This window comes from Scardinius erythrophthalmus, assembly GCF_964197995.2.
Source record: "Scardinius erythrophthalmus genome assembly, chromosome: 2".
NCBI lineage: Eukaryota > Metazoa > Chordata > Actinopteri > Cypriniformes > Leuciscidae > Scardinius > Scardinius erythrophthalmus.
This window is the reverse complement of record NC_138222.1, coordinates 33,629,276-33,773,454: the sequence shown is the minus strand read 5'-3', so window position 1 is coordinate 33,773,454 and position 144,179 is coordinate 33,629,276. Positions and strand designations below refer to the sequence as shown.

Here is a 144,179-nt window from a genome sequence, read left to right as displayed (position 1 = left end):
CTTGACACACTGCATCTTTCTTCTGGCTTATTTCACTAAAAATGCAACATGTAAAACCTGGAATCTTACAAATGTGCAGCACATTGTAATTCCAGGGAGAAAATCCCATAAGAGTTTTATGAGTCTAGCTCATATTAGCTGTGAGGGAGAAAGGCTCAAAGCACCTGTTTTTTGTGTGTGTGCGTGTATTTATTCATTCCAACATCTTTCATCATATATAGCTGACAGTCATGACCATGGTGGACTGTAGACACCTGTGTTAGCAGGATCTGAGCTGAGAGGAAGAAGACCTTCGAGGCCAACAAATCATGCCAGTAAACTCAATAAAACCAAGCCTGTGAAAGATTTATCCTCCAAAACAAAGGCTGGAATGGAATTGGTATGTGCTGACAACCTTGAGGGCCATGAAGGATTGCACCATAGAGACCACACGTTTCACCTCAGAGAAGTCTGGGGCTAGTTGTCACAAGATGTTTATGTCTCAGTTCAAATACACAATTGTCTTTTTTTCTTTTTTTTTTTTTTTAGAGCAGTGCTACAAAATAAAAAAATCTAATTCTTTCCTTCAACCTAAAATTGCAATTTCATCATATCTGTGCTAGTTGTTTGGTAACAAGTAAACAGAGAGCCACACTAACATACATACAGGGAGGGACTAGTCAGCTATATAAATGCATCTTTACACAGCCGACTTAAGACGGCTCTGTGTCTGATCAAAATTCTGTGGAACGACGCAATGAGACTTTGACGTTGCAGTGTGCAGAGGGATAAAAAGCAGGTTATGGCTAAGCTCAAAATTCTGATAAGTTTTTACCAAAAAACAAAAGATAAAAACAACACCAGTGGAATGATTCTCAAGTCATTATCTTTTTTTGACATGCGTGATACTATCTGGGGACATCGTCCCTGTGCTTTGCCGGTAAATGTCGTTGGATGTTTGACACAGGCAGAAGAAAGAGAGTAATCTCCAAATGATAGTGCTGCTGAAGATGGAGATGATGTAGAATAAATTTGGCCACCAACAAGGAGTATGTTTTCTGATTTCAGTCTCTTATTACTATTACGTGTCTTTATTTACAACTGGACAAACAAACACATATCGGGGGAAATTACACATTCTCGCATATTTCCACTGATTACAGTAGCCTAATACATTAATGTAAAATATTAATGCTGAGTAAATTCCATGTGCTTTCTTTTGATGTACCACATTATTGATTTTATAAACAGCATTGATTCTGAACGTGAACCACTGTCTAAATTTTCTGCAGGCACACCAGAAATGACAAGCCACCATCCCCCATGAGTGCTGCATTCCTAAATAGCCTCAACAAGTCAGAGGAAAAGTTATTTTCCAGAGAGGAGCAACTGCTGCAAATGCATAGGGAGAACTTCAGCAAAGAGAAACAGTATTGGAAGTGACCAGGGAGATGCGAGCAATGCAACAGGAGGCCATTAGCCAGTTTGGCAACATCTTAGCAAGTATATTTCCTCCAGGTGGTGCCCAGTCAACTGGTCGCCAACCCTTTACTCACCAATGGAGGTCTGGAACATCATCAGTTCATGTTGTCTCACGAGATGCTGCACCATCCACAGTGCCACAAAGTAATAATGATGAGAAGCATTATGAAAGGGTGATGGCCTACTTATAAAAGCTTGATGGTTTTATGGGATAAGTCACCCAAAACTGAAAATTCTGTCATCATTTACTCACCCTCATGTATGTAGTACAAAGCTGGATGAATTGGATACAGAGTTTGAAACAACATGAGGGTGAGTAAAATATGTCAGATTTGTCAGTTTTGGGTGAGACATGATTGTAATGCATTTGACTTGATTTATGCACATTCTCAGTTCAATCTTTAAATCCAGTATAACTTAAGTTCTGAAGCCTGAAATGTTAAAGCATTTTAAAAGAGCACTGTTCATCAACAAATTAATATTTGAAAGAAGTTATTCATTTTTTAATAGTTTTAAATATTAAAATATTAATGTTTTAGATATTATTTTTAATAGTATTTATTGTTCTGTGACTAAAACCACATATTTGTAGTATTTGATACATTTTTCAGACTTCTGTTCTATTGTAGTTGTCTGTATTAATATGTTTTATATTTTAAAAAATGAATTATAATAACTTTTTTTTTAACAGAACAAAACAAATGTAACAATTACATTAAACATTTTCTCAACTAGTTCTTGCAAACAATTTATCAGCAATGCATTTCAAATGGGAACAGCAGATGCACTGTCTTCCATGTTGTCAACTACAGGCCTTTCCACACATTCTTGGGGACAGTCCCACTTGTCCAGGTATTGCTCACGGTGGATTTCACAGAAGATGTGCAGAACGCAGCATGATAGCACTACATCTGGCACAGTGTTAATGTCAATGTCATTTCTCTTAAATAAGCATCTCCACCTTCCTTTAAGGCGTCCAAATGCGTTCTCCACAACTATCCTCAACTAAGCTCAACCGATGGTTGAAGTGTCGCTTTTCTTGGCTGAGTGTAACACTGTTAGGGAAGGCTTTGATAAGCCATTTTTTTCAAGGGATAGGCACGGTCACCAATTGCATATAGAGGAATTAGTCTCCAAGCTATTAATATGCCCTGAGTGCTAAAGCAAAAAATAAAATAAAAATAATAATATAAAAAAAAATATGGGCTATGAAAATGATTAAATATTAATAAATTCTAGCAAATTATTAATACAGAAAATGTGTTTCATTCTAACCTATTCATCATAGTTCCCAAACTTTCACAGACAACTTTATATGCACTTCTCTCACCTCTATTGCGTAAAGATAACCACCCTGCCGATGCTCAGCAAGACTATAAATATCGTAATTCAACCCGTTCTCATACCCAAGGCGTCACTTTCAACCATGCTTCAATATCTGACGCTCAAAGCACCCTTTAGCGTCCATATGAGACGCATAACCCTACCACAGACCTAAACCTACCCAACCGAAGCGTCACATATTGACACTAAAGGGTGCTTTCAGCGTCAGATATTGACGCTTCCGAAAGCGTCAGTTACATGACGCCTAAACCTACCCATAACCGAAGCGTCACATATGGACGCTAAAGGGTGCTTTGAGCGTCAGATATTGAAGCATGGTTGAAAGTGACAAAAAGTGACGCCTTAGGTATGAGAATGTGTTGCGTAATTGGCCAATAGCATCATGAGTCCTCCCAGGCCACCCAACGTAAACATCTGTGAAACTATAAACAAAATGCAACAAATTATGATTGGTGAATAATTAATTAACCAAAGGAGAGAAAGCTGTCAGTATAGTTACTTGACACATTTTGTAAGCTACTACGCCTGTAGTGTTATTAAATGCCAGCCTTTGTGATTATGATAGTCCACGGGGATTTCTCGGTGATATGGTGCTTTGATGACACAAACGCACCACGGTTCGAACCCAAATAATATAATCTGAACACAGGCCAGCAGGGGGAGGGGGGAGAAATCGAACTCTGGTTCGGACCAGGCAGTCCAAACAATTGTGAAAGCACCCAAAGAGACCTCTTTCAAAAGCATATAAAAAAAAAAAAGTACCATTCCTAAACTTTGGAACGGCAGTGTGTGTGTATAGAAAGATGAAGGAAGGCCTCTGTCTAACTTTAAACAGTGCTGATGACAACCCAACAACCTACAATTTTAAATTCTTAATTAAGTGAACTTTAACGAGTTTGAATATAGGAATAAGGTTGAGACTCTCATCCTACACAGTCCATCACTGCTCATCGGTGTGAGGGTGGGATAATGCAGACCTGCGCCTCCCGAGGGAGACGAGCAAGAGACAGAGTGCTCAGACACATGGAGTGGATGCGTCTCTGAATGAGAGAGATGATGACAGGCAGTTGCCCCTGTCTCCGCATGACCTCCCTGGGCCTTTGAGTGTGAACGTACACTCCAGAGTCTCATCCTCACCAACAAAGCATGCGGGGCTACTTCCCCGAAGGGCATGCCACCAACAGCCCTCTGACATTCAAACATCTATACAGATGGAAAAACAAATCTAATAAATAAATAAATAAATATACAAGAGTTACAAAAGAACTGCAATAGACTTGGCCAAACCTAAGGCTAAATCTCTACTTCTGCTGACCTTGAGTATGGAAAAGAACCTAGAGGTGTGTGCTTTCTGACAGGGTGGTCAGTATGGAAATCAGCCTTGACGTGAACTCAACATACCTCTTCCTTTCTTCCTGATTTTTTTTTTTTTTTTTGCCCATGGAAAAGTGTTAAAAGTGTGTTTAAAAAAAAAAAAAAAAAACTAATAATAATAAAATACGATTTCAACTTAAAAAAAACTTGTAGCCTACTTTGAGTCATACATGTTGTCTACTTTTCAAATGCATTTTTTTTTATTGTTTTACCAAGGTTAAAACAAAACTCTTAAACTAAGAAAATCCAAAATAGAAATGCTACCTGTTACATGTATTTTGAACAGACAGTTCTAAGGACTCTGTGTTTTAAATTATTTTGTGATTGTAGATTTGCTTGACTAAAATAAGATAGAAGTGCAAAACTACCTCCTCTCCTAATCAGCTTCTCAAGTACTAGTGATTTTTTTTTTCTTTTGTATGTTTAGTTTCTCACTTCTTACTCTAAAGTCCATATATATATATATATATATATATATATATATATATATATATATATATATATATATATATATATATATATATATATATATATATATATATATATATATACAGTGCTATGTATAAGTTTAGACACCCATGCTAAATTTGACTAAAAAGAGGAATAAAAAATCATCATCATATCGCATCACATCATATTTACGATACATTATTCATTCACAAAGAAAATTGGTGTCCTTAAAGGTTGGATTTTTCCTAATTTTTTTAATTAAGGCATTAAGTTCAATTTCCAAAAGATGATTTTTTATTCCTCTTTTTAGTCAACTTTAGCATGGGTGTCTAAACTTATGCATGACACTGTATATATATATATATATATATATATATATATATATATATATATATATATATATATATATATTTTTTTTTTTTTTTTTATATTATATTATATATATATATATATATATATATATTTTTTTTTTTTTTTTTTTTTTTTTTTACAATGATATGTGCAAAATTAGGTGGTTGAACATAATCACTCCTGTTAATAACTGAACTCTGCAGAATGGAATTAAGCACTCAAACAGACTGACAGCCATTAAGTAATAGGACATAAAGGTTACTACTAACAAAAGCCAAATTACTAGATTAGTATTTCCAGAAAGGAAATGCCAGTGTTTTTAAGGCAGCAAAATGAAAGTGTTAGGAGATATATTGAAGTTAAGAAGATGATGTTTCTTCTGCTTTTTCCCATAAGATAAATGTCAGGATAACACCGGACCCAATTTTAATTTTGTGGACAAATAAACAGTTTTCAAAATATCTTCTTTTGTGTCGTACAAAAGAAAGAAAGTCATACATGTTTGGAATGACATGAGGGTGAGTAAATGATGACAGAATTTAAACACCTGTGTTTAAACAATGTAAACACCTGATTTTGGGTGAATACCACTATCCCTATGACGTTTCCAACAAAAGATAGCACATAAGGTTCATAAAGTGGTTCGTTCTGATTTTGAAAATATAAAATAAAATAATAATATTTTAGAACAAACTCTTGACTGTCACCACTGTATTGAGAAATATCCTTTCAAGAACTGTGAAGATTATAAGAAATGTGTTTGTTAGTGATTCATCAAGATATTAGCTGAACCATCTAGCACAGCTGCAGAAATCAGGCTAATGGATTTCCACTGGTTCTTTCTTCTTTCATTATTTTACTTTAAAACAGAGTAAATGTAACCTTTCAAGATGTTTTATCAAACATTATGACAGCAAACATTTAAAGCAGGATATATTCTAAAAATACCCTAATAAATGCACAAGATGCATTTGCTTTTTTACATAATGTTCAGTTTATTTTTCTTTTCTGTTTTAGTTTGAAGAGTTTATGGCGTTTAGAGAATTGAAGTTTATTTAAGGTGCTACTACAGAGATTTGTGAGGCACTTACTTTATGCCCTGCCATCTGGAAATAATTTTGTCGCTTTAATTTAATATGTGCAATAGAAGAAAGTAGAAATTCAATAACTTAAAAAAACAACAACAAAAAAAAAAACAGTGAGTGGCTGATTGCGATAAACTGCTCTCAATACAAGCTGAATTTCTATTTACTATGCTTAATCAACATAATGTGCCACAAGGCCACATCACCACTCAGTTCATATTTATTCGTATAATTTCCAGATGCATGGGGGCACCATCAATCCCAGAGTGGCTGAGAGAGAGAGACTCATATACATCTATGCATCTCTCCACTCCACAACCTTTGTTCACTCTGAAAAAGGAAAAGAATAGAATATAGAAGAAAAAAGAAGAAAGCTGAAAGAAATGAGAGCAGGGCTAAATTATGCACAATGGGATATCTATTTTCCTGTTTTCATAAAAGATAAGGGCTCATTTTTTCAGCCTTTGTTATTAACTGTGTTTCCCATGGGATGATTAGTAAAGCAAAGGATGAAGGAATAAATACCTGCACATAGTTCAAAACGAGTTTTTCTCTTTAAAGATGGGATCTCACTGCAGGCTAAACTGGGTCTGGCAACATCCACTCTGAAACCATCATTATTAACAAGCTATCCAGACTTGTGACCAATTTTAATCCAATGCATTTTCTTTGTTACATGCCTGCAATCGGGTTAGTGTAGGTGGCGGTCCGTAACCGGGATTATTAGAACACACTGATTATTGAGTGTTGGGGGAATCAGAACTTAAACAAGAAAAAAAATAAATGATTGTTTTTTTTATAATTGTAATTATAATTTAATCTGCTAAACATGTTCAGATGTATTTACTACCTGATGCTTCCATTCTCTCACAAAAGGAGTGTTTTTCCTAGCCTATCACTATGGGTAATATAGTGAAAAAAAGTCTACTGTCATGTCAGATACTACTAATATAGCATTTCACTTTAATAAAGAAAAATCGGACATGCAGGATCGACTGCTCGTGGTGACAAAACAGAATGCTTAAGCCCTTGCCCCTTTTATCGTGTAAACGAAAGTGCCCTTTTTGGTCGCATCGCGGTGCCCCACGGAACATGATTTCTACCCCCCGGAAGGCGATTTCTATCGAGGGGGACAACCACCCTCCCCCGGAACACAATTCCACCTCTGCAGAAGTCTGTGCACGCCACTGGATATATTATATAAAATCAAATCATTTAAATTGTACATTTTTGTGTAAAAAATACCCAAGTGATCATCTTTGATTCATTTCAAAGTGGAAAGCTTGCTATTTAAAACACAACTAATGGCAGATAAAGTTGTGTGAAATGTTTTGTCCCATATGCAGAATTAGTGATATATTATTCATAGTTTGTGAGTTGTCATTGTTAAAGTATGAGCAATAAATATTATATTAGTCCTGGGCCTTGTGTTAGTCCAATAGATTCTCTCAGCTGGAAAAATCACAGCAGAATTATCCAACTGCTTCATACAGTATCAATCTCTTGTGCAAATGTGCATTTGACAAAAGCAATAAATAATCATTAAAAAATAATACAAAAAAAATGCTAAGTATTTGATTTATTGACACAAATAAGAGTGATGATTGTGTAAAAAAAAAAAAAAAAAAAAACTTTAATAAATTATTAGTTATATTCTAACATAACTCGATAGCTGCAAGGTTGTCAGTTTTCCACTGCATATTACTGATGCAATGGAGAGCAACATTGTGCATGCTTTACACTTGTGTAGATGAAAAGCTCTTTCATAACAGTTTAAACATGAATAAACTTTTTTATCATTAAAGGTAAATGCCTATTGATTTGTTACTTGTCAGTTTATTTTTATATTTTTCTCTCTTTAAACCTGCAGGGTTATGTTTACAGCCCAATGTCCTGAGGAAATCCACAGACTTGATATTTACCCAGGATTCCCTGCTATATTAGATAAATAAAATGTAATTTTCCTGTGCAAATATGTGTGAAATTAAATACACAAAAAGGAAGGCTTTACAGTCGCCGGATTTATCCTGGCCACATTTGCTTATTTTAAAGTATGTCCAGCTAGCAAGAGAGAATATGGTCAATGTGTTTAAGACGTTACATGTCTGAACGACTGTAGAGTTTTGTCAAAGTGATTGTACAGTCCATTTTTGTAAAGATGTGCTTACTTGTCAACCAAAGAGAGATGGATTAGGATGCAAAACATTTAATACATTTAAACTGGCACGAGTGTTTGCAGCTTGCAACTCTTATAAATCACACGTTACCAATGCAAACCGAGGCTGTGCAACAGGCTGACATGCAGCATTTGCGTATGATGGATGTTGTAATATTGTATTGAGAATTCAGAACTCAGATAGTGAGAGGACTTCCAGTTTTGATTATTGCAGATTATCAAGTTAGTAATTGCATTGAAGTCCATCATTTTCAATGAACTTATCTCCATCTCATTCTTTTTCTATATGTTGTTCTTTCTACTAACATAATCACCAAACGTACTATTAATAGTTTTGGGTGAAGAATCAGAATGGATTTATAAAAAAAAAAAAGAACGACGGAACTCAAAACGTAAATATGGTCAGAACCTCAGCTGGGTTATACAGAAATAGACATTCTCATTCACATTAAAGCATGATTCTCTAACCTCAAGCCTTCTTATGGTCACTGAAATTTACAATCTTACCTGTAATAATAAAACACTGTTCAGCAAAGTAAATATCAGGTAAGCGGATTGTGTTTATTCATTCGTACATAAGGAATTGCTCAAACTTTATATTACATTAAAATGTAAAGCATTTAATACAATGTATTTAATGTTATACAAAACTATCACAAGATGTGCAATTGCTGTTACAAAGGTTAGAGTTAACATTATGGTTAATGTTAGGGGTAGAGTCACTGTGGCACTTCAAATAAACAGTGTATGAATATCACAAAGACCTTTTGAATAACAAGTATTTCCAGTCAAACTCAAGTCACAAAATAATGACTTGACACACTTGTAAGCAACTGACTTTTGACTTGACTAAATTAAAGGCCTGTGGAAAATGCAAAGATAAATATTTTAGCAGAATATTGGGACTATTTAGATAACATATTATGTCATGAAAATAAATTTCGGTTACTCTTTATTTTACAGTGTCACTCTTACATATGTTGCATGCAGTTATTATAGTAATAATAACTATAAATTACGCATAATTACATGCAACTAACCCTAAACCAAACCCAACCCTAATCCTAACACTATAGTAAGTACATGTAGTTACTTTATATTACTCAGAACTTAAATGTATAATTACAGCGTAACAAAGACACAAAAAGTGTAACCTAAATTTAAACTGCCTGGCATTAACAGAAAGGAAAATACTGTGATGTTTAAAACTGTCCCTGCCTTCCTGACATATAATGTATAATCTAATCATTTTAAAATTAAATGAATCAAAAATATCACTTTATCATTGATACCATGTTAAACTACACATTCTGTTATAAGTATGACTTACTTGCTTAAGGATATAATTCCTATTCAGATATATCCTTTTTTTGGACTTTCTTTATGCTCGTGAAGGGATGAAAGGAATGAGACTTATATTTGGCCTTGAAAGACTTGTGACAAAAGACTTAAGACTTGCCTCGGACTTTGCATTACATTAGACGTGCGAACAGACTATATAGCCACCCACAGCCCTATTCTTTTCGCATCGTTGACTGTCTCCTCTGTCTCTATTAATAACATTTCAAAAATGCAAATAGTAATGCAAGTAGACCAAACAATTATTACTGCAACGACTCCACAGGCAGACGTAAAAAGGGATAGTGTACTCATTAGTGTTCATAACGTCTACCAATAATTAATCGAGTCAGTAACATGAAAGCACTGCAGACGCAAGTTCTTCTCCACCAGCTGTACCCATGATGTATGAAAGTGCTAGAATTACCATATTTTAGGACCACAATTGCTACCTGAGCCAAACACTATCAAAATCTTTATTTCTCCCTGACGCCTAAACAAACACACGCACATGCGCGTACACACGGGCCCCTCTATTTGGTGAAAATGAACGTCCACAGCAATAAAAATGATGCATTGAGCAAAGGTTACTCTCCCTTTTAAATGCTAATTGTTCTGCCAACAGTATTCATTTGCCTGGGCTCCCAAAGGGCATGCATCCATTTTGTTTCCCTTCCAAGCAGATGTGGGGTCTCAGTTTTTCTGTGTGCTTGTGTGTGCGTGAAAGAGCAAGATAGAGAGAGGGAACATTCTCGTGTTTATGCATCATAATTAGCGGCGCCTTGTTCGCCATCATAACCTACCAAATCTAGAGAGCAGAAAGATGAGACGGTGTGTACAGATGGCAGCATGAATTCTACACAAAGACCTCTTCCAATGCAACAATGGAAGCGTCACTTTAACTCTAAAGCTAAACAGTAATGAGGGTCACTTCTGCTCCCGGGCCCTGCCGCTGTACATTTCTTAAGGTTAAATGACATGACAGTGTTTAAGTAAGTCTTTCTCCTTAAAGGTCAAATGAATATTTTATCTTTGGCTGGGCTGGATGTATTGAAATGTTAATGTAAATACCACCGGTGCAGAGTCTGCAGGACAGCTTCAATAAAGGAAGGAATAGGAAAGGTCATATAATCCCCTACCAGTCTCTCATCATCGTCGCTGAACGCTGGTCTGTGCCATTGTTTGAGACAAAGATGAGTAAGCGACTCATTACCAAAATACATCAGAAACGTCTTCACAGGTGGGCGATCAGACAGACTTTGCGGGTTAAAGAGCTACTTGTGCTACTAAAATTGTACGGCTAAAATTGTACTAGGCTACTTAGTTTTCCACTGGACCGAAATGAAGTCATCCAGTGAATTCACTACTCCAAGCATTTCTATTCCTGGGGATTACTTCTAAATAATTTAATATTAAAATAATTGAATGCCCTTAAAACTAAATAAACTGGATAAACTGGATAATGGTACACTGGTAACAAAAGGCTTACTACTTGGACTAAAGACTTGGACTTTTTTTTGACAAGAACTAGCCTAATGGCAGATACATTTTGGCAGTGACAATTTTGAAGATTTATGACTGACCTTTGCAAATCTAACAAATTTTATACTTGAATAACTTTTTTTTTTTTTTTTTTTTTTTTTGCAATTACTCACAATTTGATTTGGACTTGACTGGAATCTGGCATATTCTGATTGAACTTTTCTTTAACTGCTCTCTCAGACAGGTTTTCTCAGACAGCGATTTATTAGAAAAGTATTTAAGGTGTGTGAGTAATAGTACTACATTACATCATGAGTCAGTATATTTAAATAATTCACTTATTTAATGCAAAAAAAGGCTAAACATTAAATGTTGTTTCTATGGTTATTCTATATCCTACACACCTACATTTATATACAGTAGTGCGAAAGGGAAAACAAATAAAAAGCACTTGATGGGCTATCCCAAAAGCTTACAAGAAACAAACTTAAATGTATTAATATGAGTCTCCACCAAATGTATCTTCTCAAAGCATATTCTTACAAACTATCCATAAAGGAATTACACGGAAAAGAATGGTTCATCCTGTTTACTTGTTCTGAAAGGTTTAATTTTGCTTAAATATGCAAATGATAAATAATGATGCTGTTATTGTTAATGTAATACTGTTAAACTAACTAATTACTGTTTTTTTTTTTTTTTTTTCATGGACACTTGGAACGAAATGTTTCAAACAGGAAGTTTTAAACAGGTAAACACTACACACATTTCTTTAAGATATGCAGTATTTCTAGGATGGATGGATGGATGGATGGATGGATGGATGGATGGATGGATGGATGGATGGATGGATGTGAACAATTATGTGAAGATGTCGTGAGAGATTCTCAAACACCCACGCGACTGCACCAGCTGCACTGCCCAGTTACACCAGTTATCACACACACTTAAAGGGGATAGAGAAGTACCATACAAGTAGTCCATAAGTCGTCTGAAGCCATAATATTGATTTTTATGAGGGTTAAGTCTTCTCAATGCTTTTTCCTGTTTCAAAGTTAATGAGGAAGCTCGATTTGTTTCCCCAAACCACTTCACCAGAAATGTCACACTGGGGTGCTTCTCAATAGGCTCTATGCACGATCGCTTCCGCGTTTTGTCTCAGCCCGCCCAGTTACATCCGGTGCTGCGTCAGAAGCCGTTTTTGCATTAGGTGGAGATAATGGCAAATTACACTCTCTGTTTACAAGAACTTCCAGCGGTTAACGTGAATGATGTTAACAATATTGTGAGGCAGTTAACTGTCACAAATATGAGTAAGAAAGAGAAGTTCTTTAAATTAAAAATTTCGAGCTACATCGACAACTTTAAGGGTGAGTATTCTCTCATATCACGCGAAATTCGACTAGCGAATCAGTTTCTAAAATCGTTGTCTCCATTTCTGAGAAAATGAATTTTATTAAAGTGAATTGTCCTATAGAATGCGCTATGCGGAAGTAAAGACGCCGGCTGAGATCCTACCGGAAATATGTCAGCAGCGTTCGTGCATAGAGCCTATTCTTATTTGTACATCCTCGTTTCCTTTCCTCACTTCCTTTCCTCACGTCTCAGGGAAGGCTGCAAGGAAAGAAAACGAGGACAGAGGAATCGAATGAAAGCTTTTTTATACATTGGAATATTTGATCACTCGAGCGTCACTTCACAGCATCATCAGCAGTGCTCAAAGGATCTGCCCTTATGTTGTTAAAGTTTGGTTATTTAAGAAATTCATAACAAATAATAATAAAGCAAGATACCCTGCTGAAATATGTGAGATGTGTGGTTTATTCAAACTGCAAAGGTAAAGTATAAATTAAAATTATTGTTACAGATGTGAAGGGGGAGGAGAATTTATATGTGCGTCACATTTAGTCGATAAAACACTTCTGCAAAGATACACCTGTTTCGCCTCGCTCATAACTCCTCTGGAAGCCTCCTCACTCCTCACTCCTCGATCCTCGCCTCCTCGCGGTGCAATTAGAGAATTGAGATGTCCTGCAAGATGGCTGAGCCGGTTTCCAGGTCATAGGATGGAGGACTGAGGAGCGAGGAGACGAGGAGGGATATTGAGAAGCACCCCTGGATTTGGCCCAGGTTGGATGTCCACTACAGACTTCAGTGAGTCGCTTCTCCGCAGCTGCGCTGTACTGCACATAAACGTCATTGGCCCTCGTTTGTGTCGTCGTCATGAAACTGATGCTGAATTCACCCCATGTCGTACCAGAAGGTGTGTTCGACTTGAAGCGGCGCTGCGCAGACCAATCGGTGTATGAAATCAAAGTACCGCAAGAGTGATTAGAGAGCAGATGGCTCTGTATACTTCAAGCAAAGCCACTTGAAAGCAAGCCTGCAAGGTTAGCAAAAAACAAACATAAAATAAATAAATAAATAACTGTTAACAGTGTGGTATGCAGGGAAGGAGACCAGAGCCTTTTTTTTAACCAGAGGCTGTTTCTGTTTTTAGTTTACACCCAAAAAAAAAAAGCTGTTTTATAAGAGAAGTCCCAGACAACTGAACGACAGAAAGGATTCAGTTTACTATACTTCTCATTAATTTCATGGTATCCACAAACAGTGATTGACTGTTGCACAACTCTGAGCGAAATTAAATGACGTCAAGGCTTATTGGGACTGGTTATTAAGGCAAAGGTGATCCAAGTTGGCTGTTATACTTTCTCCAATGTTAGAGCCATGGACCCTCGTATCTCAAAATTATCAGACCATGGCTGTGTCCGAAATAGCCCCCTATACCTATAAAATAGGGCACCATTTGAGGGGACAACCATTTGTAGTGGTGTCTGAAACCATAGTCGGACGTTATCGAGTGCACTCATTCAATCCCACAATGACATCGCAAATGTACAACTGATAAATGCTCAACAGCTAGAGAATACCCATAATGCACTGTGAGAGTTGCGCACCAAATGAATTTCCACGTCTGACCAGAAGATGGCGCCCGCAGCTGAATGAATCGTCCATCCATTTTCCAAACCGCTGGTCCAATGTGGCTACAGCGTAATATCATACAGGTAACTACTCTTTTTTTTATTGATTATTAATTTTTTTAGTTAAGGTTTATACATAGTTACCATGACAGAGTTGCAGATAAATATTTTCATTTTACTACTGGAGCTGCTAGTTTGCTAAGATTCAAATGATTAAAACAGCAAGCACAGACTATGCAAAAGCGGTGGCCCTTCCAGCAAACTCAGTGTCCAAATTTGTTTTTCGTTTTTAATCACTTCCTCAAGTGAACAATATTAGTGGACTAATGTAGGGAATAGTGAATGAGGGTATGGGGGGAATTCCTGACACAGCCCATCACTGCTTCAAGTTGAACACACCTGTAGTCTCAAGATGAAAACATGTGACATTCTATTCGGAGCTGTTAAAAGTTGAAATCTCGTAATTATGGTAAATACAACATGGTGTGAACACACATTAAATTAAGAACTAAAGGTATACACCAAGCATATCCACCTTACTGTTAATGTTAGAGCAGGTACATCCAGTTGTAACTTGACTATCCAAGGATAGTTTATGTAACGATGCAGTTGAAACATAGGAGGAAGCAGGATCCACATGCAGTAGTCTTTTATTAAATAAACTCAAAGCTTGACAAATTCAGACTCGGACTCGGGAAACAGGACTCGGGAAACAGGACTCGGGAAACAGGACTCGGGAAACAGGACTCGGGAAACAGGACTCGGGAAACAGGACTCGGGAAACAGGACTCGGGAAACAGGACTCGGGAAACAGGACTCGGGAAACAGGACAACCAACATACAACATCAAGAACTCACAAAGACTGAACTAGACACCGGGCTTAAATACACATGCAAACAAGCTTAACAAGATAACAAGGGGGCGTGGCTAATCAGAAACACCTGGGAAGACTAATAAACAAGAAAGGACTACAAAACATGGCACATGACAGGAAATTACAAGTTTGTTTTGTCCACACAAAACAAGGGGAACACAAGTCAGGAATTATGACAGTTTACTTCAGAGTCATTCAGCACAAATATATAAAAAAAAAAAAAAAGAAAAAAAAAAAAAAAACACTCTAAAAATGGCTGGGTTAAAAACAACCCAATTGGCAACTCAGCGCTGGGTAAATATTGGACAGAACACAGGCTGGGTTAAATTAACCCAGTGACATTTTAACCCAGCAGGCTGGGTTGTTGAGAAAACCCAAGATGTGTAGTAATTTTTTTACCATTAATGGATTTGCTATTCTGGGTTATTTTTGCTGGGTTATTCTTATAATTTCACCTGTGCTTTACTGTAAAACTATGAATTAGGAAATAATGAAGAACATGTTTAGACTGTTAAAATAATATTTTTTAATGCTTGTCAACTAACATTCACAAATGTGTTAAAATTGGCAGCAATGACAACAAACTGCACATTAAATTTAAATGCAAAAATCATTTAGTGTTGACATCAAAGTAGTAAACCTTTTTAGGCGCCAAAGGTTTTGATTTTGACATCTTAATTTCAAAGGGCTATATCTTAAAAGTGATTAAAGAAAGATACTTTCTGTAAATTAGAGAAATATTAAGGATGACCCAAAGTTTATGTAGGGATTACATTTCCCCATCTAATTTGCATATTATGACGTCATATGGTGGCGGCCATCTTGGATTATATAATTTTCATGAAAAGTCACATGTTTAAATGATAAAATGCAGCACTTCTTTCCCCCCAAAATGTCCCTCACCTTCTGCATGCTATATAGCACAATACTGAATGCTCAGGTAAATAGTAAGTAGTAAACAAACTGTGTAAATCATTACTAAGAAATGGTAGAAACAAACCGAATGCATGTAGCGGTTGGCCTTTTGCTGTAGAGATTTTCCATTTACTACATACAGAAGGCACTCTGATTCCATGTATGGGGCACATATATAGGCTATTATTCATATGACACACAGACACAAGTAGACAAGACCTGTTTAGACAATGTTAGTATTTTTTTTTTCTTTTTGTGGTTTTTGTTGATTTTTTTTTTTGTTGATTTTTTTTTTTTTTTAGCTGACAAAGACGCACACATCACAAGGACATGAACACACAAAAAAGAACACATATTGTACACTACTAAATGGTCAGGGAAATAGATAGTAAATCAACAGTGTAAATCATTAGCCCCTCTGCCCCGTGTCACACCGCCTCTGCTCCTGCTACGAGCAGCGCGGGCGCGGCCAGATCTGCTTCGCGCGCGTGCCGAGTGTGCACAGCTCGGACTACTGTCATTGTCATTGCGACTCCCCACCCTGTCTCCACGTTGCCCCCTAACTGTCCTATGAATACTTCGACCTCATCTTACATACCCAGTGGCATTAGACAAAGTCTCCACCACAATACTGTCGCCGTGATTGCGGAGAGGAACACGGTCACAAAGCTATGGCAAGCGCGGTAAAAATCTCCCGCCTCGTTCCCCACAACACTAACACGCCTGCTAACTTCGCGATGAACACTCCGATCCCGGGAAACATTGTTCCCACCACTGACATTGGGCAAAGGACCATATACATTGGGCAAAGGATTCACCGTTTGTGCTTGGTGTAACGTTAGGGCTATACTTTCACTTTCAGAATCACCGTCATCTTCTGAAGGCAGATATTCCCCTTTAGAATCAGGGTCCGCGAATAAAAGACCCAACACTTCAGCTTTATTGATGCCATTAGATAATAATAATAATAATAATAATAATAATAATAATAACAACAACAACAACAACAACAATCTAATGCAAATACTCGCTGACGTTGACAATATTGCTCTGATAAAATGGCTCACTCGCACACCAGCTCCGCTTTTGTTCGCACTGATTCAATGCGCTCTAGCTCGAAGATTTTATATAGAAGCATGGCGTTTTTTTGAGTCTGGGATGAAGTATGACATGTCTGCCAACTAGTGGAGGGGAGGTCGAACGAAATTTGACACCCTATTTGACAAAATCGGCCGTTTTATTCAGTGCCTTATCTTGTCGAGCGTGGCGCCTAGAGGGTTAAATATTGTCAATTTTAATAAATAAATAAATAAAGAAGATTAGTTCTAAAACTATTACATGTTTAATGGTTTAAATACAGTGACATTGACAATTATATTTTAAATTCAGCAAATGCAAAATCATTTATAAATACATCAAGTATTAAATAGTCGAATACAATTAAAGAAAGAAGATTAGTTCTGAACAATGACATTTAACTATTTAACTATTACATGTTTAACGGTTTAAATAAGCAGTGAAATCGACAGACAATTCATTTTAAAGTCAACAAATGCAAAATCATTTTTAAAATATATTAAAATTTAAATATAAGTATAGTATAAGTATAGTTAAATAAAGTCAAATGCAGTTAAGAAAGAAAGAAAATTAGTTCTGAACAATGTAATTTATACCATTTAATTCTTAGGAAATTAAAGTGAAATTCACAGATGTGCAAGATTGTATTTTACAGCATGTACACATACTGTATTTTACAGTATGTGAAATTTACATTTTTTAGACTCTGAAGAAGAAGACTTTTAGATGCAGGTTTTGTAGACTCTGCCTGGTTTAGAAATTCCACCATGTTCGCTCCAACCTATAAAAATAAATAAATGCAATATAGATTGTTTCAATGGCAACTGTTTCATTATTCAGTTGAAGTCAGTTCAGTGTTTATTCAGTTCAGTTCAATAACTGTGTAAAGTTCATCATGAAATGGAGTTCATCATGATTTCAACAGTCAATATTTTTATTTGGCGAAAAACCGTATATAATAAGTGGTAAGCTTTACATTATGTCTTGTTTGATATTGTTTTTTTATTGTATAGGATCAAAGTTGCTTAATAGGAATTGTTTTGAGGTAATAAAGTTAAGTCCGATAATGTACATCCAGTCAGTTTTCATCACAAAATAAACTCCTTCAGGGTGATACGAGATCCCTCCACTTTGTGTTGATTACCCTGTTGAAGTTTATTCTGCAATATCAACTGGCTGGATGTACAGTATCCCTTGCTTAATGCACAGGCAGTTCCAGTCAGGTTACAATGCAATTTAAATAGCAGTTATGCGGTTTTATACTTACTAGTTGAAGATCAATGAAAGCCAGAAGTTGGCAGCCTTGATAACGTTATTTAACTATAGCACGGATCAAATTTATATGCGTTAAGTTATGCGAGGTTGAGTTGATTATCACAGGCATTCAATTATATATGTAAAAGCTGCACAAGTGTATAATAAACATGAACTTACCTTTAAACTTGTCGATAAGACTGGGTAACTGCCACTCGAAGACTTTTCCCAGATGTATCCATATGGTTTTCTAACTAGAAAAAAAAAAAACGAAATTTTAAATTACATCACTTACCAAAAACGAATTTATGTACTGTATGTAAAAAATACTTTTTGTACCACACGTGCATCAAATCACGTCACTGGTCCAACCCACGGCACTGATGCATGCACGCACTTTGAGGGTTTTCGCGGTCCTAATAAGTCGATTCATTTCCGGGAATCATTTCGTTTCAAAATTGGTGAACCAGTTTATTTGAACCAGATGGCAATGTCTTTCAGACCAGCGGTCCCACGACATTTTACGTAGGCTACTTTTTATGCCTTTTACATGTCGGTATGGACAATTGCAGGCGTTTTACATAAGAGCAGTGAGTCATATTACTTAATTGTTTTGTTTTGAGTGACTCGACTCACTTTGTTCAATTCACTTGTCAGTGACAGAAACGACTCTTTCCTCTGTTTTCACAGATATTCACATATTTCATGCTTCCGTGTGATACAGAATCATTAACTGTATTAATCTGTTGTCTCACATACCTTAAAATAACTGTATATCTGATTCTGAGGTAACAATTGTTTGTCGTAGGCCTACAAATTTTAGTCTGTATAAGTTTAAGAATTATTGCTGTGAAAAAAAGTTATAATTATGCTAATTCAAACTAATTATTAATAAAAAAAATAAAACATTATATAAACTTACCTTAAAGGGATACTCCACTTTTTTTGGAAATAGGCTCATTTTACAACTCCCCCAGAGTTAAACAGTTGAGTTTTACCGTTTTTGAATCCATTCAGCCGATCTCCGGTTCTGGCGGTACCACTTTTAGCATAGCTTAGCATACATCATTGAAGTGGACAAGACCATTAGCATTTCTCTCAAAAAAAATTACCAAAGAGTTTTGATATTTTTCCTATTTAAAACTTCACTCTTCTGTAGTTACAGTACATCGTGCACTAAGACCAACGGAAAATGTAAAGTTGCGATTTTCTAGGCTGATATGACTAGGAACCAGTGGCGGTAAAAATAGGTATGCGCTATATGCGGCGCATAGAGGCGCAGTACCAGGGGGGTGCCTAAGCGATGGTAATTTAATTTTTTTATTTTAAATCTGTACGTAGCTGCTGTTGTGCGTTTCTAAATAATTTCTGCATTTCCTCAATGTTATATAACTTTTTAGAGGACTAACAGGCTAGAGTAGGATATTCATAAGATTCCATCATAGAATTTTGACATAGAGAGGGGTGTAATATCGCGAGCAGGCGGGGGCGCCGTGAGCACTGAGCGAGCAGGTAACTTTACGAGTCGAAAAAGATGGATAAAGCAAAAAATCTGTCGGGACTAAAAACTCGTACATCGGCGGCCCATTCGTTTTATTTTGCTTAATTGGTGGCGCTGGGTTAGTGCCATTGTAATGCATTGGTCAAAAAAAAAAAGAAAAAAAGTCAGCGTTAGTTTTTTGTGACATTTTTCATTAAACACGTAGATCAGCGGCCCATTGGTTCTTTTCTTGATTGACACTGGGCTGGCCAAATCACATCATTAATGTGAAGTATAGAAATTAGTACAAAACTAATTATGAAAGTTTCCTTTATTTTTCAGTGCATTTGTAATATATCTGGCTATTACTATCATGGGATTAATATTATAACTATTATTATGTAGTAGTGTAATGTTGTAGACACTAGACAGACACTGTTACTTAAAAGGTTTGAATTTTTCTTTGTTTAATTTGCACACTGAAATTGTTGCTGCATACCCCTGTGACACTGGGTAGTTGCGCCCCTGCTAGGAACTATACTCTCATTCCTGCGTAATAATCAAGAAACTTTGCTGCCGTACCATGAGTGCAGCAGGCATAATGATATGACGCAGCACCTGAAAATAGGCTACCGTCAACATAACCAACGTGACAACTTGCACATGGAGCGTTGGAAGTTACCGAGCTGGGGACTGGGGACTATTTTCAGGCGCTGTGTCATATCATTACGCCTGCTGCACTCATGGTACGGTAGTAAAGTTTCTTGATTATTATACAGGAACTTCTGTTCTCAATGTTTTTTTTGCACCCTCAGATTCCAGATTCCAAATATTGTCCCATCCAAACAAATCATGCATCAATGGAAAGCTTATTTATTCAGCTTTCAGATAATAATAAATCACAGTTTAAAAAAAAAATACCCATGTGACTGGTTTTGTGGTCCAGGGTCGCATATATCTTTAACTTGCATAATTGTTCTTCTAAGGCAGTCGATTACCGGAATGTACACCACTGCATGGCTGTTAATTAAATCAACATCAAAAAGTGAAGTAAGGGCACTGAGATCAGCAGCACTGTGTCATTAGTATTTAGAGCATTGTGTATGTTTCTGGGACACATTGCCAATACATCTAAGTGACTACTTTGCTACTTTCTCAAGGACAGCATCTATCAACTTGAAATACATTATTGGAATCTTATAAGCTCAGTACAGAATGATTCACCCGATTTACTCTCTGATCCCTTGAGGTATGGAATACATCAATGAAGCCCAGCAGCTCTGTGGTGTAAAATATTCAATTTTGATCCATTCCCTTGAGTGGCAGCGTCAATATCCAACATGTGATGAAATCCAGTAGGGATATTTTAATTAAAATTTGTCCAACCATTGTAACCGCATCGCAGTTATTTGTCTGAAATCCTTTATTGACGTACTCAGATTTAATTTTCCTCACACACACTGTTGTTTCTGAAGATTCAAATTGGAGATTAGATGTGGGAATATTCTTATCTTCAGTAATCTTCAATCTCATCTGTCTCGCTGATCATGTAGAATTCATGTCAGCACACCATTAAAATTGGCTGGGGTACTGATGGCTTTTTGCTGTTCTTAACAATGGAAATTCACTCAAAATCCTCTTTTCTTTAATGTTGACATTTACTTCATTTTCTCTTGGAAATCTATTTGTGCTATGTATTCACAACTGCAGTATTTACCATGGATTTCTGCACAATGGACAGGAGGAAATTTGCTCCATTCCTTCTGACAAAACTCTTTTAGTTCAGCAGCATTCTTGGGATGTCTAGTGTGAATTATTCACTGTCCACAAAGCATCTCAAGTTGAGGTCAGGGCTGGTCTGAGCCACTCCAGAAGGCGTATTCTCCTCTGTTGAACACATTTTGTTGTTGAATTACTCCTGCACTTTGGATTGTTTTCATGTTGCATCACCCAAATTGTTGAGGTTCAACAGGCTGCACATTCTCCTGCAAAGTGTCCTGAAAAACTTGGGAATTCAGTTTTCAATCACTGATAACAAGCTGTCCAGGCCCTGAAAAAAAAAAAAAAAACATCTCCAAACCATGATGGCCTGTCCATTGTGTTTTTTCCCCAAAAAAACTACTCAACGTTGGTTTAATCTGACCAAAGAATATTTTGCCAGCAGCATCCAGTTGCTCTTTTCTGATCTTCAGACATGCAGCATCTTTGCAGTCATCTTTGCAGGACGCCCACTCGAGTAACGCCAGTGTTGAACTTTCTCCATTTTTAGACATTTTGAAGTCCAATCAGTGAATGTTGTTCAAAGATACTCTGCCCCACGAAAATACAAATTTGCTATTCACAAGATGCATCTCATAACATCTATGATTAGCAATCGTTCAATAGAAAGCTAGAAAGGTTCACAGAATTATATCTGACAGTTTTCACAGTCATCAGTCCACAGTGAGACAAACAGTATTTGTCATGAGTCTGGGGATTCACATACTTTTGTTCCTTCACTGTGAATGCTTACATTTGTTCAATAAAGACAACATAGTAAAGAAAATGTATCATTATTTGTGTATTATTTAAGCAGACAATCAAATTTATGTAGAGATCCAAGAGTAATTCCTCATACTTTTTCTTGCAATTGCATTTTGAATGCATTAATATAACTACAAGCAGAGTGACAGTGTAGTGACAAAATATATCACATTTGTCATGTAACACCATTTTTTTTTTCTCCAGCGGGATATAATATCCAAGCCTCATCGACACACTAGAGGCAATCATTAGTTTGCACTTCTCATCCGCAGCATATGCCAACAACATGGAGTCAAATGATACTTGATAAGGTTTACTCCACTTTGAGGCAAAACAAACTTATCTTCTGAAACAAGCTGTCAGATAGCAAAGATTGAGATAAATATAGAAGGAGTGAAGGCAGTGGTGTTACGGGACATTTCTGAGGTTAGAAGTACTTTATATTTCACCAGGATGAAATTATTTTGCCAATGGCAATTTTATGCTTCTGTGAGTTTCTAATTCCCTCGGGCTCATGCGAAGTGTCTCAGCTGTAGCATCAATCTCTCTCCTCCTTCTTCATTTTTACCAACCCCCCATTCACCAAGATGACAATGAGTTGACTATTCCTCCACCTTTCAGTTCTTTCTCTATCACACAAATATAGTATACACAATTAACAGTCAGCAATCCCTTTCTCAGTCATCAACATGGATGGGATCCAGGCCGGAGGTGCACATATGTGAGGTACTTAGGAAAAATGCTGACTGTAGAGAAGAACAGAGCCCTGTGGAGCACATCTGTGCTTCCTGCTCCCCAACATCCAGCAATGTGGAAATGAAATTGTGTACACTGAACATAAAATGGAGCAATTGAACATTGTGTTGTTGCAAGCAGTTTCGGTCAAAGCCACATCTTTTGAGCAGGGTGTTACCTTGCAAATTGGCTGTTGAAATGTACAGGTGCAGACCCACCTTTGGGAAAACCTATTGGAGGACAAGTCCCTGAAGAAAATGATTCTTGTTGGTTGCTGAATGCTATAGACAGTGCCTTTACTATGAGCTATATTTAATTATAAAGAGCAAATGCAAAGTACAATGATAAATGTCAGAAATGTTAATACACGACAGTTCAAAAGTTTAAGGTTGGTAATATTTTTTAATGATTTTGAAAGAAGTCTCTCACTTTTTGATCAGTTAAATATCCTTGCTTAATGAAGCATTTCTTTCTTTCTTTCTTTCTTTCTTTCTTTCTTTCTTTCTTTCTTTCTTTCTTTCTTTCTTTCTTGTCCAGTAAGTCTGGACTCTTACTGGAAAAATGTTCATTCCACCACACTGATACTGATCAATAAGACAAATAGGGACAATTTGATGATAAAGATTGGACTACCAAAGAACTTCATGAGCCTATTTATAACCGTTGCTATGTCCATTGGAATAATGATTCTTTTGCATTCCTGTAGGCTAAAATCCATATGTCTTTTAATGTCGTGTAAACCAGATTCAGTGAAAATATGCTGCTGCATTTTGTTGAGTATTTTTTTTCTAGAATAATCCATGAATGCTGTTTTTTTTTTAATTTCCCTTAACCCTTAAACACCTACCTCAGGTCTTTAGTGACATCTTTAGTGACATCATTCACTACCCTCCTCCTTATTCATTTTTTTAAAGTTAGATATCAACCTCCTTAGTATTCCTCAATTAATTACAAACAAAATAACAAGAAAAAAAAAATAAATTATAAAAGTGTCATAAGGGTGGTTGTAAACAAACACACGAAGATGAAGGCAAATAGGTAATATTTAATAAATCCAACACGAACAAACAGAGCAGCATTCAACACATCCAAGATAGACAATACCGGACACTAAACTAAAACAGAACAATATATATATATATATATATATATATATATATATATATATATATATATATATATATATATATATATATACAGTGGGGACAAGTATTTGATACACTGCCAATTTTGCAGGTTTTCACACTTACAAATCATGTAGAAGTCTGTAATTTTCATCATAGGTACTCTTCAACTGTGAGTGACGGAATCTAAAACAAAAATCCAGAAAATCACATTGTATGATTTTTAAGTAATTAATTTGAATTTTATTGCATGACGAGTATTTGATACATCAGAAAAGCAGAACTTAATATTTGGTACAGAATCCTTTGTTTACAATTACAGAGATCATACCTCTCCTGTAGTTCTTGACCAGGTTTGCACACACTGCAACAGGGATTTTGGCCCACTCCTCCATACAGACCTTCTCCAGATCCTTCAGGTTTCGGGGCTGTTGCTGAGCAATGCGGACTTTCAGCTCCCTCCAAAGATTTTCTATTGGGTTCAGGTCTGGAGACTGGCTAGGCCACTCCAGGACCTTGAGATGCTTCTTACGGAGCCACTTCTTTGTTGCCCTGGCTGTGTGTTTCGGGTCGTTGTCATGCTGGAAGACCCAGCCACGACCCATCTTCAATGCTCTTACTGAGGGAAAGAGGTTGTTGGCAAATATCTCGCGATACATGACCCCATCCATCCTCCCCTCAATACGGTGCAGTCGTCCTGTCCCCTTTGCAGAAAAGCATCCCCAAAGAATGATGTTTCCACCTCCATGCTTCACGGTTGGGATGGTGTTCTTGGGGTTGTACTCATCCTTCTTCTTCCTCCAAACACGGCAAGTGGAGTTTAGACCAAAAAGCTCTATTTTTGTCTCATCAGACCACATGACCTTCTCCCATTCCTCCGCTGGATCATCCAGATGATCATTGGCGAACTTCAGACGGGCCTGGACATGCGCTGGCTTGAGCAGGGGGACCTTGCGTGCGCTGCAGGATTTTAATCCATGATGGCGTAGTGTGTTACTAATGGTTTTCTTTGAGACTGTGGTCCCAGCTCTCTTCAGGTCATTGGCCAGGTCCTGCTGTGTAGTTCTGGGCTGATCCCTCAGCTTCCTCATGATCATTGATGCCCCAAGAGGTTAGATCTCGCATGGTGCCCCAGACCGCGGGAGATTGACCGTCATCTTGAACTTCTTCCATTTTCTAATAATTGCGCCAACAGTTGTTGCCTTCTCACCAAGCTGCTTGCCTATTGTCCTGTAGCCCATCCCAGCCTTGTGCAGGTCTACAATTTTATCCCTGATGTCCTTACACACAGCTCTCTGGTCTTGGCCATTGTGGAGAGGTTGGAGTCTGTTTGATTAAGTGTGTGGACAGGTGTCTTTTATACAGGTAAGGACTTCAAACAGGTGCAGTTAATACAGGTAATGAGTGGAGAACAGGGGGGCTTCTTAAAGAAAAACAGGTCTGTGAGAGCCGGAATTCTTACTGGTTGGTAGGTGATCAAATACTTACGTTAGAGACCTGCGCGGGACACAATTTTCAGTCCCGCTCCCGCCCGCTCCCGCAGTGTTCAGTCCCGCTCCCGCCCGCTCCTGCAAAGATTTGTTATTTTTAGTCCCGCTCCCGCCCGCATCTGTGATATAATGTCCCGCTCCCGCCCGCAAATGCCCGCAAGACGGCAGGCAGGATGTATGTTCACGAACTGTCTCACGAAAGGTCTTGGAAAAAAAATGTGATTTGTGTCCGTTGTATGTTAACACCTTTTGGCATTTATGGCAGCAGGTAAAAGGAAGTTGATTCCCCTCTCCATCATGCACAACCGAAAAAGACTGCCAAATGTCTGATTTGATGTTTCGTGATATTTGTTTTGTAGTAGCCTAAATGTGCCTTTCTTTAGAGAAGTGCTTACATCTGAAGCACTAGAGGTGCTCTTTTCCTCGTCCATGCTGTCTATTTTGAACTTGAAGCTTTCGGATACGAACACGGAGCAACGTGAAGGAATTGTCTCTAAACAAGTGTGCGTGAGATTAGGCTCCGCCCTACCCTAAACGGCAACATCCAAGTTTAGGCTGCTTAAAACGTTTTTATTGCTGCCAAACAGAATCTCCCTCACAACTACAAAGTATGTACACTACTTTAATCATTTATATATTTTACTTTACACTCATATTTAACCCTCTGAGGTCGACAAACGCGCCGGCGCGTTTTGCTGGATTTTCTCCACATTGTAGCACTTTAAACTTAAATTTCTCCGTCATTTATGGTCATACAGAAAAAATAAATATAAAAAAAGAATCTGTGGTATTTCTACTTTTGTATGTGTCCACTTCCAATCAAATCAAAACATTGTGCTTTTGTAAAATAAGGAAAAAAAACAGTGTGTGCGTTCTGCCTCTCCGTCGCGGTGAACTTTTTTTTCTTGAGCACGTCTATAAACTGAAACAAAACTCAGCGAATACTTGTTACACATTTATGAGCCATACACCTTTATAAACATTTAAGTGTGTACTTTTAAATGATCGGATTCAAAACGAAAACAAATATTCTCTGTTTAAGTAATTTGTATAAAACCAACAAGATTTCCAGCTTCTCAAACGCTTCCTAATTATTTTTAATTCGGCCACGCCCACTCGCGCAAAAGATATTCACATGCAAATCTCCACATGGAACGCGATCGCCCTCATTACCTCAACAACAAAACACTTCACTTCACTTTTCGTCGAGTTTGAAAGACGTGCCTGAGCTTACATTGGATTTACATCAGAAGAAGAAGAACGATATTTGAAGACAAGAAAGATAAGGTAAGAAATTCTTACATATTAGTTTGCTATTGTTGCATAAATTTCACATTGCAGTTGAACTGTTGCTAGATATATGGTGAATATTATAATATTTAGACCCGTGTTTACTGTTACTGTGTTTGTGGATATCTGCTCAAACGTAGATAGGCTATGTATCATCCCGCCCGCCCGCACCCGCAAGTGCACCTTCATCATCCCGCCCGCTCCCGCAATGACCTTTTAAAATTTGTCCCGCGCCGCTCTGTTTTGCGTCGGGTCCCGTGGGTCTCGCGGGACTCCCGCGGGAGTGCAGGACTCTAACTTACGTCATGCAATAAAATCCAAATTAATTATTTAAAAATCATACTTCAAAAATCAATGTGATTTTCTGTTTTTTTTTTTGTTTGTTTTTTGTTTTTTTTATATTCCGTCTCTCACAGTTGAAGAGTACCTATGATAAAAAAATACAGACCTCTACATGCTTTGTAAGTACGAAAACTTGCAAAATCGGCAGTGTATCAAATTCTTGTTCACCCCACTGTATATACAGGTGATAATGATGGTGATTCATGAGTGCACAGCTGAACATAATTAGTTTCCGTGTTAACAAATGAATGATTGAGGCAGATGATGATGATGTTTGTCGAGGAACCTCCCGGACAACTGTGCATTTGTGGCGGCGTTGAGACTGACATGCAGGAACGTGCACAGGCAGTTGTCTGGGAAAGTGGTCTGATGGGCGAGATCCAAATCCTTTATTACACAAGGTGGAAATGTCTGATAAACAATGATGAAGTGATGTTTCACTCATAGTTACCGCTGGCAGAAAACAAAAGAATAGGAAGTATCATCAGCAAAACTAGGTTCAGCGATTTATTGCAAGGATTGGACGCAATCAAATATTAGTATCACTGTAACTTGATGGTGGATCTGGTGAAGAAGCTGTCACCGATCAAAATGGATTTTAAAGATGCTGAAAATTATAGTTTTGAGAATATGTTTGAAATGGCGTATACGAGCTAGATGCTGAATGTACTGGAAAATGAGCACTGATGAGGACAGTGATGATGATATAAAACTTCTGCTTAAACTGAACCCTTCCAAGCTCCAAAATTTTATTCATCTGTAATTGTTACTCTAATACAGCGGTTCCCAAACTTTTTTTCCTGCGCACCCCCTACTATGTCCCAACCGGGTTGGCGCACCCCCAATCTCCACTTCAAAAAATAACGCAACAAAGCTTTGTTTTATCGCCATATAAAGACTCATGTTTAATTATGCGCAAATAACCAGAACACGCATGACAATAACAACATCAACAAAGTTTCAATATAATGCAACAAAGCTACGCACAAGCTTCCACTTTTAAGAGGACGAGTGACAGACACAGGCTCAGTAACAGAAAGCACGGTTATTTTCAGCCGCGTAATTTAGTTTTATTTAAAAACGAAATATTTTGTAACATTACACATGTGACATGTTTTAAGGACCCTTTTGATAACTTTAATGCATCCTTACTGAAAAAAAAATTGACTAACCAACACATTTTTGAACGGCAGTGTACATTCAGTTGGTCATTATTGCAATATAAACACTATCAGACTAATCAACAAGGTATCTCTTCATTTACCAGTCGAAGACGAAGCAACTTTCTGCTCTTATGTTTACTCCGTGCACTGTCAAGGGCTTCATCATATCTGTCGTGTACCGGTCTTTGCAGCATTTATTTTACCGCACATAGCCTGCATCGCGCGCTGTTGGCATCGAGCCTGGAGAAATGTAGCCACACTTTTGATCGACTTTTCCACATCTTTATAGTATTGTGTGTGTGTGCTCGCGTCTCATATGAGTATGTGCGTGGAGAGTTTGTGTGTGCGCGCGCGCGTTTCATATGAGTATGTGCATGGACAGTTTGTTTGTGCGTGCACGCGTTTCATATGAGTATGTGCGCGGAGAGTTCCGCGCGTCTCGTGTGTGTGTAGCGACTTTAGGTGTGTTGTTGGAGCCAGTATCAATGCATATGTATTTCGGGCTGTCACCAGGTGGGGGCAGTATGTGCACAGAGTGTTTTTAAACCGGTGTTTTACACGTAGAGTTAGTTGGGCTTGGTGGGGGAACGCATACAGTTTTTACCACACACAAAGTTGGATGTTTTAACGTCTCTCGAGTATGTTTAATGTTTGCATTTGATAAATAAAGAAACATAAAAGAAGAAATGGACTACAAGACTGTTGATGTGCGTAAAAAGTGCGTTGTTTAACCAAGCCGTCGGCAGCTATAGGAGCTGCTGTAACAAGTGTAGTTGTGCATTTCATATGTATTTGTTTTATTAAAAACTAATAAATTATAGTTTTTTATTTAAAATAAAATGAAAAGGAATTTACAAAGAAATGTTTACTGTTCCTGTTTTTTTATTGTGTGGAAAAATCCCACTTAAAAAAAACGTCTCAGGTTACGACTGTAACCATAGTTCCCTGAGAAAGGGAACGAGACGATGCGTCGATAACGCTTTGGGAACGCCCCTGGCGTGAATGCGTCTGAAGCATCTATGTCAACTAGTCCAATGGAATGAATGAAATGCGCGTCACGGGCGGGTGACGTCATGACCAGGAAGCTATAAAAGCGCATCCGGTGAAACCGGCTTTAGCTTCGAAATTTGCCGAAGCAAGTCGATTACAGGAATGCAGGAAGTATGGCAGGGCGACGCATCGTCTCGTTCCCTTTCTCAGGGAACTATGGTTACAGTCGTAACCTGAGACGTTCCCTTTCGAGGGAACTCGCGATGCGTCGATAACGCTTTGGGAACGAGAATACCCAAGCCGCCAGAATTCCAAATGCCTGCGTGTAAGCCTGTTGTCAAAAAACCCACACTAAGCACTGAGCACCTGAGACCCTGGGGCAGCATCCAGGTCCAGGCTATAGAATCTGACAAATGTGAGCGGAGAAGACCAACCCGCCGCATCACAAACGTCTTGGAGGGACACTCCAGATATTAAGGCTTTAGAGGCCGCCATACTTCTAGTGGAATGAGCTCTGACCGCCAAAGGACAGGGCTGGCCAGAGGACTCATAGGTAAGAGAAATAGCCTCGACTATCCACTTACTAACTGTCTGCTTAGAAGCCGGACAACCTCTCTTGGATGATCCAAAACAGACAAACAATTGATCGGACTTCCTCCATGGAGAAGACCGATGAACATAAGTATCCAATGCTCGCACTGGACACAACAAGTTCAGCTTTTCCTGGCCCGGAGAAGTAAAAGGTGGAGGACAGAAAGCCTGAAGCACAATAGGCCTCGGAATAATGGTTGGCACCTTAGGGACATAACCCTGTTTAGGATACAAGAATGCCTTGACCATTCCCGGTGCGAATTCAAGGCAGGTGGGAGAAACCGAAAGGGCCTGAAGATCTCCGACTCTCTTGAGGGACGAAATGGCTAGAAGAAAAATAGTCTTGAAAGTCAGAAATTTCTCTGAGACCGACTCTAAGGGCTCAAACGGAGCCCCCGATAGGCCCTCCAGTACCAACGCCAAGTCCCAAGCCGGCATCCTAGTGCGTGTTACAGGCCTTAGCCTCAGGGTGCCACGAAGGAAACGAGTAATCAGGGGGTCTCGACTCAACGATACACCACCCACCGGGACGTGGAAGGCCGCAATGGCTGCCACGTATACTTTTAAGGTGGATGGACATAAACCTGACGCAAAGCGATCCTGCAGAAACTCCAGTACTGTGTTTACTGAACAGTTAACCGGGTCCCACTGACGCTGGTGACACCAAGTAGTGAAGACTCTCCATTTCAAAGAGTACAATTTCCTCGTAGCGGGAGCTCTGGAGCTTAGAATGGTCTCAACAACCTCGGTTGAAAGACCACTCTCTATGAGTTGGGCCCCCTCAGAGGCCAAACCCAAAGTTTCCAAATCTCTGGTCGGGGGTGGAATATTGTGCCCCCGGCCTGAGACAGAAGGTCTCTCCTGATCGGTAACTCCAAGGGAGGACCGTCTAGTAGATGAATCAGGTCCGCAAACCAGATTCGACTTGGCCAACGTGGTGCTACTAGCAATAGGCTTATTCCGTGCTGACGAACTCTCTCCAGAACTCCTGGGAGCAGAGCAACAGGGGGAAAGGCGTACAGACGTAGCCTCGGCCACGTCTGCACCATAGCATCCAGCCCCAGGGGGGCTGGGTGGGTAAGGGAGAACCAGAGTGGACAGTGCGTCGTATGCTGAGACGCGAACAGATCCACTTCGGCCTTGCCGTAAAACTCCCAAATCTTCTCCACCACCTCGGGGTGAAGTCTCCAGTCCCCTGGCCTCAGCTCCTGCCTCGACAGGACGTCTGCTCCGATATTCTGGCCCCCTGGAATATACACTGCCCTCAGAGAGAGTATCTTCCCCAGGGACCATAGGAGGATCTGGTGTGCCAACTTGCATAGTGGACGCGACCGCAGACCCCCCTGACGATTTATATAAGAGACCACCGATGTGTTGTCTGTCCGGACAAGCACATGGTGATCCCTCAGGTCTGGGAGAAAATGTCTCAACGCGTTGAAAACAGCCAACATCTCCAGGCAATTTATGTGCCAAGAGAGATGATGACTCCTCCACAGACCCTGAGCTGAGCGGCCTTCCATTACCGCTCCCCAGCCGGTGAGGGAAGCATCTGTCGAGATAGCAACTCGATGGCAAAGAGCTCCCAACACCGGACCCTGGGACAGGAACCAAAGTTTCTTCCATATAACCAAAGCGCGGAGACACCGCCGCGTGACCTTGATCATACGAAGCTGGTTTCCCCTCGGGGAAAACCCTCTGGTCCTGAGCCACCACTGCAAAGGTCTCATGTACAGCAGGCCAAAAGGTATCACGTTGGACGCCGCTGCCATGAGCCCTAACAGTCTCTCGAACTGCTTCACAGTGCGTGACTGACCTAGCTTTAGCTCTTTTATGGCTGTTAGGATAGCAGCTACACGAACGGGCGATAGATTGGCTCGCATCGTGACTGAATCCCATACCACACCCAGAAAAGTGGTCCTCTGTAATGGAGATAGCACACTCTTCTTGGCGTTGAGCCTCAACCCCAATTTCCGCATATGTGCGAGGACGACATCTCGATGCCGAACCGCTAACTGTTCTGATTCCGCTAGAACCAGCCAGTCGTCTATGTAATTCAGAATACGTATGCCCTGCAGCCTGAGCGGGGCCAGAGCTGCATCTACGCACTTCGTGAATGTGCGGGGTGATAAAGCTAGACCGAATGGAAGAACCCGATACTGGTATTCTTTGCCCCCGAAAGAAAACCTCAGGAACTTCCTGTGCTGAGGGAGGATGGAGACATGGAAGTAAGCGTCTTTCATATCTATTGTGACAAACCAGTCCTCGGATCTGATTTGAGTCACGATCTGTTTGAGTGTCAGCATCTTGAACTTGAGTTTTTGAACTGTACGATTCAACAGACGAAGATCTAAAATGGGACGCAACCCCCCATCCTTTTTTGGAACGATGAAATAGCGGCTGTAAAAACCCGATTCTCTGTCGGGTGAAAACACCTGCTCTATAGCTTCTTTCGCCAGAAGAGCTTTCACCTCCTGTTCCATCACCAGAGCCTGCTCGGGGTGTACCAGCGTGGGCACCACCCCGTTGTAGCGAGGAGGACGCAAACCGAACTGGATTCTGTATCCTTTCTCTACTATATGCAGGACCCATTGAGAAATATTTGGCAGATTCTTCCACTCTGTCAGAAAATCTACTAAGGGAACCAGCCTCTCGAGGCTGGCCTCTGGTGTAATTGAGACACTCGGCCCGGGGGCCCGAAACATATCGGCAGGAACCACCCGAACTGAATGTTTTTGAACCCCCCTCAGAAGGTTCATATCTGACGCAATGTCGAGTTGACATTGCACCAGACGATCGCTGGGAACCACTGCGCCCCGAGACCAAGGGTGCGGGGTTGGCAGAATGGCTCCCTGAGGACACCGAGGTGGAGCGGACACCGTATGCTGAGGTGTGATCCGCTCCACCCCGGGTGGGGCTGCCCTCATGGGTCTGACTCCATAGGAGTCAGGACCTTTTCTTTTGAGCCGAAGCCTTCTTAGCCTGAAGGACGGTCCTCAGATCCGGCTTCTGCTTTGAAGGCTTCGGCTGAGAGTGCTGCGTCTGTTTCCAGTGTTTTTGTGGCGGAGCACGAGACGCAACACTCTCTTTCTGTTGTGCTCTGTATGAGGAGCTTGACGGCTGGGACTGCTCACGCCCAGCAGCCCCAGGGGGTTGGACACGGCGAGGGAGAAATTTTTTAAATGCCTCTGACTGTTTCTTAGCCTCCTGGAATCTTTCCACAACCGAATTAACAGCCTCACCAAAGAGACCAGAGGGATCAATAGGTGCATCTAACAGAAAAGCACGATCTTTTTCTTTTATTTCTGCCAGATTTAACCAAAGATGCCTCTCAGTGGCTACAAGGGCTGCCATAGACCGCCCAATTGCTCTGGCGGTCTCCTTAGTAGCCCTGAGAGACAAATCAGTGGCCCGACGAAGTTCTCGAACCTCATCGGGCCCCACCCCCTCGTTTCTGTCCAAATCCCCCAGCAGATCAGCCTGATAAGCCTGGAGCACTGCCATAGTGTGTAGACATGCTCCAGCCTGACCTGCTGCCGTATATGCTTTGCCCACGAGAGATGATGTAGTTTTCAGAGGCTTTGTGGGCAAAGCTGAGGCCTTCAGGGACGATGCTGAACCAGGCGACAGATAGCTCGCGAGCGTCTGTTCAGCCTGTGGCATCGACCCATAACCATATTCTCTCAGCCCCCTAATATCTGAATAAACGTGAACATGGGGACTATAGAGACGAGAGGAATATGGTTTATTCCAAGATCTGGACAGCTCACTGTGCAGATCTGGAAAAAATGGAAGGCCTCGTGGTGGAAGTGATTTAATAGATGGAAGGAAACGCTCATCTAGTTTGCTTTTAGGACGAGCGTCCCTTTTCTCGGCTGGCCATTCAATATTCAACTTTTCAACAGCACGAGTAATCACATCCACCAACTCCTCATACGCTGGAGAAGAGGACTGTGAATCCTCTTCCCTTATTGTGCTTTTACTTTTTTCACTGTCAATGCTCAGCACATCCAACTCCTCAGAGCTGGAGCACTGAAGCATTGGGCTCTCTTCCCGGGCGGAAGAAGCCGCAGCGCGGGCTTCCGACACCGGGGAGAGAGCGCTGGATCCCCCAGGACAGGAAGGAGATAAGGTCCTCGGACCCGTCTCCAACCCTTCTGAGAGATCCTTTTGCGATCCCCAGGAATGCATTCTCCGCGCTGCCTCGGCAGACGCGGGTCCCGCACCCTGAGGATCGCGAGGCCGACCACTTTCCTCAAAAAGTGACAGCCGGGAGCGGAGCGTGCGGAGAGGAAGCCGCTCGCAATGCTGGCAGTCAGCCCCCTCGAAGGCTGACACCGCATGCTCCACTCCCAAACAAATGACACAAAGCTCGTGTGTATCCCCACCCGTTAAATAACGCGGGCAAGGAGGAACACAGAGCTTGAACATTTGCTTTTCCATTTCAATAGACAGACAACAGTAAATAAGACAGACAGAGTTACACAGATCGCTTGCTGAGGCAACAGAAGCTAAAGCCGGTTTCACCGGATGCGCTTTTATAGCTTCCTGGTCATGACGTCACCCGCCCGTGACGCGCATTTCATTCATTCCATTGGACTAGTTGACATAGATGCTTCAGACGCATTCACGCCAGGGGCGTTCCCAAAGCGTTATCGACGCATCGCGAGTTCCCTCGAAAGGGAACAGACCGCCATTACATTTTTCCTCTCGCGCACCCCCTGGTGGTAGCTCGCGTACCCCTGGGGGTGCGCGTACCACACTTTGGGAATCCCTGCTCTAATATAAGGAGAGTTTTATATTATCATGACAAGTAAAGGTCCATCCGTGTTAAATATAAATCCTAAAGACCTGAATATGTAATAATGATTTTCAAAACATTCATGCATTTAAGGGATAAATATCACAGTATTTTAGAATTAGGATTTTTCATCTTCATTGTTATCCCTTTACATCCACTGTACATATGCTGTACAAGGATCAGGGCTGTGTAAATACCACAATGTAATTTCAAGTAGTGCTGCAGTATTTTATTGCACATTGATATTTCATCCAAAAACCATAACTACGAGAAAAACATTTAGAGGATTGGTGCTATATAAATATTTCACTTATAGTCGACTTAATTGGGTTTTCAGTGAAGACTAAGCACACAGAAATTACTAAATTAAATGCACTGTTCCTCTCTCTTTACTCCTATGAGGAACTAAATGCAGAAAAATTAAATTATGTTTTGTTGGTTTTGTCTTTATTTCCATAATGTGGGATTTAATGTAATTGCTACACTAAGAGTGGGATTTATATTTACATTTATCATTTGAAATTCAGATGGGTGCCTTTGGAAACTTGCTGACATAAATGAAATCCATGGAACTGCAACAAAAGGCTGTTTCACTTCATTTAATTAGAAAGAGAGGATCATAATGTGTAAAAAGACACATATAGTAGTGGCTCTTCAATGAGTCTATGGAAAATGAAAAGTAAATGTCAAAACCAGCCAACCATGCTGCCTTTACATTTTAGATGGCTGGCTACCTTACCATGCTTATTTGTGTTAGGGTTAAAAGAAATGAACATCACATAATGGAAAATTAAAACTATAACCCACTGTCTTCTGTTGACACAAAAAAACCAGACTAAATACAATACATTCAATAAGCAATTGCAGATGAATTTTTAAAGCTCATTTTAAGACCTTAAAGCTAATTTTAAGGCACTAATATGTTGAAAATAGTTCACATAGGGAGTGAGAAACACAATGCAAGTTTTCTTTGTGAAATATCAAATAGCTCTTTGATCCCAAATTTTACAAAAAAAAAAAAAAAAAAAAAAAGAGCATACACACTACATAAAACTGTTGTCAAAACTTTTTCTTTTAGCTGTGATTACCAAAAATAGTTGGGACCAGAGTTTGAAGATTTCTTTTGGTTTTGAGTCTCACTCAAAACTTCAAAGTTACTTTTGGCATGTATCTTACACCACAAATCACAGTTACACCAGTCCTCAACACATACACAGTAAATGAAAAGAGAAACACTACATGCAGTTCAAACAAACATTTCTGCACTGCATTTTTACACACACTGCACTGCAGTCTCTCATATGTTGAAACCAATTAATGGCACACTGGATGTTCACCATGGATACATTTGGTGCTATCTAATTTGCACATATTTGGGTAAAAATATGAGCACTGTTATATATAAAAAAGATTGAAAATTTACCAAAAAATCACAGAATAAATGTAAGAATACTGAGCATTTAGATTATTTTGGGAAAATGTTACTGAAAGCCGTAATGTAAAAGCAAAGGAAATTAGTTTGAAATAAACCTGTTTTTACTTCTGAATAGTAAACAAGCTAGTTGCTCATTCCTCCTAGTCTCTTTTCATTCCCTCTGAAGTTAAATCAGGTCTCATCAGTTGTGTACCATTTCCCCCAATGTTTTTTTTTTTCTTTTCTTTTTTTTCTAAGCAGCGGTGTCATTTACCAGAATAGGGTTCTTCTTTTATTTACATAAATGCCTCTCAGTGTTGCATCTCAAAAATGTTTGTTGACATTGTTTTCCTTAGAGTTCCCATGCACTGTCACTTCTGTTGTCGCATCTCATATTGCTCCAAATCCCAGAGCTAAAATGGGTGGCACATACATTAAAATGATGCCAACTGCATTTTTAATTGTGAACGGACACTGATGTACCAGAGCAACACCATTTCCTAAACAATCCACTATTAGATTAAACAAATTATATTATAATTATATAATTTTTTTCCTTTCAGTTTCCGGATACCTTGCAACATAATTTCAACTTGTCAAAAGAAACAGGAAGGCAGAAGTAATATTGTTTCAAACGTCTCCTACGATTAGCCTTCTGAAAAACCTTCGTACAGAAGTATAATCTATAGCTATAATAATCAGTGACATAAATTATTTTCCTGAGAATGTTCACTCATTTTAATGTTTAATACATAGTTGGCAATTAGAAACCCCTAACAAATAGTATATGTAACTAGGTTGTATGATTGCAGATACTGTACTCTAGACCGTTCTCATCCTCATATATTGACGCTTTTGACATTTCGTCAACATCCGACGCACATGGCACCCTTTAGCGTCAATATGAGACGCAGATAAATATGGGCCAGAAGGCGCCTCCTAGCGGTCTAACCCTAACCCTACCCTAAACCTAAACCTACCCATAATCTGCGTCTCATATTGACGCTATTGGTGCCATGTGCGTCGGATGTTGACGAAATGTCAAAAGCGTCAGTATATGACGCCCTAGGATGAGAATGCGTTGTTACTATATACATAGTGACTGTTAAAAAAGTATGTTCTATATATTATAAATGTATGGATAAAATTCGGACATACTACATCCGCCATATTTTCATTGTCATTTGACCTACGGCGTCAGTCGTGTCGCTTCACTTCCATTCACAAATCCTCTCCCTGTGGCCTTATAGGATAGTAAAGTGTCAATCAAATGCACACTTCAGAATCTCGCTGGGTACTTTTCGCCTACTGTTTTATAAATACTATGAATTCGGACATACTACTCAGCTCACGTACTGTTTTTCGCCTACTATTTAGTATGGAGGTTGGCATATTCGGATGCAACTATGGTGTTACTGTATAATTAAACATGGGGTCCAAACACCAAAGGCTCATGCAGACGATGCCGTGATACAATGGCAATGTCTCCTTTCAAACTCAATACAAGTCTTTAAGTCTCTCTTTATGGAAGTATTATTCTATTTGCTATATTACTATAAAATAGACAAATAATTTGTCTCTTCATTTTAATTGGTCAGTAATACATTTAGTCATGTCTGGCAACTTAAATTTTGTGCAAATCAGATAAACGGCCTAAGACAAGTTTGAAAAAGTTTTTTTTTTCTTTATGATCAAATGATTCGGGGTAACTGAAACAATCGGAAGTAATATGATTTTTTTACTTAATTATGACTGTCTCTCTCTTTCTCTCTGTAGATCTGTTAAAACTGCACAAAAATGGCAGAGGAAATGTAAAATGGCTGACTTCCTGTTGCATTCAGAGCTTTGCTCCAAGAGACTTTTTTGTTGGTATTGGAACATTACAAGTATACCAAATTTCTTACACATACGTAAAATGTAGTGGGAGGGGCACTTCATTAAAATGGTGTAGGTTATCGAACCATTTTGTCACACCTAATTATGAAACCCATATCAGATGTAAATGTTCGCCAGTTCTGACACGTTTCATGAGTTTTCAAGAAAGTTCAGGATCTCAAAAATGTGATTCATTTTTGAGAAGTGTCGCTTTTCAGTCAGAAGTGCAAAGTACTCTAACGCATCTCTCCAGTGTGTTTTTACTCACTAACGTCTGACCTTGATGGGCAGAAAAGAAATGCTCTGTCAAAGAAGGCAGAGCCCCAGAGCATACCTTCCTATTATGTATCCGAAGGTGTTTACCAGCCAGAGCGAACTTTTCCCGAAAAGGGTTTTGAACTCCAAGAAACGAACTCCGCTTTGGCCTGATTTTGTTCAAAAATACATTACACCAGTTGGTTTTGCTTGAAGTATATCAGGGCCTTTAGACTTGTATTGTAAGAAGAGGTCCTGCTTGCCTGGTGCAAAAATTCCCTCATGGCATGATTATGTCCTCTGAAACATCAGATGCAAAACACACGCTTTTACAGAATCACCATCCCACATTAAAGCAGCCCAGTGAGACATTGCACTGTCACATCTCAAAAGCATTTTTTTTTTCTTTTTCTTCACTCAAGACACACAACTCTTCATGTAGTGGCTCGTTTATTCCATTTAATGAGTTTAGACGAGTTTAATTGTTGAGCTGTACAGCCATGTGCCAGATTTTCCCCAGTGTCAAGGCCTTGAATTCCAACACTTCATCTAAACCATTTTTTTTATCCATGTGTCTTGTGCTCGTTAAGTTAAAAAGAATCACTTTGAGGTGTCATTTAGCTGAATTGTTAATATCAATGCATTAATCTTTCCAGCCGAGAGCCCCTGATTTTAATCACAAATGGAGTCCTGTGGCATTGTGAGATGTAATCAAGGTTCACCTCTGGAGTAATCATAGGGTGCTCCCTGACACCGAGCGAAGGGAAAACTAACATTTGCAGTGGATGAATGCACATAGCTTTCAATGCATGTTATTTCAGTCCTGCACAGCATCATTTGCAGCCGTACACATGAGATGCCTGACTAGTTAATTGTGTCTGCTTTGCCCTTTGACGTGTTCTCTCAGGTTTAATTAGTTTAGCATATACTTTTCAATCAGTCCCTGTCTTTCTTAGCTGAGAGTCAGTTAGAAATAGTTTCTTTTTTAAAGCTTACAATTTTCCGATTAAAGTCTCTCTGCCTAATTAACAAGATGTGCTGATGTGCATATGTGTTTGGACAGATCTAGCACAGAACTGATCCACTTGTTCTGGTCTCTTCACTATCCTTGAGAGCACGAGACCAATCAACCAGAGGTCTTTTGTTAACCTCTGTGAATAAACAAACTGCAAAAACATCCATATTGTCCAGACATGCAGTTTAATGTGCCCCATTTACATCAAAATAGTGTAATCCACTAGGATTTGAGTTTGTCTTTGATGGCTGAGTTAAAAAGTGAGCCGACTTTCTCTGCAGTAAGCAAATCAGTAATTTATCCCCATTTCAGCACAAGATTGCAAACATTTCAGCAGTTATTTATTTGTTTATTAGCATCATCAATTTGGTCCAGTGCATTTGTCCCTGTCTAATACTTGTACAGTATTTTCTGAGTTAGTGTGTTTTTTTTTGTTTTTTTTTTTTTTTTGTGAAAAAAAAAATCATAACAAAGCCTAACACAGCAAAATGTAATTTACAAACGTTAGAGGTTTAGAGCAGAACATGATTTCAACATTTACAACATGTTCTTGGATCAACATCTTTGTTGATCCTGGAACAACATTCCAATTAGCAAATCAGATTTGAGGGACAGGTTTACATTTTATGTCAAGTTTATGCTTCCAACCAGGGTTAGGTGCTTCTACATCAGTGTTATTCACCTATCACGTCCCTCTGATTTTAGGCATAACTTAAAGGTAGGGATAGGTTTAGGGGTAAGAATATGGTTAAGATTACATTTTCGAACAGGAATGTTGTTCCAGGGTCAACAAAATATGTTGACCCTGGAACGCGTCTAACTCTGCAAAATCAGGACGTGCCACTTTAGAATAATAGTCCATTCGAATAATTAAACTATGCATGAAGTAGTTCAAGACAAATGAGTAGTACTACATTAACACTTTAGCTACTACCATTAACTAATATGAAAACAAGATAAACTAATCACTAAGTAATAGCAAATTTAGGACTTTTTAGGTAATCAATAATTACTGATTGAGACTGGCTTTATTAAGAACTAATAACTAACTATTAAAAATTATAAAGAATTACCCATTAATTACTATTCACAACATTAACATGTTTGAGATGTGAACAATTGTCTTTTTTTACTCTCAACGTGGTCATTACTTAAGTGTTACTACCTAAGACATGTTTCCACTGAAATTACCAGGAACAATTTGTCCCAGGACTTGTTTCCCCCCAGACCTGTTGCTGTCTGCGTTTCCATCATGGTCTTAAGTACTGTGAAGATTAGTCAAATTAGTCCAGTGACATAGTACTGCGAGCGACTTTGCTGTTCCCGCTGGATTTCATCCTCTGCATATAGGCTTAATAAAGCCTGAACCTCGTCATTGGTCCATCGGTCATATTTTTTAATAGCAAAGAACTCTTACTGCACGCACCGCAACAGACTTTTAAAAAATGGTGGTTAAAATAAAATGCTGCGTGAACTCAACCACCCCTGAAAGTTCCTGAACTTTGAATAAGTACTACCTCGTGAGCAGGGACTTTCTGAGGGATTTTTACCCCAAACTTTATTTAGACAACACACTGAGTACCACCCCAAAGTCCCATGTTCCTGGGGAAAGTTTCAGCATTGGAAACACAGCTCTAGTCACTCTCAAAGAACTACTGTCAGGGTTCTGTCACTTCTGTCTGGTTTATATCTTGGTTTGGTGACAGATCTCTGAAACTTCCGGTTTGTCATGTGTTTGTGTATAGTCTGGTTTGTTGTGAGCACATGGATTGTCATGTATTTCCTTGTGTATTTCCTTGTGCGTGTGCGTGTGTGTGTGCGTAAAAAGTTTCTTAAGCTCATCAAGGCTACAAATAAAGATAAACAAAATTAATTAAAACATTAATATTAGGAAATATTATTACAATTTAAAAGAACTGTTTTTGTATTTTTAACATCTTTTAAAATGAAATTTATTTCTGTGATTGTAAAGCTGAATTTTCAGCAGGCATTACTCCAATATTCAGTCAGTGCTCATTCAGAAATCATTCAAATACACTTATTGAGTGCTGAAGAAACATGTTCTGCAAATATTTTTTCATAATACAATAAATGAAACTGAAACCAATAATTTATGACAATTTAGTAATAGCCATGAAAAGGTGGAATAAAATACAATGAGCTGGATAGTTGTCTAAATTTAATGACCAGCTGACTGTACATACGATCTTGTTTAGTATGTATAATACAAATAATCTAAGAACGGGTAAGTGCTTTGTACTGGAAGAGCATGTTGTATTACTGTGGTATAATTCATACTAATGTCATTTCATACTACACAGACAAGGATTCTGGTAAAGACTAACTGGGCTCTGGCTCAAAAAGGCATCTAGCACTCAATTCTTGGCATTTGGTCAATACCTAATTTGATCAGCTGTGGCTGGTCTCGGGAATGTTGTGCTCTCTTTGTTCTTTGTTTGTCTGTGAGGAGACTTAGTTGACACTAAGCTGACCCAACTTCCACAGAGGCAGAGATGTGAAATGGCTTGCGGTTGATTGTGCGCCCTCGTCTTATCATTAACAGCGCCTGAGCTCTTGAAATGGGGTAGGTACTGTGGTGAAGAGCCTCTGACCAGAACCCATTGATTTTCTACATACGGCACTTGCAAAAGAGGTTTTGCCTTCTATCTGATTCTCTGCAGGAGCACTAGCCTCGAAGTGCTTTCATATTTCTCTACTGCTGTATAATTCATCAGCTTGACATTTCTCGCCATCCAGAGCTGAGTTGTTGATGTTAATGGCTGTTTAGTCAGAGGACTGACCACAGCTCTGAGCACTTGTGTTGTTCTCTTGCAAAGTTTGCAAAGTAACTTTTCCTCTAGCAGTATTTAATTAAAAACAATATCAGGAGTAAACAAAAACTAAATCCAAGTATACCCAAACCTATATCTAATATGGATGGATCTCTATATATCGCAATAATGTAAAACTGTCTTGATATTAGAGTAACAATTACAGAAGAATAAAATAAAGCATATTTTGTTAGTTTTTGAAACTTGGAAGGGTTCAGTTTGAGCAGATGTTTTATACCATCATAACTGTCCTCATCAGAGCTCATTTCCCAGTACATTCAGCATTCAGCACAATCTCAAACATATTCTCAAAACTATCATTTTCAAATTCAATATTTTGATCGCTGACAGCTTCTTCACCAGATCCACCATCAAGTGACAGTGACACTAATATTTGATTGCGTTCAGTACTTGTGGTAAATTGCTGCGCCATTTCAAGTTTTGCTGATGATATACTTCCTATTCTTTTGTTTTCTGCCTGCAATGACTTTGAGTGAAACATCAGTTCATCATTGTGTATCAGACATTGATGAACAGACAGGTGAATTGCACTTATTCAGCCATCAAAGATACAAATTTTGTTGTGCAGAAAAAAAAAAAAAAACTTACACTTTTACACACCTCTGTTAGCGATCCTATACAATTTGTACAAAAAAAGAATATATGGAAAAACAGGCTGTCAGGGTGCGTGCAGGCAGAAAGCTCCAATACAAAGTGTTTACTTACAAATATAACTTAAACGATACAAATAGGCAGGATACACACACTGGTAACGGCGTTACATAGACGAGGACGGACCAAGACTGACTGAACAGAGGGAACTAAATACAGACACTGATGAACATAAACCAGGTTGACACAGATGAAAATGACTGACAAGACACAGGTGATGATAATGAACAAATGATGGTAGATATGGCAACGGATAAGTGGCAGGAAAACAAAAGACATGTGACTAACAAGGCTGAACAGAAACGCAACAGTTACAGTACTCCCCCCTCCCAGTAGGCGCGTCCTCGTGCCGTGGAGGGACCAACTGCAGAGGGAGAGAGGGACAAGGGCGGAGCAGACGGAGCAGGTGGCCAGGGCAGAGCCATGGTGGAGGTAGGGATGACGACTCCAGGGGGCCGACTGACGGGTGCAGAGTAGGTGGGAGAGGAGACCAGGGTGGAGCCGGAGAGCCGACAAGCCCAGGCGACGCCGAAGATTCAGCGGGACATGGCAGGGCCGCCGGCTCAGGTGCCTGAGGTGCAGGCGGGGACACAGAAGACAGAGGGAGTGAGGACTAAGGAGGAACTGAAGGGAGTGAGGAGTCCAACTGAGCCAGGGGGACGAAGGGATGAGGCGAAGCCAGAGGAGTGCAGTCCAGAGGTGAGGGAATGTGTAAGAGCGACCAAGGTGGATCCGGGGGGACGAGGGAGCCTGGCGGAATTGGTACACTGATGGGCCACGGTGAAGCTGAAGGAGGTAAGAGCCAAGGGGACGTCAATGGACTGTTGGGCTGAGGCGGAGTTCTGGTCACGGAGGTCGGAGGTGGAGACCGGGAATCCACCGACCAGGCTGGAGCTGTAGGCTGGCAGACCCACGGCGACTCCACCTCCCAGAAGATGGAGAGAGGAGCAGAGGGTCTGACAGGCAGTGGTGGAAGGGTTGAGAGGTGGTAGATGGGAGGAGGTGGGATAGGGAGGCTGGGTGGGGATTCAGGCTCTGGTGTCAAGATGGGCTCCGGGCTGGACAGGATCAGCGATGAAAAAGTCTCTGGGCTGGACGGGACCAGCGGTGAAAAAGGCTCTGGGCTGGATGGGACCAGCGGTGAAAAGGTCTCTGAGCTGGACAGGACCAGTGGTGAAAAAGGCTCAGTGGGCATGACACTTACAGTTTCTAGCTCGGCAGGCAAAACGTGTACAGTCTCTGGCTAGACAGGCATTACGTGATGTGCAGGCTCGGCAGGACTGACGTGATGTGCAGGCTCGGAAAAAAGGTAAATTAAGTCCTTCACGTCTGGACTCTGGACGAGAAGAGGAACAGGAGACACTGGACGGGCTGTCTCGGCGGAATGAGACTCAGGACGGGTGGTGACGGAGTCTGGTGACGATGGTTGAGCAGTGTTGTTAACATCAGCCTCACCTACAGTGTAGGCTGAGCCGCTCAACAAAAGCACGTAATCCAGATAACGAACGAACGTCCCCGGGATCGCTGCTGCTGGTGCAGATGATTGTCCAACCCGTACCAAAACACAGTCTTTTGGACATCATCTGCCCAGCTTACCCCGTCCGAGACCTCCAGGAACTCGCCGACATATTCCTCTAGGTGACGGCCGTCCTGGAAACAGGTCAGAAGACCGTTGGTGGAGTTGGCAGGGGTGATGAGTATGCCCATCTTGTCCCGTTATTACGTCCGTTCTTCTGTCAGGGTGCGTGCAGGCAGAAGAAGACGAGGAAGGCAGAAGGCTCCAATACAAAGTGTTTACTTACAAATACAACTTAAGCGATACAAATAGGCAGGATACACACACTGGTAACGACATTACATAGACAAGAACGGACCAAGACTGACTGAACAGAGGGAACAAAATACAGACACTGATGAACATAAACCAGGTGACACAGATGAAAATGATTGACAAGACACAGGTGATGATAATGAACTAATGATGGTAGATATGGCAACGGATGAGTGTTGGGAAAACAAAAGACATGTGACTAACAAGGCTGAACAGAAACACAACAGTTACACAGCATCCTTATATATATATTTTTTTTTTGTTTTGTTACATTGTTTATAATGAATTGATTGAGGAATACTAAGAAGGTTGATATCCAACTTTAAAAAATGAACGAGGAGGAGGGTAGTGGAAGACGTCCCAGGTCACTAAAGACCCGAGGCATGCGTTAAAGGAATATATGACAGATTCTTTCCCACAAAAGTTGTCTTGTTGTTTATTACCCACCATCAACGTCTATCATCATTTGGTCATGTCCATCTAATTTTCATCATGGTTGCTTTAATTAGAATTGTCAATGCATCAAACCTATCTGCATTTCTGATGAATATGCATGAATATACCACAAGTGCCTTACGGAACAATAATGTTATTTAGTCACTTTAAATCATCATTCAGTTTTGACCTCGATAACTGTCCAAGATCCATCAAGAGTTACTGTGAACTTGCTATCACAAAGTAGATATATATATATATCCAAACCAGGACACTTGAAGTGTTGCTTAGTCATATCCAAGGTCTCCAAAATGAAACCATGTCTGTGGGAGGATGGAGATGAACACAGAGAAAAAGCTGTTTCAGTCCAATAAAGATGTAGACAGAGAGAGAATTATGGAATTTTTTCTTTTCATGTCTGGAACTGGAAATAAATAGAATAGCTGCCAAACACGCAGCCCTTTTTAGAAATGTATACCGAATACATCAGAAGAAGCAGACAGACTTTGGATTTGTTTTGGATTAAAAGTAATTCTAGAAATATGAAATATGAAAAAAAAAGAAATAATATATGATTATAATTATATAATATTGAATATCATTATCTCAACTTATGAAATTAATAAAAAGTAAAGTTTTTCAAGTTTGGTCACAGAAACAAATGCTGAAATATAGGGTTAGGTTTTGGTTTAACATTATTTGCATGTACTTATGCATAATTTATTTTAGTTTTTGTGTCCATGTTACATGTTATATGTAGTTACTAACAAATAAATTATGCATAATTACATGCAAATAACCCTAAACCAAAACCTAACCCTATAGTAAGTGCATGCAGTTTATTAATATTACTAAGTACTTAAATATATAGATACACTGCAACAAGGTCATCTTAAAATAAAGTGTAACCCGTTGTTTTCTTTTTTTCTCTCTCTCTCTCTCTCTCTCTCATTTTCTGATATTACTGGCATTTTTGAAACTTTTACCATCAAGCACTAGCTTGGATCAGCACATGGCACAAAGACATTGTAGGATCAGAGAATAAATCCTCTGGCATATCAGAAGTTTGAAAGTTGTCAACAATATTAATATATGTGTCAGGGTGGTCATATGGCGCCTGTGTATTTCCACTGCTTCAGTGATCTGTGGGAGACTCAGAGTAATGGTCTGTTCCAACTTGCTTGACTTCTATAAAGATGTCCTTTTAATGGGGACATATGCCATTTTCCAATTTATTACCTAGTCTGCATAGAAAATGCCAATGATGAATATGCAGAGAGTACATCTGAAGTCATACAGTATTACCCACTTAAATTAAATGATTTTTAATTGACCAGCCTGCTTCTCATGCATAGAACGGAAAATAGAGCAGAATTAAAACTTGAGTGTGTTTTTTTCTTTTTTTTTTACACTAAGTCTCGAACTTATTTCTAACCTACATTTATCATAAATGAAACTCAAACATGGCTTTCCAACAATTCAAGATTTTTACCGTATACTTATCTCTCTCTCTTTCTCTCCTTGGTTAATTCTAATTTGACAGATGCTTTTTTCCCCCCAGAGAAATATACAGTACACTTCCAGTAAGATAGAGAAAAAGATTCAGTGCCATGCTCAAGGGTGCAACAGTTAAAGCCACTAACCAAAATTTGTAATGATTTCTGAAGATATTATTTAACATACAAAAAATAATGAACATATTACTTATTAATCATTTATGAACTCATAGTCATGTTTCATAAATGATTAGTTAATCATTTACTAATCACTTGTCAATGACTTGGAATTTACAAAACATACATAAAATGTTAGTATATCACTTGCTAATCATTTATGAATGTTTTGTAAATGATTAGTTCATCATTAACTAACCACTTATAAATGACTTACAACTGAACGTTATTATAAAGTGTTACCGATTTTGTTGTTGTTGTTGTTGTTGTTGATGTTGTTTTTAGTTTCAGTGTAACAAATGACAAATCCACTCCAGCACAGTAATTGACAAGATCATGAGCTTTTGTTATTCATGAAAACAATCTAATATCAGAAGATAGGTTAGAGGATAAATTCAAATCTTTCAAAAGGAACAAGAGAGATGGAAGCAGATTATGACTCATAAGCCTCCACTTTGTTGGAAAACACTGTGGGGGATAGATCATTAAAATCTATCAGCATCTCTCATAGAATGAATTCATTGTGGAAATTCTTTGATGAACAGAAAATACAATGAACAGCAATTATTTGCATTTTTTAAATGTATCTATTAAATTTATTAAAGTATTAATCAAATATAAATATTTTGTAACATTATAAATGTCATCAATAATAATCATAAATAATGCAAATCATAATGCATCCCTGAATAAAATGATTAAAGTAATCTCTCTCTCTCTCTCTCTCTCTCTCTCTCTCTCTCTCTCTCTCTCTCTCTCTCTCTCTCTCTCTCTCTCTCTCTCTCTCTCTCTCTCTCTCTCTCTCTCTCTCTCTCTCTCTCTCTCTCTCTCTCTCTCTCTCTCTCTTATACTTTTTATTTTATTTTTTATTTTTTTATCTTACCACAAATGTTTGAATGGTATCATTGTTTCCACAAAAATGTTAAGCAGCAGAAACTGTTTTCAGCATTGATAAAAATAAGAAGAAATGTTGCTTGAGCTGAAAATTCAGCTTTGCCATCACAGGAATAAATTAAAATTGTAAATGTATTAAAATAGAAAACAATTATTTCAAATTTTAATAATATTTGACAATAATACTATTTTTGATCAAATAAATACAGCCTTGGTGAGAAATAAGACTTCTTTCAAAAACATTAATATATTGTAATGCTCCCAAACTTTTGACTGGTACTGTAAGTGAAGGAAACTGGAGGTTTGATCAAGCACAAAAGGCAACGAATGCATACATTTTTAGCAACATATTCCTAACCGTAGTAAAACGTTTTTTTTTTTTTTTTTTTTTTTTTTTTTTTTTTTTTTTTTTAATGTAGGGCTGTCAATTTAACATATTCATTTTATACAATGTATTATTTATAAAAATAGATGTATCTGTACCAGATGCAGCATGCCTTGCCAAACCACTTGACACAGACAGGACAAAATGAGTGAGAAGCTGGTCACACAGGATTGTTTGACTTAGGAAGAAGCTAAATGGAGTGCAAAGGAAAGAAACACCTAGACCTTATAAGTTTTTAACTTGACACAGTCTCTTAAAAAATATGCAGCTCATGGCATGAGAACAGGATGCTGAAAATAACCAAAACTGGCCAAAGAAGTCATTCTAATGCATGTTTTCAAAGACTTACTATCACAAAATAATACAGATGTAATGGAAAAATATATCCTAAAACAGATTTATAAGTTTAGGACATGACTGACAAACTCAACTGCATAATGGATTACCTCTGGCTGTTGGCCAGTGATGGGTTTTTGAAATCCAACAAACAATATTGACTTACTTTTTCTGTCATGTCTATTCAATGCTTTGGTCGTCTGCCAACAAAATAAAAAAATAAAAAAATAAATAATTCTCAGAAAAAAATTATAGATTTGATTCATTTGATTTATAAGCATCTCATGTAATCAATTTAGTTTCAATTCTTAATCAACTGCCCTAGTTTTATGCTAAATGGGAAAATCATTTTCATGAAAACATAAAAGCAAGAAAGAGATCTGGTGTACAGGTCTCAGGGCCGGTGACATACTTGGCTTAAGAAACGTTACACCCATAAGTATTTATAAAAATATATTTCACAAAGTAGGAAACAATACATGGATATCTTAGATTACATTACATAGAGTAGCTAATTAAACATACAAGTGTATGAGCATTAAAGCACAGTAGAAAATATGATTTGCATGAAAGACTATTTTATATATACTGTCCATCCAAGAGAATCGCATCGATACAAACAGAATATGCACGCAGCTCCAGTGCCAGATCCCCATGTGCAATAGCTAACGTGCATAGACAAAACCTATCACTTCAAAGAAAAGCTAAGAGAATCAGCAATGACTCTATGTACATATTTTTTTCTTTTTGCTCTAATATCATACAGTGCAGCACATTACACATGTCTGTTTCTGTATTTCATACTCAGTGGTTTCTGACTTTTGATTTCAAAAATGGCAGGGGTCAAATATAAACATGAACTAGATGATTTCAGCTATTGTGCTTAGAATGATCACTGATATCACTGTATATAGTATGTGGATATATATATATACTGTATATATATATACACACACACACAGTATCAATAAAATATTGACTTGTCTTTCCTGGTCAAGAACAAATCCTCTGTGGATTTCACAGTTCAGTGTAGTTAACGAATCTCACTACGTGAATTTCAGTACAGAAATTCAGTTCAACTTTTAAAAAACAATGATGGAGCAGAATGAAAGAAAGCTGAAGAGGAAAAGCTGGAAACTTTAAATTAAAAAGTTAATAAAAAAGAGCAATTTCACTCAAATAAATAAAATAAAAAGTACAAATATACTCAAACCTGTAGCACAAAACAGACGACTGGCGATTAATATTTATATATTTATATAAAACATACACAATAATGAAGAAACACATCAATGCTCCAAAAAACATTGGAATACGACTGTATTTAATGCTTGCTTTTGTAAAACGAAGGCCTCATTGTTCCCACAATTCTCTTGTTGTCCTCAAATCAGTCTTACACACTCTAATCATCTTTGAGTGTGAATCACGCTTAAAGCATATGGATACAAAGGGTTGTATAAAGCAAGCCTCAAGGCTTTTCCAGTTTACTCAAGAAATGTGGCCACGTAGTATCAAAGGGTTGAATCTTATCTCAGCAGGCAGATCCTAAAGCCAGTGTGATGTATTTTCATTGCGCTCGCATTTGTTAAATCACAAATACATTCATAAGTAATGTAGACAATATATTGCTATTTAGTTTACCTTCTTTTTAAATGTTCCTTTATCTGATTGGCTAAATGACGTCAAAAGATCTGTTGTCGCTGGGGAGCAGTGTCATGTTGAGGCCTCTGCAGTCCTGTTTCTCCCAACCACAGTGGGTTACAAGGTGTCCCAATTGTCCTCTTTCCAACCAGTCTTTTCAAGCGACTACCAAGAATCAAAGTTCTGATGCCTCTGGTGGTCACAGTGAACAACAAATACCCAAAATACTGCTAGACACTCAGTGACGTTAATCTAAACTCACACTCCACAAGAATCATTGACCTCCTACTACAGACACTGTTAAGTTCTGACGTTACGATGCACGCTGATGTGGTAGATGACTAATGCTATTAGGTCTCGCTAAGAAGTTTTTTTTAAAAAGGCGCGCCCCCCCTCCCCCCCTTTTTAACAGCAGTGTCTAACATCCCCGTAGCATATACACACGTTATGTGGATGAAAGCAAAAGGTCCATAGTGCTTGGAGGTCAAGTCTCTTTGTCGCTCTCGCCCACGGAATACAGCTCGCCCAGTCTTCTGAAGCGCGGCCCCCACTCTCTAAGGTAGTCATAGTTCTGGTCCGAATCCGAAGAGGCCGTTTCGAGGGAACTCAATGAGCCCGCAATGGAGCCCCTGCCCTCATAGCCGTAGATTTGAATGGAGTCATATGGTGGAGCCGTGGGGTCGTTGTCTGCCTCGTGAAGCCGTACGTTGATGAATTCATCTACGTCTACTCCGTTTGGACCCGAGTGCTGACCTTGTCTGGGCATGAACTGCAGGTCAGGCTTGATGTCCTTCCTGGGCAGATAGCCGTTGATGCCATCTGGGTTCTGCAGGGTGGCGATGTCAAAGGCCTCCGTGTCCTCCTCCCCGCCTCCCTCGTCATCATAACGGATGATGTTCTCCCTCACGTCCTCGTCGTCTTTGATGATTAGAGGCTCGTTCTTGTGTCTCCTCAATGTCACAAACAAGACCACGATAACTGAAAGGCACAAGAACATCCACTTAGTGATCTCCACCTTTGCCTTGTGCAGTTATTCTTTTACCAAGTGCTTTTTAGATTCAGATTTTGCATGCAAATCACAAAGTGAATTTATAAATTCAAAAATAAGTAAGGACTAAAAGAGGCAGCTGAAATGACCTACCGAGAAGTAGAATTATACAAGCTAGAATAGCAATCAGAGCTCCCATGCTGAGACCAATGGGTAGAACAAAAGCCTCGACGTTACACGACTGCACAATGCCTTCCCTGCTGCAGCCACACACCCGGATAGTTAAAGTGTTTGTGCTGCTCATTGGAGGCTCTCCGTCGTCAGACACAACGATGGGCAGGAGGTACGTCTCCTGTTTCTGACGCCGAAAGGAATTGTGCTTGGCAAGAACGCTGATCGAGTTATCTAGGGAGAGATAAAGTTTGGCTGTGATGTATGAAATCAAAGACAATCCATGCAAGTAAATGGTAGGGAAATGACACACTATTAAATTTACAAGACAATGTCAGTTCTAGAAATAAATAAACAGATGGATATAAATAGCTTCATCTCTGCTGTCAATCTCTTGCAAAGGCTACGGGAGTAGTGAAAGTGTATCAGGAAGGCAGAAAAAAAAAAAGAGCAAAGTACTGGAGCCTCCACTGGTGCTTCTTTTCTGAAGTTGTAACTTCATTATCTAACCCCTTATACCTCAATGCATATGTTGACGCTCTCCAGTGTCTCAAGGAGCTCCTTCAGTTGATACACTGAACAATATCTCCGTAAAAGCCTTCAGTTTTTATTTCAAGAAAGAAAAGAAAATCAGCTACTGAGTGAAAGGTTTAGATAATACCTCAGACGGATACAACACAATTATGGAAGCATATGGGTAGCAATAGTCAATTTGAAATGTAATATGCAAAATGACAATGCAATACTGTATGTAAAATGGCAATACATTTCTGTATTTAAATTTGCATTTTTCATTACATTTGTGCAACGTTTGGTGCAAAATGAAAATGGAAATTCAATTCTATAATTTACATTTGCTATTTCATACACTAGTTTTAAAATGTAAATTGAATACATATTTTAACGCTTCATAAGTTGCAAAATTAAAATGAAAATGTATTAGAAAATAAAATTCAATGTGCAAATGGAAAATGCATTCCGAGCACGCAATGAGTGACAGGGAGGGAGAGGGCGGGGACGTGAAATGCATTTTCAATTTGCACACTGAATTTTTTATTTTTTTTCTAATACATTTTTATTTTAATTTTGCAACTTATAAAGCGTTAAAATATGTACTCAATTTACATTTTAAAACTAGTGTATGAAATAGCAAATGCAAATTTTTCATTTTGCACCAAACGTTGCACAAATGTAATGGAAAATGTAAATTTAAATACAGAAATGCATTGCCATTTTACATATTGCATTGTCATTTTGCATGTTACATTTCAAATTGAATATTGCTACCCATATGCTTCCATGCCATAATAACCAAGTTATGGAAAAAGCTTTATCATTTAATAGAGTCTTGGGAGCAACCAAGGCAATGTTAATGTATGTTTTTATTTATTGCTTCTCATGAGGGTGAACAACTGGAAGTTCATCATTTAAAACTACAGAATAAAAGGACTTCACGGAACTCACTGGAACAAATATCAATAGCTGAACAGGGTCGGAATTTAATTTCCGCTCATAAACATGCTAATGAAAAATGTAAATATGGCTTTCTTTTTGTTTCCCTGAGATCACAAAGCAATTATCTGCAAATGCTGTTAGATGATTTATCAATGTAATTAAAGTTCCATTGTTTTTTTTTTTTTTTGTGTCACTATGTGTGAAGAACATGGTCCTGAACTAATATATCTTATTTCTCCAAAGAATATTCACTGATATGCAGTCCTTATTCGATGCTATGATTATCTGACTATATTTTAACGTGTCTACACAGTTATGGTCAAATTAAATCTTCATAGGTTCAAGTGCATTCGAACATTTCATACTAGTCACATTTATAGCAAAATGAAGACTAATGTAATATTCTGACAGTATATGGGAGCTATTAAGTTGTGCTCAAGTCTTCGATCTCTTTTTTCATGGCACAATACCCTGAAGCACAAATTTTAAGGTTACGATAACTGCTGGTAGTTCCCAGCTCATATCGGCCTCTCCGTGTCACCATCCACTGCAATTACAGTTATCATCACAAACAAACCTCCTCAGCTCAGCTCCAGAGGTGTGCTTCAGACAACCTGCCTGGTGTGTGCAGGTGGGAACCATCAGAGACCGCATGTGTGCCTCCGTGATGAGCATATCTAGATCATTGCACATGATCTTTGAGACGAGACTTCAGGATGGATAATCATGCAATTAACTACTACTGAAAAAAAATGCACCCATAATTATATGGTAAGTTCCCTGTACATAGGGAAAATATGATTTATAATTGTATGACTAGAAGAGAATGTGACTTTAGACTTTACCTCAGAAGTTACTGTATGTGGAGCATAGCCAGAAAAAAGTAAATGTATACAGTATCTAAAAACCTTATGTATGTATGTTTGGACATAAGGAAGAGATATCTGAAAAAAAAATAGTCTAATTTTTTTTTTTTTCCCATACAATGAAAGTCAGTGCTGTTTTGGACTTTCATTATATAGACAAAACTTTTGAAACATTCTTCAAAATGTCTTCTTTTGTTTTCCACATAAAAAAGAAAGGCATACAGGTTTGAAATAACATGAGGGTAAGTAAATGATGACAACATTTTAATATTTGAATAAACTATCCTTTTAAGGGACTCTAACAGTACACAACATTTTGCTTTTTAATTATGAATCACAAGTAACAACATATACTGTGATGAAAAGAAACAGGATATAGCACAAATTTGGACATGTTGTCAAATCGCTGCACAAGTTTTGATGCCAAGCGCGATCAAACACACATGCACACTCACATTCGCGCGCAGCAGAAGAGATGAGAAAGCGGCCTTAGTGCACCAGACGCCTCAGGCTGTGCATCAAAGCCTGGTGTCCTTACAGAGCTTTCTCCTGTCTCTGTGATGGAGTGGCCATCTTTAACCTGAACTCACTCAGGCTGACTCATAATACATGCTGCCTCTCAAGATATCACTGAGATTGTCACTAATGACATTCCGCCTGTCTGCTTCATCTTACAATTCTCAAGGTCTGTCTTTGTCTTAGTCCATTGTTCAATGCTTTTCCTATCATTGTTTTCATCTTTCTTTTCTTTCTTTTTTTTCCCCTTGTAACATTTTTATTACAGATGCTCTCTGTGGATTCCTTCTTCATTCTAATAACAGACATAACATATTTACTATAATTTATTATAATAAATTATAATAATAACATATTGCAATCTAATATTTATTATAATGATAAAAACAATTATACATGCTTTATTTATATGCTAACTCATCATAGAGTGTTACTTAAAGTATTATTATTAAGATCCATCACATTAATAATAATAATAATAATAATAATTACATTTATATATCTTTTCTGTCACGTAACTGAAAGCTCTTTACAGAGACTAGGGAGATCCACAATTTCTTTCCTTTTGACACTCTTTCTTACTATCATATTAACTCAAAACATGACTGTCCCTTGGAAGGCAAAACTCTTTTGATGTAACGTCTGATCTGTCTGGTTCAAAAATATCACGTTTCCTCTTTTTGGTGAGCAGCCAAAACAACAGCTTCTTCAACGGTCAGCCATAAGACCACATGCCAAATGGAACTAGATCAATACAGTTCTCTCTCAAGTCTTCGAAAGCATAGTGCAATACTAGGTTGTGCAGTGAGAACAGCAGGAGCACAGTGTGAAAAGGAAGGTCGGATAGGTTATACAAAAAAGAAAGAAAAAAAAAATCAGTGTATTTAGCAAACAAATTTAGAACCATCTGCTGCACAGCCTCAACTTTGAGTAAGTCACCCTAGATCGAGTTGCATCGCTAAACCTCGGCTTGGATTCTGTTCATTTGCTTTCTTTCAAAATGCACTGGGGAGTACAAAATAGCTGATGTCCAGACAATTGTGCATCTGCTAACTTTTGGGTACACTAATTCCGCCAGATTTCCCCTTCAAACGCACGCCTCCGGTCTGCACTTGACACACAATGTTTGCGCTTGCAGATGCTCGCGCGCTCTCTCTCTCTCTCTCTCTCTCTCTCTCTCTCTCTCTCTCTCTCTCTCTCTCTCTCTCTCTCTCTCTCTCTCTCTCTCTCTCTCTCTCTCTCTCTCTCTCTCTCTCTCTCTCTCTCTCTCTCTCTCTCTCTCTCTCTCTCTCATAATCATTATTATTTCTCTGCTCTCTTTCAAGTCAAGTCAAGTCACCTTTAGCACTTTATACGATACAAATTGTTTAAAAGCAGCTTCACAGTAATAAACACTAAAATAACAGAATTAATGATGCAAACTTCACCAACAATGGGACAAATTTAAATTCTGCAATAAAGCAGCTCCACAAAGACAACAGTGTCATTATTCAGCTCAAGTCGGTTCAGTGTTAATTCTAACACAGGCTCAATGGAAAAACATGCCTGTGGCGACATTTGTGAAACATCGCACAATACGTTGCTTCTGGCACATTCGCAACACCTTAAAAGTGAAAAGTCCACAGTGAGTGGCTCTAAAGGCGTGTTTAATTTTATCCAAAAGAGATGAACGTGATTATGTTGGTTCATGTACATATCGTGTCAGTTTGGGAATGAAATGTCCGGTGAGTGTCGTTAATGCTCCATTACATTTTTCGTAGTATTTTCGAATGACCGTGCTTCCCTCCCTCATGTCCTCCTGAGATGAGAGATTTCTGTATTGTGTGTCTGGAAAAAAAACTCAGATGACGCAAAAATCATAATTTTGCGTCATCTGAGGCTTTTTTGGCCAGAGGCTAGAGGCTACAGCCAGTAGTAGGAGCTCATTCCGCATGTTTTCAACCCGTCCATAGGGGGTAGGATCTCACGATAAAACTGCATCTTTTCAGTTTCGAGTCAACTAGTAGCCTAGTTGCATATTTTTTTCTTAAACTGCCCTCTGTAACCGGTAGGCGTGGCTTGGGAGTGGCCTAGTAGGGCAGCGAAGCAGGTGCATTCTGGGAGTTGTTGTCTTTCATGCACATGAGCCAAAAATACATTTTCTGACTTTTCTCAGTCTAGAAGGCACCAACTTCCAAAATAATTTCACATTTCTACTACATAAATGACCCAATTTAAATACACATTCATCTTTCCAGCGGTGAAATATCCCTTTAATGCCCATACATCTTTCCCTCTGCTATAGCATTTTCAAATGATGTAAAACTAGTATGTTTGCATAGCGTTCTTCTTAAAATGTTAGTACATTTTGCCCTATGTGACATTTGATTTTATCATTTATGTTCATATTTCTCAACACATTGATTGTGATTTTCCTCAAATGTTTTTTTTTTTTTTTTTACTCACCAACTCATGTAATTCTCTTCCTATTGATGCAGCGATTGCAACAATAAATCAGTTGTTTGGTTTCAAAGGAAGGGAAGTAATAAATAGGTGACCTATAGCTTCTAACGAAATCATTAACTAGTCTATTTTTCACGTCGAATAATGATAAACACATTGTGAAACCTGTAACTGGGTTGATACAATCCCTCTATATTTGTGACAATATCATGCAAATGACCAATGTTGAGTCACACACAGACTTCAACATTCAGCATGCAAAACACAACAATGGTAACAATTAAATTTTATTTATTCTTTATTCTTTTTTTACTTACTATAACTCTCATGTAAGTGAACTATACTAACCAAGCATTTGTCAGTACAACATACTATTCCTATTTTACTTTACTTCTTTTTTTTAGGCAATCGGTTTGCATGCTTTTTTTAAAAGTCTAACTAATTAGATTTTACAGTGTACAGAAGACACCATTAGTTTGAGTTAGTTCAAAGTCGATGTTGCACACTTCATCAATTATAGTCATATATTGTCTTACCTAAATTGTTTTTGATGGTGAAATTGGGATTGTTAAGCACCTCCATGCGGTAGTGGAAAGTGTGTCCCTGGGAAGGATTGTCTTTGTCCACAGCGCTGATGGTCTGAATCACCTGTGGACACAGACATACAGAGAGGGCCCGGCCATCCATTACTCCACTTTTGACATCATATGGGGCCAGACATTGACAGCAGACAACACGGGATGAAAAATCTGTCTCATTCACTCATAAAAGTAGAGACCCTAAGCTTAGGGGCGCGGCTTTGGCAGCCCACTTTTCTGTGCCAAGTCCATCTATATATCTGCCACTCCGTTCAAGACAAGTTATTTTTCTTCATGATTAACAGCTCCCTGAAAAGCAGGACCCCGCCATCATCATTCCGGTCATTCTTTTCCGCACATGGATGGAGAATGTTCTCACGGCGAGTGTGTTAGAGGGCAGAGGATGAGGAAGTACATACTAACACTGTTAGTCACAGACACTGCATGTCGGCTAGAGCGATGCAGGCTCAGACTGGGCCTGAATGGATCTGATTGTTTTCGTTTTCTGCAGAAGAAGAGAGTAGCTAAAAAAGGGCCACCCAGGTGTCGCTTACTTCTCTCTCTTAAATCAATAGGCTTTAATTTACCATAGCTGACCGTTACGGAGGAGCTTTGAGAGGGAGATGCTGCTGGCGGGCCAGATTGATGCCCTCTTACCTGTCCAGGTTTGCCATTCTCACAGAGAAAGGCTTCGTACTCTGTGGCGAACTCGGGGGCGTTGTCATTTATGTCCAGCACTTTGATTGCCACGATGGCTCTGGAAATCTGCCTGTTGTTTTCTAAAACAAAAAGAGACAAGCTATTAAAGCAATGAAAATAGAAGTACAGTGGCCAAGTATAAAGGGGAGCTATTGCAAATTCCAGGTAAATAAAATGACCCAGTTACTGTATTACCATTCTTTTTCTGCCTCACACCAATTTCTTTCTCTCTCTTCCCCCCCCCCATCTCTCCCCTATCTCTCCCCCATCCCCCCCCATCCTCCGGGTTGATGAAGAGACAGATGAGACGCATCATCCGTTTGAGCTTTAGACATCATCAAGTATGCAAAACAGGATTACGGTGGGGAAAAAAAACAACACATTCAAAGTGCTTTTGAAATCCCCTGTACAGGTGCATGTTTTATAAATGAAGGTTAAAAAAAAAATGAATATTAATAAAACGGTGGCAGATGAAGTCTAGTAGACAATACAGGGCAATTTAATTAAATTAACTTTTCATTGGAATTATCCATCGGCAGTAATTTACAGTCCCTTTTGAGGACCCATGTAAATTATTGTATTTAATTAGGGTTGCAACCACTGACTTTTAAAGCAATTATCTATTCGTTTGGCTTTAGTGGATGGCAATTCAGGGCATACCGCTGTAATGTGTGACACTTAGAGCAGCACACAGCATTTGAAATGCATTTGACCTGTCAATTAATTTCCCTCATTGATCGCCCTTTAAGAAACAAATATTTGCGCCTCGAACAGAACGTTTCAACATAATGCAATAGCGCAGACTCGTATTCATAGCCATGCTGTGTGGATATTTCTGTTCAAATTATGTTTCACCATCCAAAGGCATCAGCCAAAAAAGAATCCAGATTTGTTGGTCATCGTGTTAAAACACTGAAAAAGACAAACATTTTTCAAACAGCCCTTAAATAATTACATTTATTCTACTCTTTGAGCTCTTAGACATCTTAAGTTAATTGTATATGACAACATCAGTATTTTTTTCCTCCTCCAGGGGAAAATTTTTGGCTCCAATATCCCAATAATGTAGCTGTACATGCCAATCAAAATGAATCTCGAGGTTTATGGATGGCTTGTGCAGTGTTTATTTCTGGTCCACAGCTTGTGTTTAATAAGTTCTTTATCCAGTCAACAGATGTTCTTTTATCTGTTATGTACAGCAAACAGCTCTGGCATGAGTAGAAATTACTCATTAGATGTCCATGAATTGACTGCTGTGCTGTTTAATTCAGTAAAATTTCAGTGTCTTCAGTTTTTGAGAGGGAACTTTTATACCTTAAAATCTGTCGATGGTAAATGAATACCTGAGGTGTTAGGACAAGCTTTATTTTGCATTGGCTCTTATGGTTCATTTGAAGTTAGAATCCAGGTTTTGGTCTTTTTATCGTAGTGCCTTTTGAGATGTTGATTATATACAAGTGTGTGTTTCTCTATTGTAAATCTTATGACATAATAAAAAAAGAAAAAGGTGTTAATTGTGATGTGAAAATTTTATTGGTCTGAAGTGCCTCTACACAGATTTTAATGATCTCTTTGCACATTACTGTAATGATCTATTTGGAATTGTTATACAAGCATTCTGAAACACAAAACACTTATTGTTTCAATCAATAAGAGAAAGAAAGGGAAATTGAACTTACGAACTTCAGTGGCTGTCACGGTGATATTGTGCCACATATCCGTCTCTCTATCCAGAGGTTTAGCTAATGTGATCTTCCCGTCCTCAACATTAATGTTAAACTGCCTCTCTAAATCTGTGTGTCTATCAATACAATACCTGTAGAAGGAAAACAGAGAGAGAACAAAACAACATCCCTTAGTATATGAGGTAAAATGACCCATATATTTTGATAAAAGCATTTCATAGAATATTAAAGTCAGTGGCAAAATAAAAACAATAAAAATGCACACAACATATGACATTAAAATAACATTTGTAGCATCATGTTTTTAAATGTCATGCTTACAAAAAAAGAAAAATGCAACATTCTGAGATTTCATTATTTTCAAGCATAAGCACCTACAATTGACTAATCTTTGAATCATCAAGGTGATGTCTATTTGGGCATTGTCTCGAAAACAATCTGTGTGTGAGGTGTAAGTGTCAAGAAAGCCCTAGTGGATTAAGAATGGGTTGTAAAATAAATAAATAGAAATAATTCATTGGTCTGGATAGTGAACGTGAGGAAAATGTTCAGCCGTGGGAAACATCCAGAGACTGAGGGTGGAAGTCCAGGAGGAGTGCTCTACTGCTGTGCAGGCAGCCAGACAGGATTCCCACCTGGGATCAGTCTCCAGGAGGCTGAGTGGATTTCAGTCAGGCTCTGACAGCTCCACGTACCACTGAGAGACAGACCCTGAAATGTTCTGCTATGTGTCAATCAAACTGGCAAAGTTACTGTGGGGGATGGAGTGGGAGACAAAAATAAAAAATAAACAATCAAATCTGTAATTAATTATTCCTTGGATTTTTTTGGGGGGCGTAAAGAAAAAAAGAAAAATCTCTTCAGGGTTATCCTATGTAGCTCGGATTTTGATATTTTGCATGTGGAATGTTTGTATCTCATTATTTTGTTTCGATGCAAGACATCTCCTCACATGTAAAAAAAGTGTTTACAGTCTGATCAAAATGTCTTGTTTTTACTTTAAGAAATTAATTTCTTCACTTAATTTATATAAATTAGAATTTATTCATTTAAAAAAAATGTGTGTTGAGTAAAATCATTTAAGACATTATTAATACATTAACACATATATTTACATATTTTTTTTTTTTTTTTTTTTTTTACAGGATATGCTTTACACACATGATGAACAACATAAATCAAACAATCTACCACCTTCTTTTATCACCCTAAGAGCCAAACCATATATTACATGTTAATTTAATTAATTATGGTAGCAAAAACAGCATTTAATTACAAGTCATGCCACAAAATTATAACATATAAAGTGCATGTTGTTGATTAGTATTGCTCCACTTGAGCTCTACTTGCAAATGTAATTATACTGTAACCTGAAGTGTGACCATTTTATGACATTACGCAAATGAAAATGGCAAAAGAGAGAAAGAAAAAACACTCTCCATTGTGATGTAAAAAAAGAAGTAACTAATAAACTTTTATATTAAAAGCTAAAAATCTATTCCTTTTTACAAAACAAAAAAAAAAAGCATAATGGAATATTCTCTAGGGCTTTCAAGTTATTATCTTGAGTAAAAGAGTAATTATGGGGACTTTGACAGAAGCATAATTTATTCTACTGTAAATGTTTTTCAGTAGGCTGCACTCTGTAAATGGGCAGTAACCAAATCAAATGACTCTGCTTCCTCTATATAAGTAAAGCGTACATCAATATAACACAATCACCATCAAGAGCAGTCACACCATGTGTTAGCATATGCTAGATATCAGGTGCCACAAGAAGATCTGGAGCCAGAGGGACTTCTGTCAGAGAAGGTTAAAATATCCCCACTGATTACAACCACACTTCTTTTGACAGATAGACAATATTTCTAACAAGGCTAATTTGAACTTGGACACAGCTTGACAACATTTGATGCATACCAGTTTCACAATAGCAAGATACATTTTAGAAAGGTTATAAACAGAGAGAGAGAGAGAGAGAGAGAGAGAGAGAGAGAGAGAGAGAGAGAGAGAGAGAGAGAGAGAGAGAGAGAGAGAGAGAGAGAGAGAGAGAGAGAGAGAGAGAGAGAGAGAGAGAGAGAGAGAGAGAGAGAGAGAGAGAGAGAGAGAGAGAGAGAGAGAGAGAGAGAGAGAGAGAGAGAGATGGGGAAGGTGGTGGTGGTCTGAGAGGTCAGACTGGCGAGGAGCAATGTTTTTTTAAATGACTGTTTCCATGCCAAGCTGCGATTAAAACGGACATTTTAAATTTACCAGAGCCCTTTAAAAGCCACAATTACAAGTTTTTTTTATTTATTTATTTTTTATTCTTGTTCGGTTCACCTTGATTGCTTCTAGTGATGTGACATCCACACCGATGTGCACAATTAGCTGTATTCAAGCAGAAATTTTGTCATTTGAGGTGAGGTATAGTTATGTCTCTATGAAATTTGCCATGGGCTATTTGGTAGATAAAGTCAGTCATCATTTTTCATCTGGATTCTATTTACTAAGAGGCTTTTACCTTTTAAAATTAGTTTAACCCTTCTGGTCCACAAGGTGAGACACGCAGCTTTACCACTTTATGGTTCAAAATTCAGAAAAAAAGTCAACAACAAAAATTATTTGATCACATTAGAAAAGATCTTTTAATGCTTAAGTGGACCTTGTCATGTATAGCTTAACACAATCTACTCGATGGCCTCAGGATAGAAGTAATTCATCTTCCAAAAACACAAATTTATCAATACGAAAAGCCTGAATGTCAGACCAATGGGTGCACAAATGCGAACGACAGCAAGGAAAATGAATTCCAACCCAGAAAGGCAAATAAAAACAAAAAAACAAAGCATCCAACCTTGGGAACAGCAAATGCAACAGATTTTCTTCCTAATAATGCAGTCTTAAACTCCTATCACTATGCACAGATGTCAGTGCTGTAATTTAAATCACACGGAAATGATTATATCTCATATTTTGAAGCCAGACAGTCAAAGAAAATAACTATGTAATACAAAGTACACAGCAATATAAAATAAATATTTCTTGTTCAACAGAGAGACATACACTTGAGGAGGACATGGACACTGAATCACTGGATTTCTTCGAATTGATAAATTAGGGCTGTACAATACTGAAAAAAAAAAAAAAAAACAGCCATTGCGATTTTTGTTTATTGCAATAAAAAAAGAAAAATACTTGAATAGCTCTATTTGGAAAAAAATAAATAAAAATAAATCTGGAATGTTTAGGATGATTTTGTAGAGAAGTAGGCCTACCTATGTTATCAGTTTATTTTTACCCATTCAATAATACTATAAAATGGATGGATTTGTGTGGATCAGCATTTACTGTCAATTGCATGATTTGCTTGAGTGTAAAGGAACAGTGTGAACGAACACTCTTAACTTTGAAACAGGTTGCACGCATTTTTATTTTAATTATTTTGGTAACACTTATTTCTGATGGTCCACTTTACACTTTCTATTAACCATAATTAACCATATTAGCCATGTCAATTAACTCTCATTAGAGTACTAGTAGACTGTCTGCTTGATATCTGCTAACGCTTTATTTTGATGCTCTCCAGACACACATTCTACTGACTTTAAACAAGTTTGCAACTACGTTACTACAACTTATTCTACTAACCCGAACCTTAACACCTAACAATAGCTTAACAGTCTACTACAGTCTCTCTAATGAGTGTTAGTTGACATGTTGCAAAGTTACTTTTAGTTTGTCTAAAGTGGACCATCAAAATAAAGTGTTACTTTAATCACAGCCTTTGTAATGTAATATTCACATTTCAAAATTTTGATTTGATTTTAATATATTGTTAAACCCGAGAATAAATATATCACACGGATGAGAACGTTCACTTGGTATAAACGCCATTGGAGCATTGAAACCCAATCTCTGATTTCTCCGCTGCTCCCAGTTTCTTGTGTAATTACACAACCTGTTGCGTGTTGTCCCGGAAACATCACAAGTCACTGGAGAATTAATGGAATGCTAGGTTGGACTGAGAGAAATTGGCTGTATAACCTATACTGAAGGTGCCCTTGCAATTTTTCAAGAAGGAAGTCACAGAACTAAAATACATCAGTTGGAGGAAGGGGAGGAATCCTATTGTGTCATTGTCCTATCTCTCTTCCCCCCTCTCTTTCTTTCACAGTATAACAAATTTTGTGGAGGTGAGAGCTCCATTTAGTCTGAATGCAAATGCACTTCTACAGGCAATTTCACCAGCAGCATTTAATGGCTGGTAAGATGCAGCGGTGAAGGAGTACTTGGATATTAGATTGATGTAGAAGCTTGAGCTTGATCTTCTCATGGTTTAATGAAGTTTTGGCCCCAATATTGCCAAGGAGGACAACAGAGCACCATAACTCTTTCATCAAGGTCATATTGGCTAGAAATGATAGCCTTTACCTGACTTCACTGTGTGGGGCGTCCTGGTCTATGGCCACTACCGCTCCTATGACTGTGTTGATTGCAGCGTTTTCATGCACGTCGAAGAGATAATTTGACTTTGTGAAGACAGGGGGTTCATCTGCGTCCTCAATAATGATTTTGATCGTGGCCTGGTCCATGTAGGGCCCACCCGTAATCGAATCAGCCCGTATATTGGTCGCCACCACTGTTAGGTTGTAGAAATGTTTTGACTCAAAGTCCAGAGGCTGGAAAACAGAGAGAAAGAGAGATGTTTATTATTAATGGGCACAAAAAAACAAAGACAAACGGTTTCCTGGTTTTAGCGGACTCAGTTTGCTGGGCTTGCAGGTCTGGCTGTAATTGCACCGACTTCCTCCCACCTTGCAGTGGCTAAGATTTAAGCTGCTGTGAGCCCAATTGCAGGGTGAACAAAAAATAATATTTAGTAGCAATAACCACACTTTCACCTGGAGCGTGGGATGTGTTATTAATTTGTGGCGGAGACAGCATGTGTTTGGGATTTAAATGAGGCTGCAAATAAGGTTAATCTAATGGAAGCACAAGGACTGCATTGCAAATTGTTAAGAAATCATAAAAAAATACAATTTGTATGTTTGTGTTGTCTGAAAACAAAATTAATCCTTGCCCACAATACCATGACGTTAACATTGTTAATGTATTCTCCGAGGCAATTATCCAATGGTGAGATGTTATTGAAGTAGCAGATAAAATACAATTTGGGAATTATTCTTGCTCCAGGATAAATATTTGTGATTTCAGTGTACAAGGAAAGACCCAGTGTTCACTTCAACTTTGTAAGTACAAGCTACCACGAAGATAACCTGACACAGCAGACCATTTTATGGCCGTTTTTTTCATTAAGTAAAAATGTTTTTACTCTCTCCATGACAGTGCCGTACTGATACCACTGTATTCTGAATCACATCTCTCTCTATCTCAATTTAACTTGAATAAAGGGCTTGAAGTCCTCCCTTTGCTCTTTTATTGACAACAAAATAAACTAGACCTGACCGCTAGAGTACACATAAAAAAGAAACAGGCTCTATGAATTAAGAGAAGTGGTAGAATGAAGAATTTGCTTATGTTGTCAAAAAAAGCCTCTGTCCCACAGGGGAGGTCAGGCGGACACTGGAGCCGGGCCGAGAGCAGCCCCAGCTGGGAGAGGAGAGCAGCTGGATTTCCTCTATCAGCACGCTTTGAAGTCAGTGCGGCGGACAGCAGGGCATGCGGAAGAGAACAGCCCATGTCTGTTGCAGTCCACAAAAGCTTTTGGAAGGATTTTATTTTCACCCTTTCCATGCTACTACCGTCAAGCCAGGATGGAGTGAAAACACAAGAGGCCATTACAGTAAAAACAGTAATACTGTGAAATATTATTACAGGGAAAGCAGAATTTTCAGCAGTCATTAGTCCAGTCTTAGTGTCACATGATTCTTCAGAAATCATTCTAATATGCTGATTTTTTTAAATATAAATCTTTTGCAATTAATGTACAACATTATAACTGTCTTTACTGTTACTTTTGATCAATTGGATGCACCCTTAAAGAATAGAAGTATTTTTTCTTCTAACAACTGTAGGTCTATATGTCATATGTTCCCTTAGTCTTGGTTGGACTTTTATGTTACTTCCTGTCCTCTGTGCCATGCTGAAGTCATTTGTAGCTTTTCCCTGTTTATTATGCTGCGTTCCAGGCAGGTTTTTGAGCACGTAAATCACGACTTCAAACCACGACTCACAACTTTGTAGCGTTCCAGGCCAGTCACGCCAAACTACCTGAGCGCAAGGAATTGTGGTATCTAGATGTAAACAAACCAGCATGGCGGACCTTACGGGGCTTATGCGCATTTGTAATAATTTCTGTCACCAAAGGTGCTTACTCCTTGTTTTTTTGAGGGAAACGGATGAGGAAAAACGGCGCGTATACCTTTTATTTTACTTTATTTGTATATTTGGAAATGTATTTGGTATTAATTTATCCTTGCACTCAATGGACTGAAAACTAGTCAACGTTATATTGTCCTAAAGTGTATTCTCACCGTGCACCGCCTGCAGAAACACTGCATCCGTAGGGGCTGCCATTGTTGTTTTGTATGGTTTCGCGGGCTATGTGATGTCAGAGCTCGTAACTGGGAGTGCATCGATCTAGTACAAGTCCACGGGTGGGAAGTCACGGGTTTGACTGCCGTTCCAGTGCACTTTCACGGGTATAAGGTTGGAAAAACACAGGTTACAGGGTGCCTGGAACGGACCATTAGTCTCCCCTGGTGTGACTTGTTTACTCGTTAACTTGTTAAATGTGTTTCCCCCTGTGTATATATAGCCCTTGTGTTTCTCTTGTGCTTGGTCAGTCGATGTTTGGTGTTCCCCACGTGCACGTGTTCTCTATGCTCCCTGTGTTTCCTGGTTTTTATGTTTGCATTTTCATTAAACTCCTGCACTTAGATCTGCCTCGTCTTCTGCATTCTTTGGCCCCGACATTACACTATGAGTCCAGTCTTTAGAAATCACACAAATGTTTTATTCACTTCATATCTGCCACAAGGCATTCTGGCAAACTTCAGATGTGCTGTGACAAAGTACTTCTTGGGTAAAGACTTTTTTTCTGTCAACTTCCTGTATATTACAGAACTCTTGAAATGGTTGAAATGACTGGTGCACCGTTACTCAATTCTCTACTCTATAGCTCCTTCAAAGTACAAAGTTTTGAGGGATACGCATTTCAAGACTTGACCTCTTCCTATTTGTTCTCTCTCTTCCCAATACTTTCCTGTCTTTTTCATTACTATTTCTATCTAACAAAAGGTTAAAAGCATCTAAATAAAACAAAGGCTTCCGTGCTGATGAGTAAATAAATAACCTAGAACAACATTTCTGTGTAGCATCTGGAACTCTGTAAAATGAGAAAATGGTTTAGGGCTGAGAATAACAGAGCACTTTCCGAGACTTTACAACCAGAGGTTTCCCTACGATGTAAAATTCAGAACAAGCTGCAGGCTGGCACCTTGCTTGCTTTTGGAAAAGGTCAGTGCTGTTCAAGACTATTGAATCTTGGTGACTGTTCATAGAGTTTTATGTCTTAAATGTAAAAAAAAGAAAAAAGAGGGTAAATAAAGCAGCAACAGAAAGAAAGAAAGACAACATGCTAGAAATGTTACCATTTAATTGTAGTTGAGATTTTTGAGGACGTGATTCAAGCGCAGCTTTGCATATTGGCAAGACTGAAACAAGCTCCTCTCATCTCAGACACTGCAAATCTGTTCCATCTAAAAATATCATGCCAACACCTCATTCTTTTGATAGTCATGCATGCCATTTGATTCTCTACAGTGAAATTGGCAGTTTTGCATTCCTCTGGGTCTCCATTTTGTCACTCATTGTTCAGAAAGGTCTGAATATGACTATGGCTGTAACTTGACCGCCATCGTTTGCAGATGATGCAATTCAGGCTTTCATGTGTCCATTGAACAAATACTGAACCGCCTTTTTGCGATTGATTTTTACCACGTACATGCCTATTTTAGAGCACCTAGCTGACTCTCAAAAAAAAAAAAAAAAAAACCCAGCATGGTTTAAGAGTGTGTTTAGAAGCATCAAAGATCAGCAGCGGGAGAAATACAGCATCCCTCTCCACCACCATCACCAGCACTACATAAAGCCTAGGGGGGCAGAGAGGAGATGAAAGCGTGCATCCCTTTACAACAAAGCAGTATCTTGATTGTCTGAGCCTGTGGCATCTCACTCAAATCAATATGTTTAACCTTGCTACAAAGGCTCATGCCCATTCAATATTTATCAGAAGTAAAACCAAATTTTAATTGTTGGTGAGGGCTGCATCGACCGACCCGCTGCAGAGGATGTTTGGCACACACTGGCTCAGCCCCAGCACCTGGGGAAAACGTGTGTCTGCGCACAGTGGCAGGTGCAAAAAAGTGAGGAAAAATAAGGGTTGTGTGCTTTACAAGCTTGTTCTGCTCTCCTGAACTCCAGCACCGTCTGGAGGTATAGAGGTTAGCAGGCAGTGGGCTGTTGATTGCCTGTTTTTCTCATGCAATGCCATCCATCATGCTATTAGTAATGCAGACAACAGATTCCAGGCCAAGTGCTATGGGATGAGAAGACGAGGAAAAACAGGCATGCCATTACACATTCAGCTGTGAGAGACTTGGGACAAACCAAATGACTTTTTTATTCCTCACTTTGTCTTTCTTTTGTTTCATGATTCTAATATTAAATAGGCCATTACTATGTCTATACAATTGTATTATTATTATTACACTTTATTTAAGGTGACGTTGCTACAATGTAATTACATTGTAACAAATATGTACTGAGAAATATTAATTAAAAACATGCACTTAGTATAGGGATAATGTTTAGGGTTAGTTACTAATGCATAATTTACTATTATTACGATAATACGTACATGTAACATGCAACTACGTCACCTTAAAATTAAGTGATACCTATTAAACAATTGCTTTAAATCTTGCTGCTCAATGTGCTGTGCAAAATAAAAGACAATCTGATTGCACACAAATTGATTATGGAGAACTAGTTGAGGATGGTGTATCAAGCTGTTCAATAATGCAGATCATTTAAAGCACACATTTCGTTTAACTCAGTCATGCCCAAGTCCTCCAGAGTCCAGACTAATCCCACATGACATACTCATCATGTTGTTTACAAATATGCACATAATATGCACATCTTCAAATATGTAGTGACACATTTATTGTGTACATTTTCCCATATTTTTGTCACATTGTTTGTGCTGCATTGTTGCTACACAGTTGCACTGTAGATGTTCCTGTGAGATAAAATGACTTCATTGTCCTCTTATCCACTGTGAAGGGTTCTTCATTTGCATACAATGGCCATTCCATATGCAAATATACACTGCTACACAAGGGCTGAGAATTGAGCATAGAAAGCCGAGGGGTTCAGAGTTACAGTAGTTCTCAAACCTCAGAACACCTGGACTGCAGTTTTACTACAATTTTAGGTGTACAGGGACTTTAAGTGTGGATTTTCAGCTGTGTAAAACTAAAAGTATCTCTAAGAAAATCTAGTTATTGCAGGAAAATAGATTATACAAATCAGCAGGGTTTGAACACTTTAGGAATTTATTACATATATTTTAGGTGTGCATTTTGGAAATATTTAAGTCTCTTGCACATGCATGCCACTCTAACTCTTGCAGTCTTCATCCTGTATTATTCAGATTTGAGATGAATGGGAAGTTGAACACTATTTCTTTACTATTTGATTGGATGATAGGCCACAGTTTGTTCTGTTGAATGTGTTGCATTTTGGTTTCAGAACAATACTTGCTATAAATAAGAAGTTGCTGCTTTTAACAACCAGACATACACAATACTTCCCCTTCCACATACAAACCACAATGATGGTGACTAACAACTATATAATTATAGAAAAAGACTCAACTTATCACCACATGACACATAACTCATAGGGAACAACAAACACATCACCAGTCAGTGAAAATAATGTAGCAAACCTTACAAAACGTAAAACACTAAACACTGAGGCAGTAATTTGCATAATTAATTAATTTGCGTGATTAATTCTTTCTTTTTGGAGGGTATGGCACAGTGTTTAAAATTACATTTAAAATGGCACGCCGTGTCAAATAGGTTTCCGACTCCTGCGATACACACTGAGAGGTTCTGTCTCTGCAATATTAGCAGTCATTTGTCATCAGTAATGAGTCACTTTTCATATTTTTCACAATATGCAGCTCAGTGACAATTGTGTAACAGACAGTTTACAACTGTTAGAGAGTCCCTTTGGCACATTAAGCCCACTTCTCTGGTCTTACCTTCTTGAGTCTGAGGATTCCCTCCTGAGTCTGAGCATCAGGGACAATCTCAAAGACATCCCTCTCGTCTCCACCTATGATGTTGTAAGTTGATTTAGCATTTTCCCCGATGTCTCTGTCATTCGCTTTTACTCTTCCTCCAGGCTTCCCAATGCCAAGATCCTCAGGAATATTGAACTCATAAGAGCCTTTAGAGATGAGGTACAAGAAGAAGATCTGGTCTATCAGGTGACAAATAGCACTCAAAGAAACAATAAAACAACTAAAATGCTAGACAAAAATTACTAAACATTTCTTTTATATATGTATATAGTATGCAGTAGATTCTACCATTCAATAGTTTGGGGTCGGTAAGGTTTTGAAACGTGTTGAAATACGTTTCTTGCACTCACCATGACTGCATTTATTTTGATAAAAAAAAAAAAATAGTAAAAACAGTAATGTTTTAAAAAATTACAATATACATTTTTTTTCTCTTTTTTTCTCTATTTTCAATTAGTGTCGTCAAATCGATTAATCACAATTTGCTAACATTAAAGTATATATATATATATATATATATATATATATATATATATATATATATATATATATATATATATATATATTAGTGGTGGGCCGTTATCGGCGTTAACGCGAGACTCTTATCGCGCGATAAAAAAAATATCGCCGTTAATCTATTCCCCAAGTTGGGTTGGGAGATGGCTCTACTACACAAGCTATGATGACGCAATCTACCCGCGGCCGCGAGGTAAACCCGGCTGCAACGCATATTCGTCATCATCTTAAGTAAACACGGCTGAAAGTGAAAGCTGCAACATCCATTATTTGGACTTGGTTCGGATTTAAGCCGTCCGACAAACAGCAGCAAACTATCCGAGTGTGTGGGGTAACGGTTCGGTAAGTTAACACACGACTAATCCGTTCTACCACCTCAAATTCAAAACGAAACTGAAACTGATATCACTGAATACCAGCGCGCGCGTATTATTCTCAATCCAATATATCTTAGTGGTGTAACGTTAACACACGATTTTAAGAATCGTTGTTGTGTTTCTTTTTAACTGAAAAGACATCAGTTAGACAATATTATAACTTTAAATTTGGGGTTTCATAAGCTCAAAGCTATAATAAACATTAGACCTACTTAAGATCTCTGCAGCTAGTGTACTTAAATTTTATTTATCTGCAAAATTATGTTGTATACTTACAGTTTTGCACAATATATGTTCTCAAAACTACATATACCCTTTAAAAAAAATTAGCAGTTGTTTAGCAGGGTCTGTGTAACCTGTTCTGTAATGGTTTTATTATAATATACTGTATATCGTTATCGCAAAAGGCTGCGATGTATATCAAAATATAGATTTTAGGCCATATCGCCCATCCCTAATTGATAGCCTATAGTAGTTGATAATAACATAGGCCTATGTTGCCTACGGACTGTAACAGTACAGAAGTAACCTTTTAAAGTCTATGAGTAGAACAGCTTTCTCAAGCAGTTTGTGATGCATTTTGGAAACAGTTCCTGAGATGAGCCCCTAGTCTAATGCGCCACCTGGCTTGAGAAACCTGTTCTCAAAGACTTACTTTTATATTCATTATTTGGGTAGCACACATATTCTGAATGCCTTCGGCAGAATTCAAATGAGCCATTTTAATCTAGATTAATCTAGATTAAAAAAAATAATCTATGCCCACCTCTAATATATATATATATATGTGTGTGTGTGTGTGTGTGTGTGTGTGTGTGTTTCTTTTTATGTACTCTTATCTATGTTAGATCAGGATTATTTGATTTGACAGCACTAATTTGAATATATTTTATAATGTAATTAATTAATGTAAAGGCAAAGCTGAATTTTCATCAGCCTTATTCTAGTCACATACTTCAGAAATCATTAATCATGTGCTGATTTTGGTGGTCAAGAAAAAAATTCTTATACTATCAATGTTGAAAACAATTGTGCTGCTTATTTTATTTTATTTATTTATTTTTTTTTTTTTTGATGAACGAAGGCTCAAAGAACAGCGATTTTTAGTAACATTTAAAAGTCTTTACTGTCAGTTTTGATCAATCTAAAGCATCCTTGTTGAATAAAAATAGTAAAAAAAAAAAAAAAAAAATCTTACTGACTGCAATATTTTGCACGGTAGTGTAGATATAGTTTATAAAAGATAGTCCATCTTACCCTTTGCGAACTTTGGTGGGTTATCGTTGATATCGGTTAGAGTGACTGTCACAGTGGTGGTTCCTGACAACCCACCCATGTGACCTCCCATATCTTTTGCTTGGATGACAACAAGATACTCTTCCCTCATCTCACGATCCATCCCTGCCAGAGCCACCCTAATAATTGCTATAACAATCACAATAAATATATTAATTGACATATATAATTAATTGATATTATAAAGAACACTACTATTACACAAAGCATCAAGAAAATATCTTATTCTTTTAGATATGAAAAAATAAATAAGAATATGCCACATCTTTATACTGAACAGGATCTAGATGAACAAGCCATTGTAGATTCTGAGGTGTGCCGCCTGCCAAATCTGTTAGCTCTTCCCCTGTCCTTGACACCCCGACCAGCTTAGTGTGTGCCATGCATTGCCTGTGCTGCTTTCATTTGGCATTGCAAATTAGCTTGTTTGTTTGCCGAGGACTTGTCCCAGCACCTGGAGTCATTTATATTCCGACTGAATGTGAATTATGCTGTCTGTCTCTTATAATCTTTAATATTGTATGCACTATCATTGACTCAGCCTAAAAACTAAAAACTAAATCCCCAATACGACAACAGGTAATCTACTCAAACAACAAAACCCACAGTATCATAAAATGAAAGCCATCTGTATTAAATAAAAGGTTGTCTCAGTTTATCATGTTAATAAATCTGATATCTTTTAGACATATTCCCCCCCCCCCCATTTGTTGTAGGTGTTTTGCTATTCATTCGCACAGCTTCATTGGTTGCATATTGAGATTTCTAACATTTAACACTATCCTTTCATCTTTACAGATGTTTCACCCCAATTCACACTGCGATCACAATTTTTACCATTGTGGAGGAGATTCCCACAGCAATTTGCGAGTCTTATGATGTTATGGTGTGTTATGAGCTTAAATCCAAGGAAATCACTATGACTCTGATGAAGTCACTTGGGAAATGACAAAGTATCTTCCAAAAAAAAAAAATGCTATGCAATTTCTGGATGACTGAGAACCTTTATAGACATTTAATTTTGTGTAAAGAAAGAGAAATGCTATAATAAGAAGGACCTACATTAAAGAGATAGCAAATAACATAAGTAAAGAACTACGGAAACAAAAACATTTTATGGGAAGAAAGGTAAGTGGGATAAGTAGGACCAGCTCCAGTTCCATTACACATGAATAATTCACAGAGCGCATGCATTGTCTTCTAGACTTTTCATGCTGCACTTACATGTCTTTGTTTCTTGTTCTGTCATGGAGACCAACAGACCACATTAATTTCAGTGAACTAAGGATGTGCATTTTTAGAAGTGAAGTGCTCTGACTGTTGATAGGAATATGGTAATGCACACCGCTCTGAGTGCTGTGTGTGCACCACGTGCGGTGCAACACTGAATCTGATGCTCTTACACACACAAACGCACACTGCAATACTCATTCAATTGTCATCCTGATTTATCATTATCTATTCAAATGAATTCCTGATGATCACAGACGTGAGGCAACACAAACATTAATTTCTGTATGTATTTGAAGGTTTACTTTCCTTTCATTTATTTACTTTTTTTCTTTTTCTTTTTGCCAGCCATTAACCAAGTAATGAATTGGTGCATAATGTTTACTTATTTATCAAGTGTGTCTCATTTCCTACGAGGTGTTGGAAGTGTCAAATGGTTTCTAATGGTTGTTTTCCCTTTACCTCTTATTTTTCATTAACATTCATTAAAACATCTGGCTCACTCGAATAAGCCATCTGCATGTGTTCAGTAATCACACAAACCATGCACAAGGCACTTCAATTTGGGCTTTTGCACCTCCTCTCGACCATTTGCATTCTTAGACAAAGCTGACAGTGAGTGATTGAAATGCATGGGGTTATGAACCAAAAGGTTCTAAAGGTGTTCTCATAAGAAAAACGATACATATTTAAAGTCTGTTTAAAGACTTAAACAAGTCTTTTAAAGACTTGTTTACTGTCTGTTGTTTTTCCAAATTACGAGCTGTTCATTTCCATCTCATTGCTTATTAATGTAATTTCACCATTATTTAATCATGTTGCTTACAGACACACTGTTAACAAGTCAGCTGAAAATGCAATTAGGGAAAAAACAAAGTCAAGGTTGAAAAGGAAGCAAAATGCAGATGGAATTCAAAGATAGCCCTGTCATTTAAATCAGAAGCTGCAAATTGTTTTGTGCGCTATTACAGAACAAAATCAGCATCTGCATGTGTCCTTCAGGTAAAATGATCTTGTTTATTTGGTCTTTCTCTAATATTTCTTTCCTGTCTCCCATAATGATGATCATAATACAATGATTATAATAATAATAAATGATCTAACACCTAAAACTCATCTTGGTAAACGAAGGGACCTTCATCTTACGCACGTCCTGATTTGGCCGAGTTAGACGTGTTCCTGGGTCAACATATTAACATATTAACCGTACCCATAAGATACCCCTAAAATCAGAGGGAAATGATAGGTGGAAAACACTGATGTAGAAGCACCTAAACCTGGTTGGAAGCATAAACTGTAAACTGGTCCCTTAAATCTGATTGGTTGATTGGAATGTTGATCCAGGAACATGTTGAACTTGGTGAAATCAGGTTCTGCTTCATCTTACACCTATTTCCAAGCTATTCATAGGCATAATAATCAGGATGTTGAATAATTTTAATGATTCATGACCATCTAGTCATTGTGGGTCGACTTTTTGGATTTAATGTAGCTAACTTACCAGTGGATTGGTCGATGGAGAAATAAGGTTGGCCTTCCAGAATGCTGTATACCAGTTTGGCACTGTTTCCATACACCGGATCATCCGCATCCGTTGCAGTTACTCTCATTACTGATGTACCTGTGAAGCAAAAGAGAAAACAATCATCTTCAATAAACAAAAATAACTTGCAATGAACAAATAAATCAATTGTTTCCATTTACCGCACCGCTGTGTCCACGCTCTGAACTTGTTTTCTTTGAGAACAAATATTTTATTCTCACCCTACCAATGTTTCAATAATACCTCCGGCCATGGTATAAGAGCTTCTCTGGAATAAACTCATAAAAGTGTGTTTTGTTGTTCAGATGTGCGAAAGCGCTCGCTCGTGCTGTGAGACATCCACGATGGAAAAAAAACATCACAGCTTCAAGCCTTAACAAGATCAAAACGAAAGAAAGTCAGACAAACAAAAAATCCAAGCTGCTCTCCTAACCTCCTCTTCATTAACCCATGGCTTGGATGAATTGAGAAGAAAGAGGAAAACTAAGAAGCACAAAAGAGAAAGACACACAAAAGAGAGTGTGAGAGCAACTGAGACGCTAATGCTAAACAGCTCACTGACAGTGCAGATGGTGTGGTAATTGTTTGTAAAGCATGTTCCACAGCACATTGACAGCTTGGTAAGCATCTGACCAGCATGCGTGCCTGTGCTACAACTACAGGTATCCGGAGCTGTCGGAAGCAGCAGGAAAAACGTCCACTGTGAGTACTGCCATGTGCACGGCTTGATTCAGACCTAATAAAAGGTGTATCTCCACGTCTCCCTGGAGCAACACAAGTGAAGCCCTTATGCATTTACTCCAGTGAGGAATATGGTGTACTGCAACTTCTCTTTGAGAGAAAGCAGCAAAAAAACAAAACAAAACAAAAAATAGCAAATGTGAAAAAATACTACCTAGGGATGAAATGATTAGGGCTGGACCAATAAGGATTTTTTGATGGCAGATGCAGATATCTTAGAGAGCAGTGACCGATGGTGGATATATCACATCACACTATTTAATTTAAAGATTTTAAATACCACATGGTGCAATGAGTTTTATATTCATTTCACCTAATACTTACTAAATTAGAAGCCATTGAAAAATTAATCAATATATATATAAAAAAAGATTTTAACTTGATAATAAAATTGTAAAATAACCTTAAAATAAACTGTAAGATAAAGAGATTTTTTTTTTCACAAATAAAGAAATTGTTAAAAACATGACTGAAAGGGAATTAAACACTGTAATCTAGAGTAATCTAGTAAATCTATATGCACTAGGAATCATATTTTCTCAAATAAAGACATCCAATACACAGTTGAGATGACATGAATATGTCAGATCGGCAAACTAGTTTTAAATCAAGGAACAACTGGATTCTTTGTAACATTGGAGGTTTGTAAGATTTGTGATTTTTTTTTTTTTTTTTTTAATAATTGTTTTTAATGCAGATATATAAAAACTTTTTTTTGGCTTTTGGATCATTGCAGAAAATAAGGTCTGTGAATAACAAAAGCTTTTACGTTTTGTTCATCGTGATAATCTTCACAAATGGACACAATGTTTATGATTTTTTTTAACGTAAATACAATCGCAGTAGTCTAAAGCTAATCATAGGCTATAAAATAACTACACCACGGTCACATGACTTCACAGCACCATCACTAAGCTTCCAAGTACTCTTTCAGTCTTTGTTTAAAAACATTTTCTCTGAAAGGTTGAGTTAGAATAGTTTGCAAGAGTGCAATTATAAGCACAAAGAGGCTGTGAAAGCGGACTAGTGAGTAGATGAGTTTACCTGTTCGGCTGATGGTGTTTAATGTCCCGACCACATATGTATACATAGATTCCACATTTGAGCGATCAAGACATGTCGATGCGTCCGCCATCTTGGAACGGTTAACAAGATGCTGTTCATCACTGTAATAAATCAAGGAATTTTCATTGAACATGTCACAGCATTGTGCAGCCCATGGCTGTAAAAACCACGAGCTAAATTCCAGAAAAAATGCTGCTTTGTGTATCTATAAGTCACTATGCAATATCCAATTATTACATTAACGATATACTAAATGCTGTGAAAATCCTCTTGTAATGTCTATTGCAGAAAGATATTCATACATGTGAATAACTAGGTTGCAGATGCACAGTCAACTTGCTCTCGGTTGGTCACAGACCAGATTTAACCATTCCAATATGGCGAACGGCTTACATATAGTAGCCCATATAAACAGACAACGAGACATCAATGTATATGTACCCAACAACCTCTGTAGTCCCTTTTAGCCACTTGTTAGCAACCACCTTATTTCAATACAAATAAAATCTTGTGAAAAAAATAAAAATAAAATAATAATAATAAAAAAAAAATCACAAGAGGGTGTTATTAATGTATTTTATGTCACTGCATAAAATGTGACAATATCTTGCTTGTCTTCACCACAGACCTTATTTCAGGCATTTAACCAAAAACCCATTGAAAAAACCCATTGACTTTGGGAAGATGGAACTGAAAGTGCTAAAATGCTAACTCGTTTCCGGGTTTTGGCCAACAAAAATACGTTATCCCTGCAGCACTCTATATGATATAAATATTTTCATGTAAAGAAAGATGACTGAAATCAACACTAAAATAAATACTTTGTATGCTACACGTGTGTCAGAAAGTTTGTGTTAGACACATTAAGCATTTCTGAGCATTTCTCAATGACTGATGACTGTTACTTACATCCCTGAGTGTGTACAGTATGTACTGTATGCGGATGATACAGCACGTGTGAAACATGATCAGGGAAATATAAGCGATTCAACCCACAGGATATCTGTTACTAGTAATGCACAACTTCCTTTCACTCAGCAGGATCGTGACATACTGCACTGTGTTATCAAATGCTTTAATTACATTACCAAAGAATATCAGTGTTTGTGTTCTCAGAATGCATGTGTATGTTGATGGCACAATAGTCTCCTTATCTCAATCCCGAACGCTGCTAACAGTATATGATATTTTTCTCCGTTTGGCCCTGGGGAGGTACTCTATGGCTCCCTTCACGTAAAACAGCTGATTCATGTTTTGATAAAAGCAATCCCTTTATCTTTATCCAGGACTGGAATATTTCTCTTGTTTCTCAGTGTTTCCTCTCAAAGCTGCCTTAGAGGCAGAGAGATTAATAAAGACATTACTGTTGACTTGTGGAGTGCTGAAAGCTGCCTGATACCGCAGTTGTCACTTCCTCTTGCTACTTTGTACCGGACAGCTGTTAAAAAACTCAAAGTAGGAACATCAAGCACACCATCCGAACAGGTACGTACAGTCTTTAATCTGTTTTACTATTGCAGAGCGGCGGAGGCAGCCCACACTCTGTTTTGCTACGAATGGGAGGCCAACTGAAAACAATGTAATGGAATTTTGTAATGAATGTCTTTACTTTGTAATGCATATAACATGCTGAATGCTGCATTAATAAGTTTAAAGACCTCATTTTTTTCTATGAAAGAGCAACGGTGTTAACACAGTACAACTAAGGGCCAATATGCTAATTGGCAAAGGTGTATTTCCAATATCACTGTACCCCTAGAAAAAAAAAAAAAAAAAAAAAAAAAAAAACACACACATACAGCAAGTTTTTCACAGAATGCTGCGATGCAGCATATAAAATAAGCCCTAAAAAAGAGAAGACAACCATTAAAAAAAAATAAATAAATAAAAAAAAATAAAAAAAACAGTAGAGTCAGTGAGGCATGAAATAGCTCCTTTCCCCCTCTTGTGCAGAAGTGAAATTTGCCTCTCCTCCTCTGATAAAAAAAAGAATGAGGGATTAGAGGAGCCTTCCACTGGCTGAGCTCCAAATCAGTACAGATTAGCCTGTCCTTGCAATGTATTGCACCGCAAAGTCCAAGACTCGTGGGTACGGGTCAGTGACACCCTTGGGCAGTGGAAACTTGTGGAAACTTGATTTTGAGATGTTATCTGCATAATCTAAAAAAGATGAGTGAAAAGGAGCGAGATTCTTTCTTTTAGTACAAAACTTTTTAAGGGTCCCTGACAAACCATACAAAGAGTGTTGATCGCATTGACCCAGTCGGAGATAATACTTAGCTTGATGCAATTCTGCCGTACATTAATCTAAATATTATGACATTTCTTCCATCGCATTTGGGAAATCAAGGATGCTTCATTGCTTTTCCAGCCATGGGAGATGTTTGGGGATCTCAAACAGAACAGCCATAAAAATCGTATATGTGTCTAGAGAAATGTCAACTGCATGCTTGAAACACTGCACCGGGGCATTGGGCCTAATGAAAAAATAAAGGGAAACTGCTCTTTGTACTTACTGCATACATGGATGCCGTGAAAGAAAATCAATACCAAACCTCCTTATGAAGTGGGCTTTGGGTGGGCGGTGGATAAACACTGATGTCCTGTCAGCTGTACTATGGCAGAGTTTTGGGAGAGCAGAATCTTCTCTGTTAGATAGGTGTCCATGCATGAACTTCCCTCCCCTGCATGACTGGGGTTTCATGTATATTCATGAAGTCACTGAGGAATATGGGGGAAGCATCACCCTGAGCAGGCCACCACATGTCCCCGGGCCAGGCCACTTCCAAGCTGTTTACATCTCAGTGCTTTTGCTCCTATATAGCCCTGGGCCATGCTGTGCTTCTCTGTGGTTCTGTCTGCGGTGGCATCATTATACGCTGGCATATCCACAGTAGTTTTAGCGCAATCACACTCTGTGCCAACAGTTACCGAATGGTGTGAATCAATTCGAAGTAGGAAAATTATATTATACTTGTCAGGTCATTTCATTTTATTGAGTGAATGTCTTTAAATGTTGTGGTCTCTACATGATATAGCTCAAAGCACACATACATCACTATCTGGGCTTTAGTTGTTACTGAATATTCAGAATATTATTGCTAAGTAATATTCACTTTTTTTGCAGGTGTTTGTCAAAACCAGCATATGGAACCAGCACTGTTTATTGGAATTGTTCGACCAAATTCTTTTTTATTTTTTTTTATTCTGTCAACATTTACTCATCTTCATGTCGTTCCAAACCAATATACATTTCTTTCTTCTGTGGAACTCAGAATAAGTTATTTTTAACAATGTTTGGAAACAAACAACATTAGAGACCATTGACTTTTTTTTTCTAAAAATGTCTTTTTTATATCTTATGGTCTCTCTGAATACTCAATTCTAAATGGCTGGAAGGCGTGCATTAAAACCATTTAAAGGGGCCATAAATTAAGAAAAAGATCTTTCCTTGATCTTAAGCCGGGTGCACACTGTGCAATTTATAATAGTCCTTTACGATTGTTGCTTGTCAGACTGTACGAACATACAGTAATCGTCGCTGTAAGCCATGTAACACTGTAGGATCTCAGTTGTCATTAATATCAGACTGTACAATATTCAAGACGCGTTAAAAACGGATGCACTCAAGAAAATTTGTCCGGAGTTTTACATCATCAATCAATAGCCCCTTTCACACAGAGATTCCGGAAAATACACGAATAAAGTGACCCAGGATTTGACCCGGGTTCATTTGATTTGGGTTCATTCACACTGCCAGTGATTTTCCGGAATCAGAGAGTGCGTTCACACACAACCCGTAAAAATCCTGTAAAGACATGTGACATTGATGTGACTTGTAATGTCTCAGCAGCGTCTTAAGTTTGCTTATGAGCTGCGATTTCTCTCTCGAGAAACCGCACTTGTGCATTTTTTTCTCTGATTCGATCATAAACTTGCGCATTGCGTACCGTTTCACAGCCGGCTTCAGCGTCATCACTACGACACGGCATTCTTACGGCTTTTGTTCACACAGCGCACGTTCCGGGACTGAACACGGCAATGTTACTAGGTCCCCAACCCGGCATCGATCCCGGAATCAATCCCGGGTCGTGTTTGCGTTCACACAGAAGGCGTTCTGGCAATTTCCCGGCAATTTGCCGGGATCATCGCGCTGTGTGAAAGGGGCTAATAACAGGTTCGGTGATGTGAACTGCATTACACGCGGGATTGAGATGGTGGCTACAAAGAAATCTCTAACGTTAATTTTGGTCATGGCTTGTCTTGAAAAACGAAGACAATTTGACGGTCGGGAATGTGAGTCTGCCAGAATCTCATCGGAGGTACGATTGCAACGGTCATTAATCAGCTGTCGGTAAATATAACGATCACTTCTGAAGACTTCAGATTTTAGCCTAGGATCAGAGGAATCTTTTAGGATTTGCAAAATTTGTCTCAGACAGCCAAATCATAGCCAAAATCGCACAGTGTGCACCCGGCAAAAGACAATCTGCTGACTATAAGTAACTTTGCAAATCCATGTCAACTAGCAATCATTAGAGTTTCTGAGAGTAGACACTAGAGTAAACTTTCTGCTTATATCTGCTAACACTTCATTTTGATGCTCCCCCAACAGACATTCTGACTTGAAGTAACTTTGCAAGTACATGCCTTATTAACTTATTATACTAACCCTAAACCTAACCATAACCAAACAGTCTAGTCTACTAGTCTAAATACTCTAGATAGAGCTAGTTGACATGCAGTGGCAAAGTTACTTTAGTTAGTAGAATGTCTGAAGTGGACTATAAATAAAGTGTAAACCTAAAAGGCATTTACTATACATTCAGTTAACCATGGATTATTGGCTTATATGTCTGCTTATTTGTCCTTCAAATGTTTGATAAGTTGTAAATAATAACATGCCCTTAATACATGTTCAGTAAAAGGGATTTTTCACCCTAAAATAAATGCATGGCATCAGAACAACACAAAAGAAAAAGGAAGCAAAAAAAAAAAAAAAAAAAAAAAAAAAAACACCAACTGTTTGTCTTTACTCCAGGAAATACAGAAAAGTCAGCCAATCAGATTAGAGTTTGGCAGTTTTGTGTGCATCAGACAGTCAGTTAGAGGACCGTTGGAGGTCCATAGGCATGCTGTCTGAGGCAGATACTATCAGTGCAGTGACTGAATGTGATGAAGCTGGCAAGAACCAACGTAGGTCTTAAGAGGATTCTGGTCTTTGACTTGAGCACTCGGAATGCAGTCACACACCAACATCAGGACCTCTGGCCAATATCTAGATTCTGATCAATAAACAGAATCATAGACCGTTTAAAAAATTCATTGGCATATGTTTCATGTAGCAATTCCCATATCCACAGAAATTCTTCACAGTTTCTATCATTTCAAAGCAATGTCAGACAAAGAGATCTGGGATAATGAGTGGTTCTATGGCTAAAATGGGCTTGTTTTGGGTGTGCAGCTGAGCTCGGCAGGATCCGTGGCTGGAAAAACGGGTATCCCATCATGGTACCACTCAGCTTCCTGCTGAAAGCTATTTACTCATGTCATCTGCTGAATCTGTGGCATCTGGAATGGGATCACAATTGGAACTTTCAGAAAAAAATGGCTTCAGAATTTGGCACCAAAAAGACTTGTATAACATCACATACTAAAAGGTATAGTACCATATTATGCAATAAAAACTTGTGTTTATAACTACAAATTAATAATATAACATAATAATAATCCTTAAAACCTACAATATTCGCAAAATAATAATGTTGCTATGCATGCTAAAAATAAAAATAAATCCATTATGGGTGCACAGTAGTGAACAGGTAAAAAATGAATACAATATCAGAGAACAACCACAGCTGCAATGCTGCACTGACCAATCAGTATCAAATACTAATATATACAGTAATAATACAATATCCATTTCTGAGAGTACAAAATATGCAATACTATTGTTAATTGCATTTGAAAAAAACAATAACAATGTGACTGTTATTATTGGTTTCCTTTAATTTCTCTATTTAATGGCCCCACTGCTAGTGCCACCATCTGTAGAACATGGGGAGCCAGTGTTAGTCTGGAGCCCTGTTAATTATTATTCAATTATTTTAATATACAATTTTAAAAGGACACAATTCTTGGAAAAGATTATACAGAGCCAACGAGTCAGTTTGACTCGTGCAATACAATGTGAATGTTAAAATAACAGACCCATGCCAGCAGCTGGAATGATTGAGTCAAGTTGACCCCCGTGATTGAAATGCATTGGTCAGACATGTATTACCAGTCTTGAAGGCTCTCATCAAGGAGCCATCGTTCTCCTCAAATTGCGGCCTAAACCAACTGGCAGGGATAATAGCTCAGGCTTGCTCAGGAACTGTGAATCACGGTACAGGAGGCAAGTCAAAACGTCCACTAGAGTCCGCTGAAACATGCTGGACTGAGGCCAATTTACGCTAATAACAGCAAAGCTTGTCTCGTTGTCGATACAGGTGGACATTTACGACAAATGCTAAAAGCTATCAGCAGGAGAAGGATATCAAGGTGTGTGCATCCCCGCCTGTCATATGGAAGGGTGTAATTTTCAGGCCGCCACTCATTCCTGCATGATTTACAGCTGGAGGTATAATTGAAAAGGGTGTTTTCTCTGTGTTGTTTATCAAGGGACATGAATGTTGCTGAGAGGCTTAGTCAAGGAGACTATAAATAATAAAATAGTCTCATCTAGCACTCTATATCCACCTGATCTGTTCTCCTAATGGCTATTCATTCACATTCACACTCAAAACATTGGATTGTATAAAGGGGAAAATATTGGCACATCTGATTTACCCTAATCTTGCATTCTGTTTATCGTATGACAGGCTTTGCCAGCTAAAGGAATGACTAGTTGCTTTAAAAAGGCCAGCGAGGATGACATGAGAGACTCTACTTACGGCTGTCAATGTTTTGAAATCTGATTCCTTCATGGAAAAGAGGCCTCAGGCTGATGCAGTGTAAGTGACCATCGCTTTGGTGCCACAATTAATGGCCTTTGATGAGACAGCAAGACAACCAACACTTAACACAACATGCTACCAGCCTGGGGTGAGTTAATGTGGCAGCAGGGCGGCAAGGGTTGTAAAGTATGTGTTTGTGAAAGGCATTTGAGGCAGAGGAGAAAAAAAAAAAGTCTTGTGTAACATGGATGCTTGAGTGCAGTCCTTGACAAGCTGTTTACAAGAACCACAGGAAAAAAAAAAACAATTAAGAGTGTCCTTTGCTTGCTGCTGATGGCTTTGACATATGCAGCCATTTTGAAGTGCCATGTCATTGATTCATTTTAATTAGTTCTTAGGAAATGTGTGCGGGATAGACAAATTGCTACACTTCACATTTTTAATTGTCCCCTAGATAGTCAGAACAAAATTAAACAAGACAGAGTAAGTTATAAGTTACACTGAGAGGGACAATAAGTCAAGAGGACATGGTGAAGGTGGACATTTTTTCTCACATTCCAAGCGCTGTTTGTAAGAACAAGTCAAATAAAAATAAAGTTGATCTAGTTGCATTGAAAATATATAACAAGTAAGACATGAGGCCTGTCAGAACGGTGGCATGTGCTGTCAAACCAGAAAAATACCGCCAGAGAAGATCTGCCTGGAGTTCTGCTCTCTTCTGTTTCATTCTCACTTAGAAAAAAAAAAGCAAATGACAGAAAGGCAAGTAAACAAGTCACATACTAAAAAATAGCTTCATGAGAAAATATTTATAATCGCCATATAGCTTTATACACTTTAACCACAGATATTGCTGCTTGGTGTAAATTAAAAAAATAAATAAATCCTGAAAACATTTCCAACATTGATAATAATAAGAAATGTTTTTTGAGCACCAAAGATGACTTCTGAAGGACCATGTGACACTAAAAACTGAAGTAATGGCTGCTATATCAGCTCTGCAATAAAAAAAAAGAATAAATCACATTTTAAAATGTATTAACATAGAAAACACTTTTTCAAAATTGTAATAGCATTTCACAATATTGCTGTTTTTTGTCACAGGTGGTTGCATGAAGGTAGATGAAGATGTAGCCCTATCTTACACCCGTTGCAATGCAGCGCCAAGCGAGATGCAAGTGTTTTTTGCTAGTTTCAGTCCGACGCAGTTATCATTTTCAAGTCCTGCGCCACGGTGTTTAAATAGCAAATGCATTTGCGCCCATTTGTGAAAACGAGGTGTGTTTGGCGCATTGTTGGCGAGTTGCGATTTTGAGGCAACAGAAATAGACTGTGCCATTGACCAACTGAAACCTGGTCTAAAGTCTGTGGTGCAATATATATATATATTTTTTTTTGTTATTTAAAGAGTGCGTTAGTAATGTGCGCCTATAGGCGGGTCCACAACACGTGTACATTCTGCTTATTAAACACACAGGGAAACACAGCACACAAACATGCCAAATATTAAATTTAAAAGGATTACAATGTAAAAGATTATTATTGCGAACATAAAGATATGGTGGAATCCGGCTTGTCCCGTAGATGGTCTGCTTGCGCACTTTTACCTCGCACATGAGCAGTTCCGTTTGCGCTCTGGAGACGTGTTCGGTTAGCCTGGCAAACCAGACCTACATCAAGATGTTAGGTCTGGCAACTCACCATTGTCAGGGCTCAGTCCGAGGGGCTATCTTTCAAATTCGCTCTGCATGCAATAGGACAGCGCTACAACCAACCAGAGCGTTTTCCCAACAGCGGAGCTAGTTGATTAAACTTTTGCCATATCTGGCCGGCAAAACTACGAACACATCTTCCTGTTTTAAGAATGACTTAAGTGCTGTACGATTCGAAAGACCGCTGTTCGCCAGCAGCAGCTCTTCTTTGTTTTCAAGTAGCAGGGAATTCACGCGGAACCGTCACAACTCTGTCGTATTATGTAAAGCCCGCCCACCGACTCTATACACAATGTGATTGGCCTGACTAGAGTTTTTCCAGCTCGAAAGTCAACGGAGAGTTGCTAGACTACACTGGCTGCAAAATAAATTTTGCTGCCGCTAGGGTGCGTCTAGATTTCTAGGCTAGTGTTCTGTCTTTCCACTATCAAATTCCATCATGCAAATAGCGAATCTGCCATGGCGAAAGGGCAACGGAATGGGAGATGAGACTCTGACTGGTCTAACGCACGTAAATCCCAAAACACACCCATTACTCATTAAGAGAATAGGGACAACCCTTTGAGACCATGCACCTGGCGCGCTGACCATTTTCCCATCGTTAAAGTAGCAAAAGTGGATTCGGACACGCCACGCCCTAAGTGAACTTGCGCCCTGTGCTTTAGACCATGCGCTTAGATCGTTAAAATAGGGCCCGATGAGTATAATTCCAACACAAAGTTTAATGACGATAATACAAAGAATAAACAGACAGGAAGGGCAACACACACTAAATGTAACATAGACTGAAGAGAGAATGAATGTGAGGGATCAACTTACAAAGCAAACACAAATGAGGATAGTTAATAGGACACAGCAGAAGCCAATTTACACAAACGAGGATCGGGAAAACTGAACAAAGGAACACATGATGAAAATTGAAAACAAACTAAAAGTCCATGATGATGACACTAACAGAACATAATGGTTAGTTTTACTTAAAACTAAGTAAGTAGTTTTACTTACTGTTTGATCAAATAAATGCACCCTAACAGACCCCAAACTTTTAATGGCCTGCGGCCTCGTGCCTACGACTGAATCACAGCCGTGCTGATATATAGAGCCATATCGTTATCCTACTTGTGTGATGTGCTGGTCAGAATTATTTGCCCCCTTGGTAAATATGATCAAAGATGGCTGTAAAAAATAAATCTACATTGTTTATCCTTTTGATATTTTATAAAATAAAAAAATAAAAAAAAGCAAAAATCTAACCTTTTATTGAAGTGAAAGAATTGAAAGTGGGAGGAAAAGCACATTATGAAATAAATGTTTTTCTCCAAAACACATTGGGAACAATTATTTGCCCCCTTTTACTTTTACTTAATGCTTTTTTCAACCTCCTTTTTCCAAGATAACAGCTCTGAGTCTTCTCCTATAATGCCTGATGAGTTTGGAGAACACCGGACAAGAGATCAGAGACCATTCCTCCATACAGAATCTCGCCATATCCTTCAGATTCCCAGATCCATGTTGGTGCTTCTTCTCTTCAGTTCAGCCCACTCATTTTCTATAGAGTTCAGGTCAGGGACTGGGATGGCCATTGCAGATGCTTGGTTTTGTGCTCAGTGACCCATTTTTGTTTTGATTTTGATGTTTGTTTTTGGATCACGGTCCTATTGGAAGATCCGAACATGGCCCATTATACGATTTCTAGCAGAGGTTGTCAGGTTTAGATTTTTTATCTGTTGGTATTTAATCGAATCCATGATACCATGTATCTGAACAAGATGTCCAGGACCTCTGGCAGAAAATTAGGCCCACAGCATTAAAGATACAGCAGAGTATTTCATTTTACACATTTTTTATCCCTGTGTGCACCAAAACCCATCTTAAGTGTTTGCTGCCAAAAAAGCAATTTTATATTGTTTCATCTGACCAAAGTATTTAATAAAAGGGGGCAAATAATTGTTCCAAATGTGTTTTGGAGAACAATATGTATTTCATAATGTGATTCCCCCCCCACTTTCAATTATTTTACTTCAATGAAAGGTTAGATTTTTGCTATTTTTTTTAAAGTAAAATGTCAAAAGGATTAACAATGCAGATACATTTTTTTATTTACCCAAGGGGGCAAATAATTCTGACCAGCACTGTATATATATATATATATATATATATATATATACATATATATATATACATATATATATACATATATATATATATATATATACATATATATATATATATATATATATATATATATATATACATATATATATATATATATATATATACATATATATATATATATACATATATATATACATATATATATATATACATATATATATATATATATATACATATATATATATATATATATACATATATATATATATATATATACATATATATATATATATACATATATATATATATACATATATATATACATATATATATATACATATATATATATACATATATATATATATATATATATATATATATATATATATATATATATATATATATATATATATATATATATATATATTTATATTTATATATATATATATATATATATATATATATATATATATATATATATATATATATATATATACATATATATATATATATACATATATATAGTTTTTGGCTGTGTCTAGACTGAGATAAGTATTGAAGCACTCAGGAGAATAAATGACACATTGAAGTGATTGTGATCATCACAAAACACACCGGCCAAGTCTGCACCCCCTCACCAGAAGAAGTGAAAAGAGGAAAGGATAGGTGATAAATGGCAGCACTGAGCAGGTGGAAGAGGGTATGTGTGTCTCTGTGTGTGGTGTAAAGGTGAGGCAATGAGCTAAAGGTGTGTCTGACTTCCTGTAAGCATGATGGGACCATCAAAGTTGACATATAACTATCACGGTGTGCACAGAGCAGTCAGACAAGGATGAAAAGCATCACGGTCAAAGGAGTTGGGAGGACGTGGGAGTGGACGAAGGCATTGATCCCCTGCCATAGTAACGGCACCAAACATAGCACCTTTGACATGACAATTGCACACAATATGGATGCAGTGATGGCTTCGGCTACACCCTGACTGGTAGTATGAGGGAAAGGGGAATCTCACAAACCAAACCTTTGGCCTCAGACAAAATGGCCTGGGTGAGAAGGGTTAACACATTTGCTGAGAGCTTCTCAAAGGTAAGACCAAACCCAGCGAACGTGACTGGAGAGTAAATGTTTCAGTCAGCCATAGGAAGCGCTCCTGGTGCCTTCTGACAAGCAATCCATCAAAGAGAACACACATACTCTCATATACACCAGTTTACACACCTGCACACGCATATACCTGCAGGGATTTGTTAAAATAAATGATGGATAAAAAGAAAGAAAAACATAGAAAATGAATGGGTTTTCTTACATATCTGATTAAGTGTGGCATTTAAAAAGGTTTCTCTTCGCCATAGGTGCTTACAATTAGCCAAAAGACCTGAGTTGACACTGTAGCTCTTGTAAGAGCCAAGCATAAGTGTTGTCTAAGATGCTTGGATTGCAATAAAAATCTGAATTCAAAACTGAATGATGCAACAGGTTTAACCACAAAAACCTGTTTTTAAATGTTTGGAGTATAGCTATTTGGGACAGGAGGGGGGAGATGACAGCGATTTTCATAAGTAGAGGAGATGTTCAGTGGAGCACAGGCCTGCTTTAATGGGACAGTCCCCTGTGAGAACCACAAAGACTTCATGCAGTAGAGATTTACCGTTTGATCTCTCCATCTTATCTGTTTCTTTTTCAAATGACCTTGCGGTGCAGACTTTTATGCCTAGCCTTTTATTCTGAGCCATGATTGGATGCTCCTCTAAGCTTAGATCTGCGCTGTGTGATGGATGCATTTCCCTCACATTTATGTCCCCCCAACCCAGACAGCCACCAATGAATCTTCTGTTGTGCGACCCCTGTAAGAAGACCTTTCATGGAGACCTTTCCTCAAACACCTTTTTTTCCTGACACATCATCCAGGTTAGCCTGAGCAACACAAATGTGTTTGAGCTCTGGTCCTTCACTTGTCCTTCGCTTGAAAAGTCTATGTGTAATGGTGCAATGAGAGATCTTGATCACATGCTTCTCTGTGGTTGAGCAATTACTCTGAATACTGCCGCTCATCAGAATATACACCAATAAAAGGACTATAAAGAGCAAATAAAAACACATTGCCCACAGGATGCAATCAGCGCTTTTAATTTGGGAGGGCAACGCTGAATGCCTATGGGGAGTACATACTGCTGCTATGCCATTGCTTAATAACGTTCATAGAGAGAGAGAGAGAGAGAGAGCGAAAGAGAGAGAGAGAGAGAGAGAGAGAGAGAGAGAGAGAGAGAGAGAGAGAGAGAGAGAGAGAGAGAGAGACTGTGGATTTATCGCTGTACTAGGAAGATGATGCTAATCAAGAGAAAAACACAGAGAAAAGTAGAAATAGGAGCACAATGAAATAAGGTCCTAGGGTGAGGAGTGAAAGAGAAAGCCTTGACGCAACATTAAATATCCACACTGTGTCTCTTGCATAATTAATAGACGAAGGAGATTTTGAACAGAGGGCCGTCTGTGAGAAAGCGGCCAGGCGTCATATCAGATATAAATAAGCAGTGCCACCGGCAAGAGTGTAGATTAGAACACTCAAGCATTCTCCAAAATCTCAGCTGTCCTCTACCGAATGCTGCTCATGTAAGGCAGTCTGATCTAAAGAGATACAGAAATCCATAGACAAATTATACACATTTTAAATTGTTGTTAAAATGAGTGATGTAAAATAAGAAACATATAAATCTAATTAAATGTAATAATATTATAATATAATTTAACACAGCTAATACAAATACATTACCTTATGAGACATTTTGAGATCACAAATCAAATAAGCAATTTTGTGACCATGCAAACTTTATGAAGTCATATTTTCCTTCAATTGTCATCTATCTATCTATCTATCTATCTATCTATCTATCTATCTATCTATCTATCTATCTATCTATCTATCTATCTATCTATCTATCTATCTATCTATCTATCTATCTATCTATCTATCTATCTATCTATCTATCTATCTGTCTGTCTGTCTGTCTGTCTGTCTGTCTGTCTGTCTGTCTGTCTGTCTGTCTGTCTGTCTGTCTGTCTGTCTGTCTGTCTAGTTGTTAAAACACAGAGCTATTTATATCGGATCTGACAAAGAGTTCTACAGTGTAACCCGATGTGGTTATCTCAGTCATATTAAATGCATACAGTGCATGCATGCATTAAATGCTTGTGTTCAAGGAAACACACAAACACACACACGTTACATATACATACATGCATATCATTTCAGAATGAGAGTAGTAAATATTTCTGCTGACCACTGCCTCCAAATACAATCTTTTTAAAGGGGCCCTATTATGCAAAATTCACTTTTATAAGGTGTTTGAACACCGATGTGTGTCCGCAGTGTGTGAGAACAACCAACCTATAATGGTAAAAATCCACTAACTAATTTTTATTTATAATTCCCCTAAATCAAAAGCAGTCTCTTCAATCGAGCTGATTCAGATTCTTCCCTACAATGACATCATCAAGAGAAGCCCTGCCCACAGCCAATGATGATCTGCCCTATTAGCATAGACATAGGTTGCTTCTTATTTCTTATTTGTGCATCCTTGTTTCCTTTCCTCGCGTCTCAGCTCCACCCCCTGTTGGATGCGAGGGAAGGCTGGAAAGAAAGGAAAGGAAAGAAAACGATGACGGAGGAATCGAATGAAAGCTTTTTTGAATATTTGATCACTCGAGCGTCACTTCACAGCGTCATCAGCAGTGCTCAAAGGATCTGCCCTTATGTTGTTAAAGTTTGGTTATTTAAGAAATTCATAACAAATAATAATAAAGCAAGATACCCTGTTGAAATATGTGAGATGTGTGGTTTATTTAAAGGGGAAATTAAGCAGTCAATCAAGTTTACATGATTTACAAGATGGATTTCCACTATAATCAACAATTATATAAGAAACATGACAAATGTAAACATATAAAAGAAAAAAGAAAAACCGTTATATCTTTCGCAGCCAGGGATTGTGCGGTATTCTAACATGTGACGTCACAGGGTTGGTTGGCTTTAATAAACCTGGCTGAATGTAGGAATATCCCGACATCAAACTGTCTACACCACACCTGTTTTGACCGCAAACAACTAACGTTAGGTACAGTCATTATTAGCTAACAGCTGTAAGCATGAACTAGCTAACGATAACTTAGTGTTTAGCTAACTTAGTGAAGTGTACCAGACAAAAAGACGACGTCTAACGTTATATGTTAACAAACTGCACATGGAAACATTGTTCGCGATGTCTGCCATCATATTCCTGTCTCTTGTCAACACCATGTAAGTTAGCATGTATTAATATATACATTAGAGCCGATACGGCGTGGGAACCGAGCAGTGGTACGTCGTTATGTCGAACAGCCGGTGGTGGTTTGGGGCGAAGAGCGGGTTGGCAACGCTACCTGCAGTGTGGCTGTTGTACAGCGATGCCCACCATTGTCCATAGCTGTATATAACATATAACGTTAGACGTTGTTAGTTGTTCGCGGTTCGCGGACAGTTTGATGTCGGGATATTACCACATTCAGCCAGGTTTTTTAAAGCCAACCAACCCTGTGACGTCACATGTTAGAATACCGCACAATCCCTGGCCGCGAAAGATATAATGTTTTTTCTTTTTTCTTTTATATGTTTACATTTGTCATGTTTCTTATATAATTGTTGATTATAGAGGAAATCCATCTTGTAAATCATGTAAACTTGATTGACTGCTTCATTTCCCCTTTAAACTGCAAAGGTAAAGTATAAATTACAATTATTGTGACAGATGTGAAGGGGGAGGAGAATTTATACGTGCGTCACGTTTAGTCGATAAAACACTTCTGCAAAGATACACCTGTGCCTCCTCGCACATAACTCCTCTGGAAGCCTCTTCACTCCTCACTCCTCGATCCTCGCCTCCTCGCGGTGCAATTAGAGAATTGAGATGTCCTTCAAGATGGCTGGACTCAAACGGTTTCCGGGTCATAGGATGGAGGACTAAGGAGCGAGGAGACGAGGAAGGATATTGAGAAGCACCCACAGCCCTGAGTGAGAAGCACAGTGTCCACCATTTCTGTATCCTTGCTGTAGCAGCTGTTGTTGTACAATGTCTGCGCAAAAGAGGCATTACAAGTGTTGTGTTTTGGGATGTACCAATGCAGATAAGAGTCTACATAGACTCCCGCCATTCGAGTCACTGAGTACATTTTGGATACATTTTATTTTCAAAAGGAAATGTCCCAAAGAAAACCGCTAAAGTCTCATAAGTTTGACGCCAATCCTTTTGTACCATACTGCTTCACAAACAAGGGTTCTTTTCAACACTGGATTTTCAAAAAGGTTGATTCTGAAAGATGGGTCAATAGCAACTATTTGTGTGCAAACTTCAGACCCTGACAAAGTATCACACGTCATATGTTGTCCTTCCCAATTGCCTTTCTAAAATAGCTTGTTGGCACTCTGTACGGCTAATCTTGCTAAAGCTACCATTGTCTCTGCCTGTTTTCGCTGATGCTGCCCTCACGTGCTATCAGAATTATTGTAAAAACGAATTTCCCAGTTAAAAATTGCACATGAACGCCCTTTGAAGTCGCCACTTGAATGCGACAAGCTACTGACAGTTACTGACATTTTCAGTGCGTGAGATTGTCCTGTATTGTTGTTGCCTATATGCCGGCACTTGAAGCAATGCCCTCTTCTTGAAAGGGGGCCAGGAGCACCAGCTCATTTGCATTTAAAGGGACACTCCGAAAAAGTGGCAATTTTAACATGTAATCCACCTTATTTTTCAGGTAAGATCTGCCAAGCCCATTTGTAATTTTAATGTGTCTGGCTTCAGGTGTCATTCGCTTCCAGTTATTTTAAGCTGTACAAAACAGCTTGTTATGCTGCTTGATATCCTTCTTACTGTGTTATTATAATGTACTGTCTTAATTATAAACATGCTTGTTTGTAGCGCGCGTTTTACATTTTTCTGGAATTTGATATATTCTTCTCGTTATTTACCAATAGTGGATAATAAATCGGAAGTCTCGCAAATTCACAGAAAACACCTTACTTGTACGTTGAAAAATATTTGGATCTGTGGGGTACTTTGAGCTAAAACTTCACATACACACTCTGCGGACATCAGAGACTTATTTTACATCTTGTAAAAAGGGGCATAATAGGTCCCCTTTAAAATACAATTTAAAAAATGTCACGAATTTGGATCCCACATATTTCTTAAGACATGCCATGAATGTGTTTGCACTACTCAGTCAAATATTTCATTGTATAGTTCAAGCGATTTAATAGCTGAATAGAAGCTACTGCAAATATGTTAAGCTTCAACAGTTTTTGAAGGTTCTTGGCTGCATTTCATGGCTTTTGTTCTGAGATAATATCCAATCTGCAGTGAATCAGGTCAATTAGGGCTACTGAAACTGCAACGACAACTCCATCTCATATTGGAGCATTGAAAAATGGCATGTATCTATCATTCAGCTCACGTTTAGGATGAGGGAGATAGGTCTGAGTGATGTGAGGTTAGCTTCACCTCCATGCTTTCCCTTATCATGAGAGACAGATAATGTCAGTGTCCACCTCAGTGCTGATTACACTGTCATATGGCATCAGTGTCACTCTCTAAGCCAACACAATACCCCCCTGGGCCCATTAGTGGTGGCCTGAGCTATTTATGGGCTCTCCTCATTGCTCAACTGCGAAAACATTCTCTCCTCTCTTTTTCATCGCCTGTTGTCTATTTCCACCCCTACTTCTTTTCTGCTGTTCTCCTCTGTGAAAGGGATAACTTTTGAAAAGCATACTGTACTGTATATATATATATATATATATATATATATATATATATATATATATATATATATATATATATATATATATATATAAAAATAATAATAATATTTTTATTTTGAGCTCTAGTACATGAATACTGCACTGGTTTTAGTCTAAGCAATTCTTGATGGGTAGAAAGTTAGACACTAATAGCTCACTTTAAACCTTAAAAAAAACATGTACACCATTTTGACTTGGTGTTAAATTAATAATATAAATGTAAAAAAATAATAATTATAGCAGAAATTACAGTGAATATGTATGCTTTAAAAATGGAAAGACATATAGATGAAGTTAGCTTTTCATAAAGAAAAAGAAAAAAAAATCCAACAATACAAAAGGAGAGTTGATGGAAATGGATTTAACTGTCTATTGTACTTTCATCTCTTTTCATGAGCAGTTGAACATGACTGCAGTAGGATAAGGGGCAGAGTCGGTGGAGTGGAGTAGGATCATTTTGTAAGCTCTTTTTTCATGATTCACATTTTATGTATGGCACTGATGTCCAGGCAGCGAGAGAGGTGGTTTCAAAGAAAATGTGCTGAAACCAGTACTACAGTAGCACATTTACGGGAAGAATTGCTTACATCTTATTCACCAAGGCCATTTCAACTGAAAATCCATTTCACTCACACCTGTTGCAAAACCTCTGTGGATTTATAAGTCAGTAATATAAATATAATAGTAACTGACAGCCAGGCTTTATGCAAAAAGAAGTCCAGCCCCGTTGTAATAGCAACAGCTTGTTTCTGAATATGCTATGAAACGAGAGGAAAATAAGTTGGATCTTTTCACAGAGAAAGGATCATTATAACAGAATATATCATATCATATGATATAGATACAGTATATTCTGTTATAATGATCCTTTCTCTGTGAAAATATCTAACTTCTTTAACTACGTTACTATATATATACACATTTCTGCTGACCACTACCTCATGGTCTTTTCTGAAGATGGCTGGACGTGGTTTGGCTGCAGTGGGTTAACTCACTGACCCTCAAAACCCAGCTGAGGCCATGGGCAAACCTCAGCGTGGAGTCTGACCAGCAGATGTGCTTCCGCAGCGGCCCAGCTGCACACCATGTTAAAGGCCCAGCACCCCCTACTTCCTCCTCCATCTGCCACCGCCACAAACCACATTACATGCTCAAGTATGAAACCGTAAACCGTTGGAAAATACCAGAGAAATATCCCAGCTAACAAAAATGTGTTATGTCAACATTTTGCTAATGTTCCCATTAAGCTATGAAAATGTTTCTGACATTTCTGAATGTTCTCTGAAAGTTCAAAACATCCAGCTTTTTAAATGTTTTAAAAAGTTCTTTTGTTTTGTTTTTTTTGTTATGCAAACGTTAAAGGGATTCATCCAAAAAAATTAAAATTCATGTCATTCCAAACAGACTTTCATTCATCTTTGGAATGCAAATGAAGATCTTTTTAATAAAATCGGAGCGATTTCTGTCCAGTTACGCAACTGACACTTTGACGATTTAAAAAGTTCATAAAGAGATCGTAAAACTAATCCATATGAATCAATATTTATACTGTATGTGAATAAAAGCCCAAATTAAATTTGTTCATCATATAAAGCGATTGTGTCTCTTCAGAAAATTTTAGTTAAACCACTCAATTCATATGGATTAGTTTTAAGATCTCTTTACAAACTTTTTGAAGCGCCATAGTGGTAGTTGTGGAGCTGTCAATGGAGAATACAGAACTGACAAAATAAATAAATGAAAAATAAATGAGTATGAATGAAACAGACATACTACGTGAAAAATATAGGAAATTTCTACACTTAACCTCTGTAGCACCAGTGCTACGTGCATCCCTGTCTTTACGCCAAAATGAGCAACAAATATACTCTAGATCTGTCATGGCTTATTAACAGAACATAACATATATACAGTAACATTTGGCCAAGCAATAATGTATTTTCCATGGTCTTGACAGGAACTAAGTCATTAGAGACACTGACAGCAAAATAGAATAATTCGAAGCTGGTAATTACTGTACAAAAACCTACGTACTGCCTATGGCTCTGACAATTTCATGTGAAAGCAGTCTCTATTTGGCGTGATACTGAATGTATCTAGCATGTACCTCAGTATAATTAGATCACAACTAAAGCTGCCCTAGAGTGTTAAAGAGAGCTACAAAAGGGGATGACTGTATCTGCAGAATGCTTAAACTATCAAAGCAGGGTGATTTAGATGCAAACTTAGATATTATTAAATATTAATAAAATAAGCCCTTGACATGTTGCCCTGCACATTTCTTATATAAAACTTATTTTTTCCCCCAGTTGTTTGTTCAGCTGTGAGCACACCCTTTATGGCCAATTCAAGGCTCAACTAATGCTACAGATATATTTCTTGGAGAGATTTAAGCATATCTAGAAACTTTTGAGCCAGACATAATGTCTGCTTGCTTCTGGTTTGGCAGCTGAGGAAGTCTGCTCTGAAGGCAGTAATTTGTCAGATACAGGGGTGAATGTAATTCAAAATGTAAATGTTTAAATCATGAGCTTCATCCATTAAAAGCTGTACTTTCAAGTACTGAACAAGAGTTAAGCATTAAAGGAATATTCCAAGTTTAATACAAGTTAGGCCTAATCCACAGCACTTACCACAAACATGAACAAGCAAAAAACTGTTACAGTGAGGCACTAAAAATAGAAATGAATGAGGCTAATGTGTAATCGTTAAAATATTCACCGTTTCAGGGTATAGACACAAGATGTAAAAATGGGCATTAACATGATTTTAGTGTAAGAAAAAAATCACTCTCCAACCTTTTTGGTGTAAAGTTATATGCAATTTTACAACTTCACTGACAACATAACCATAAAACACTGATAATGACAATTTACAGCTTAAATGATAGACAACTTGTAGCAGATGTAAAAAAAAAAAAAAACGAAAAAAAACTTTTGCCATTACCATGCATAGGAATACACACCTGTAAAATAAACCCATTAAAAAATATTCCAATACGTTTTAGCGTATTTAAGGCAGTGTGCAGACTGTAAATGTACATGGGCTGATAACTTAAAATGTGTGAGCAGTATGCTGGAAATGTGTTATCTATTTCCATAAATATGCCTCAGAAAATAGCTTCCAAATCATTGTCAAAAATCCCCCTGACAAGACCTTATTTATTTTTTACCTGCCAGGAATATGGCGTGCATAATCAGAAATGTTATTAGAAGAACAGACCCCTCGCCTGTTAGCCCTGTTACCGGAGCTCGTAATAACTCTGAAAATGCAAATGAACTCTGGGTAATCTATTAATGTCACTTCAATTTTATATCAGCACTCCAATTTAGCAGATCCTGACACATTCCTGCGCACTGTCTCCGTACACGGGTTTTGCCAGGAAAGAGCGGGCACACAGCAAGCAGGGCGGAGGAGCCATGTGCCATCTGTCTATTCCCGACTTTATTACCCGACTCCATAACGAAGCCCCCGTCGCTGAGGCCTCACACACACTCGACTTTCAGATGACAAAAACAACTTTCCCAGCTTTATTTTTCCTTGTAGCAATTATTCCTTCTTCTGTGGAAGGGAGGTGGTATGGACGACTCAACGTTAATTACCCCTATAGTCACTTCAAGTAGACTTGCTAATTTCAACAATGTAACAATCCTCTTGTCAGCAGCCGAAGGCAGGGAGCTTTGTAATGCCAGCATATGGTTTGAAGACCTGAAGGGGGAATTCGCCTGCTTGTACTGGCCTTAGAGTCAAAGATCCCATTAGTGAAAAACCAGACTCCGCAATCCATAAGATTTGTCCAATCCATGCGAATGAGTGATCATTGCCCATTGTGGACAGACCAATGTCAGTGAGTAATAGTCTTAAATTATTCAAAGTTAAATTGAAAAATTAGACAATTTCTGGAATATCCATACAATATTCTAGGGGGAAAACTTGCATCCATGCGCTTTCATGAAATGTTTATAGTTGAGAAGGTGAAGGATTTGTCTCGCCTCACATGGCCTTTCGACTCATTTATTCTTTGGTCTCTCCAGGCTTTGATGATCTAAAGATCTTGGAGATTGCTGATGACATTACGCAAAGTACAGTAGTATCCGAGCATTATTTGTCTGATATTATATGTATTATATTGCATTATTTTACTCACACATACTACCCAACTAAAAATAACTCCATCAATCATTAGTTTGAGCAATGACTTGCACACTACCATTGGTTTCTCTTTCTCTTTATGTGGGTTTATTTTTCATTATAAAAACACAATAACAAACTAGTGTTGTCACAACACTGGAATTTTTGTAACTTCTAACTTCTTTTTTAACTACCTTGAAAAATATCAATATTCAATACTATTATAGTAATATAGTCAATACCCGATAACACAGGGGCAAGATTATTTACTTTTGACCACAGAGTAAATTCTACAAAGTAGATTCATCATGCCCAGTAGCTCTGTCTAAAAAAAAATACTGGACATTATGTGAATGTGAAAATAAAAGAGACTTGTCAACTTACAGAGAAAGCGAGAAAGCAGCTGGTAACTGAGTTTCGATACTGTGGAAAAGGAGCAGTGTTGAGTTTAATTTAAGTAACACGATTTACATAATCACATAACTTTTTTCATTAACTATTAATGTAATGCATTACTTTTAATTTTACAACAAAATATCTGAGTTACTTTTTAAAATAAATAATGCAAATTACTTTGTTTTCCCTTTTATTGACTGACACCTCTCCTGTCCCTATGTTGAGATCAATCTTGAGTAAGTGCAGAGGCGTTGTGTGCACACTGTGAACAGAATGGTTATTGCAGTTCTTGACTAAATGTTAGCATGCATTTACTTATCTCGCTTGCACAAACACAGATTCAGTATTCATCAAAATAAATAAAAACAGTGAAATGCAAATTATAATCATTAAATATGTTAAATTACACAAATATACTTTATGTATTTGATCTCACTTTATTAACCATTGTCTTTGCTGCTGATCCAATTCAACCATACTAACAAGTGTGTGTGTGTGTGTGTGTGTGTGTGTGTGTGTTTTTACTGCTGAAATAAGAGAGTTGAACTTTCTTCTCCTGTATCCAATTCTTCTGCGGTCCAGCATGGCAGCACAGCTGAAAGGCTTATTTGAGCTGAGCCCTTTACTGTACAGACACACATTTGCTCTTCAGCCTGAGGCTTATTCATTTCACTTTTAGTGTGAAAGTATCTTTACATTTGCCAAAAATAGAACTTTTGTGTTTTTGTTACTAAAAATAAACAAGCAAGACCAACCCAGGTGAGAAAAATCTATGCAAAATAAAAATTCAATAAAAAGTTAGTAAGTATTGCAATTAGTTGCTTTTTTAGGGAGTAACGCAATATTGTAACACATTACTTTTAAAAGGAACTTTCCCCAACACTGAAAATAAGTATTGAATATTAAAAGCAAATATTCTGAATTGAAATGTATTGAAATATCAACATTTTGACAAGACTAACGTACATACAGTTACAGACAAATACTTTAATATTGAGTTTAACTTTCCCTGCCAGCGTTTTTTTTTTTTTTTTAATCATCTTCACAAAATTTTCATGGCCCCCAGAATATTTTGCTGTATGAATATCTGTACATGCAATATATCAAAAGAAAGAACAGACCCTCTGCTTAAAAAAAGTTTTCTAGCTTAATGCATTCTTTTTTATATCAACACTTGAATGTGGGTAAGTTTCATAAAAAAAAGCCACATTTTGAGCAAAAAGCTGAGAAAATCACATTCTTTGTCAAAGGCTGCATCCAGATCGGATTCAGAACGATGATCAAAACATATATGGAGTCGATCGAGTCCATCATCACCCACAAAGGTTGTACAGTCCTCGCCCTGGGTCGATATTTCATTCAGTAACATTAAGCAGTTTTGATTGATATGCTGTTTAATGTTGATGATCGCGTTATTTTACATATACATCTGCTTACATGTGCTATCGCTTGTTTCTGCTTCTTCTTTACATGTCTTTTGATCAACCCAAACAAACCTCACAACTTCTTCACAAAACTTATTGTCAGACCTTTATTAGAAAACAAATCATGCGACATGAGGATGAGAAGTAAACTTCTGTGATTTGTGTACATGAGACAGAAAATAAAAGAGGCTTCCTCATTTGTCTGTTTGTTGTTTTTCTCTCCCAGCCAAAGAGCTTTTGATTCTCTCTATGAGTGTCTCCCACAACATAAATACTTTATAAGACCAAAACAAGTCATTGAGAATGCCTTTCAAGCAAACAAGAGAACATCAGCTAATGTTTAATTGATCAGCAGTGACAAAAGGAAAGAACAATCGTGAAAGAATTCAACTTCAGGCATCTTTTGCTGTATTCCCTTTCCTGCCCTCCTCCATCATCACTGTGCTTTTCACCCTCACCGTCTGCTGTATCCCACACTTCACTGTCAAATCCCTCAGAAAACTACACAGAGGATTTCAATTGAGTGCATCAGTCTGAAAGCAGAACAGAGAAAAAGACTCTCACCTATAGCTCCAATTCTGTATGCTCTAAGTGCTGAGAAAATGTAACAGAACAAACGCAGAGGTGAAAATGCCCATATGAAGAAGTCAAGGTTTTAAAGGAAACAAGGAAGCCCTGTGTTACACATGACTGGGTTATGATGTACTTGAAGAATGGTGATATTCCCCCAATTGCTTTCTACACTTCAAAAGAAAGCATTGGGTCGGGAGTTAAAAAACACTTGAAGCACAGGGCAGCTTTAGTTCTGTTTTCCATTAATCATTTTATTAATGGCACTTCCTGTAACTCCGTGTACTCTCATCTATAATCTATATTAATGCATACAGTTATCCTGTCTGCATTACATTACTTCATGTTGTGTATAAACCATAAACAGCAAAAACAAAACAAGTCATGAGTTTAGATTCTTTATACAGCCATTTTCTTTGCGCAAGAGTTGAAAAACACACAACAGCCGTCTGTATACTTTCCTGAGAAAATGGGATTTCTCAGCATAACACAACATGCAGTGCACATTGCAGCACAACACGGCTTTCAGAATGTCATGGGGGTTATAATGAATCCCCTTAGTGGCACTATTATGAGATTCCCTTCACCGCCTTGCACGTACTCAAGATCCATCTCAAGGTCAGGCACGGGATAGTACGGAGAAAGCTTTGTCAGGCTTTGTCAACTGAGTATGAGCTCTATTTAAAACTAGTCTTAAGGAGACATTCATTAGAATGCATTGCTACAAATGTGTGAGAACTTATGAATACATTACAGTATGTAGCTTGAAAAACAAAAAGCTTTTTTTATGATGAAATTGGACACTCTCAGTGGTGGACCCCATTATGTTTCAATGCTGACCTTTGTTCACTAGTTTGTAAGGTTAAAATATGACTGGACACCAGCATACACATATATTGTCGTATCAATCTTCAGGCACAGGAATGAGAAATTCCTGTCACCTCCTATTTCTTTGTGTCTATTCTTAGATCATGGCATCTTTATTTCTGTTACTTGTATATTTTGTCAGAGCTTTTGTCTGCTTCACTGTGAGATAAAGGGTCTCGTGTCATTGTTCAGCTGAGACAACCGGAGATGATGAAAGGAGATCACTCACCCACTTGGGACATCTCTGGCACTGAACCTTTGTAAGGCCCCTCAATGAACTGTGGGGGGTTGTCATTGATGTCTTGCACTTTGATGATGAACTCTGACGGTGGTTCCAGAGCACGGTCAGAGTCTCTGTCGACGACCTGCGCCTTGAGCGTGTAGTCGGCCTTCTCCTCCCGGTCTAGCCTTTTCATGGCGTGAATGTCCCCCGTATTCTCGTTGATGGCAAAGATGGTGCCCGCCCCTTCCCCTGACAGCACATACTTGATGTTCTTATCCCCCACGTCCAAATCCGTATGGAGCTGAAAAGAGAAACAAAGGAGGAGGTTTGAGGCTACTTCAAGATGTAGCTAATACCACTCGAGCAGGACCAGATCAATGCCTGTAATCAATTGCATAAAATAATTAAAGCCCACCACCAAGTGTTGCATAGTCTCTTCGAAATTCTAGTGCTTTACTGTGATGGCTGAATTAAAAAAAAAAAAAAATGGTAAAAGGACAGGCTAAGTCCTGGATTTCCAGGTAATGCTTGGGTTGTGTATCCCATCTATCTGTCATTCACTTCTTCATACATCGCTAGTAGAGAGTGGAGGTCAAAGCGTTCTGCTCACAGCTGCCTCAGGGCCCTGTTACCAACTTGAAACCAGTCATCAGGTCACAGTTCCAGAACGAGAAGGCAATTGGGCTGTGCAAAAAAAAAAAAAAAAAAAAAAAAGCGAGGAGGAAGGGGGAGGGTGGGGAATTGACGGACAAATACCTGCCAAGCAAAAAGGAAAAAAGCTTAAAAAAATTCTCACTTTTATTTTTAGTTTATTTAAATAAATAAATAAATAAATTGTTGTATTTTTTTCTTTACAATGCAGTCATTGAGCTTTTTTTATTTTTATTTTTTATATATGACACTATACTTTATAGAAATCATGTATCAGTGGAAGGTTGGTAGAAACTGGAACAACTGAATCGCTGATCATCTACTGATCATCTACAGTTTACAAATCTTATTTGCTTATGTTATGTACCATGTTCAATTCAGGAATCAAAAAATCTGATTTAGAAGGATGAGTCAGTTTATTAACTTGAGTGAACTAAACAAGAATACTCTCTAAATGTGTTGCTAACAAAAGTTGTTTTGTTGACCTTACCTAGATTCTCACGTATTTGTTCAAAACATTACCAAATGTTGTCCCAACTTTTCAAATAGAGTTATCTGAACAAAATATTTTTACATTGATCAATATAAAAAAAAAAAAAAAAAAAAAAAAAATATATATTTTAAAAATGATCATTGCTCTGCTTTACTTGCTTAATTGATGCTGCTGCTGTTGTGGTCACTGTTATTTAGCTGTCATATTTCTCAGAGTTCATGTTTGAGATTTGTGTGTTGAGGTACAGAATATGTGTATCTTATTGCAACGTTTATATGCAATACATTTGCCTATAACGGTAAAATGTTTGCCCTTAGGTTTAAGAGGCAAATAATGTTCATATCATATAGTTAACATTGAAAATCAAACATGGAGATGAAAGAACAATTATTATAGCCCTTGCATTGTTAAATGCTTTAATCTTCAGCTGCCTGGACAAGAATATTTAAATTCAAATTAGTTGAGGTAACTTAAGTTGACTGTGATTGGTTGCCTTATTTTTTCAAGTTAGATCACTTTTTTACAGTGTAATAATAGTTCACAATATTGTTGTTTTACTGTATTTTTGATAAAATAACTGCAACCTTGGCGAGCGACTTCTTTCAAACTTTTGAATAGCCTACAAATGATCTTCTTTTGTATTCCACAAATAATAATTAAAATATATTGGTTCAGAATGACATGAGTGTGAGTAAATAACGAGAGAATTTTCAGTTTGGGTGAACCATCGCCTTAACATTATTTTTCCTCCCAAAACACATCTGTACAGCAACTTTCATTCCATTTATTGAGGCAATATATAAACAGCCTGGTGTGAGGTGGAAGTACACTTGAGAATGCAGTAACAAGGACAGCGTGAGCTTTGAAATGCAGACTTCAAGAAAAAAAAAAAAGCAATTGCTTAATAACTATAGTTTTATGCATATGTTGTCTCAGCGGTGCCATTTTCAGACACTGACAAAGCACACACACTTAAATTGTCACACCTTGCACTTTTGTTCTCCTAATTGTCCTATCATTCCACAAGAAATATCTATCTCATTAACACATCAGCTTCACAACAGTCTTCATTCCACGAAAACCCCTGAATTAGCCCAAATTAATGATGTGCATTTTCTGATGGGAAACTTTTTTTTTTCTTTCCAGTGATTTTCACTTCATGCATTCAATAAAATTAACAATAATAAATATTAGTATGGATTTCCGCAATGAACAAAATGTCACCTCTGCAAAACTTCACTTCCTCCATTTGTTCACCCCTATGCCCTATGTATACAGACAACATTGCAAGCTTGTGCTCACACCAGTACCATTCTGACGAGTGATCGCTTATTCTCAATGTGCAAACAACCGGCTGAAAGTACGGCTGCGGAGGGGAGGCAGTCTGTTATTATCCGGGTTGCCAAGGCAACACCAGTGCACTAACATCTGACGGCGTCCATATTTTTTCCGTCAAATCTTTTAACACACATGGTCTGGTAATGTTTTTGTGAATAGTTTTGTTTTAATACTCCTATACAACTGAAGAAAAATCATTCCATTAAAGCTAAAAAGGTGAAAGAAGGTCAAAGAAAACAACAACATACCAATGTTTTGTTAAACTCATAACAGAAAACTTTGAGTATGACACTGAAAAATATAACAGCAAAAGTGGGATATGTAAAATCCTGGGCCATCTTAAATCTGCCAGCACACTTGTGTGGATTAGCATTCAGAGCTGCCCGACTGGAGCCGAAGAGAAACAACGGTTGGTTTTACACCCGTCTCTCTCTGTACCACTGCCGTGGAGTACAACTTTTATTGTCAGTTCGGGAGAAAATATGTCAGTGGCTGCTGGAGATGAACCTTTATAGTAGCGTGTGGAACAATCAGCGGCTTCATAATGAGGACCCCTCAATCCCCCTACGTCTACCGGCTGCACACTAAAGTGGAGCGTTAAGCCGGACATTGCAAATTAAGGATTTTGCCTCTTGTCAAGGCAATTGGCAGAGATGACGTGAGTTAGAAGAGAAGATTCATATCACCTACAGAGATATGGTGTCACTCAGCTTTAAAAAATGTAAGCAGAGCCCCAACCCAAGGACCATCTCAACAGTCAATTAGGCATGGTTTAAGTGTCACCACAGTTTGTGCATAGTGCCAACTGAAAGGGTTTATGGAGATCATGCATGTTGCAAGAGTAAATCCGCGTAATGGATTTCAGAAGCAGTGCCATGTATATTTTAACAGCCACTAATGACATTAAATTACTTCTGCTCATTATCAGCATCGCTATAATTCATGTCAATGCTACTGTATATAGGCAATATGTAGTGCAACATGCCTTCACTACTATATTCTCTTTTAATTTTGCCTATCTAGATGAAGTTACAGCCCTTGTGTTTGGCACGTGGTGCTCATGTGGGAGATGTAGGTTCAAATCTAGTCGTGTGTCGCGTCCAATACTCATTTCCCTCTTCCCCTTGTTATTTCTCAACTCTCTACTTTCACCATCTGCTATGTTTTTTCACAAACTGAAACTACGAATAACGGCAAGAATATGTCATTCAACAACACTATACTTTATTTATTAATTATGGTTTTTATAAGTCTTTTTTTATTAAAGTGTATTTCATGTTATCAGTCATTTAAAACCTGTTAATTTTTATAATGTAAGACTTGTTTCTCCTTCTCATATAGAATTCATTCTGTTTCAGACATTGAAAATGGGCAGTATGGAAAAAGGTAAGTGCAGATATACTTACAAAATGAATGGATGAAGGACAATACATATGAATACAAATACTTTCCTTAAGAAAAAGAATGCATGCTGCCTGATTAGTCTATTCTTAAATTCTTGCATTGCCAATTGTTTTATCGAAAGAGATGCCACCTACTCTTCTGCCAACAAAAACCTGTTTCACGTTTAATAGGTTCCACCAAACACAATGTGCAATTGAAACAATTATATATGCAATTGAATTAGTATATATAATATATATATATATATATATTTTTTTTTCATACTGGATGCATTCAATAAAACAAGAATCCTACCTTCAGAGAAAATTAAAAATGCCCTGATGCAAAACAATGAGAGTAAGCATGCATGCTTGACTAATGAATACCACACGGTGCCTTGAATGGAGTGGCTTTCTCCGTAACCTTCCTAGGTACATGATTACCCTTCCCGTGCTCCTGATTTATTCCTACTGTGCTGAGAAGGAACCAAACAGAGAAATTGTTATTGCCACGCAAAGCAAATGTAATCAAACCAAAAACAGATAGATTTGCATGAAGAAGATCCAGCTACAGATCAAGATACAAGACTCTGTAAAGGAGCTTTATTTGTGTCCAGATACTAGACATTGATATTATAATTTCATATTTCAGTGTAGTCTGTTCTTTCCCCCACTTAATTTACTGAGTGGCTGAATGGACCGTGGACTGCTACAGGATGTGATTACCAATTCTCCTGTTAAAACATGCATTGATTTCACACAAGTAACACCATCACAAGCAACACGTCAGGTCTGGCCCGGGACGGCTCCTGTTTAAGACTGGCTGTGACTCTGAACTTCTGGTGTGCTAAAAACTGATCTGATATTCAAAGATCTGCCAACCATTAACATTGCACAACAACAACAACTAATAATAATAATAATAATAATAATTATTATTATTATTATTATTATTATAAAGGTGTGTTTAAACAGGTGAATTGGTAATATACTGTACATCGTGTAGACATCCACAGTCCATAAATCAGTAAAAAAGTAAATAAATCAAGGACAAACTGACTAAATTAAAATATGAAATTAAATTGTCAACTGTATCACTAATACTTTAGTAGTACTGGAATGTCATTTTCAGGTGGGTGTGATAAGATTAAAGGTGCATTATTTTATTTCTCAAAGTCGTTGCTGAAAGTTATTGATATATGAAATCAACCCAAACAAACACACCCCTCTCTTCATTGCTCCGCCTCCAATCCTAACCGCCCTGCTCCGAGTCGGTCTCGAACCCTGATCGCAAGGACGCTAAACAGAAAACAACACATTCTCTAGCATTCATCAGCCTGCACAACTCTCACTAGCTGGCCTCTGTACATGCAATGCAAGAGTGAATGTCTATTTATCGTAGCAGAAGTGCAACAAAACAATTCTTCATGAAAAATAGAGCGAAGATGATGAACAAACGACAAGGAAGCACAAAAAAGGAACCTACATACACAAGAGTAAATACAAATAAGAGTTTCTTGTTAGTTGCCAACAGCACATCAGCTCCAGACAAACAGTGACACTCAAACCCACGTTAATTTCCCATCAAAGTGACGGTAAAGACAATGTTACAAAAACTTTGGTCACACTTTAGTTTGGGATCCAATTAGCATGCATATTACTAAGATATTGGCTGTTTATTAGTACTTATAAAGCACATATTAATACATTATTATGCATAACCATATTCTACAGTACATCCCCAATCCTACCCAATTCCTAAACTTAACAACTACCTTACTAACTATTAATAAGCAGTAATTAGAAGTTTATTGAGGCAAAAGTCATAGTTAATTATTAGTTAAGTGAGAATTGGACTCTAATCTAAAGTGTGACCGAAGTTTTCTATTTCAAATAAAAGCTGTTCTTTTGAACTTTCTATTCATTAAAAAATAAAGAAAAAGTGTATGCCAGTTTTCATTAAATATTAAGCAGCACAACTGCTTTCAAGCTTGTTGATGATAATAAATGTTTATTGAGCAGCAAATCAGCATATTAGAATGATTTCTGAAGGATCACATGACACTGAAGACTGGAGTATGGATGCTGAAAATTCAGCTTTGTCATCATGGGAATAAATTACATTGTAAGATATATTCAAATAGAAAACAGTCATTTTTATATAGTAATATTTTTATCAAATTGTATTTTTTTTTTATTAAACAAATGCAGCCATGGTAAGCATCACCCTGACCTGAAAATGACATGCCACTATGTCATGTTCATTTTTATTTTCCAGCATATTCCTAAGGCCATGAAGTTACTACAGAGTCATTAGACATGCAAATAACTCATCCATCTCTCCTTGGCAGAGACCAATGGACTGATAGGAGCTGCAATTATCATGTTCTTTTCTTTAAAGTGTCTATTGGATGTCCCTACAAAAGGCTTCAGGGACAGAGGGGGGTTCAGTGCTCAGGCAGCACTAGCTATGCTCGCTGTCTGTTCTAATGTAGAATTACAGAGAACTCTGTTTTAACATGTCACATCATGGCAGAGTAGATGTGGCAACAAGCAGTTCCTTTGTCTCACAGACTGAAGACTGCATGCAAACTGAATATGTGTGCGCCTGTTGTGTGCGCGTGCACAAATGCGTATGTGCGACTAAGTCTCAAGTTTAGAAACCAGCAGGCAAGAGGCAAGGGGTAGTTTCATACACATGAATACAAAGGGTGAGCATCCTTTCTTGTTTTCCCCTTAAGGTGTAGTGTACATTTCATGAAAGCCATACTAAATGATGAAAGCATCTTACAAATTTCACAGGTCCCAAAACATCATTGTTTTGCTGCACTGTTTTAGCACCTGTATTTCTAGAATTTCTTTTTTGGTGTGTGCCGAGGGCAACATTGAGCAATTTACCCAGCATATAAATTCCCACAGCAGATATTTATTTTACTTTCATCTTCTTTCTTTGGGAAGACAAATATAGAGGTAATCTCTATCTTTTGAATTACTTTTGAACCCATCATCACTGTGAAAAACAGCCTGAAGAATATACTAAACCCAAGCAGAAATTACGAGATTGTTTCATTAACATATATATCAATTGTGAAAAGAACCCATTCCTAAATGTAACAAATTCAGATTCCTGGAAGTTCAGCTGGACCTCTTGACAAATATAGTGCTTGTTGATGGAGAGAAGACAACAACAAAAAAAAAAAAAACATAAAAATGGACCCTTCAAATGAACACGGTCAAATTATGCATCCATTTTTATTCTCTGTCTGAAATGCCCATCAGTAGTGTCAACAGAGATTTCACGCTGCACTGCAGGCACATGAGCTGACAGCAGCTTTCCCCCCTTACCAGCAATTTACATCAGAGTGCATGCATAGTGCGATTAGCAGTACTGGTGAATGGACTGAAAACTCGAACAATGTGTCATCTACTCACCACTGTGAAGAGTATTCACTGCCTCCCTGCTTTTAGGCCCAGCACCATAAAGACAGGCTGCCCATTTACAGGCTCAGGATAAAAAAAAAAAAAAAATACTAAACAGTGGGGTGGATTCCAGTCTTTGTTGTTTTTAGGCTATACATGTATATAAATTCATGAAACAAATATCCTTTTTTGAATTTCACTGTAAATAAAAGAATTTAAAATCTCTCTTCAATGGCTTTTCTTAGGGTGTATTCACACCAGGAAAGTCCGATAGTTCACTTGCTTTGGTCCGGACCAAATACAATGTTGATTTTTTTTTGTTTGGTACGGTTCGCTTTCACACTGCTCTTTTTGCAAGTGAACCAAAATTTGTAAACAAAACCACACGTGTGCTAAAGTCATCCATTCATTGGACAGGAATTCTCAAGTAGGGAAAAGCAGGAAGTGCAAAAACAGGCTCAACATGAAGATATTTCGTAATGCAATATTTGTTCTTTTACTGATTTGGTGTTATTTGGTGGCTTCAAACGCAATATGAAGAAACTAATGAGCATCATATGACACAATGTCATCTATAAGATGTTGTAATTAGGATTTTGAGAAGATGACGATGTGCTGCAAGACAGTTCGTGCGGATCGAGGGAACATGCTTTTAAACCATTTAAGCGCGGTAAGACAAAAGAGAACGCTTTGTCTGTCAATGTCCTGATGCACACACGACGCGCAGAAAGACGCTCAACAGTATCGCGTGCACAGACCTCGCGCCGGAATCAAATTCTCTTTTGCGCTTGAACAAACAATAACACACACCATTATGCCAAAATGTCCATTTTGTTAAGTATCCTCATAAGAGCAGTCAAATAAAAAGACACAGTTTTCTGCAGCTGGGTCGGTTTGTGATCACACCATAAACGAACCGTACCAGAGTTCGTTTGGAACCGTACCGAGACCTCTTCAGCTGGGTCTCGGTTCGGTTGTTTGTTCCGCACCCAAGTGCGATTGCTGTATTCACACCTGCCCAAAAGATCCGCTCCAAGGGGAGAAACGAACTTGAGTTCGATTCAATCAAACCAAACAAGGCAGGTGTGAATACACCCTTAGATTGGATCAGCATAGTTGTGCAGCATTTGATTAAATAGAGAACGTCCTTTCAATTCCAATTTGATTCCCAAAATTGAAATTAATTTTAAAGGAGGTAGTAAACAGGATGCAGAATAAAAAAAATAAAAAAACTTCCTTGTATTGAAATTTAATTTAATTTCATACAACTTATGTTTAACTAGAAAAGCAAACTACGCCAAGACTAACTTTGAATGTTGGCTTGACAAAGCCTTGTTATTTTCAAGCAATAAAGCTTTAGGGCGTTTTCACACCTGAAAGTCCGCACCAAGGTCCGAACCAAAGATCATGTTTTGATACATTGTATACATTTGGTTAGTTTTGGTTTGGTTTCACACTGCAATTAAGCAAGCGCACTAAAGAACTTTACATTACGTACTTGTGTCCTGTCGTCATCATCTATATGGGCTGCATCTTGACATTGATTGTTTTGTAAACGGACGTGCGTCTGACGTCAGCGTGTTGTCAAGTCGGCGGGTAACTTTGACTGAATTAACAGACGCATATCGTTGCCACTATACTTTTATTATTATGGCATTACTCCCTGCAGCAGCAACTATAGTTCAAATTCACCAAATGAACGTCCTCGTTGTGCGAACGTTTTATCGTTGCCAGCAGGACGCAACGCTGTGGGCAGGACTGACAGATCTGCACATAAATATTCTTCTTCAGTTGTTTAGGCTACGTGGGAACCACCGGAACTTCCTGTAAATGGTCTGAAAGTCCGAACCAAACAGAAAATGCTTTCACACTAGAAACGAACCAAACCTTTGCTCAGTTTGATCCGGACCGAGACTACCTCTTTTCATCTGACCAAATTTCGTCTGTTTGGTCCGGACCATGGTGCGAGGGAGGTTTCCCACCTGTTATTTTGATTCGGACCAAACTGAAAAGTCCGAAAATCCGGACGACACAAGGTAGGTGTGAAAGGGCCCTTAGTTACACACAAACAGAACAATAAAATGACAGAACGAAACAATGATAGATAGAACAGACAGACAGACAGACAGACAGATATATTACAGACAAGTATGTTTGGGCAGGTTGGAGCTAAACTGTGTAGGACATTGGCCCTCCAGGAGCAGGATTGGAAACCCCTTCTCTTATAAAAAGGACTAACAGCGAAGGCCACTCAAACACATGGGGCCCTTCCTGACAATGAAGGCCAACTGGAAGGAGGACGGTTGGGGGTGTCCCTGTATGCACGGCCCCTTCATGTTACCCCTGACTGGGAGATGGATGCTGGCTGTCACACTCGCCTGCCTTTGTTCTTGCCAGATGCGAAGGGGTCTCGAGGAAAGTGCCCAAACACTCATCAATCTCACTTTTGCCCTGTGCTCCTGCCTTTGCTCTCACAGGTCCCAATAACAATTTAGTCACAACATGAGAAAAAATGCTTCCATCCACAGAACCAGGGCACTAATCTGTTGACCTGAGTAGCAGAAAAGCAAATAAGAAAGTGAGAATGAGAGAGTAATAGCCAAGAAACCTTCCATGGTACTGATCTACTATCAGGCTATGAAAAGATGCAAATGTCACGAGAGGACTTTTCTCGCTCCCCATCTCTCATAATTTGTCCTCTCTCTCACTAAGAAAAATAATGTACCCAAGGGATGATGCAGATCTGTCTTCATATTGTTTTCCTTTTTTCTTTTTCTTTTTGCATCTCTGTTTTCCGCCAGAATGGAAAAATCATGCGTTTTCCCACACATATTTAATTACAGAAAAACAGGATGTCAGCGAATTCCCCTCTGTACGCGTTCACTTTGATTCTGTCACTCACACTGTGATGATTTTGATTAGTGTCACTGTAACCCAGCACACTTACATCTACAGTCACCAAGCCTTATTAAAATAGCTTACAAAAGCTCTGATAGCAACAACATTTCCTGAAAAATGGGTCACTAAATAGACCTCAAACCACCTTGCCATTGTAGTGGTCTCAAACCTATAATCTTCGTCCAGCAACAAAAAAAAAAAAAAATGGTGACATGTATTAAAGCAAAATGGCTGTCTTGGAACATCTGACTGAAAAACGAGGACAATCAAAAAAAAAAAGTATTTAAGTAAAGTAATTCTCGCATGGACTGTCATCTTGCAGTAAGATTAGTATTAATGGACTTCGGCATAGATTTGATTTGTACTTTCGTGAAGCATGTTCAGGCATTTAATATTATTAAACGTATCATTATCTGGAAGAAATTTCACTTTTCTTTGCTTGAATAGAAATTATGAAAAAAAAAATAGTGAAAAAAATTGCAAGGGCAAATGCTAGAATACATGATCCTTTCAGAGAAGAATTAGGGGATAGTCTTGGACATCTATGAAGCATAAACAGGTCAGTTGTAATGACACAGCAGTTCAGCTGTGTTTTGCATGAGGACAAGTGAATCCGCCTAGACCACACGCATATACGGCCAGTAAAATGCAAAAGCGTCAATTATCTACAAGCATCTCCTAATAGATTTAAACCAGAACTTTCAATGTGGCTAAAACACAAAATGTTGGAAGCACCCCTTGGAGCATAGCAAGTTTATCCATTTACTTAAGTTCCAGAATGTATTTCTCCACCCATATGCAGTCTTGATCTACTACTCTGACCTTTAGCATACAAATTCAATCTCATGGAGTTAGTCATTTAGTGGGGGCCAGCCCGGGCAGGCAGTAAATGTGATGATCCCAGATGGCCCGCCCCCCACCACACGTAAATCAGCGAGGGAGCCGTGAAGGGAAGTCACAGGCAGAGTCTGTCTTCACTGTCTAAAAAGACTGGGAAGGCACACTGTAGCAAGTCATCCGTCTGTTGTGACACTGATGCCGTAAAATTTGTCCCCAGGCAAGGATTCGGAATGCACAACCAGCTTTTTCCCACTTTTTTGGGGAGGGGGTTAACTTTTTCCTTATCTTTAATCCTCCACACGTTTAGTGATGCACAGACAATGTAAAATCTATGGAGTGGAAGGTGTCGACTCTGAGCTGTCAGTCAAGTCATTCATGGGATGTCATGCAAAGAAAAAAAAAAATACATGGAGTGAGTGCAAGGCTCTGTAGGATGATATGAGCTCGTATTTGGTTTCAAATTACAGGATTTTTCTTTTATAATTTGGCAAGCCAGGTTTTAAAGTCGACATGAAACGGAAGTTGTAACCGTTTTTTCTTTCCTATGTATATCTGAGTGAAATGGCTGTATGTAGGGAGGAACTTCATTTATTTCCATCAGGAACTGATTGGATTGTTGGATAGACGTCGTTTTCTAATTGCTGTGATCTCATGTGACTGACATACTTTCCCATCCTTGCACTTGTAAACATGTCACGTTAATTAATAATTGAAAATAATTGAAAATAATAATGACGTACATGGATATATCAAATATAATAAACATTGCAATAATACAGTAGTCAACATTTAAAGTGGATCAAAACCTTTCATCAAAGTTATACATGAATTTTTAACAATACCCATTCTTGTCTTAGGACAACTTTTGTGATCCACTTCAAATGTTGAATACTGTACACAAAAGACAAAAATTGTCAATTATGATTTCATGGTGACTTTAAAATGAACAGTGCTGTGGTTTAGTACAACAAACACACACAAAACACACACACACACACACACACACACACACACACACACACACACACACACACACACACACACACACACACACAAAAACTAATGAAAATCGTAGGGGAAAGGACGGTCTGTTAATGCATAAGCCTGATGCCAAACCATTGAGATACATCAGTCGGAGAGCTCATAGAAAAAGGACTTGAGTCCGTTCAAAATGCACTCTAACAAATTGCATTTTGAAGTTGCGAGCCGGTTTGTGAGAGAAATGAGGTGAAGGAGCAAAAATCTCAATACTGTATGCTATTAATAATGCAAAAGATCAATAATGCATTTAAAATTGCTGCCTAAAATAGTACGATAAGCATATCGAAAGTGTTTCTGCTCACTAGAAGCTTTGAAACACACACAAGAAAGGCAAATATGGGCCCCAAGACAATATGCAGCTCAAAATATTCTGTAATAAATTAAATTGGGGAAAGGAAAAAAAAAAAAAAAAACATCTTGCGTGGAGAATTCCAGATTCACAAATTTAACAAAAGACATCAAATCAAAGTTTTCCACCATTTTGCTCTTGTGAGGGCATCTGGGGGGACCGTGTTTGTTTATATCCCCCTTTGAGCCTGGCACTTTAAAAAACACCCTGAAATTAAGCTGGCGACAAAACACAGCTCTTGTAAGGAAATTAAGATATTCCTCCTTTGTTAGGATGAAAGAAGAAAAAAAGACTGTTCCATTTATAAGCAGTCATATATTATACTGTTTACAAATCACTTTAATGCTTACGGTGAAATCTCAGTGCTCCCATAAATTTTTAAAGTCCATCTCTCTGCCTCGCAGTCGTAGACCAGCCAATACTTTTCAATTTGAGAAAAAGAATCACTGAGGTAAAAAGCCGCTGCTCAAGACGATTACATCTATTCTACCTCATTACTTGCCTTTTGGGAGACAGAGGAGGGCATGAGAGGCAGACTGCTATCTGTTTACATTTACTGTACAAGATATCGGAATTATAATTGTGTTCTTCTTTCAGCGCATGGCTCTGTTTAAAGGTCCTGTGGTCCCAAGGAGATGAATACAAATGAAATCCCTTCAAGGGATTCCACTGCACAGGCAAAAATGCTGCAACACAACTTTTATTTCTTTTTCATCTCTTTCTTCCTCACTTATTTTCTTTTCTACATTTGGGGGATGCTCCAACTCAGGAAGATAAAAGAGAGAGAGAGAGAGAGAGAGAGAGAGAGAGAGAGAGAGAGAGAGAGAGAGAGAGAGAGAGAGAGAGAGAGAGAGAGAGAGAGAGAGAGAGAGAGAGAGAGAGAGAGAGAGAGAGAGAGAGAGAGAGAGAGAGAGAGAGAGAGAGAGAGAGAATTCAAATTCTGAAGATCAGTGAGAGCTATTTGAAGGGGACAGAAGTCTACAGGACAGAGTCATAGAATCATATTGAAGTAACAGTTCCCTCATTATGAACATTTTGACATAATTTACTTACCCTGATGTATGACTTCCTTTCTTTCATGAAATACTACAGGAGTTATTTGTAGCAGAATCTGCTATTTTCTTGATGCTTGGAAAGGCATGAGGGTGAGTAATGCTGACATTAATTTTGGGTGAACAATACATTTAAATGGCTTTTTATTTTCCCGTTCAAAGCAAGATGTTTTGCACACACCAATTTGTATTCCCTTTCTTTGTTGCTCTCCATTTATGGTTTGGGCATGATGATACACATGCCAGTCCAGAAGGGATAAAGAATGTAATACTGTATGTACAGTAGTGGCCAAAATGATGTCCGGCCAAGGAAAATGTACATCTTCACCCTTTATTTAAATATTATTAAAAGTGTTTTTAAAGATTGTGTAAGCATAGTTGTGCTTGAGAGATCCGGAATATTAATAACTGATTATGTTGTAGTCAATGTGTGCTTTTTTCCTCTGAGCTTTTAGATTTTTTTTTTTTTTTTTTTTTTTTTTTTTTTGCATAGTCAAATACAATCTTTAGCTGTAGTTTGCCTTTTTTTGCCAAATATTTTTGTCAGATAAACAAAGTGGTTAAATGGTTGTTTTTAACATGTAAAATATTTAAAACATCTAAAATATTTTCCTCATATTTTGATTATTTAATCAAACAAGTAGGGCCATTAAACTATATAAATATATAGACTCAAAACACCTTCTGTGTTACTTTATAATAATGCGTCTGTATTCCAAAGACTAATTCCAAATAGCATTCTCGATATATCTGTACTACAGTACAGAGGCATTCATTTGATTTTTTTTTTTTTTTTTTTTTTTTTTTTTTTTTTTAACATGGCATGTTTCTATCCGACGCTTGGATGAGAGCACAGACATAAAGTTGTAAGGCAATAAACCACCTGCTGTCTTTTCATTCAGTACAAGCCTACATATTTACAATACAGCTGCTGGTTTATTATTCGCACATGTACAGCAGAAGATGCATCATCATATGGGTCTGCTTCAATTTGTCTTTTCAATGAGTAATTATGGGGTTTGTGTATATCTACAGTATAGGCCAATCTGAGATATTTGTTTAACAAGGACTCTCAACTAATGTACAATGTTTGTTTAACAGGATCTCACAGCTTGGTTTATATGGCAATCAATATGGAACTGATTATTACCTCCTGTCTTTTTAAATATATAATAATTCAAAGTAAGGATTGATGAGTACAAATATTGAATAATCAATAAATGTCTGATAAGTTATCTGCGGTGCATGTGACGCACAAGATTATTCATCATCCACCCACTTTCATCTCTCAATCTCCATCATTCCGCTCGGCCTGAAATTGAATGTGAGTTTACCCAGTAAACACGATTATATGGTTTATGCTAAACCTACGCCATTAGCATACCAGAGGCGAGAGAACATGTCCAGGCGTGTATGACATGGTCTTATCCCTCCCAGCCCTTGTCCAATTATGGATTAATCAGAACACATCAAAAGTGGTCCTGTGTGTACCTCATGTGATCTTTTCGGCGATACTGCTCCATCAACAACTAATTGCTTTGGCTGTAATTTCCTTCACAAGAGGCCAAATCAAAGAAGAAAGAAATATCAACTGTATATATATATATATATATATATATATATATATATATATATATATATATATATATATATATATATATATATATATATGTATATGTGTATGGTTCATTTGCATATGAAATTAAGTAGGGCTAGAGGAAAAGCAACATGATCAGTGTTATGAGTAAGGGATAATGTACATCCAGCCGGTTGTTATCGCAGAATAAACCCCGATAGGGTGATCAGGACCCCGATGCAATGCAGAGGAATATGAAATATTGATCTGATTTTATTAGCTCTTTAAACGTAAAGCTTCAGCGGAAAAAACTGTTGCACAAGCGGCAAGTTAAAACCAGATGGACATTTAAGGGATAAAGTACTGTCAAACCACACAGCATTTTGCCACATAAATAATTATGGGGATAAGATATATTGATTTGATAAAACGGTTTTAAATCTTGTTTTAACAATCCTGTTTGTTATCTTATAATCCATTACAGTGTACAAAACAATAGTCGCAAAATGGCAGCAGCTGCATTTGTATGAAACAAGAGAGAGCGAGTCCGCCATACCGGATAACATAGGCCTAATTAAACAACTGTACAAAATAACAAAATATTGATTTGACGGAGTTTTAATATTTTATTAGCTCATGAAACACAAAACTTCCTCGAGGAGAGAACGTTCCTAGCAAAAAACAAACAAAAAAAAACAACAACAACGTTACTAGCAATCCTATAGCGCCGACTTCAGTGACAGAAACCCGGATGAGCCTGTGTTATTCGTTTTTAGTGGTTGTTAATGGGGAATAACATCCCATCGAATGTTGTGAATGACCAATCAGAATCAAATATTCCACAGAGCCATGTAATAAGTAGGGTTGCAAAGGGGCGGAAAATATCCGGTAAGTTTTTAGAAACAAAATTTTGGAAATATTCTAAGTTGGAAGCTTAACAGAAATTTTTGAGAATTTATGGGAATTAATTGGGAATTTGTGGAAATGTATATAAACTGTATCATATACAAAACATAAATATAAACATTTTGTTGTTATTTTTTATTTATTTTTTTGTTGTTGTTGCATATTGATATACAGTGCATGCAGAATTATTAGGCACGTTGATTTTCTGATCATGTTTTATTCCCAGGAATATTTTGCCAATTCCAATTCCAAACCATATTAATCTTAATAACTACTACTAGTTTTGTATTTAATCATTTATAAGTGATATATATAATTGTTCATGAAGGCTGGAAATGAAAAACGCCTTTAATTCAGGTGTGCAGAATTATTATGTTTTCTTTTACAGATACAATAAGCCAAAAAAGAGATTTAGCAAAGACTGAAAAGTCAAAAATTATTAAATGCTCATGAGAAGGATGCAATACTAACGCAATACTAGAGATTGCAGTTAAGGCATGACCATTGAAAAGTGAAATGCTCATTGGGTCAGCAGGGTCAGACAAATACAGGTGGAGAAGATAAGACACATGTTAACTGCAAAAGAATGAAGAATTAAGGTGAAGAATTAAGTGTGAAACCATCAGGAACCCTTTAGTCTCCAGTGCCACCATTTTCCAGAACTCCAACCTACCTAGAGTCTCCCAACTCCCAAAACTTATTAAAACGTATACTGGAAGATTAATTCTTCAAATAGTGGTAGAAGAGGATGTGGTGCTGGTCCTTCAAGAGTCATTCTCAATCTGCCTGTCTATAAGGCCTATAAAAAACAGTCTTCATGTATTTTACTACACTTCAGCTTGTGATTCTTATTACGTGGGGTCATTTTTTAGGATTCTTTACCTAACCTAAGTCTCTGAGATCCTGACACCTTGCACTTCTGGAGACTCCAGGTAGGTTGGAGTTCTGGAAAATGGTGGCACTGGAGACTAAAGGGTTCCTGATGGTTTTACACTTAATTCTTCACCTTAATTCTTAATTCTTTTGCAGTAAACATGTGTCTTATCTTCTCCACCTGTATTTGTCTGACCCTGCTGATGAGCATTTCACTGTCCAATGGTCATCATGCCTTAACTGCAATCTCTAGTATTGCATCAGTATTGCATTCTTCTCATGGGGATTTAATAATTTTTTGTCTGAGTTAAATCTTTTTTTGGCTTATTTTATCTGTAAAAGAAAACGTGCCTAATAATTACGCACACCTGAATATAAGGCGTTTTTCATTTCCAGCCTTCATGAACAATTATATATCACTTATAAATGATTAAATACAAAATTAATAGTAGTTATTACGATCAATGTGGTTTGAAATTGGTAAAATGTGCCTGAAAAAAAAAAAATGATCAGAAAATCAACGTGCCTAATTCTGCACGCACTGTATTTTCCAATTAATTCTAATTTAGTAAGTATGTAAAATGTATTTTTATGTCAAATCAAATCAATTGTTATGCACGTGTTATTTATTTCAGTGTCACCTGATCCTTCAGAAATCATTCTAATATGCTGATTTGATACTCAGTTATTTTCAATGTTGGAAACAGTTGTGCTACTTGATAGTTTGGTTGGTTGATTGGTTGCTGTCCAATGAGCTGCAACTAAACATTCAAACAAATACCAGGGTGTTGCTGGTAGCAGTATGCAGCGCACTTTCAGAAACCCTCCACCTTCCCCAGTATAGATCTGCTTCGGGTGGTAAACCATTACATGTGCAGCAGCAGCAGCATGTCTTGCATGCTCACAGCAATGTCTGTGAATGTATTGGCAGTAGCAATTCTCTGTACTTGCTCAGCAGCAGCAGTGGCAGCAGCATAGCAGATCTATTCCACCAAGACCAAACTACATTAACATTTCCATAACTATTACAATGCCAATCTCTATTACCATACCAATCTCCCGAGCAATCTCTCCTATTTTGCAAATTCCCAGTCTATTCCAATTAACTCCTGTTAATTCCCATGGAAAGTTTCCAGCCTTGAAAATTCCCGGAATTTTGCCACCCTAGTAATAAGGAAAGTGATGTGTGTGGTGGATCCGAGGATGTGTGGTGTTTGGGGTGGGATGGGGAGGTGGTTACATTTTTGATATTATCTGTAAGTGGTTCCGTATATGCGGGCTCACATTAGCTCAGGATGAACTCTGCGCTGCTCCATTAGTCTTCCCCAGATAATGCTACACTTCTCAGTCCCGTTTACTTAACATGCTGGATCCGGCCTCCTCGATTTGCACTAATCAACTGATAAGGCGAAAGCCCTTTCACCAATCCCTGGAGGGTGAAAACTGAACTCCTAATGGTCATTAGTAGTAATTATGTTCCCTAACAGACACATCCAACTCAGCCCCTCTCACACATAAGTAGTTAGTTCCCATCGCCATCCACCCTCTTTGGGTCCAGATTGTACTCCTGCACACAGGATGTGTCCTTATCACCAAGCACTGATATCACTCACATGTGATAAAATAAAAGTTAGTTTTCCATTATAAAGTGTTGCCATATATAATATATTGAGAGGAGCAGTAAACCAATATAACTATATTTTTAAGACTCTCTCTCTCTCTCTCTCTCTCTCTCTCTCTCTCTCTCTCTCTCTCTCTCTCTCTCTCTCTCTCTCTCTCTCTCTCTCTCTCTCTCTCTCTCTCTCTCTCTCTCTCTCTCTCTCTCTCTCTCTCTCTCTCTCTCTCTCTCTCTCTCTCTCTCTCTCTCTCTCTCTCTCTCTCTCTCTCTCTCTCTCTCTCTCTCTCTCTCTCTCTCTCTCTCTCTCTCTCTCTCTCTCTCTCTCTCTCTCTCTCTCTCTCTCTCTCTCTCTCTCTCTCTCTCTCTCTTCCCTCAGTTCGTTCAGATCAAACCACATTGTGACCTATTCCCCAGAGTCTGACCTATAGAGTGTGATCTGTATTGACAAGGAAAAATTCCTGGCAAGAGACCCCCAAAAATCCAATAACATGTGTACAGGCACTTCCAACAGCCTGAGCACTGCTGTAATTTCCTTTTCCTCCTCATCATTTCTCCATCATATTCACCTGATAGGCTTATTACCGATTCAAGTATATAGGCAAGGACAGAGCATATAGAGTGATGCTGCCAAAATGTATTTTATTTTTCTAAACAAAATACTTTTACATTTTGCTGAAAAAAAGGGGGAAAAATAATAATCACATTTAATTTTTTTATGCAGCGAAATAAATAAAGTGTTTGTTTGTTTGTTTCTTTTTTTTTTTTTTTTTGGAAAACTGAACATTTTTGAATGATAAGTAAATGAATAAGCCTGCAGATTCAGAGCTAACTGTAGTTCTCCATTATGTATGAACAGTCACACAAATTTTAAGGACATAATTCTATCTCATTCATTATTAACTAGATGTACCGCATCGCGGTACAAAATATGACCGCCGCTCAGGCCTGCACTGGCTTTCCACAAAAATAAATGACGTGGAGTAATTTGGCTGTATTGCGTGTTTATGTATATACCTAAAAAAAGTAATAGTATGTGCATGTCTGTCTGTGTGTGTGTGTGTGTGTGTGTATGTGTGTGTCTGTGTGTGTGTGTGTGTGTGTCTGTGCATGTATGTATGTGTGCGTACATGTGTGCGTGTGTGTGTTTGTGTGTGTGTGTCTGTGCATGTGGATTTGTATGTGTGTGTATGGGTGTGTGTCTGTGCGTGTGGATGTCAGTGTGTGTGCATGCTTGCGTTTGTTTGTATTCCTGCATGTGTGTGTGTGATAGTATCATCCTAAACCAGCAACCCTTCGCTCAACAGCACCATCTACAGGCCGATGAGTGTACAGTCACTAAATGTGCACATAAATGAATTTATTTTATACCCCCCCATGGATGAAATTCTACAAAACTTAGCAGAGGATACCCCCAGAGGATGTCAAGTTAATCATACACATGAAATATGGTGCAGTTCTGAACATCTCCACTGAAGATAGAGGCGATTAAAGCAGAATAATATTGCATTTTCATTTTTTATGGGAGGGGCGCAAATCACAAATGAGTGATTATGGGCTAGGTTGATGTGGGCCCTTAAGAGCAACATACCATAACAATTACAAATGTTTACAATTACAAATTACAAAGCAATAACAAATGCATTTTTTTGGGTTTGGGGGGGCCCAGCGCGGGGGGGGGGGGGGGAGTGGCCCCCGGGGACCAAACGAAATTTTTCCGTAGAAGTCTAGTGGGGCTACGTGCTCACCAAATTTCATGTTCCCCGGTGTTTCGGTGTCCCTGGTATCGTTGACGAAAAATTTACGGGGGCCCCAGTGCAGGGGGGGGGAAGTGGCCCCCGGGGACCAAACGAAATTTTTCCATAAAAGTCTAGTAGACCAACATACCATAAAAATTTCTTCATCCTCGGTGCCACGGTTCAGGTAGTTATTTAGGAAAAACTGCATTTTTTGGGGTTTGGGGGGGCGCGGGGGGGGGAGTGGCCCCCGGGGACCAAACGAAATTTTTCCGTAGAAGTGTAGTGGGGCTACATGCCCACCAAATTTCATATTCCCCGGTGCTTCGGTGTCCCTGGTATCGTTGACGAAAAATTTACGGGGGCCCCAGCGCGGGGGGGGAAGTGGCCCCCGGGGACCAAACAAAAATTTTCCGTAAAAGTCTAGTAGACCAACATACCATAAAAAATTCTTCATCCTCGGTGCCACGGTTCAGGTAGTTATTTAGGAAAAACTGCATTTTTTTGGTTTTGGGGGGGGCCCAGCGCGGGGGGGGAGTGGCCCCCGGGGACCAAACGAAATTTTTCCGTAGAAGTCTAGTGGGGCTACATGCCCACCAAATTTCATGTTCCCCGGTGCTTCGGTGTCCCTGGTATCGTTGACGAAAAATTTACGGGGGCCCCAGCGCGGGGGGGGGGAGTGGCCCCCGGGGACCAAACGAATTTTTTCCGTAAAAGTCTAGTAGACAAACATACCATAAAAATTTCTTCATCCTCGGTGCCACGGTTCAGGTAGTTATTTAGGAAAAACTGCATTTTTTTTGGGTTAAGGGGGGCCCAGCGCGGGGGGGGGGAGTGGCCCCCGGGGACCAAACGAAATTTTTCCGTAGAAGTCTAGTGGGGCTACATGCCCACCAAATTTCATGTTCCCCGGTGTTTCGGTGTCCCTGGTATCGTTGCCGAAAAATTTACGGGGGCCCCAGCGCGGGGGGGGAAGTGGCCTCCGGGGACCAAACGAAATTTTTCCGTAAAAGTCTAGTAGACCAACATACCATAAAAATTTCTTCATCCTCGGTGCCACGGTTCAGGTAGTTATTTAGAAAAAAATGAATTTTTTGGGGTTTGGGGGGGCCCAGCGCTGGGGGGGAGTGGCCCCCGGGGACCAAACGAAATTTTTCCGTAGAAGTCTAGTGGGGCTACATGCCCACCAAATTTCATGTTCCCCGGTGCTTCGGTGTACCTGGTATCGTTGACGAAAAATTTACGGGGGCCCCAGCGCGGGGGGGGAAGTGGCCCCCGGGGACCAAACGAAAATTTTCCGTAAAAGTCTAGTAGACCAACATACCATAAAAATTTCTTCATCCTCGGTGCCACGGTTCAGGTAGTTATTTAGGAAAAACTGCATTTTTTGGGGTTTGGGGGGGCCCAGCGCGGGGGGGGAGTGGCCCCCGGGGACCAAACGGAATTTTTCCTTAGAAGTCTAGTGGGGCTACATGCCCACCAAATTTCATGTTCCCCGGTGCTTCGGTGTCCCTGGTATCGTTGACGAAAAATTCAGTAAGGTGACGAAAAAAAAAAAAAAAAAAACTTTGACAATCCCTATATGACCGCTTTCGCTAGCTACGCTAGCGGCGGTCATAATAATTACAAATGTGTGGCCAGAAAAAAAAAAAAAAAAAGTTTGGATGGATGGATTCAAGAAGTGCACACATAACCGTCTCCTTGGTCAAATATTTATAAATATTGTGCATACAGGTTGTAAAACATAATTAACACCTATAGAGGTCTATTCAAATATACTGCAGATCATGTATATTATTTTGCAATAAGATGTAGCATAACTTCCTTATTAACTTTTAAAATCTATACTACAGTTCAAAAGTTTGGGGTCGGTAAGATGTTTTAAATATTTTAAAAGATGTCCTTCTGCACAACAGGGCTGCATTTCTTTATCAAAAATAAAGAAAAAAATCTGTAATATTGTGAAATATTATTGCAATTTACTCTAAAATAACTGTTTCTCACATGTTCTAAGGTTCACCAGGGTTCCGTAATTTGCGTGAATATGTTTCAGTTAGTTCTAAATGTAATCCTAAAGATCCGAATAAATTTAATCATGTGAAAAATAATGATTTCTACTTAAAAAAAAATAAAATAATAATAATAATAATAAATAAATAACACTATATCCCTCTACACTAACTCACACTAACCCTACCCCTAAACCTACCCATCACAGAAAACTTTCAAAATTTTTACATTTTCAGACAAAGTCATGTTTTCCTCATGGAGATCACAAAATGTCCCCACAAGGACAAGGATTTCGGATATTACCATCTTTGTGGGGATTTGCACAAAATTACATGTGCGTATTATATAAGTGAATGAGACCCAATGTCTGTAGTGCTTAGAAGGATGATATTTTTCAAACTAATCTCTGAGAGTGATATTTTAAAATCATGTGTTCTTTGCTTTATTACCAATATTCAGATGTCAGTGTCCCTGAGAGGAGGCAGGGGGAGTGAGTTTTTTTGGCCCTGCAGCGATGTAGCCCATTGTCAGGAAACTAATAAAAGAGGCCGGGTGTGAAGGAACGCAGTAATTATCAAGCCTGCGATATCAGCACGGTATTTATGAAAACTCTATGCGTTAACAAAAGAACAAGGTCATGCACACGGGCGGGTCGTCTCTGAGATAGATTTCTGGCAAGCAGACACGGCACGCCCACAACCGACTGATAAGCAAAACTTACATTCCCATTTAACTGCAGTCCACGGTTAAGGTCTGGAGGAAAAACAACACACCGCAATGCCTTCTTGAATTGGAGAAACATGCCCTGGAACGTTTCTAAAAGTGTCTGAGAGACACAGACAAATGGGCTGAAACATGGCAATGTGAGATTGCATCGATCTGCAGGAGCACAATTGGCTAGCCTGGTCATCCCCTTTGACTAAGTGTTCTTAGTTTCAGGATTTGTGAAAATATTGAGCCATACAGCTAGCCGAGCATGAGAAAGACTACCTGACATGTTTTCAGCTTCCTCCACATAGATAAAAATACACAGCGGCAGCACGACAGTGACCTTGCATTTGTAATGTGAGCACCTGTAATGTTTGGCATGACATCACAGATGTGTTATTGGCCAAGAATTTCCGGCGCACAGTCTGTCTCCACTTATGTGTTCATGTTCCTGTGTGATTGCACGTCAGGCTTTACGTATGTGTTTGTGTTTGCCTGAGAGCATGCTATAATAAAAAAAGGAAGGCAGTCAAAGAACATGAGAATTTAAACATTTGAACTCTGAACACATATGAATATCCTGTAGCAAGGACATACAACAGATACCCAATATCATTTTGAAAATGCCGATAGCTCTCTAACACTGAGGGAATCATACACCATCTGGAGAAATTGCACAATGTGTCTCAACGCCATGCCATGTGTGTGTTCTTTCAGAAAACTGGTTTTGTTAAATGTTGTAACCAATCAGTTTGGCAACTCAATAGAACATGTGATTCTTGGAAAGTCCTAAATAACAGTAATCATAGATACTAATGATTTTGACATCTCTGTTTTTTGACACATTAGTGTAGGAGGTGAGAGAGAGAAAGAGAGAGAGAGAGACCACACTTCCTTTATATATCTTTTCACACCATCATACACGTCCACTACAGCAGCACAAGCTAATGAACTTTAAAGGTACAATATGTATTTTGTTTGCCACTAAGGGAAAAACCTCTTCAAAACAATAACAAAGGCGTAGAGTGATGGCTTAGTGAATGAGCGTGGAATCATGGAACTTTTCGTCATGTTGATGGATCTAATAATGTTTATGGGGAAATAATGTTTATGGATGAGTGAATACATTCATGTTTTTTAACAGGACTGTGGTGTGAAGCAGGGCACGATTGCTAATGAGAGACAGATATCAGCGCCACACGCGAGTCCCGGGAATATAAAGGAATGAGGACATTTCATTCTACAGAACTAACTTGCCAGCAAGTGCTGAAATATTAAAAGCAGGTCAGTTTATTTGACAAATTAAAATTGTGAGGTAACGCAGCGCTGTTTCACTTGGTCTACACTATCATACTAAACTGCATTTGAGTGTGTTGAAAGTTATAATGCTATTCTATGTGTTAGTTTGTTTGGCTGTATGAGACTATAGCAGTAAGCTAGACCAACATTAGAAAATCAAACTGATCATATTCTATTATTTCATCATGTTGAGCTACATAACATCGATTTGTTTTATTTACATCTGCTCACCTGTCTAATAAAGCACATGCAAGAGTGGCATCTCTGTCAAGACCAAGTTTGTCGGGAAGCTCTCGGCATCTCGAAAACACCACACCAATATTTATCCTCGTTTTATTTATCCTTTTGTCCCAAAGTCTGCTTTCCTTGGTCTTTAATGTTTGAACGAAACAACAACAGTGTGCCACTAGACATTATGCAGTTGTCCACATCTGTTGCCATGGTTACTGTGGCAGTACAAGTGGAAACCAGGGATAACGCAAATATTACGTCATTGACAGGCGAGAAGTGACAAGGGACGGGCGCTATTTAAAATCATGAATTTTTCTGAATTTACAAATTCTTGGAAATATTTAGGATGATGTAAGTACGCAATTGAACAAAATATATAACACCGTGCAAGTGGTTTTTACAAAAATCGTACATATTGTAGGCCTACCTTTAAGACAAAAACCGATACATGTGGAGTAGTGTGTCTCCAGTTCTTTTCTCTGTCTCTATAGCATGCAGGTGCAAGCTCACATCTGCATGAACGGCACAACAGAGGACCTTGTTCTGTTCCTCACACTACAATACTCCTCACACACATATATACAAAGACACGGGCAACTGACCGAGTACAAAGAAAGTCATCATTCTTTGAGTGTAATTCCAGAGGCCGGCCTATACAAGCCTGATAGCCATTAAGGATTCATGATTCATCTGGATCTCATATTATAACGGCTTGAATTTTTCATGCAACCTCTCAATGCCAAGAAGAGGAAAAGTGGAATTGAAATTAGATGAAATGTTGTCTGCAAAACCCACCCAGCGCATTAACATGTTAAAACCTTTTACTATTACACCAGGATCTGTGGCGAGATTTGCTTCGTTTTGTTGGATTTAATCAGTATTTTTTAGGATGGCTAGACTAGAATGGATCATGTTTGGACATTGTCGGGATGGAGATGTGAGAAAAGTCATTTGCGACCGATGTGTGTGAGCGAGCGCGTGTATGTGTGCATAATGGCATATGACTGATTATATGCAGCGTTATGAGACTATTGTATTGTCAAAGGGATGGTCCACCCAAATTATTATTATTTTTTTTCATAATTTACACATCCTCATGTTGATACAAACCTGCATGCATTTAACAATTTCTGTAGAACCTACTGTCCAAGACCACCCATTGCCCTCCACAATATTCAATAGCTCTCTGGCCCGAGTTTTGATTTCAAAACATATTCATTTATGGGCCTACTTTCTTTAAATGAATTAAATAATTAAAATAACTATAATTAACCAAATTAAAATAACATTTCTTTAAGAGCTGCATGTTCCCCAGGGTTCCCACTCTTCTTTACCGATTAATTTATATGACTCTTCCAGTCACTTATGATTTGGTAGATACATATTAACAATAACAATTTTTACAAAACATTTACTCACAATTTTTAATTATCATAGAGCTTTGCATAAATAGTAAATGATAAAAATGCACATGGCATTTTAAGATTTTAAGTAACCATTATCTTATTTGAAATAAGTTCAAAATGTTAATGTTGTTTATATGTCTGTGGTGTTTTTAATATGCTTTAAGACAAGCCATGTGCTAATTCATAAGTCAACTCCATTGCTGTATTTTCTCCTTAAAAACTGCAGTGAACCAAAAACTGTACAGTCTCTACGTCACAAAAAATATATGTTGTAACCAATCATGTCAACATGCGGGCAGGCTTTAGCACATCATTACTGTGCTGTGAAGCAGGAGAGTCTCAAGAGAAGCCAGCGGTTATCCCTGTATATTTTTCTGTTGATATGAAAAAATCATGTACATTTAGCAATATAGCGTGTGAATTATGTATATGATGTATATTACAATGTTATGATGAACTATATACCTTTCTCTACTGACGTTCTAAGTTGTTCAAAGCGTTTCTAAGGATGTTGATTTTTAGAAAGCAGCTGTTTGACTGAAATGGCGAATGGGATCATGGTTTGTGTAACATTATTAGCTGTTTGATAAAGTAGTCAAGCAAAAGGCTAATCATATTAGTTACTGTTATTTGTCCGACGTTGTAAAGAGCGATACATAAAACACAATCACATTCTAAAACATGAACTTGACGACCCTGTATAATTTACTCTCCACTTCTTCTGAATCAGTTTCTGCATCAAACATACATGGCTGAATTAAACCAGTATTTCCACTTGCCATTTTGCAGCATTTTCTACAGTAAAGTTAAGCGAGTGGATCTCTTAGCTCGTGCGGTTGAGTGGAGGTGGAGCTCATTTGCATTTTCATGAATCCACGTATAGATGAAACAAGGGTTTAGACTTACATTTAAGCTATTTTAAGGCATGAATAAAACATTTCTTCACAGTAAAAAAAAAAAAAAACTTTCCTGTTCGTGTTGATTGAAGTTGAGTCTTAAGGGATAAAATGATTGACTACATCATCTTGACTTAAGTCATCTTGAGGCCCAGTTTGCTAAGGCCCCCTATTGATACTTTGCAGTCACGTGATATCTGGCGGGCAACAAACGCGGTTAGTGCATCCAATCGCACAACAACTATCTGACATGTCGTGTACACCTCAAAACACCAACTTTTGTATATTAAAACTGGCAACGTCCAGGCAAGATCCTTGATTAGTTTACTGGTTTTCGTTGCTAGAGAATGACGTTCTTGCCCGCCAGTCAGTACAACTGACGTGACGTGCAAAGTATCAATAGTGGGTCCTGGACACCTGGTTGAGAATCGCTGATCTACATGCTGTACAATCTGCATAAAAGCAGGAAAACATACTGTGTTTACGCAGACTTTTTAATGCAGTGCAAAGGAGGCTTAATTTACACAGAATCACAATGGCGTGAAACAATATATCACATGCTGATTATTGATTCACATGCACAAGCACGTCACACAAGGTCTTTGCTTACTTTCTGGGTTATTTTCCAGCTCTCTCAAGCTGGATCATTAAACGAAAATAGTTAATTTTCAATAAAGGTCAGTGCCACACTTTACTGGCAGACAATCTCGCAGGTGTGTCACTGAGACAACCGGGGGCAATCGATTCACCATGGTTACTTTTTGTTCTTCTCAAAATGGCTGGCAAGCAGTAACTGACATCCACAACAGGAGGTCCAACAATGCCAGAATGCACCGGAAGAAGGGGTTTACTTCCTCTTTTGTTGTTATTTTGGAGCTCGGGCAGGCAGCAGTGAATGGTGGCTGTTTTTACAGATCTTGAAATAGTACTCTCCTCCCACCCGCTCCCATTGTCTACACCTCGCCTGCCCACGTTTGCTCCCAGTTAACCATGCGGCCAACTACACATCAAAAAGCACAATAGCGACATCCATTTTCAACAAGATTACTCTATCTTCCCAGTTTGGCTCCTAGGCTTTTCATGGGATGAGGGAGCCTGGGATAAGCCCTTCCGACTGCAGTTCCCCTGACGCAGGGTGCCGTCTGCAGAAGCGAGCTGCTCAGCCCTGCCAAGCATCCACTGACTCACTGGATGACGACTTAGCAGCCCACAATGACTATACCAGTGAGCAATTAGAAGGTTTAAATAATTATAATCAAGTGGTAAAGTAATCAGGATTGAATAATTGCAATCCGAAAATGATGGAGAAATTAGCCTAGCTGCCAGAGCTTAAACTAAACCACGTGCTCTCAGCAAGAGAGCAGTTACATGTAGTTTGGTTTTGTTCTGGTCAGATTTAATCCAACAGAACTGAGTGGGATTTTTTATTTTTTTTTGTACATTTTTTTTTTAAAGCAGAGCTATAACTAGTGTTTTTTCTTCTTCTTCGTTTTTCTTTTTTTTTCTCTGTCTTAATGAAAAAGCCTAAACAAATGTAGTCATTATTTAAGTGTTATTCGTTAAATATAGTCCATTTTATTCTGACAAATATTACATATAATTTTAGTCTATGAAAATAACATTTTAGCAGGCAATAATGTCCTGTAATAGATCAACCATGGCATTTCTAATTAACATTCAAAGGCTAGCGATATACTAAAGATATCAACATAAAATGCAACTTGTAAGTGTTGCTGAATTGAAAACAAGTGAAAGTGTGCAATATTAAATTTAAATGGATATTTTTATGATAAAATGATCAAAAGTGACAATACAAATCAGATTTCCATTTCAAATAAATGCTGTTCTTTTGAAGGTTCTATTCATTCAAACCTGAGCAAAATGTATCACAGTTTCTACAAAAAAAAAATATCAGATCAGCATATTCAATATTCAAATCAGCATATTAGAATGATTTCTGAACAATGATCATGTGGCACTGAAGACTGGAGTAATGATGCTGAAAATTCAGCTTTGCAATCACAGGAATTTGTAAAATACATTGAAATAAAACGGTTTTATTATTTAAAAAAAAAAAAAAAAAAAAAATCACAATATTATTGATTTAATGTTTTCAATTGCTTTGGTGAGCACAAGAGACTTGCTAATGTCTCTTGTCAAAAATGTGAAATATCTTACTGACACCAAAACTTTTAAATGGAAGTATCCAGTGATTGATAAGACTGATAAGTGATATAGTACATGTTTAGGAATGTACTATATCACATGCAACCATGTATTTATGACATTCTGACTAGAATTTTCTTTCTAGAATTCTCCTTGTAGATGTAAGTTCTAAGTTGTGTTCTGCTTCATTCAGTTCATTATATCAAATATTTCATTAATTAAAATGAAATATTTCATTTTTCATTTGAATATGAAATACCAAAATGCTAATTCCAGCAATGACTTAGAGAAATAAATAAAATAAAAAATAAAATAAAAAATAAGAAGAACTAACTAAATAAATAATCATTCATAATACCTTCGGTCAGTTTGTATAGCGAGTTGACTACAGTAAACACAGTGTGATACAGAGGTTCTCACAGCGCTGAGTGAAAGGGCCATATAACACGCTTTAGCAGTGAAAGATTGAGCCCAGGCGACACAGTAAAGGTTAACTACTTAATTCCAGTGATTAGTCCACGCAGAGTTCAAGGCGCTCTGCCAAAAGCCTTCATTTAGCAGCTACATGCACCACCTCCACATTCTCTCAACAGCCAAAACCCAGAGACTGCTGGCAAACAAAGGTAACATCAGGTATGTGAAGTACCCAGGTGGGTACAGGCCGTCTCCACCATCCTGTTCAAGGCCAGATCACGATCAGTGTCTCATAACTCCTCTAAAGGAGGCTATAATACTTGACCTAAGATGTTTTATTCAAACCTGAGCATGCACAAATTTAATCAAACAGCAAAAATGAGATAGAATCCACCACAGCCTCTGAGGTTAAAGCAAGGCATCAAAAAGCATGTGACTATCTGGTCCACAGAGAAAGACGGTTATAAAAGGTTTGTCGATGTATGGATTTTCTTCCTCGCCTGTACGAATCGAGGTGGGCGGCCTTTGTACAGATGATATCTTTTCACTTAATGAACAGAGATGAGCAGAAAAGATGGCTGTGGATATTCAGTATACACGCTGCCATTTCCTGACAGCGTGAATAAAATTGTCTCCGTGTACAGTTGGTTGAGTCTGGCTTTTTTCCGCCCGTGTAATCTCACTTTTCCTCATTGGTGAGACTATAAGACTGCGCTTGCTCCTGCCTCTTCCACGCAGCAGAAAAAAAAAAAAAAAAAAAAAACAGTTTACACAGCGTTCATTGTGGTTTCCCACAACATCCCGAGGAGGACAGATGAGGACGGCATGCAGATTCCTCATCCCAAGCCCTGGTGTCACTTAGGAAGAGGATTCAGAGCAGAGGGACAAAGTGTGCTATGTTTGTTTGTGTTCTTGTTACCACCGAGGGATGTGGGATTTACACCTCAAACAACTCTCGCCGCGACCAGACCCTATAAGTCACTGCAAAGGTGCTCTGGTGTTGTCACACCTCTGCCACACTGGCTCATTACACCTCCTGGAGCTGTATATCATATGCTCTGTGTGTGTTTGTGAGTGTTTGTGAGTGTGTGTGTGTGTGTGTGTGTGTGTGTGTGTGTGTGTGTGTGTGTGTGTGTGTGTGTGAGAGAGAGAGAGAGAGAGAGAGAGAGAGAGAGAGAGAGAGAGAGAGAGAGAGAGAGAGAGAGAGAGAGAGAGAGAGAGAGAGAGAGAGAGAGAGAGAAGAGAGAGAAAGAGAGAGCAGAGATGCTGCGAGGGGTATTAAGACATGGCAATCGGAGAGAGAAATAAAATGGCAGCAGTTATTTATTTAAATGCTGGCCAGTATACATATTTAATGATCCAAGAGCACCTGCTGAAAGGCAGATGGAAAAGGCCTTTTGTCTGTAATTGCGATTGTACAGTGACCTCGTGTTGTAATGGAAATATGCTTAGCTCAAGAAATGCTCTTCTGTCAAGTTAAAACTTTTCACACACATGTAGGAATCACACGCACAAGCACACACACACATTACAGTTCCTGCTCCAGCCTACAGGGGGGCTGCTGAGTACGGACTTAAACCACACACACACACACACACAGGTCCCCACTTGGTCAAAAATGTAAAGAACTTCACCATAACGTTTTTTTTTTTACTTGATTTTAACTTGTTTTAAAGCATGACCAACAGGGGACTTGAAAAATTAGCCCACTTGGCTCGGTGGTCCCCTGTTGGTGAGTGTGTAACGGCACCAAGGTCCCCTATTAGACAGGTAGACAAGTACACACACACACATATACAAGCAGACCTTATTAATGGGGACGAAGACAACAACACGGAGCTATAGACAAGCTGTCGGGCTGGTCCGAGAGGTGTTAATGTGATCCCACAGCTCAGCTGGATGCTGTGCAGGGTTCTGGTGTTTTATTACAGCACTGTGCGGAGAGAGAGAGACACTGAGATAGACAGAGAGACAACAGACTTTGCTCAGCTCACCTAGCAATGGTACAATGGCTTTAAAGGCCCGCAGGACCCACAGCTCTTGGGTGAAATAACACACTGAATGAGAGGCATGAAATAGAAAGTACAGAACAAATTGTGCTGAATTTAATGGTGAGGCAATGAGAAAAAGAGGAGCTCTGACTTGTGCTGAAGGATTCTTGGATGTTTATTGATACTATTGCACTGATATGTAAACCACTTTGAGATATTTATTTTGATAACAGTAAAACGGAGGAGGAGTTGGTCAGTGGTTAAGCTCATGCAAACAATATGAATTTGTATCTAGGCTTTCACTTCGTCATAGTCCAATCCTGCTACCCTCATTATTTACAGCTTGATCTAAATAGTATTTCTAGGTATTTGTACCATTTACACATACATGTTTACAATTGGATATACAGTTTAATACTGGACATATTGACAGCATCTAAGAATAAGAATATGCACAGCTGTAGAAACAGAACATTTAAAAACAAAATGTGTGAATACAATATTTTAGTCTTTTTTTCCTTTTTAAGAAATTAATATTTCAGCAACAATTAAATTGATTAAAGTAACAGCAAACAAATGTATAATGCTACAAAAGATCGCTATTTCAAAATAAATGCAGTTTTTTTAAAACATTCTATTTGTCAAAGAATCCAGAAAAAAAGTACTACTGTTTTCACAACAATATTAAGTAGCACAACTGTTTTCAACATCGATAACAACAATAAATTCAGTAAATTAGAATGAGTTCTGATTATGTGACACCGAAGACTGTGTCTATTAAATGTGAATACCTGTGATTACTAATGAGATCACATTGTCATTATCTGTCCTATCTTCACCAGCCCTATCCATAAAAGTGGTACAAAGTTCAAAACAGAAGACAATCCATTCATCTCTCCTTCTGCATCACCGATGACACAATCCCAATCACAGGTCAGATCAAGAGCTTCAGATGGATGCAGTGGCCAGTGGTGATGATCAGCATCTCATTACTTCGGTTACTGATAAGTCCACTAATACCCTCGTTAGTGCACACTCGTCGGGCCTTCAATCACACGCAACTGCTCGATATCCATTACAACCTGCGCTGCCTCCTTCCTAACCTGAGCAAATGCAGATTAACACACAAGACAGTCTCAGATCAGAATGTGTGTTGGCAGGGGTAAATCGTGTGGGGATCAGGAGGTGGACCTTTGATCTGCTAAAAATCCCCTCGTCTGATAGAAGCAAGGAATGAAGTTGTGTGATGCACCATAAGCATGTAATAGAATGGAAGGACCGGCTCATACTTCACAGCAGTATCCTGGACCCACTGGTTATAATCTTGTAACATTTATGATCACTTTAAGATTATCACACCAAACATTAAAGAGAGAAGCTAAAGACCAATTTTCAGGTCAATACAAATACTGACACATCACATCTTAAAGGGATAGATCATACACAAATTAAAATGGTGTCATAATTGACTCACCCTCATGTCGTTCCAAACCTGTATGACTTTCTTTCTACTGAGAAACATGGAAGAAGACAATTTAGAGACATTTCCATGCTATGAAAGTTAATGGTTTTTTTTTTTTTTTTTTTTTTTCAATATTTCTTCTTTTGTGTTCTGCAGAACAAAAGATAAAAAAATAAAATAAAATAAAAAATCATACAGGTTTGGAATGACATGAAGATGAGTAAATGACAGTTTTCATTTTTTGGGGTGAACAATACATTCAATAATAAAAAAGGTAAGAGCCAAAAAGGAGTTAACAGATGAAGTTAGTCAGACTTATGAATAGCTATATCTATAACCACAACAAAATAGAAATACTTTCAGTATACACAGATGTATTAGACTAGCATTTGGAAAAAAAAATTCACATCAATACATCAATCCAGAATATGTAGTTTTAGTGTGAATGTCTATTTTAACTGCCTCACGCAAAACTCAAAGTCTCAAACAAGCAAATCCATGATTATTTCATTTTCATAAGCACTCACTATATTTGTATGCATTTGTTTCCAAAATAACTGATTAAAACGCACACACGCACGCACGCACGCACGCACACACACGCACACACACACACACACACACACACCTCTGTGACCTTACTCTCACAAGTTGTGTAAAATCATCCAATCAGGATATAATTTACTTGATAAAGTGCTTTCCAGATTTGTATTCAACATGCATCAGATGCAAAATGTCTGTGGGTGGTTCGTAGGCATACAGTCTGAGGCTAGGTGACTGGTAAACAGGTTCAGTTACCTGAAAGTGAGAAACTGTAGCATTTTTCAAAACACCAGAAACACGGAGCAAAACAGCTGAGAGTTAGAGCTGTAACTCTCCAGAGTGGATCAGTGGGAGGAATATAGATAATTCATGAGGTGTCAAGAAGGTTGAACAGGGCAAGTACTGTTCTGTGGTCTAACTTGCACCACTCAGTACAGACTGTGACCAGGAGCGAATGAACCAGAGAACCGCTCATTGTGTGCATATATTACGATTGTAGCAATACAAAAGGTCATACTTGTTGTGATCAACCATACAGTAGCTTCATCAAGAAATCTTCTGAAACAATCATTGAGATATTGTTTTCAGCAGAGATATTATCTCTCCTTGAAAAAGAAGGAGTAAAACAGTTGGGACAGTTTCAGTGGATTCCCAGCAATGTGTCATGGTAGCAAAAAACAAAGTGGCAGTTAACAGCAAATCCCATCACAGGCAGCACAGAGAACATGAATCGATTGTCCGTTTCAGGGATTCACTGCACCTTACATTCAAACTGTCACAATATTTTTCTTTTCTCCATAGCTATAGGGCACACTTACAAATGCCACTAAAGCATTTTTAGAAACCTGCATTTCTACAGTGTCCCTCGACTGTAAAACGGCTATTTTATTTTGGAATTAGAGAAGTGTAGCTTTAACGCGGACCAACGTTAGATTTATATCCCTTCTTAGCTCCAGTCATTGTGCTCAGTGAAACTAATCCACTCTGGCTTTCATTACAAAATGACAGAGCGCTACTAATTAATATTTGATAGCAAAGTTATTCATATTTAATATTGTAATGTAATTAATAATAACATAATGAATATTTCAGGGTTAAGTTGTAGGCTCGCATTTAATGAAGCGTTGGAGAATAATACTGTGCTCACACGCTTATTTACATGGATGCATTATTGCTTAATTTGTGTTGAATGGAGAAAATGAGAGATAATAATATGGGTTTAAACTCAAAATGGAGGCATGCCTTTATGTAGGCCAAATCTGTGCTGGTAAAAGTCCCTTTAATTTCCTCCCTCCCCCTTAAAAAAATATGTCCCAAAATCATAGAACGAGCAGTTATTCTGGCTTTAATGCTGAAATCAGCTTCACAGTACACTGGACATCAGCATAAAGAAGACATGCGTCAAATCAACTTTGCTTGAGCAAAACACAATTTCTTGATATATCTTTCTATAATAAAAGTAACAGGGACTGTCTAAAGTCTGGCTGATGGCTTTCCAGTTCATGCACACTATCTATCAAGTGTTGTCATTCCCTCCTGTAAAGCAAACAAATGTCCACAGACACATTTTCTTTTGTGAATAAAGAATCAATGCCATTCTCTTGTATTCATTTCCAGTGATCTTGTTCTTTAGCTCGGATTTCTAAATACGAATCGCATATTATCCATTCTCTTTATGCTACAAACACACATAATCCCATCACTGAGCACATCACGGTAAGACAAGACATCACACAGCAGTGCTATTAATTTTTGTAGAGTACATCTGCACTCCAAAGAAAATAACGATGTCCATTGTGATTAGCCATCAAAACACGCTGCAGCTAAAAGAGGGGGAACAAAGCCATGTGTGAGATAGCATCTAACTGGCATATGCTGTAATAAAACTGACAATACTTTAAGTAAACACATCCTTTGTTGGGCAAAGTACAATTTGTTCTGTTCTGCCCATCACTGTTATGAGTGTTTATATAAAAATGTCCTGCATTCAAATGTAATACAACTACAACTTAGTTAGAAAATAATATATTAAGGATATAATGGATTTATAGCTAAATAATACAGTGGTCATTTTGTTTCATGTCCGAAATCATGTATTTGTGGTAAAAGCTTATAAATGCAAAACAGGAGACCGGGGCTAGTTGTTACACTGGGGATGCAGTGCTATTTCTCAGTAAGGTTTTACTTAATAGTCCAATTACGCAAAATAGATAACATATCATTTTTGCAAATTGTATCCTACAAACCAAAATTCATACAAATAAATGTGTTTTAAATGTGACAAATATTATAAATTATTTTTGATGGCCATAAACATTTATTACATTTGAACTGTTTCTGATTCATTTTACTAAAAAGTCTGTTTAATGGAAGGTTGTTAAAACTTACCCCATGTAGTGTACTAATGTGTACTATGCAAGGTGTACCAAATTTAGACTAGGTAGGTACACAACTTACTTTTACACAAACTTTTATTGAGCAAGGTGACATTATATTGATCAAAAGAGACCGCATAGACTTGTTACAGAAAATGTCGACTGCAAATGTCTACTGTTTTCTATATTTCAAACATTATTATTTTTTTTTTTTTCAATTTTATTTACCACGGTTTCTGAAACATTCATTTCTTGAGCATATTAGAATGATCTCTGAAGGATCATGTGACATTAAAGAATGGAGTAATGGCTGCTGAAAATTCAGCTTTGCAATCACAGGAATAAATATAAAAATGTTATTATACTTTATAATTGTAATAATCTTTCACAATGTTTTCCACCAAATAAAGGCAGACTTAGAAGACATCTTTCAAAATCATATATTACCGACCACAAACTTTTGAACGGTAGTGCAAGTGTCAACACAGAAATTGACTTTCAAACAAACCCTTAGAATTACTATTAGAGTAAAGAGTGTGACAGCTAGCCCTGGATTCCCCTATAATTCCACAACCACCTACAGTCTTGTTAAAGGAGTTTGCCGTGTGTGTGCCGCACCTTTCAGAACCAGGTGATGGTGAGCTGTATTTCCAGTGAGTCAGACCACCGAGACCATGTGAAACAGTGAGAAGCGTGCTGTCATCTACCGTAGCTAACTCTTCCTCTCTCTCCCTCTACTGTCTCTCTTAGCCCTGCCATGCCCACTTCTACACGTATGCTAATCGTCTCCTCCGACTGGCAGCTGGTGCTCAAGGGGAGTTCGGGCACTGACAAGACAGGAGCCGGGTGTATAATTAAACATCAGACCGACACGTAATAAAAGCTAAAGGATGAAATGAGTGTAATCTCGGCCTGAGGTTCCTCGGTAATCAGCCCACAACCACATGCCTGGCAGAGATGGCAGGAAAAGGGAAGAAAAAAAAAAAACATGCTGATTCGAATGACCCATTTGAATCACACACCTCCCACTCTTTATTTGATTCATTTTTTAATTAGAGAGACAGAGTGAGGGAGGATTGCAGATCTTAGGTGATGGAGTGAGGCGGTGAGAGAGAGGAGCAGCGCTCAATCTCTTCTAACAGCATGGCTTCCTATCTTGCTGCAACATGGAACTTATCTGAGCTCTGCAAGCCATTCTCTTGAGCACTTAACCTTGTGATTTGTAAAAAAAAAAAAGCAATAAAAATGAAGCTCAATCAATACCCGACCAACCAATGAAGCAAGGTACAGACTGCACCCCTTATGTCCAACCATTCACCTCCACTCTCCATGCATTGTCCTCCTACAGACAATCATTCTGCTCACCGGCACAAATACAGTACTCCATGACCTTAAATACAGCACAACACATTAGAGAAGAGCAGAACGGCACATGACCGTTTGAGCGCTCCCAGCAGTCTCCATCACACACAGAGAGCCCTATAACATTGTGAAAGTGTCAGCCTGAAAGCATCGTATTCATTTGCCCTTATACCTTGGAGATCATCACGGGGGGCCCAATTGTTGTGTTTGTTTATGCATTTCTGCTGATCAAAAGCTACGGCAGAATCCAACAAAGGCTGCTTAATTGCAGCTCTTGAAAAATGTATGCTGCTCTTAAGGACTTTTTTGTGTCACGCCGATATTGGGAAAACACAGGTGTAAAGGCCACATGAGAGCACATGTTTTATTCACATGCCTGAGTGACAGGAGGGGGGGGGGGGAGGGGAGGATCAGACATAGTAGAGAATTCAAGTGAGAGGCCTTAATTAGCTGAGGTCCTGCCAAATTTTGGACACACAAAGGATGTTATTTTCCACCTCACTGATGGTGGAGATGGTGTTCATTTGGTAATGCAACTTTCCAGAAACTTTTTTTTTTTAATTAAAAGTTTTTTAAATTAATTGTTATAAATAAATAAATAAATAAAATTATATATGTATGTGTGTATATATATATATATATATATATATATATATATATATATATATATATATATATATATATATATAAAAAATAAAAAGTATGTCTTAAGAGAATTTTCGATTAACAACTAATTACTATGAAAGGTCAAATCAACCTTATACAAATTAGTTGTCAATGCAAGGTAGCAATATGAAAGATTCATCTTGTTTGAAGAAAAAACAAAATTATATTTTGAGGAACGAGCATTGTCTTGTTGGCTACGGTAATGTGCAAGTGGTTGGACAAGCATAGTGCCAGGTTGGGCTCCCGAGGTTCACGCTTGCAGTGATCTGTGAACAAGCTGCTTTGGCCTGCTCATACTGCAGTCCTCTCAGGACCCAGGGCTCTCTGCACAGGTCCGGTGCCAGGTCACTCTCCTATCCCCTAATTATCTCCATACCACTTCACCTCTCTGCATACACACATATGCATGCAGCACGCTGCACATTACAGCTATAAACTTATATTTGGGGCAACCCTTCATACTACAGTACTGTATATGCGTTGCAGAACTTTCTCAGACTCTGTGAAATACAACACCATGCATAAATTAGCATTCAGAGCTGTATTTTCCTAATTGAACTGTAAAAGATGGAAAGTGTGCGAGAGTCAGCAATGCCAACCTTGCCCTCTTCTTCACGGCAATTATTGCTCCTTCACAAAATGTCAAACGAAAAGGCATTGAGGCAGCAGAATTAATGTTTCCACATGATAAGTAAGCTTAATATTCAGCCGACAATTAGACTACTCACCCTGCCAACCAGAATTGGATCGGGTCCAGAGAACTCCTCCAACACAAACATTTGATTCCAAACCCATCCTCTCTTGGCACGACTGAGGATTCTTTGTCCTTCGCTTGGCCGGTTTCGCGGGATCATGGCTGATGCCGTTTGTAAACTTTGTGACTGATTGTTTAACGAAGCCATGGAAGAGTACGGCACACAAGTAATCCATACTAGCAGGAGAGAAGTCCATAGATCTCGCTGCATCTCCTCTCCTCGTTTTAGCATTTTTGTAATATTTTCTTGTAGCCTTTTTTTTTCTTTTGCTTCCCCTCCAAAATTCAGGGGTTGACCAGCTGACAAACAGCTGAATGGTTACTCTTTTGTTCTACGTATCCCCCAGGTTGAGTTCATGTTGTGAGGAGGGTCACGGATGTACTCTGATCTGTCTCCAGAACACAGAGAAGGAAGGCGCACTGCAAAATGTGACATCCATTAGTTGGTTCATCAATGTAAGAGATCTAGAGGGGAGAGACAAATGCAGACTTACAGGAAGTGCATGTAAATAAAACTGACAAGCTTGAGGAGTGAAGTCTCAAGGTCAGTTTGATATGACATCAGAATGCCAAATAAACAAGTCAGAGCACATCTGTCTTCTATAGGAGTATATAGTACAACGCAAACATAAGCTATTGGAAACGTATAGGAACTATAAAATCGAGCCAATTAATGTTTCAGATTGCAATGCTTGTTATGTGAAAACAGTCATCCTACAGTCATTTTGAGGTATAAAAAGAAAATAATTTCCGACAAATGACTGCAGCATAAAGTATAAATGCTTGAAAATCACAGGGTAGATTAAAAAAACAGTATCTCATCATGCTCATGAGCTGCTTTCATTTCCTAAAACCAATTGCTTTCAATGCCCTTGACATATTATCACAATACGGTATAATTTAGAGTTTGCAGAATGATTAAAAAAACAGGATTTATATATCTGAAAACATAACATACATGATATAACTATTTTTAACTACTTACAATGCTTATAAGAAGAGAGTCTGTACTTACACAATTATTATTATTATTTTTTGCAATTTTTTCATGCACTTGATTTCAATTCAAACAGCAAGTCCTTTTTTTTTTTCTTTTTTTTTTTTTTTTTCTTGGTTGACCATACAAAAATCATAATCTGCATTTCACTAAACCGGATTATTTAGCTGAATGGTTTCAAGCAGAACCCTCCGGAGAACTTTGTTATCTATTATTTCATATGTTCCCAGGCATTGATGCAACCAGACACCAGTAAGAAGGTTAAGAGAAATTCAGTCTTTAATGCAGTACACAGCAGACAAGTACATGTTTGTTTTCTGAAAGAGTTGCACACAATTAATTTAAATAATTGACCTGTTTGCTAGTAAGCAAGCCACACATTTGAAACATGCACCGCTTAGTCTTCCTTCCACAGTGTAACTTCAGCGAGCAGTAAAGCTTTATTGCACTCTGACACCATATAGAGACTCGGCGAGCAAAGACGATGCTTAAATCACTGGCGGTTTCAGCACCATCGTGAGTGGACAGCTCCTCAAAAAAAAAAAAAAAAGTCGCTTACTATATTCATGGTCGCTTTCTGCCTCTTTCGAATGAGTAACAGAAGCATGATTCCGATACTTAAAAGCAAAAAATTATAATCTAGAAGCAGTAGAGAACTGCAAAACACACATGCCACGACGAGTTGACCAAGTTGATTAACCAAGACGTTCGCAGACCACGTTCTTCTGTAAAGTGAACACAATTAATTCGACGCACGACATTCTTGAACGATGCAAAACAAATGATGGGCAACGGGAGCTTATGGTCTGGTCAGCAGGCTGTCAATCTGTCTCGGTTTCGGATCAATCACTGTAGCGCAAACAGCATCAAACGAAACATCCAGTATTTCAGGCGAGTAAAAATGCACGCGCCTTCCGCCAAACGACATATACTGTGTAAAACCTCTCCTCCGCCTGTTAATAAGTCTTGAGTACTTACTGTATATCATCCGGACGTCCGTTCCATGTCATTCACAGGGGATAGAACATATCAGAGAAGGAAAATAAAAAGACGTGACTTGTTTTGCAATATTGCTGGTACTTGTCTTTTTTGTAAATTATCTGTCAAATGAATATAGTCAAGAAAATAATAAGGAGAATAAGTTGACAGACGCGGGTGGGAACGATTAGGATCCGTAGAGTTTAGTAGCTTGGCGTTGACAGCGTGTCGGTGAGCTCCGGCAAGCCCGCTCGCTGAGTGGAGGAGTGAGGAGAGATGGACGAGAGGTGTTTGGAGGGAAGAGCCTCCCCTCTGTCGCGCTCATTGGGTTGATAAAGAGGCAGGTCCTCAGCCCTGGCAATGAATGCACGCGCTTTACCTTGGGAATACTGAACTTTTATGTCAGTGCGTTGGTGTTTTTCCCTACCTTTATCAAACGCATTCGGCTAACAAAGCATCCATACGTGTGACGCGTCTGGACACTTGTGCGACGGTCCTCTTTTTTTCCGTCTCATTCCAGCTCGTGCATGGAATGCAATGAGATTTTACATACTGTTTAAGCATCTCATCGCCATAATGAATTTTGGCCAGGTGAGCAAATAAAACAATTTTCACTTTTAAGTTATTTTCGCATTGTACAATCATTTTAAATAGGCTATATGCCACATTCTTAAAAGTAAATTTAAATGATGGCGTGACTGCATGTTTTTATGTGATGCAAATATGCTTTGCATTACGCAACGCTAATTGTAATTCGGTGCCACTGCAGTCAATTATGCCTATTTAAGACTTCTTTAAAACACTAAAACAAACAATGTTTTTTTTTTTTTTTCTTCTTCTAAGACACGTTTGTAAAAGATAAATGTCCTAATTGAACTAAGGCCTAATCCTGGCTTAATCTAAGCCTTGTCTGTGAAACCAGGCCTGTATGAAAATTAGCCAATACATGCTTATCATGATTTCAGTCTGAGTCAGAGCCGGTGTTTTCCAAAAGTCTAGACTGAGATCTTTTTTTATTTTAGAATGTGTGAGACTTTGATAGATTCACTGTGACAATGAGGGATGAAATTCAAAGCTTTTTGGAATAAAATGAGGAATAAAAATGAGTCGACTAATCTAAAACAAAAGACTCCAGATTTTGGCATTAGGCACCCAATCTTACGATTTCATGTATATGAGGAGTGAATTTTTCACTAGTGGGGTTGCAGCTTAACAGGTTAAACCTACAACTATACAGCTAAATGTTCTGATCACACTGGATAAATAAACAATAATCCGCTGCTTTAGTATCTTCACATGAGACCCTGAATTGATGCTGTGAGGAGCTCTGTTAAATATAAACTGCTAAGCTGAATGCATTATTTGCAAACATTCAGCCCAAAATAGAAAATGCATTGAAATAAACCCACCATCTCCTCAGCATTCATTAGTGCACACAGGATCTTGACATGTGTCTTGTCCACATGAATTGACGACTGTTCAGGTCGAGATACAGACAAAGCTCCGCTTCAACTGGCTCCCTCTAGTGGCCAAACATCAAGCAGACATCAGGAGTTTTCTTGACTGAGGTCAGTTAAACCTTAGAGATTAAACCTTGCAGATACAGATGTTCAATAAATTCTTAGCCTCACTTCAAGATATTGAGACATCTATATTAAAAAATAATATATAATTATAAATACATATAAATAATTGCACCCATCATACAACACCTGCAAGGCACATCAGCCTTCACAGATAGATAAAACAAGATATTGATCATAATATATCAGATGCCAAATCTTGAAGATGGTGATGATAATGCTTGAGAACCAAAAACTATTGTTATCTACATGTTACCTATTATCTTTAAATATTACTCAAATATGTAGTAATATTATAGAGTATACTAGTATTCCTCAGCCATTCTGCTACATGTTTAAGGCTTGAAAAGGGCTGATTTGCTAAAAAAAAAAAGAAAAAAAATAGAGAGATTTATTCCTCACCCTTACATGGATGACAAAGTCACAATGAGCACTACAATATCACCATTATCAATCACAATCTAAACAATGTCATTTATATCCCTTGTTTTTTTTTTTTTACTAATTTTATAGTTTACTTGTGGTTGT

At 38.2% G+C, this 144,179-nt stretch overlaps 1 protein-coding gene across 1 annotated transcript; it reads right to left on the bottom strand.

The window, feature by feature from the left end:
* Positions 1 to 50,430: 50,430 nt before the first annotated feature.
* cdh8 (cadherin 8) lies at positions 50,431 to 140,325 on the bottom strand (the record flags this gene model as incomplete). The annotated part of the gene is made up of 11 exons (XM_081358870.1): positions 50,431 to 50,924; positions 51,088 to 51,339; positions 56,921 to 57,032; positions 57,620 to 57,741; positions 59,341 to 59,477; positions 63,757 to 64,004; positions 69,623 to 69,810; positions 71,815 to 71,982; positions 74,585 to 74,704; positions 101,647 to 101,941; positions 140,068 to 140,325. The coding sequence occupies 11 exons, from the start codon at positions 140,323 to 140,325 to the stop codon at positions 50,431 to 50,433; spliced, it is 2,394 nt and encodes a 797-aa protein (XP_081214996.1).
* Positions 140,326 to 144,179: the final 3,854 nt, after the last annotated feature.